We start from the raw sequence: 140660 nt of genomic DNA on the forward strand, positions 1-140660 counted from the left end.
CAAGGTAGCAAGGTATTAATGAAAGCAAATTTCAAAAATGAGTTACCTGTAATATCCCATGGTTAAAAAAACACAAGTGTGGGAATTCCCTGGTGGTCTAATGGTTAGGACTTGGCACTCTCATTGCCAGGCCCTGGGTTCTATCCTTGGTTGGGGAACTAAGATCCCGCAAGCCATGCAATGAGGCCAAAAAATAAATAAAAGAAAATATGAAACATGCAGGGATAATATGAAAAACTATAAATTTGTCTAGATGATTAACATCAAAAAGAAGGATTTTTTTTTTTTTTTTTTTTTTTTTTTGCCTCACAGCATATGGGATCCTAGTTCCCCAACCAGGGATGGAACCCGTGCCCCCTGCCTTGGAAGCACAGAGTCTTATCCACTGGACCGCCAGGGAAGTCCCTGATTGCTGTTATTAATGACCTTTGCCAAATTAAACCATGGCTGTTATTATATTTGGTATACCTGTTAACCAAAGTTCTGTTGGCAAAATCCAGCCAATATATTGGGCACCATACAGTATTTTTTTCCTAGAAAGAGTCTTCCTATCTTGTAGCTAGAGATAAGTGTACTCTTTATAAGAATCCATAGCACCTGTGAATACCCACATCACAGTATGTGTGACATCGCATTTTAATTTTGTTACCTATCTGACTCTCAGTATGGGGCTGACATACCTGCCCATGAAATTGGGGGATTAGTTATGTGCAGAAGGGGTTACACATCTCTTTTCTCCAGATTTCACGGCATCACTTGCAGAATCTCTAGGATAAACTGAAGACACTAAAAACTTTTATGAAATATCAGGAGATGTTCCAGAAAGCAAAGGGTATGATACTGTGGTGCCGACTCTGGGGAATGAATGTGAGGCCTTATTACTGACCCGTGTAGAGCTAAACTGGCCACAGACCTGGGAAAGATCTGGAGGGCTAAACTCTATATTTCAATCCTTGAAATGTATCAAATAGCCTGGCTGTTTCTGCAAATTCATAAAAAATTATGCAGGCTAAGTCACTGAATAAAGTGTGTATTGAGTGCCCACCATATGCAATACACTGTGCTTGCTGTTGGGAATATGGTGATGAGTAAAACAGCAGCCCCGTAATGATGGTCAGAGAAGTAACAAAATTAAAATGCAATGTTACAAATACTGTGACACAGGTATTCACAGGTGCTGTAGGTTCCCATAAATAGTGCACTTTAGCTACAAGATAGAGAGATTCTTCCCAGGAAAAAATACTATAAGGTGCCCAAGATGTATTGATTAATCAGTCAATAATCACCCAGAAGGGAAACTCTGTTACTACCGTGCTAAGAGGCTTAAGGTCCCTCTGACACCTGTCACCAATTTTTAATGTAGGGTCTTAAGTTTTCTTAAAAAGAGGACATATTCATCAGATTGGCATGTGACATAAAGTTGGGAGAGAGAACTAGAAAATTCATGACCAAAGCAAGATTCAAAAAGATATCGCAGGTTGGGACGATGGCCTCAAACCAAGAAAAAATGTGAAATTTTGTATAAAAATATACATAAGAACAGAAAGAGGGAAAACTGGCTCAGAAGCAGCCTATGTAGGAAGACTTAGGGAATGATTAACTGGAAGTTCTTCTTGGTCTGACTGTAAGCTTCTTTAACAAAGGAAAATGTCATTACTAAACTATAGTATCCTTGAGGTCAGGAATCACATCTTAAATATTGAATACCCCTCCCTTGCCTTGCATAGGACCTAATACAGAGTGTGAGCTCTGTAAAACTTTCTTAAATGGAGTCAAAACTAAAGAGCCCAAAGTAGTAGACTCCACGAACGAATGGGCTTTGGTCAGAACCATCAGGGAAGACTATCAGCTCTCCTCCTATGTACCACCTTCCTGATACTGCTCTGGGCTTTCTCCTCCTAGTTTCTTCTTGCAATAAAAATCAGAATCCTCTGCATGATTGACAAGTTGACCCCATCTCCCACCTGACCTCCAGCCCCACCTCACAGGACCTTCCTCTATCCTCACACGCTGCTCCAGCGCTTTTCATTCCTCCAAGGCCCCAATGGCCCTTCCAGCCTGGTCTCTGATGGGAGACTCCACCCCACCCCCTCATACGTATACACATGTGTTCCACTTGCTTCTCCTGGTTCACCCTGGCTTTTCACTGTAACCTATGCAGGGAAACCTCCCCTGAGCCCCCAGCCCTGGGCATGTCCAAGTTCCTGATATGTCCCCTTTTTAGCACTTATCACCATCATCATCCATTGCTGACCATGGAATTCTTGTTTCAGATCCACCTCCCATGCAAAAGTGTGAACTCCATGAAGGTGCAGACCTCAGCTGTCTTGTGTCTTCACCACTGAATCTCAGGTACCAAGAGCAGTATTTCTCAAGTTTTAATGTGCCTATGAATGAATGAATGACCTGGGGGATCTTGTTAAGCTGCGGATTCTGATCCAGTAGGTCTGGGGTGGGGACCAAGAACCTGCTTTTCTTCCAAGTGATGCTGATGCTACGGGTCCTCTGAATCACTTTGAGTAGCCAAGTCTTACAGCACAGCTTGTTCCCGTGTCCTCACTGCCTTTAATCCATCCCCTTCTTTCCATCCTTACAGCTATTGCCTTAATGGAATCCTTTTGCATCTCTTATCCAGATGATCTTATCTCCCAGCTGTTCTTCCTGCCTCAGTTTCCTAGAGGTCCAACCCCTGGGTCTTACACCTTCAAAGTGTCTTTCTAATATGTAAACCTGTCATGTTGTCCCTCTTCTTTCAAAACTTTAGATTCCCTGTCACCTTGTAGGAAAAAAGTCTAAGCTCCTCAGTATGGCATTCAAGGCTCTACCCTGCCTACTTTTCTGATCCTACCTCTTTTGTTCCCCAATCTCATATCCCACACTCCTGACCTATCAAAGCCTTTGCAGTTCCACGGACTCACTAGGCTGTTTCATTCCTCCCTACCTTTGCTCAGCTGCTGACTCTCCCAGAAATACCCTCCCCCAGCTCCATCTGCCTGTCAGAAGTCCACACTCATATTCTGAATTACCTCCCCTTGGTGGGAAGCATTTCTAAGGATTCCCCTCTCCAAGGAGAACTGACAGCTCCCTCATTTTCTTACCAAGTCCAAGCTCATACTGCTCACCACATGACAGGTCAATAAATTGAGAGACAATTTGTTGGGGCAAGGAGTAGGGACTGTATTTGGAAAGCCAGCAGGCCGAGAAGATGGTGGACTAGTGTCCCAAAGAACCATCTTCCCTGAGTTAAATTCAGGCTTTCTTAATACTAAAAGAAGAGGGGGTAAAGTCCTGGTTCCAGGATGTATTAATTTCTTCTTTCCTGTAGCCATTTACAGGTGGGCCTGGTCAGGAGGTCTCCTGTGGGCTAAACAAAGGTATTTTAGCTTAACGCTCATTATATGGGAGGCAGGGTTCTCAGAGATGAGCCATTATGTATACCTTAAGCTATAGGCAACATCCCTTTAGTGATTAACTTGTAGCAAAAACAATAGAATACGAAGGTTAAAGTAATTTGTTCTTCCCTATTACAACTTGGGTTTCACTGTAGCTGTCTATGCTGGACTGTCTTATTTACAGCGCAGCCTCCTCCTTCTGGGCAGTGAGTCCTCTGAGCACAAAACTGTCTCATCCATCCGTGTTACCCTTACACCTGGCACATGGGACACTTAAGGCATGTTTAACACATATGAATGGATGTTATCATGCTTTGCTCCAGATGCCATATTTTAAAGGTGATGCTTTGACACAGTGGAGTCCTTCTAAGGAAGGAACACCAGTACTGGTCCAGAATCCCCGTGACATGAGAAACAGTTCAAAGAACAGTCTAAACATAAATCCTGAAGAAAAGATGTGCCTGCACGTTGTAGGTGCTCAATATTTATTGAATGGATGAACAAATGAGTCATAATAGCTCTCTTCATATGGAGCTGTCAGGCGGAAGAGAGCACACACGCATCCTGAGTTACCTGTAGCTCCCAAAGCTCCAACATTATATCTAAGGCAGAGATTTCAGTCCATTAAAATAATGAATTTCCAGGCTTCCCTGGTGGCGCAGTGGTTGAGAATCCGCCTGCCGATGCAGGGAACACGGGTTCGTGCCCCGGACTGGGAAGATCTCACATGCCGCGGAGTGACTAGACCTGTGAGCCATGGCCTCTGAGCCTGCGCGTCTGGAGCCTGTGCTCCGCAAAGAGAGAGGCCACAGCAGTGAGAGGCCCGCGTACCGCAAAAAAAAAAAAAAAAAAAATTTCCTAACAAGACCAAGATGTACCAAACTACACTTCCTCTAGGAGCCATCTAAATGATTTCTTTCTCTTACAAGGATAAAAACAAAGTAATACAACACATTCTCTGGACCAGTTAGAGTTATTTTTGTGGCAAATGACAGAAAAAAGTTAAGTTGTGGGTGATTTATTGCCTCTAATGATGTATGTCATCAGGACCCTCTCTCTCCCACCCTCTTTCCCTTTATCTCCCTACTCCCCACTTTCTCCTCTGTTGGCTTCAGTGTAGAGACTCCACACACAGCTCCAGCTCACTTCTCCCCAAAGCAAAGAAAGGACATGCTCCTCTGACAGGACCAGCTGGAACTGTGGCTGAACAAAGCCCAGTGGCCCCAGGAAAATGGTTCTCTGGTACACAGAGGATCACCTACCAGTGTAGGACCCAGTGTATCTGGGGGAGGAGAATAAGATGGGACTGAGGGTGAAGGAGGGGGCAATTTCCTAGACAAACACTGGCTAAGAGTTACCTGAAGGAAAAATAAGAGCTGGAGGACAAAAACAGCACTTAGCCGCCGCGGCCTGAACACTTGTCCCTATTCCAGAACTTATAACTGCATTCAATATTACATTTGCCCATAATATAAATTCAGCTGACAAACACTGGTTATTAAAAATTCCTGAGCAATTCAACCCACATTTTACTAACCTAAAAAGATTTCACTATTCCTATGACACAGACTAGAAGACTTTTTCTGCGTTGACTCTCTTTATTCATTTCTTCAAAAAAAATATTGTTACTGTATTGAGGATACAATGAGAAGGAAAACTGTCCTCATGAAGCCTATAATCTTGCAGAGAAGGCAGCCAAGTAACACAACAATCACAAAGCAGGTGACAAGTACTTTAAGAAAATAACTCGTCTCCATATTGTTGTATTGAGATAGAAAACGATAAAGCGAAAGTTTCATCACACTCCTTTATGACCAAATGTCGTTTTCTTTGTTAACACGACTAGCTGCCTCTCTGAGTTAGGATGTCAACTGGCAGAAATGTTATTTTGGCTGAAGTAATCTCAATGTTTCCCTGGCATAGCAGCAGAAGAAAAGGGATCTTCTTGCTTGGAGCGCTCAGTTTCAAAGCTGGAAGAACTCATGGATGTAACATCACAGATATTGGAAATCTTCACCTTCAGAGCACAAAAAGCAACAGATCACTTCACATGAAATCAGCAGCTCCTATCAGTGGCTGGGTCTATCAAGAATAAAAAAAGGAGGAAGTGAGGAGATTAGCAATGTCTTGATTCCCACACCATTTAATCCCTTGTGCCACCCATACTTCCCACTTAGTCATCAGTTTCACTTATTTTTCTCAGGTTGATGTTTTGAACTTCTATCATGATCCCACAAAGAATATGACCTCTCAGATGTCACCTTGGCTGTGGACATCCTTTTCTCTGTCCATAGTGACATGGCATACTACTCGTCTTTCAGAATCTGCAGTAGGTGAAAAGGTTTGGGTGATACCCTTTTCTCAGGCAGAGAATAACAACACTTTCTTTTACTTGCTGCTCCAGCCTTGATCATGTATTTCAGGTTATTTAGGTTTTGAGTGATGGCAGTGGTTGCTGAATTACAAAGCTCATCAGAATTCTGATCTCTGCTTCTCACCTTGTTTTTAAAAATTTTCCTGTCGCTTATTAAAATCTTAGTTGCTGTTGTTAAGTAGCAACTGTGTTAACACTGAGTTAAAGAGACATCTAAAATAACTGCTCTGGATTATTTTGCTATCCCTTCTGCAGGAGGCACAGATGTGGTGCACTCAGGTGATCGAAGAGGCAATGGGTTCCATTGTAATTGCTGTGGGCCCAGCTGGGCTGACATTTTAATTTCTGTCTCTTTTGTGGCTTCCATTATCCTGGGGGCCAAGGTAAGAACGTGTCTGGAATCACAATTTGTGGAAGGTTAGTGAAATTCTGGAACAGGGCCAGGACCATTCAGTGCTTGGGATGGATTTCTTGGAGTCTCTCCAAATGTATGGGTTGTCCATTAGTGCCACGTGGCCAGACCTGAGTTTTGAATAGAGAGTTAAGACAAAATTATGCTTACAGCAGCCTGGTTGTACAATGGAAAAAAACAGAACAGAGGTGAGTGGTCTGGAGAGGGTTGCTTCAGTGCTTTAGAAAGCTAGTTCCACAGAGAAATGCTCCCTGGGTGTATAAAGGGTTTAGGGTGCTTAGAAAGCCGTTCTTAAATAAATATAAAAGATGAATTACAGGGAAAATAATGGCTAAGACTGAAAAGGCTCTGGTTTGGGGAAAATGTTCTGTCTCCCAAAAAGAAGGTAGTTCTATGTAATGAATAAAAGCATGGCATTCTGGTTCAGCCTGGGTGGGTGTCCCAGCTTCACCAGTTATCAGCTGTAAGACTTTGAGAAAGTTAACTTCTCAGAAAAGCAGCAGTCTTGTGAAGTTACGGTTAAATGAGGTAAGACATATAAGTGTTTAGCATAATGCCTGACACATAGAAAGTGTTATTTCAAGCCTTATAAGGAGACAATCTAAAATGTTATAATCCAGTGGCTTATAAGGTTTTGGGGTCTCAAACTACCTTGGAAATTTGATGAAAACTATGGATCCTTGTTCGTCAGGGGAAAAAATGCACATATATAAAATTTTTATGCACGGTTTTAGGGAATTCAAATATACAAGGAAGTACAACCATACACTTCAGGTTAAGATTTTTTGTTCTAGGGCTACACTCATTCCCAAAAGAGAGAATAAAGACATCAGTTTTATTTATTTTTTATATTTTTTGATGATTTATAATTATAGTCTCAACTTTTTAGAATTGGAGGGAATTTTATCTAGTCTAAAGCCCCCTCGACCCCTGCTTTTTAGGAATAATAATATTAAGGTCCTAGGAAAACTTGGTGTTTCAGATAAACAGGGAACTCTTTATCAATTTCACATTTCTATAATTAAAAAGCTTAATTTTCTCTTTATCAGCTACCCTTCATGTTCAAGATGCTCCTTAAAATTTAGTATATTTCTACTCCATTTTTAGTCCTGTTCTCTGAAATACATTTACAGCCCTCAGAAGCTCACGTTCATTCAAAGCCCATGGTATTTACAACGATCTTTTTTTTCCCTTGTGTATATTAATTAGCATATTAAAATCGACTCTGCCATACCTGTTTGATATTGTGCTATTTGGTGGAGAAGAGCCTTGCTGAAATGCGGTACTAGAGTAACAATTCCATTGGGCGGGAATTCAAATTAACAAAGACTTATCAGGCACCTACAATGGGACAGGCTCCATTCTGTGCACCTGGGATACATGAATGAAAAGAACTCAGACAGAGATGTGTGCCCTCAGGGAGCTTACAGTCTACCACGGACATGGTCTTTGCTTTTGGAAGGATTTGGCTGGGGTTGAGATTCTGTTCATGGGCAGGACCAGAGCTAATCTGAAAGGTTATTATCTACATGAATGTCACCCACGCCTCCATCACTGTTCCTCAAGTATACTTGCCTTCATTTGTTTCAACAATAGCTGACTCAGTACGGGCAGCACAAAACACAGAATGGCCAAAGTGTGCCTGGGCAAAATCCCACTATACCTTCCCCCTGGCCAGAGCATGAACCACATCAAGCAGCAAATAGGCCATGCTTAGGTAAGTCATCTCTAGGCTTCCCACTGCAAAAATAGTTTAATCTCTTCTCCCTTGCTTCCTGGATACTTTGGGTGACTTTTGAGGGGAATGTGAACAAGAGAGCAAAGGTACCGGGGTTGGCAGTTTGCTCTAGTGAGAAGGGAGCAGAAAGTAGGGCTGATGATATGGGAAAGAGTCAGATGAAATAAAAGGGATGGGAGATTGGAACATGAAAAGTTGGAAGTAGGTCAGATAAGTGACACGCCAAAGGCAAGAGACATTAAAAGGCTCTGAAAAATCATGTGATCTTGTTGAATCTGCTTCTGGAGAAGCAGAGGTGACACAAAGTTGGTGTAGCTAACATGTCACTGGGATCCATGGGCTCTGAGGAATTCACCTAATCTCACTCTGAAATAGGGTAGAATGATGTCAATGAAGCCCCGAAGATAAAGAGCAAATAGAACCAAGCTGAGGGGGGCGCGGAGCTGGCAGGTGGAGCTAGAGCCGCTCTTCACCCCCAGGTCGTTGTCCTGTCTCGGGGCTCAGATGGCTGGTCTTCACTCTGAAGATACTTTGGGCAGCTCCAGGGCTACAGAAATTAGGCCACAAACACACCCAAGCATCTGCCTTCCCTTTGCTTTTTCCACCTAGAAAAATCTTACTGCTGCTCGTTACCCTCCACATCCAGAACCTTATCCTTGTCTGGCTAAATCTACTCCTTAGTTCCTTGAAAAAGGGGAGAAAATCTTCTTGATGTTCTCAGGAGGATCCAACTCAGACTTTGCTTCAGGCCCTTTGTACCTGAGATATCACTGCACAAGCAACTAAGAACTATAGTGAAAAAGCAAAAATTATGTTCATGACATCTGAGGAAGGCGAAATCAACCTAAATGAGTTACATCATTTGTTCAAGAGAACAAAATCATTGTCTTATGAGGTGGTAATGCGGTGATTTCTTTCTCGTACACTCAGAATCTGCAAGCCGCAATATTTTTGTCAGATGAATCGCTTATCTCTTCCCCCAGTGAATGCTATGATAGACAACAGTATAAATATCCTGTAGCCTGGGCCCTTGGTTTTGTAAACATTTATTATGAAATAAATAAGGCATTTTGCCTGATGACCAAGGCAGACTCATAAATAGGTTTCTATAAACAGAGGGCAATTGTAAAAGGCAAAGAGGAAAGAATCCATGGTTTGGTCCATGCTTTATATATCCTGCCCATTACACCTCCCAGAAGACCCTCTCAGCCCAGACCTATATTAAAAAAAAAAAAAACAGACCTATTTATAGTATGGTTAGGTTCTTCTAGAGTCATACAGAATACATGAGGTATATTATCTTTTGTGATTTTGTCCATCTCCCTAAAGGTAGTTACCTCCTGTAGAGTAAAACTGAGAATCATCAGCTATTGGCTAGTAGGCAAAGTTCTTGATGGCAAGAGCCAAGGCACTCTATCTTAGGACTCCAACTCTTAAATGGGGATAATACGTCCTGTTCATTAACTGGCAAACTGCAGTTCTTCAGTTAAAAGCTTAAGGAATGGGATTTCCCTGGTGGTGCAGTGGTTAAGAATCCTCCTGCCAGTGCAGGTGACACGGGTTCGATCCCTGGACCAGGAAGATCCCACATGCCATGGAGCAACTAAAGCTGTGCACCACAACTACTGAGCCCATGCGCTGCAACTACTGAAGCCTGCGCACCTAGAGCCTGTGCTCCACAAGAGAAGCCACTGCAATGAGGAAGAAGCCCACACACCAGAACGAAGAATAGCCCCTGCTTGACACAACAGGAGAAAGCCCGTGTGCAGCAATGAAGACCCAACGCAGCCAAAAATAAAGAAATAATTTTAAAAAAAACTTAAGGAATGATTATGACTCACTATCTCTAGCTTAGCAAAAAAGATTTTGTTGGGAATTCCCTGGCAGTCCAGTGGTTAGGACTCCACTGCGCTTCCAAAAGCAGGGGGCTCCAGTTCAATCCCTGGTCGAGGAACTATGAGGAACTAAGATCCTGGAAGCTGTGAGGCATGGCCAAAAAAAAAAAAGAATTTGTTGAGAGCAGGACACATAAAGGCATATATCCATGTATGTGGACGCATACACTCACCTAATGCACGTGAGAGCCCAAGTCCCAAAGAAGATGGTCCTTCTTCATCTTCATCTAGAGAGAGGTTAGAATGGGGGTTACATTGTGCTCATTTAATTTCTCCAGACACTTAGGTTCTTCATTTTCTCACAGGCTCTCTGACACAGAATTCTCTATCTTGTAATGTGATTGAACAGACTAACTAAAAGAAGACCAAAATGTACTTTGCGAACACAAGTGCAATAAAGATGCTTTGATGATCAACCTTGCATGTTATCAAGTACTTGAGGCCCTTTTAAATCAAAACAAACAGTGGTAAATGGCATCAGGGAACCCAAAACATTAAAATTCAAGTAAATTTCAATTGCTACTAAACAAATATATTATTGTTGTATGAAAAAATTTTTAAATAATAATAGCTAACATTTATTGAGTGCTCATAATAGGAGGGACACTGTTCTATGCACTTTACATAAATTTTTTCATTTAATCCTCAAAAAAACCCTACAAAGGGGCTTCCCTGGTGGCGCAGTGGTTGAGAGTCCGCCTGCCGATGCAGGGGACACAGGTTCGTGCCCCGGTCTGGGAAGATCCCACATGTCACAGAGCGGCTGGGACCGTGAGCCATGGCCGCTGAGCCTGCGTGTCCGGAGCCTGTGCTCCGCAACGGGAGAGGCCACAGCAGTGAGAGGCCTGCATGCCACAAAAAAAAAAAACAGGGCTTCCCTGGTGGCACAGTGGTGGAGAGTCCACCTGCCGATGCAGGGGACACGGGTTTGTGCCCCAGTCCGGGAAGATCCCACATGCCGTGGAGCGGCTGGGCCCGTGAGCCATGGCCGCTGAGCCTGCGCGTCTGGAGCCTGTGCTCCGCAACAGGAGAGGCCACAGCAGTGAGAGGCCCACGTACCGCAAAACAAAACAAAACAAAACAAAAACTACAACGTAAGTACTAAAAAATGAAATTTGAAGAGTTTTTGAACAGCAACTTGATTATATAATACCGAGATAGAAAAAATTTCACCCGTACAAAGTTCTTAGGTAATACATTTCAGGTCACAGCTTAAGTTCCACTTGTGTAATATATTTCCATTTGTTTCCATTCCTCAGCATTCCAATTCCCCATAGACATGTGACTCTCTAGGTGTTCATGTCTTCTTGAAGAAACAGAAAATGCAAAGTGACAAGCCTTGAGTATACAGAAATAACTGTAGAGTTATTGCATCAACAGCAAGTCCAACACGACCACAACCCTTCTAGTATGGCCCAGAGAGAAGCACCACTTCCTTTAATTTCCCATCCACAAAGTTTCCAAAGGTGTGGCAAAAACAATCCTTGCTGGTCAGGTGAAGTACCTCCTTTATTTTCCAAGGTCTTAGCAAATCCTAAGAACTATTTTACCTACAAGATAGAGAATGGGTTCCAGGGTGGCTGAGCTCAGAATAAGCCCAATATAAATGAGAGAGAGAGAGAGATAAGGAGAAGGGGAAAGGGAAGAAGAAGAAGGAGGAGGAGGAGGAGGAGGAAGGGGGAAGGGAGGGTGGAAGAGGGAGAAAGAGGGAAAGAGGTGAGGGGAGAGGGAAGGAAGGGAGGAAGGAGGGGAGAGAGAGAAAGAGAGAGACTTAGAAAGGGAAGAAAAAGCAGCGGCTCCTGCAGAGACAAGGCACGTGAGGCACAGGAATGGAAACAAAGAATATTCCAGATCTATTCTGGTTAGCTGAGTTGAGCTCCTCCAAGGCTAGTGATTGGCCCTAAGGAAACAGATCACTTGTTGAGGCATGTTCCTCACCTGGCAAGTTGAGTCAAAGTAAAGCATTTTATACCTGTTCATATTTATATGCCTGGTCCCCTTTGTATTTCATAAAGACCACCACAGTGATCTTTAACCTGCAAACTGACACAAAGCTGCCCTCATTCACTTTATCTTTTTCTTGACTAACTACTTAGTTCTTGGAAACATTCAAGGACATTTAACTTTGATTTCTGTTTTTACTTTTTAAAAAAATCTTTTTGGTTCAAAAACTCTAGAAAATCATTAAACTGGGCCAGCAGGCATGAGGTCTGAATGAAGGATAAAGAGTGGAAAGAGAGAAAGCCTTTTGTCTCTCAAAGTTTTCTTCACAGGCAGTTGCTCACGTAGACACATTAGAATCACTTTGACATTAAACTTGGAGAGAAGCAGTTCGGCTAATAGATTACTGATCTCCATTCTCCAACTGGGAACACAAAACGTTCTAAAAAGTTTGAGAGCAGACTTTCTTGATGAAACGTATGCTTAATGAAACGTAAAAATTTTCTGTGTGCAAAAATCAAAATGCGGTTTTCTGGCTCAGTGCATTCCAGTTCTTTCTTTTGAATGTCTGACTTTTCACATCCATTTACTAATGAGAACTAAGAGTAATACTTCATATTTGTAAGTGCTTGACAGGTAAGGGAAGGAAGATGGTTTTAGTCTCTTTTGATTGAAAGAAACAGGCACACTCAAGTTACTTCACAAAATTAGCGGTGGAAGGAGACTCAGATAGGGGTAGGGGCGGTTATAGGGATACATAGCAGGGACCAGAACTGGAAACACCCAGGATCAAAGGCACCTCTAAATACCAGTGTCTTAGTGTCTTCGCCTTCTTTCTGTGCATTTTCTCTATGCTTCTTTCCCAACCAGCTTCCTCAACCTTTACTCTCTATCTGTTCTGCCCCTTCGTAGTTTTAGCGTCCATATGGTTCATGGCATCCTCTCACAATCCGACTTAGCTGCCAGCTGGCCTGGTGCCTTAGTTTCCAATTGCTGAATTTCCCAGAAAGGCAACTGATTGGCCCAGATCATCATTTTAAGCTAGTCCATCCAGATGGCTGGCCAGGTCACAGAATGTCTGCCTTCCAGCAAGCATCTACCGCTTGGTCCACTCATCTGAGACAAGGGGCAAACACACAGTATAGAGCACCACTGTGTAGAATGAGGCCACAAGCAGAAAGATTTCCTTAGAGGAGAATCTGGATGGGACAGGTTGAGATAAATATCTCTAGTTCGCTGGCAGATTATGTGGAAACCAGTTCATTCATCTTCTTTCTTAGAGGAGCTAATCTCAACCAATATCGCAATGGACCCGGACCATCCTTGTTACAGCATGTAAGAGGAGAAATGGCAACTTCTTTCCTCTCCCCTCTCCCTCAACTTTATCTCCATTACATCCATCACTTTACCTTCATGATTAACCAAGTGCCTAGGAATCATCAGACTTATATATCAAAACATTTGGCATTTCAACTTAGAGTGTCAACAGAAGTATTTTTCACATCCCAGGATCATTTAGTTTTATTTTAGAGTAACATGCCAGTGGGCAATAAAATATTAGAATAGGGAATAATGTGTATTTCTTTTCCTACTCCCATAGCATAGAGCTCAGTAGGAATCCAACTACTGGAGGTGCCCACACTATATTTGGTGGATGTTGGGAGATCTAAGTCAGTGGACCTCACAGTTTGGTAACCTATCACAGAGAATTAGTTCAAAGAATATTTACAATATTCTGAATGTACAATGCCAAGGCAGGATTGAATAATACTATAAACACTGGCATCAAGCAAATCCGGGTTCAAATCTCAAATGTCTTGGAATAACTGTGACTTTGACCAAACTTTTAATCCCTATAAATCATTTGAAAAATGGAGATAATAATAACCATTTCATAGGCATCTTATAAATATTAGGTAAGATAATGTATATAGGATATTGCAAAATGACTGGTACATAGTAAGCATTCAGTAAGTGATAGTGGTTGCTTCTATCACTATATCTATTATGATTATAGTATCATTACCATGGATGTTGTGGGGATTAGAGAAAATAGGTTAGAGATATGAGGATTACCTTCAAATACTTTAGAGTCTTAAGAGAGATAAAATGGATGTACTTCTTAGAAATGGTGCCTACATTTAACTTGCACATGCACGGATGGAACTCATCACAGTGATGGCCTGAGTGAGAAATGTCAAGTGTGAAATAATGATGTTAAATGATATTCTTTAATCTGGAAAAATAAGTTAAATAGGGATAGTGCCTCTTAGAAAAAGAAAGGAGGATTGCTTCCAGCATAAAAGTTTGTCTACTGTACTGTAAGAAGTCAGGATTCATAGGAGTTTTATAACTGGAACAGGAACTATATTAAAAGGAGAATTGAAACAACTAGATGAGAGTTGCAGATGGAAAGGACCTACTGGATGGAATATGGGGGAGTTACTGTCAGAAACAGTGGACACCCCGCCACTTGGGTTTCCATTTTACTTCCTCAGGGAGGCCTGGACCAGGTTAGATTCCCCTGCTCTATGTTCCCTTCCTGTGTTTTCCCTACTATAATACTCATTACATATTGGCATTACTTGTTTGAAGTCCATCTTCTCTGCTAGATTATCTGTTCTGTAAGACCCTGACTCTCATGTTTATCACTTTATCTCCATGGCTAGCCAAGAGCCTGGCACATGGTAAGTACTCCACAGACATATGTTGAGGAAATTAATGTGTGACTGCAGGAATGAATTGAGTAATGAACATGGAATTAAAAGGTGATTTCATTATATACTCTTCTGTATTGTTCTCTAGTATTTATAAGGGTTAATCCTATCCTCCTGTTGACATTGTAAATTGCATGGAGACACAGCAAGAATTCTGCATCATGTGTCTCCATCATTACCACTAAGGCATCCAGTTACAGGCATAAATGCTCAAAGGAGCTTTCTGAGTTCTTTGCTAACAATTCTCTTACCCTCTATTCTCCATTTTCTATTTATCTTCTACACCAATGCAGAGATTATACCCCAGTCTCACTGTTAGATTATAAACTTATCTTTTGTTATTTTTTGTCGCCAGAACTTACTACTTGCTGAGGGTCCAATAAATAAATGAGCAAATTAAAGACTATCTGTACAGCATGTATTTCACAGCATACTCTTCCAAAGTTGCAGCCTTCCAGAATCTTACAAGATGCTATTGTGATTCCAAGCTTGCAGCTCATGGGGGAATGCCAACATTTTATCTTTGAAATTGCTGTGTTTGTTACATTTATATAATTGTTGAAAGTTGCTTCTTGCTAACAAGGCAAATTTTACCTTTGCATGAAAATCATTTTACAGTTTTAAGACAACTTGGGAACTTTATTTGGTAAAAATATGTGTACTTGCTTTCCAGTTAACAAACTCTAATACATCCAACCATTTCATCCAACAAGCTTTTTCAAGCACCTCCTCTTAGGTTCCAAGTACTTGAAATACTCAGATGAATAAGACTCATCCCTGAAGATGCTCCAAGTCTGTATGTAATTGTCACTTTCAGAAGGTCTGAAAGTTGAAGTATAGACTGTTTCCTTCCAAGGGTCCCTTCAATCCCACCTCAGTTCTACATGTTGATTTCCTGCAAATCCTTCACAATAGAATACTGTGTCATCTAAGATACCTGAGTCTAAAAATTATAACTCTTCTGTGCTCTTATTAATTGGATCGTACTCCCAAACTCCTTCACTCTCATGTGGATTTTTGTGTTATTCACCCACTTTCCTTTCTAACGCCCAGACAGCCAGCATATTTCACAATGATCTTTCCTTAAAATATATAAAATTATTTCTCTATGTACATCTGAAAGAAGGGTATTGAGAACTGGGGAGAGTGAATTTAGATTATCAAGGAGATGAACAGACTCACAGAAGAAATAAGGGAACAAAGGAAAACCAAGGCAACTTTGGGGATTTTTGAGACTAGAGCTGCTTTTACTTTCTCCCTGCTTACTTGCAGAAATTCTCCTACTTCTCCTATCCTACTAATCCTGCTTGCACTAGATTCTCATGGAAATCCTAAGACAAAAGAAAGTCACAGAATTTTAGAGCTTGGAAAGGTCTTTGCAATTCTCAGACACGGATTAACCACAAATTTAATAAAATTTAAACTTTAGTGTCCATCACTAGAACTGGCCCCTTCCAAGGCCCTTGGAGAGGCCAGAGCAATGTGTTCACGTGGTCATATTCTTAATTAAATTTCAAAAGCAACCTATTTTAACCATTATTGGTAAAGACCACGGTCTCTTTTCACTCAAGTTACCTCTTTCAAACTCTCCTTCATGCTGGAAGAATTGGGAAGCCATGTGTATTTTTGTTATTCTGGCTAAGCGAAAGTTAAGATGCAGACACCTTTAGCTTGGGTTTGGTGGGTTATATAGAGAGAGCAAGATCAAAGTCATTTCAGTGTGTGGTTGTTGTTTTGAGTTGTCCCAACGTACGAATGGGTTCTAGGAATATTTCTATCACCCACCAGGCCAATTCACATGCATCAGATCACAAAGATATAGGCTGGAGGACATTTCATGATGCATAACTATCCTAGGGCACTAGACTAGAAAAAAAAATTGAATTACTTTTCTATTTTCTCCATAGAAGATAACATTTCAAAAATCATTGTCACATGAAGAGGAAATCAAAATATACAGCCCAAAATATGTAGGGAAAAAAGTAATACAGGGTTGTGTCAGGTAGTTAATTAATAGAGATTTGTTATTTATTTGGATTTTATGATGTTTATAGTATTTTCAACTTTTTAAAGTTTATTGATTCTATTGATGATTTTAAATAAGTATTTGCTTTCATAAATAATTTTGCATCCATAGTTTTATATTATTTTATTAAGGAAGGTCCCCACGTTATATAAGCTTCAATTTTCCTACAATCTGGATTTGGCCCTGACCCTACTTAATCACCCTTCCATATTTAATAGATAAGAAAACTGAGACCCAAAATCACATCGTTTGCAGCACTACTGAACTAAACCCTGGATCCTCTGACTTTCTGCCCATTGCTATTTCTACTACCCTACATTATCTTTTGAGAAGCACCTTGAAAATCAAAGATCTTCACAGAAAAAAAAAAAAAAAGAAACAAAAAAGATCTCCTGACCACAGTATATAATAATAGTAAATATTTACATAGCATTTCTTATATGCTAGGCATTGTTTTACAGTGCTTTACATATAGCTCATTTAATCCTCAAAAAAACTCTATGACTAAGCTAATATTAATATCCTCTTTTCAGATGACAAAAATCGAGACATAGAAAAGTTAAGTAACTAGACCAAGGTCACACAGTATGTAGAGAACATAACATCCTTTGTATTGTGGCAGCTAGCAGCAAACATTTTCTGAGGGCTTTCAATGTTCTAGTCACTTTGCTGAACACTACAGTGCATTAATCTCATTCAATCTTCACAATCACTCTTTGAGGAGGTAGCATTATAACTCAGTCTTACAGATAAGGAAACTGAAGCCTAAAGACAGTAAGTAACTTGCCCAAGGTCATATATCTAGTAAGGGGCGAAGTCAGTGCTCAAATCCATATCTGACTCCAGAGCCCAGGCTCTTAGTCTCCGTGTGATAATGCCCATCAAAGAAAACACTTTCATGGTCCTTCTACTATTGCCACATTCCCCTTGGCCCCTTTCTCCTAAAGCTACAATTAGAATGGGGATGCGGGCAGACTTAGAATAAGGAGTGAGGTGAAGAATGTAAAGGACATAATAGTCCCTTCTTAGACAACTGTCCTTCCCATTGTGTACACACACACACACCCCACACACACACACATGTCAGGGTACCTAGCTATCCATCATGATATTCCTTTTTTTAAATATATTTTTTTATTGAAGTATAGTTGATTTACATATCATGATAATCTTTACATCTGACCCCTTTCCTCAACGTTTGCTATAGCCAAGAGATGACAAGTTTCTTTTCAATTCATATTCTATAATAAAGTTAAGAGGGACAGTCAGCAGATCAGTAATTTAGGTATTTAGGTGCTGGAGAAAGTTTATAGAGGTGGCGAATCCTTACAAAGATCAAGAAGATAATGTAAATAAAGTGGCAAAATAGAGCCCAAAAGAGTGACAGAGATGTTGGTAAACTAGAAAGTGCATGTCCAAACCCAAATAGCAGGTACTTGGTTCCAGCAGATGGTTGCCATGTGGCAGTATGAGTCCAGTGTGATCAGATCTGACAAATTTTCAAGAGACGCCAGAAATCTAGATTTGGGGAGGGGGGCAAAGTCTCCTAAATTATAAATATTTAAAGTAATTCAATGTTTAAAAAGCACTGTGCTGACTAACATCTTGCAGGCCAAACAAACAACAACAAACCCACATCTGAGGGCCTCGCTCGCCTTTTCAGTCTGCTTTACATGGGGTTAAATGCAGGAAACTCTGAAATAGGAAGTTAGAAGAGAAAGCCCACAGAATGTTGGATGTTGGTGGAATATTTGTTCTTTGAAAAATGAGCTTTAGTAAGAATAATTTTCTCGGTGGAGGTGGGCGATAGAGGGGGTGGGATGGGAATGGGCACTCAAGCAGTGGCCTTTTTGGATCAGATCCTCTTAATTTCTCCTTTGGAGTAGTACTGGTCTTGGGCCCCGGGAATCTAATTAACAGCTCAAAGGGAGCAATCAATTTATAATTGTGTGAAGTACAAATTCCTTTGTGCACAAAACAAATTACATTATTTGCAAATTTGTAAATAATGCAGTACTTTCCCTGAAATCCAAAGGCTCTGGGTGCCCCCAGGGAAAAGAAAAAGAAGTCTGAGGAGGCAAAAAGTTAGAAAATGACCTATTGTCTCAAGAAATGGAATTTAAAAAATATCTTTAGTAATTGATTTTTTTCAATCGAATCCTTATTTAGGAACTATAAAGGGGCCCGTTCTTAGGTCAGTAGAATGAGAATATCTAGAGAAGTAAACAGTTTCAAGTCCAAAGGTCACAGCACGTTACTAACAGGGTATCTTCTTTCAAAAGCGCCGAGCATAAAAATGTGCCTCAGCCCTCCCTCCCTACACCCTTGGTTTGTGGTAAGAAGTTTCATTTTATAAAAGAGATAGCAAGTCCCAGTTATGATCATTATGTACAATGTCAGAGAAGGAATTGGTGACAGATAAGGACACGAATCCAATCTCTGCTTTGCAACAATAGTTGTTTTGAGCCATTCAATTCACAAATATGTATTGGGATCCTTTTATAAGTTCCTGTAGCTGTTATTAGAGATTCAAAAGTGATGTTCTAGAAGAACTTATGGTGTACTGAGGAAAGTCAGAGTGAAAACTCCTTATTTTCTCCAAGATTTTTTAAGCATTTCTCTTAAAGTTGGTTGAGCTAGGAGTTGGGAGTGAATAAGTGAATGTAGTCCATCCCTGCCCTTAAGGGGTTCACCAGTCTAATGAGAACGTAGAATTTGAACCAATCATTTCAGTATTGAGCTTGATGCTAAGGAAGAGGTATAGGAAAGCACTCTGGATGCTTTGGCAAGTGCTTATTTCTACCGGGAGATCTTTCAAAGAGAAAGAGATGGAGGGCATTCGAAGTAGAGGTAAGTGGACTATTGACTGGCCTTCTGTAGGAGGACAACAGATCAGATTTGTGCTTTCAAATGATTCTCTCCCCTGTGCTCTTGTTCACTGTGAGTTGGTTGCAAATTGGTTAAACCTTTCCACAAAATATTTTAGCAAATTGCATCAAAAGCCTTAAAACATATTCATATCCTTTAGGTTAGAAATTCCATATCTAGGAATAAAAGATGCTGCCAGAAACTTATACATGAGGAAGCTTATCAGAGCATTATTTATAATCATGAGAAACTGGAAACAACCTACATGTTCCATAGTGGAGTAATGGTTAAATAGTTTACGGTACATCCAAGCCATGTGATTTTATGCACAACTAGGAAAAAAAAGTCACATTAAAAAAAATAGTTCAAAACAAGCAAAAACTATTTTTAAATGATGTAAAATGTTTAATGAAGTGTCATTCTCATTTTGTAATTAAAAAATTAAGAAGTAGTGCTCCACATTGGTTGTTAATTTTCGCCCAGATCTTACTTTCCTAAAGTTCTTTCTTGTTTTAGATCAACGAGACAACAAAAGGGGCGGAGTTTTTCCTTGCTCTGTACAAAGTTCAAAGAATGGGCTTTTGTTTCCTTCCCTCTTAACTAACAATGCAATCCAGGATTTGCAAGTCACTTATTCTCTAAGTTACAGTCTCCTTCTGGTATCCAGGCTAGCTGGGAAAGAAAGGGAGGTCAGGTGAGGAATGGAAGAGAAAGGAAGGGTCCAGAAGTTGAACATTACCGTGAGAGGGGAGAAGAAGGCTGATGGGACTGAGGGTGTGAGAACCAGAAGAAAGGGTAGTCATTGTGTATTGAGAATGAGTTACTGGGCTGGAGATTTCAGGGGTGGGACACAGACACATATATCGTGGTTCAATAGAAGAAATGTTACAGTGCAGTACATGGTTGACTGCCAAATAAATGACAGTATAGACAATGTTATAACAGTTTGGAGGATTTGGTGGAGAGGGCCATCATTTGGTCACATACATGTACATGACCATGGATCAATGAAGAGATTCCTCTAAAACCTCCTTTTAGCAATCTTTGTTAGAGGGTATAACTGTATAGGGCTGGCCTCTCTTGGCCTCCCTCTTGAGAGATTTAGTTATGGAAGAACTTAAAGGACTTCACTGTGAAAGAATTTTAGTTATTAAATAGAAGGAAAGGATATAAAAAGTATATGATAGAAAATAATTTGAAGTTAAAATACTGTTTGAGAAAACCCAGTCTCTGCACAAAAATTCACTTCATCCTTCAATTTCTCCTTTCCTTTAAAATGTATTCACATAAAATCTGCTTTACAAGCCAGGAATATAACTCAAGATATTTACCACTAAATGGGGACACCTATGTGTTTCAGTTCTTAGGACAACTGAGACTTCCTTTCTCCCTGGATTTCTTGGTTCTCTGCGTTGAAGTATACATAGTAATTTCTCCCTTTGCTGAATCTTCTTGTTTTACAGTTTCTTCTAACTGCATGTTATACACCTTTCCCATGCCATTGCTATTCTAGGCTCTATAAATCTGCACAGCACCAAGAGAACTTTAGCTATCCCTAGTTAAATGGATCAACACATAACTTAGACCCTTTACCCAACCACATAACTTAGACCCTTTGGGGGGTTTCCAGTCTATTTTAATCTATTTAAACCTGACACTGGCAGATTTCCATTTCCTTTGTTCCTTGTGTAGACTTGGTTTATGCCTGTTGGTCTCTAAAAGGGACAGAGAGGAGGCAGCTGTCGAAAAATGAGGAGATTGGCAGTTTTAACCACACAATTTGGTCTAATAGCTTTGATATGCTAAACTTGCTAGCTCCTCCAAGTGTACCTTTCTGATTTTGCATCACAACACTACACTGAATCCCTAAGGAAACCAGGGTAGTTTTTTAAAAAGAAAGGGAAGAAAATAAAGAAATGCAAACCAGTGAAACCGTTCTTTTAAACCATCTCCACAGATTCATTCTGCCAACTGCAGGCCTTCACAAATCCTCGTACACCAGAGACCTTTAAAAAAAGAGAAGCAGAGAATACCGATCGTGTTCTCAACAGCAAAAACAGGTGATGTCATAACGCACAGTCCTATGTGGTCCCGGCCAAGGCCGGGTGGGGAGCTGGGGCGCCAGTGCGCACGGAGCTGCGCGCCAGTGGGCAGAGCAAGTTATCTCCGGGGTCCGGAGGACACCGGTGAGGACCGGGCACCAATCAGGTTCTCGCTCGGAGCCTGCCTTTGTTCTCACTGGGGAGCAGGTTTCGGGGCGTCTCGCGTCGGGAACCAGCATTCGACTAGCATGCGCGCTGCTAGCTCCTCGGGAGACCTGGCTCCCCCCCTCTCCTGTCCCCCACCCCCTGCGAGCCTGAGCTTTCCCCAATTGCATCTGCCTTCTCTCCCCAGAGCGTGAACGCCAAAATCCTAAATCCATTTTTAGCTTCGGAAGAGGCAGGTCCAGCCCAACAGTTTTAAATGGCAATTTGTTCTCTGAACCTTCGCTCCCAGGCAGAGCTCCATGCTCTGCGTTTATCTAACCAGCTGCCTCAGAAGGACTTTTGGGTGGAAGACAACCCTGTCTCTTTGGCCTTTCCGTGTTGGACAAATAAAGGAATTTTCGTTGCTGAGAGACTGCGAGAAGGGGCTTTAGCTTTAGATGGAGGAGGAAACCACTCACCCACAGGTTTTGTGTCTTTTCTTCCCTCTAACTTGATTAATGGTGCAAATATACTTAAACATCTATCCCCTACCCGCTGCCGAAGCCTCAGGTAACTGGTCTTTTGCAAAACAGGGCTCACGATAAATGATGCATAAAGTTCTTTGAGATCCTTGGATGCAAAGTGCTACGTGATTGCAGTCTTCTTTACAGCTAAGCTAAGATTTTGGTTAAGAGAAAGCCTAACCACTGCCCTGACGGTAAGAACGTTTCAGCTCCCCCCACCCCCACCCTCTTTCTCAAGAAATACAGGAAATATTTAGCTCAGCCTTAGACCCACTAGCGAGCTCTAGCTCCCAGTTATTTATCTCATTCCCTCACCATTTCTGCAGAGATCTAGACCAGGGGCTGTGCCTTGTCTTAGGGGAGGGGCTGGGCTTCACGGGGTTATTTGCATATGACACACCCTCTTCCTCCTACTGGTGGAGCAGCACACTGTATTCCCTCCCACCCCACTACCTAACTAACCCGCCATCTCCCTTCAGTTCGGAGCCTCGGAGACAAACTTAACTTGCCCAGAGATTCAAGGCGTCTTCGGCCTCTCTGATTGGCCGATGCAGCTCCCAGCCGGGCTCTAGTTGCTCATTGGCTGTGGGCTAGCGCCCGGGGGGCGTGGCTGGAGCGGTCCGATTGGCGGGAGGGGGCGGTGCCCGAGCGTGGAGGTGGTGAAGGTGGTGGGGAGGCGGGGGCGGGGCCGCACTGAGGCGCTGCTGCTGCTGCGGCGGCGGCGGCGGCGGCGGCGGCGGCGGCGGCGGCGGCGGCGGCGGCAGCGGTGGCGGCTGCTCGTCCTAGCCTGGCGGGGGCGGGGGTCTGGAGGATGGGGGCGGGTGGAACAACGGGCCGGTGAGGAGCAGCCGCCACCGTCTCCGCCGTCGCTTCGACAGCCGCCGCGGTGATCGCTTCGGGCAGCCGTTCGCTTTCGGGGCGTCGCCTCCCATCCCGACATCCCGCCCGGAGGACGCTGAGGCTGAAGCGCGGCCGGCGGCTGGGGGACGGTCCGGCCCCTCAGCTGCGCGGGCGGCCGCAGTGACAGCCCGGCCCCAGCCCGCCGCCCGCCCTCGCCCTCGCCCTCGCCCTCGGTGCCCGCAGCCACGATGAACCGGGGCAGCAGCAGCCCGTCGTCCGCCGCCAACTACCTGCTCTGTACCAACTGCCGGAAAGTACTGCGGAAGGTACGGGCTCGGCCTGGGGTCCGGCCCGAAAAGGGCGCTTCCTGCCGGCCGCGGCTCGGGCTGTTCGGCCCCGGGGCGCACCCTTGGAGCAAGGCTCGAAGGGATCCCGGGGCACCTTCCCTACGCCGAGACCCATAAAGGGGGCATGGGTTGAGAGTGGAGGGTTTAGCCTGCTGCTGCTTTTGATCTCTGCCGGGACAGACGCTAGTCCCCAGGGGTTGGGGATTTGGGGGCGCGGGGGTGGCGGGGGGGCCTGTGGTCTGTTCCTCCGTTCACCTCCTTACCTTGCCACCCCCGGCCTGCTCCCAGGGCGGAGGGAGGGACGGACCTGTTCGATCCTCCTCCCAAGTGCTCTTGATGGAGGTCGGTGTGAAATCAGAACTGCCTGGTCTGGTCCAGAGGAACCTGGCTCCCTCTCTGCTGTGCCTAACTCTTGCGGGTGTTGTTTTTGTTTATTCGGTTGCTTCTGCCTTCCTTGCACGCTTTCCCCGAACACTCCCTTTTTACATTCTTTGGATGGTCGTCTTGTGGCTGCAGTTCGATCCTGAAAGGAACTGGTAAAGCAGCTTGAACTTTATGCCCATGGGAAATGCCATTCGACGTTACAGTTTCTCAAGCTGGGGTTGGGGGAGGTGGAGACTGAGGTGGACGTGAGTTATCCCTTTTTAGCACTTACTCATCCCCAGCCCCCCCGGTGTTGCTCCAGAAAAATCAGACGCACAATCAGCTTATTGCTTCCCAGAGTGACAGAAAGTTTACTCCAGTATTGTTTAGCTTACTTGGCTTAGTCGCTCCGTTAAGGGGGGGTGGGGTGAGGGGGCTGTGAAAAGATGTCGTTTTAGACCGAGAAAAGCTTTTAATCAGACTTTAACAGCCGCCACTGGGTAATATTATAATCAGTTTATTCTTCTCGAGACTCTATTTTTACATTTCATTAAGTGGAAACAGTAGTTGAGGTGCTTCTGTTTGTCCAGTACAAATGAATTAAAATTGCTGAGCTGTGCAAATGCGTCGGGACTGAAAGACTAAGATGAATACGGCACCGTTTTTAGTCAATTTCTCTAAATACAGTTCAATTGGGATTGTTCTTTATATATTAAAAAAAAAAAGAAAGAAAGAAAGCATGTAAGTAAGCAAGCTCAAATATTTGCGCTCTTTGTCCAAAAACTGTTTTTCTTCCTCTGTGGGTCAGGCCAAGTGCCAATCAAAGTTGTTTTTCAAGCCTCTTTTCCCTGCAGTAGGGCTGCTGCTTCCCCCCCGCCCCCCCCCCATTTTATTTGAGAGCACGAAGAAAGCAAAGGGGTTGCATATTTGAAGTTAATCAAACAGTGAAATATGCCTTAAATTGTGTTTATCGGATATGTTTTTCTTGAAACAGATTTTTATTAAATGTGCATGTTGAGTATGTGCAGTTATTTTTTTCCATAAACTCTGGGATCAAATTACAGTTGATACTTGCTCAGCTCATTGTAGGGCAGCTCGTGAGAAATGTAATGGATCAGAAGCGCAGAGCAGCTTAGTTGAATGTTAACTCTTTCACTTCTGGGCCAGATGGCATCTGAACTTAGCTTTTTAAAAAATGATGATGATGATTTTCCAACTTTAAAAGTGATGTTATGTCTTTAACATGAAAAAAAAGTGTTGATGAGACATGTTTGATTAAACTAAAGCCTGGTTTAAAAAAAACAGCTAATTTTTTTTTAACTGAATTAGGGAAAAACGAGCTGTATTGACTTGGATTTTTTTTAATGGCTCTGGCAATTTGGTGGACTAATTAAATTTTTGGAGGTAGTATTAAGTTTCAAAATCTATTTTTCTTTTGAGAGAACCATGGCCGTGGATCCATGACCCTTTGCTAGCTTTCAAGACATCTTTATATCTTTCTCTTAGCTTTTAAGAAACTATTTCTATTTACCTAGAAGGAACATCCTCATTTCTAGCTATTATTAAAAGACAGAGGTAGTATATGGAAAATGGATATTCACCATTTTCATATCTTATAATTGCTATGCACACCTCTGCTAATTCCCAGTTTTTAGTAACTCCAAGGTATTTAATATTGATTCATGCAGTAGCATGAAATAACTTTAGATGGAAATGGGATTGTTTGAGCCAGTTATGGCATGACTTGGCAAACATTTGTAGCTTTTTAAGAGTGCCTTAAGTGCTCTTATAAGATATCAAGTGTTTAGCATTTTAAGTTCTTCATCATTCTAAAAATAGCATGTAAGAGTTTTCTAATAAATGGTTTTCTTTTTGATAGAAAGTATATAACTCTAAGCAAATTTCATCTATAACGCTCAAAATGGGATTCTCTGGATTTATCTTGTGTTTTCCACTTAATAAAGTGTTCAGTAATAACCATGTGAGTCGCAGCATTTTGAATTTTAGTTCAGTGCAGTTCATGATGGAAGAATGAAAATCATGCACATCCAGTGTGAATTACTCTTTGCTGTTATAATCCTCATTAATGATGGGGGAAGTGTTACCTTTATTTATGTGGCATGACACCTTTTTCTCTAAGTGGCTTAATTTATGCAATGTATTGAATTTGGGGGGAACTTCAAAAAGAACTGGATTCACCTTCAAAGAAAATAATTTGGTTCAACCCAACATCTGAAAATTTAATTGTATATTGTATGAGAGTTACATTTATTCTTAGAAGTACCTTCATAATTTTGATTCAGCGTCTTCCAAAAAAAAGAGACTTCTTCACGTATTAAATATACCTAATTTGGTAACCTTAGGTCAGTAAAAAGAATGGAGAGGTAAACCACATAGGGAAAGAAATGAACAAACAAAACTCTCCTCAAATCTATAACTCTTACTTATTCTAACTTGCTCTGTTATCAAAAATAGTTCAATAAAGGTTTTAATAAAAGAGGAAATGTTTCTATTTACTTTGGAAAAGTTAATGAGTTGTGAAGTGTAATACATTTTACTTGAAGAAATTCCACTGACAACTAGATAAATTTCAAAGTGGAGTGCCAAACTGCATTAAGAAAGGTAGGTAACTCTCAGTCCACTCGTCTTCCAATAAATAAAAGGGTGCATATTACAATGTATTTTGAGTATTGAGCAGTTAGTGCTACTGAAGTGAATAAAACTCTGCACTTTGTTTGAGGATTTACCATTTTATAATTCTTAATATGTTTAGGTAGTTCCAGTGATTTATCTTTGTTGGATATTGCACTTTTTCACCTTTGCTTATATGATCGCTTATTTTGACAACTTTTTGATGAGTGAAGAGACTGGGAAAATAAAATGGGAAATATTACTTTAAGCCATATGAACCTCATTTTTATAGTCAAACTTGTCAGTTAATAGCAGTTTTATATGGTTCAACCAGAAGAATGGTATTGCTTTGACTGTGGATGAGTAGCTATATTTTTCTTTGGTTAATCAAGTTTCTTATGTACATATTTTTGATTGTCAAAATTAGTTTTTTTATTTAGTTTTTTCTGAAAATGAACTAGACAGAGACCAAGCAGTGAATTTATGACAGCAAGCCATTATGCAGTGGTTTTCAGACTGCTTTTTACGGAGCCCTAAGATGCTTCAGTGTTCAAAAGTACTTGAGTTGGATTAAATTTTAAGTACTTTTAAAAATTATAATTTAAAAATACAACCACCCGAAAATCTTTTGTTACAAGATTATTCTTGTGCAGGCCTTGAATTAAAATTTATTCTGCTCCCTTTGTACATATATTTGAACATTTTTGTTAATAAGACATTGATCAGAAAGATTGTCATTGATTATGAAGGCACTGGCCTTTAAAAAAAACTTCCTTCCTGTGCATATCTACTCATGTTCAATTTTCACTTGTGAGAAAAACTTATCAGTAATTGTTCATTTATAACTAAAACACTTATAAAAATGCTTTTGTGTATTTATGTGTTTCATAGTTCAGATTCAATGTAAGGTTTCATTTGTAAAGGGATTCTACTGCTTCTATAACCTCCCCACCACCAAATAAATAAACTGCTAAAATATAACTGCAAATGTAGTGATACTGGGAGTCACAAGATATGCTCATCATTAGGTCTTTGATAGGTCTTTGAATTTTGGGCAAGTTAGTTAACTTCTTGCAGCCTAGTTTTCTCTGTAAAATGTACATCATTTCTACTTGCCTTGCAGGTTGCTGCATAGCTAGAGAGAGGTAATATGTGTTAAAGTACTTTGTAAGCCATAAAGTACAACTACAAATATAAGAAAGACAAGTCTATGTATTTTCCCTATTCCTAGAATAGGTCTTTTGTATGTTGTGGCAATATATTTCAATACACACAGAGTAATTTGGTTAGTCTTCACTTTTCTGTCTTGTCTAATTATTGCCTGTAAGTGAGAGATAAAGATATTATGCTTTTAATTAGAGTGATCAACATGCTGATTTTTATTTGCATATTCTACCCCTCCCCCTCCTTAAATAGTAATCCAATGCATTGATTTTGACGTTTCAAATAATTCAGTAAAATAAAATTGCCTTTTGGACACCTCAGCAGATGAGGGATATTGGTATTAAGTTTGAAAAGACTAAGAGTTAAGGATGATTGTGCTTAATAGAAGTTGGGGCAAATCTAGGGTAAAGCAAAGAATGTTTAATTATTTTAATTTAGGAGAAGAGCTTGGAAGTAAAAGCATGTCTCAATCTTTTTCTTCTGATCTCTTCATCCTCTTTTTCCCCTTTGAAGGGACTGGGTTATAACTTATGTTTGGGTAGACCTTCACAATTTTTACAGTGCTTTCACATTATCAGTTGATTCTCATAAACTTAGAAAATTTTAAAGGCATGGACTCTGTCATACAACTCGTATGAAGTCCATTTAATTCTTAATACCGCCTCTGTAATAAGCTAAAAACTACATTCAAATTGTCCCCTGTAGTATTGAGGCCATCAGGGAATATCCATCCCCCCCACCCCCCAGCTTCAGCATCTGTGGAATGCCTATAGGTACCTAAAACTCTCCAGGTAATATTAGTTGGAAATGTGACTTTTAGCCACTCTTTGACACATTATTGCAGATCAACTGGTGGGGAAGGAGAAGAGTTAGCTTGGCTATTTTTATTATCTCTTTAACAGTAGTTTGGTTAATTCTTTAACAAGGTAAAGCACAATTCTCAAATATGATCTTCAGACCCTGGGAGTATCCAAGACCATTTCAGCGGGCCTGGGAGGTCAAAACCATTTTCATGATCATACAAGACTTTATTTCTTTTTTCACTGTGCAAAAGCAGTGGAGGTAAAACTGTGCTGGCCCCTTAGTGTAACTCAAGGTAGTGGCAACAAACAATAATCACTGTTAAATTTTGTTAAATCCTGACCCTTGAGTGATGAGAAGTATACTATGTGATTCTACTGCATAGTAATCTGGTTGTCTCTAGGGAAAGAATCTGTGCAGTTGTTTTAGTTGCAGGCTAAACTAGCCACTTTTAAAATGAACCCCATTTTTACTTAAAAGAACACCTGTTAGGCAAACTTTGGTTTGTCAAACTTGGGTATTTGATAACAATTTTCTTAAGATTGAGTAATGTGACCCTGAAAATTTAAGGAAAAACACTGACAGTATTTATTGCCAGTGATAAAATTCAAGCTTTCAAGGAATAATTCGAATTTTGGAAAATGTATATCTGTCACCATTAGCCTGAAAGCTTCCCAGTTCTTAAAGGTTCTCCTTTTGAGAGCAAGCGTGATTAATGGGTGTGATTTTTTTTATAGTATATTATATTACAAAATGTGTCAACGTTTGGAAGATCTGCATGACTCAATGAGCCAGTATCTTTTAAATGACCAATGCATGAAGACATTGCTACTCAGAGCCTTTCTTGCCTTTTCAGCTCAGAACCAACCAATCAGAGCACGATGGACATAATCTTTGCCATCTGACCATTCTTTTTACCACTGCCAATGAATATTGTCAGTTGTTTTCCTTGAATTTTCAGAATCACTTGACTCATTTTTGAGAAACTGTTTATCAAAATCATGCATGGGTGAAAAATCCATTCAAAATACAACATAAACAAATGAATTTTAATATAATATAGAAAGTTAAGTTTCCTGATTGGGCTTCAGATTCCACATTGTGACTCACCTTTCAGAAGCTCTACTTGTCAAGTTTTGGTGTAGTATCAAAGCAGAATATTCACAATTATCTCTTGCATTGTCCAACTAAATATCTGTGTGAGGCCAGATTTTCCTTCCATACCTTCAATCAAAACCTATCACAACAAATTGAATACAGAAGCGGATATGAAATCCAGCTGTCTTACATTAAACAGACATTGAGGAGATTTACAAAAATGTAAATCTCTTCTGTTTCTTTTGTTTTGAAAAATAAAATTATTTTTTATAAAAAAACATGTGCCATGATAACATGTAGTGGATTTGTTATTATTTTAAGTGAATTAATAGACATTCAAAAATTTCTGTTTTAACTTCTACACTAAATCCAATAGTAAATATTGACAGTTATACCGCACACATAAACAGAAGCTCTTTGGGGACCTCAAGAGGAGGTCCTCTTTGGAGTTCCAAGACCAAAACATTTGAGAACTGCTGAGCCAGAGATCCTGACAGCAGTGTATGTTGCATATACATGTAATTCTCTAGAGTGTCTATGGGGGAAATAAAAGGCTAATATCGCTGGCAGAAAATGTAGATAAACCCAACCCAGTCATCTCTGTTCTATGTGGGGATCACTTGCAGATGCTGCCTAGCACCTTTCAGTGACATCTTAGAAGCTTATCTAGCACCACAATACAGATGGTCCTTGATTGAGGACTTACAATTTTTTGACTTTATGGTGGTGCAAAGGTGATAGGCCTTCAGTAGAAACTGTATCTTTGAATTTTGATCTTTTCCTGGGCCAGTGATATGCTTTATGATGCTCTCTTGTGATGCTGGGCAGCAGTAGCAAGTGGAGCTCCTGGTCTGCCATGTGATCATGAAGGTAAACAGCCAATTCACTTACAACCATTCCAGACACATACAACCATTCTGTTTTTCACCTTCAGTACAGTATACAATAAATAAATTCCATGATGTATTCAACACTTTATTATAAAGTAGGCTTTGTGTTAGCTGATTTTGCCCAACTGTAGGCTAATGTAATTGTTCTGAGCACATTTAAGGTAGGCTAGGTGTATTAAATGCATTTTTGACCTAGGATATTTTTGACTTAATGATGGATTTATTGGGATGTAACCCAATAAGTGGAGTAAGAGCTGTAGTAAGACTTAGACTAGCTAGAGATATCTTTCTGTAAGTTTTGTGAGCATCCCTTTACCGGGGATGGACAAAAACAAAGCTCTTTGGCTCTAAAGGAATGCTCTCAGTACTTACTATGCAACAACTAAAGAATGGTCAGATCCAAAGATTATGTCCATTGTGCTCTAATTGGTTGGTTCTTGGCTGAAAAGGAAAGAAAGGCCCTGAGTAGCAAGGTTAGCCTTTTTTTCTTGAAAGCTGAGAAGTGTGGGAGAAGCAACAGAAGAAGGGACAAGAATCAGAAGAAAGAGGAGTATCAATGTAGACTACTGATAACTAGATTGTTTCAATAAAGAACAAGAAAACCACTACTGTGGACAGGAGATAGGACAGCTCTGAATGTGGAAGTCCCTAAATATTGCAGCCCTCTAAGGTATAGGGCATTTTCCACTTTGTGTGTGTGTGTGTGTGTGTGTGTGTGTGTGGTTGGGAGAGGGGGTGTTACCCTGTACACAAAGCTATGGCAGCCAACAACTACCTGTAATTCAGTGTGGTGTTGAAGGCATGGGCATAAGGATCTATCTGACTACATCTGCTGAGACCTACGAATGACTACCAGTAGCTGACCTGTCCATTAGACATCACTGTGGTAGGAGTGGGGATAGAGGGAGGAGGTGGAATTCACAATACACAGTACATACGTTGCCAAGCCAAAACATTTAGTCATGTATTGTGTTAACAGTTATGTTAAATGTATGAGTAGATGTATAAACTATTTGAAAATATCTATCCTATACCATCTAAGCCTACAGTTAACATGTAGAATTTCTGTTGTTCAAAATTTTTCTTAACACTTTTGACACCTCTAAAAAGTCTTTCCTAATCTTCAAATGTTTTTTTTCTTCTGTTTTCTGGACTTCCATGCTAGTCAAGTATACTGCATTTATTGCACTTTGCATGTTGAATTATAATTAAAATTTATATATATCTTTCCCCTACTAGGTCGCCTCTTATTGGATCAGGTTAATGGAAAGTTTATTTTTAGCAAATATTGGCAGTACATTTATATTGAATACAGTATAATCTAGCTAAGAAAATGACAACTCTTTTCTCACTTTCCAAGATTTGTCTGTTCTTTATAGCCATATTTTGTCCTCTTTATTGATAAGATTTATCTGAACACTTTGAGAAGTTTAATAACAAAAATTATTTTTTCATCTTTGTGACCATGAGAATGTTTCGATTAAATATCCTACCACTTTTTGGAGGGAGTTCTGATAGGCAGCAAGAATGTTAGTTCACTAAAAGGATCAGGACACTGGCCTTAGCAGTTGGTCTCTCTCAGAAATGTAAAATGGCCATTTCTTTGATAGGGACACATGCTTCATCTCCTGAAATCTGCTAGAGTTCTCTAAGGGAAGGCTACTTTAAAGGAGTAACCTTTAAACCTCAGTTTCTCTGCAGGTCTCCTCCTGAGGTTTGTTTCACCAGAGAATTCTGGCTAAGCCTTTCCCTCTTCTACCTCCCCCAAGTCTTTTACTTTGGAATATTCCCAAGCCAGCTGTGATCTCCTTGGCCACCAAGGAGATCAGCCTTGGTAACTGTTAACCAGAGAATTCTCCATAGGCCTGGACTACCTCTTAGCTAGCCTTTACTTTTTAGATCCTCCCAGAAGTTGTTTATTGGTCTATGGGCCAGAATACTGCCCCGCTAAGGGACACATGAATATTATGGGTTATTCAGTGGTGGGTTGCATTTTGCTGCTCAAAGCTAATAAGGAATGACAGCCATTTTACCTGTTTCACAAAGAATGTATTGAACATAGCGTATGCGTAAGTATGACCAAGTGTAAAACTGGCTGACTAGGGCCATGTTATTTCTTGTACCAGAGATTTTTTAAAGTATAGATTTGAGTAAGACTTACTTTCTCTACTAATTAATAGCTACTTGTACCGCAGGTATATGTTCTCATTTCTAGATACATATTTTATTTTTACATCTTCCTATATTGCAAGGATGTAACTAGGCAGTTGAAGAAATGAAATCTCTCTTTCTTTTTTTTTAGATATATGCAGAATTAGAAAGGTCAAATTTACCTCACAGGTAACTAAAACTGGATTTTGTGGAAGATTATGGTAATTATCTGAGACTGTAACTCTTAGTTTTGAAATGCATTTTATAATGTCAATAACAATAGTAGCTTCTATTGAATACCACCTATGTGCCATGGACTGTGCTAAGTATTCAGGCCCTACATGTGTATTATTATATTTAATCATCACAACAAACCTATAAAGAATTATTATTCACACTTTATGGATGAAGAAACTAGAGCTCAGAGAGCCTTGTTACTTGCTTAAAATCATAGTACCAATAAGTGGCAGACTCAGGATTTAAAACCAGTCTAACTCCAAAGCCTGGCTCTTTTTTTTTCTTTTTTTTTTTTTTGGTACGCGGGCCTCTTACTGTTATGGCTTCTCCCATTGCAGAGCACAGGCTCCGGACGTGCAGGCTCAGCGGCCATGGCTTACGGGCCCAGCAGCTCCGCGGCATGTGGGATCTTCCCGGACCGGGGCACGAACCCGTGTCCTCTGCATCGGCAGGCAGGCTCTCAACCACTGCGCCACCAGGGAAGGCCACAAAGCGTGGCTCTTTATATAGCTATAAACACTGCATTCCCTTGTACTCCACATGTTTTCTTTATGTACAAGATTCAGAAAACGTAAAATTAATGAAACAATAGGACCTGATTACTTGAGATTAATAGGAGTGATTTCAAGTTCAGATATTTTCTACTACTTTAATTTTACATGAAAAATGTATTTTTTTCTCTTTATAAGATTAAATCAATGAGAATCAAATTGAAGTTCTCATTGAACAGTTTTGACCTATCTAGTTCATTGTTTTCTCTATGTAAATCTATTGTTAATTTTGTGACCATTCTTATCCCAGGATATATTTTTCCTAATTTCCCAGCAAACTTTGACCGACTCCTTTTGCCAACCAGTCATACATTAGTTCAATAACATTGATTCATTCAATACTGCTACAATGTCTGTGACCAATGACACTGTCTAGAAACATTTTACGTATTGTGTCTCATAAAGAGGACCTCTAGGAAACAGTCTCACTTTTTTTTTTTTTTTTTTTTTGCGGTATGCGGGCCTCTCACTGCTGTGGCCTCTCCCGTTGCGGAGCACAGGCTCCGGACGCGCAGGCTCAGCGGCCATGGCTCACGGGCCCAGCCGCTCCGCGGCATATGGGATCCTCCCAGACCGGGGCACGAACCCGTATCCCCTGCATCGGCAGGCGGACTCTCAACCACTTGCGCCACCAGGGAGGCCCCATTCTCACTTTTTGGTAAATTTTTTTTTGTAGTAACGAAGAGTTAATTTATGAAGATACAAAGTAGCATGAATGATTATTTCCACTATTCATTTTATTAAGTTAATTAATTAATTAATTTTTATTTTTGGCTGCGTTGGGTCTTCGTCACTGTGTGCGGGCGTTCTCTAGTTGCGGTGAGTGGGGGCTGCTCTTCGTTGAGGTGTGCGGCTTCTCAGCGGCAGCTTCTCTTGTTGCGGAGCATGTCATTTTATTAAGTTAATTAATTAATTAATTTTTATTTTTGGCTGCGTTGGGTCTTCGTCACTGTGTGCGGGCGTTCTCTAGTTGCGGTGAGTGGGGGCTGCTCTTCGTTGAGGTGTGCGGCTTCTCAGCGGCAGCTTCTCTTGTTGCGGAGCATGAGCTCTAGGCATGTGGGCTTCAGTAGTTGTGGCACGCGGGCTCAGTAGTTGTGGTTCACGGGCTCTAGAGCGCAGGCTCAGTAGTTGTGGCACATGGGCTTAGTTGCTCCACGGCATGTGGGATCTTTCTGAACCAGGGATCGAACCCGTGTCCCCTGCATTGGCAGTCAGCTTCTTAACCACTGTGCCGCCAGGGAAGTCCCTCCACTATTCATTTTGGCTTCCTGTGTTAAGGCAACAATGATGATGAAAGAAAATGAAGAAACCCTGGGACTTCATCCTTCCACTGGCCTTCCCCTACCAATGCCCCTACAATACTGTGTCTACAGAAGAGTTTTTTGTCTTACAAAGGGAGAGAGATTTGTGGGAAGACGTGGTTTTGCTCTTTGTTAATTGGAACTCTTGAAAGTTTTCTATAGAAACACAGTTAAGATATCTAGTTAGGTTCTGCAGTGCTATTAATGTAACTAGTATTTTCAATAGCCATTTACTGATTAGGCTGGAAACCTAACTACTAGGTATAACATTGTTTCCAGGGGAAGATACATTGTGAAATCGTAAGTAACTGCTTCACTGGAGCTATCTTTCCTAACTTGTATGCTTAACACTAAGAAGGGTAATGATTTTGACAGAAAATATTTTTTAATATGTTCACTCTGAGGATATGTTTGGTTATTGGTTGTTGTGTCTAATAAGAAGACTTCAGTCTCATCCAATATTCAAGTAGGAGTTGATGGAAGGGATAAAAATTGTAGGATAATCAGGATGTTGACATAACCAAGGGCCAGTATCAAGCTGGCCTATCTTTTTCACTTTGTGCTCAGTAAGACTCTAGTCCAGAATGGTGCATTTTAAGCTGTTTCTACTACCCATTGTTGTCTTTAAGGTAATATAAATGAAAAAAAAATAATCAATTTTAACTCCCCAGCAAGTTTCCTTTTTATTTGAAATTAAGAATTTAACATGTGTATCTTAATTCTTTTGGTATAAATTAATAAAGAAAACAAATTAGCCCAGCAAATTTACTCCCCTCAAAAAGAATTAAAACAAAACAAAAGTCACCTAAGCTAAAGGTACCTTAGCACTAAACCCCAAGTAATGCTCAAATTCTTTTATCAAAGCTTTTTTGTATAATATATTACTTGAAATTAATGAATTCTCAGATGGAGTGTGGAATCCTATTTGTGTTATAGTTTTATTTTTTTAAGTATGACATATAGTTAATAATCTTGTGAGATATCAATTGTTTTATATTGTACAACTATTAAAATGACTACAAGGTCTAGGTTCTAATATTCTTTACACAAAGTACATTGATTATTGAGCACCCAAGATTAACATGAACTTATAAGTATTCTTTTGACTATGCAAGAGACCTATTTAATATTTAGTGCCCTTAAAAATGAGGGGAAATATATATTTTGGTAAATAGGGTTGTAGAATTTTCCTTTTTTGGTAAAAATATATGAATTGCCATTTAACGCTCATTCTGTGTCTCAATGCTATCACCCTTTAATGGCTTTCATATTCTTAAGCAGGCAAGAAATGTAAAGGCTGTAAGCATTTATAAACCACTCACATACTTTGTGAATATCTTTCATTCATTTATTCATTCAACAGACATGAAGTGCCCCTGCCTGTTAGACGCAGAAAGAACTCCAAGTGAGGACATCAGGGTTCTTGCCTAAGCAATGTGATGAGTTGCAACACACACCTGGATCCCACAAAGAGATCTTCGAGATTATGCCCCTTCCTTGGCAGATAGTATAGATCATGTGTGGCAACTGTTTCTATAAAGGGGTAGATAGTAAGTATTTTAGGCTTGCTGGCTCAAAGTAAGGGCTAAGTAGCTGTCTCTGTGACAGCTTCTCACTTCTGCCTCTGTATTGTGAAACCAGCCATAGACAATTCATTAAAGAATGGATTCAACTTTATTCCAATACAACTTTATTTAGGGGTCCTGAAATTGCAATTTTGTATAATTTTCACGTCATGAACATTCTTTTGATTTTTTTTTCAGTCATTTAAAAATATAAAACCCATTCTTAGCTCCCAAGCAGCAGAAAAAGAGGTGGCAGTCCAGATTTAGCCAGCAGTCAGAAGTTTGCTGATCTCTTGGTATAGAAGCAGTGCAAGGCATTTTGCATCAGAGATCTCGGTTAGGTGACCTTTCTGATAGACCTATTAAAAAGTTTTTTCTATGTAATTCTATCTGCTTTCATTAATCAAAAGCCAACTATGTAATAAACATGACCATTTGTAAAAACATCTAACTGGAATGACCTGCCTATTTAGTACCTGGATAGATAGCATGTAATTTGGATGGATCCAAAGTAAAACTTTAAAAATCTGTAGATACTGAATATACTTGAAAGCACATTTGTCAGGTCATTTAGCACCTATAAACAGAGTGTTTTTTACCTCTTGAAATTGTCACACCTTGTTTGAGTTCAGTGGAAGTGCCATTAGTATTACAGAGGCTAACATTTTAATTAAAGTTACATTTCGAGAGTTTTCCAAAATCTAATATGAGTTGTTTGGATTGATATGTCACAGTGCACAACTAATCACTTAAGAATCTGTTTTTGTACTGGCCAGAGTCCCCGTGTTAGTATCACAGAGCTCTGTTACTCATATTATCTTTGAGGTCTCACATGAAGAGAATATACAGTAGTTCCAAGACATTCCTTATGACTACAGATTGGCAGTGCAACAAGCATTGTAGTTTTTTTTTTTTTTTTTTTTTTGCGGTACGCGGGCCTCTCACTGCTGTGGCCTCTCCCGTTGCGGAGCACAGGCTCTGGACGCGCAGGCTCAGCGGCCATGGCTCACGGGCCCAGCCGCTCCGCGGCATGTGGGATCCTCCCGGACCGGGGCATGAACCCGTGTCTCCTGCATCGGCAGGCGGACCCTCAACCACTGCGCCACCAGGGAAGCCCTGTAGTTTTTATAGTAAATAATTTTAAAGAGTTGAACTCTGTCTTATTCCATTAAAGTCCTAATTCCTTATCTACCTTCCTCAACCAACATTCACATAGAGGCACTCAAGAACATTAAATGAAATGAACACATGCTCCAGAACTGACAAGTGTAGTACCTGAATGCAGAGATACGTGAATGTTGGTGTTGGAGGGTGTGTGTGAGGGGAGGATAATTCCATGGAAACAAACCCCTTTCTGGTGAGTAGAAGTGATGGCTATCAATAATTTAAACCTGGAAAATCATTAGCTATTCAAAATACTTTTTATGGAAATGAACTTTAAAAATTTCACACTAAGCATTTATTTAATCAGTGAATATAATATGGCACCATTTATCCAAGTCCCACATTTGTAAAAGCATCAGTATATGATATTTTCCATGCTTGAGATCTAATGATACCCAGAGCAATGACGCAGCTAGTGCAATGTGCAAGGTTCAAACCTAGTCAGTCACTCAGAATTTTCATTGAAATGAAAAACGGTAACTATGCATTTTAATAATGTGTCCTCCAAACTAGATCTGGTAGGGAGTTCTACTGACCAACTCTTGTTATGATTGCATATGGTTATGATTATATATGGGAGAATTAAATGTACATAACCCATGTGTTGATACGGATGATCATTCTTGTTCTTCTGTCTTGTAAAGTAACCACAAATCTGAGGCACTTGGTTTAAAAAAAACAAATTTCCATAATGTCTAAGCAGCAAATATTAATGGAACACATTTTACTTTTAATTGACGTTAAACTTCTCAAGGTAAGTACATGACATCTATGTGTTTTTCTATTGCTTCCTTTACTAATGATCTGGATCAAAGCTATTGCAGAGAACATATTTGTCACATGGCAAATGGAAAGATTTTATAATTAACGAATACCTGGATGATAAGTTCATTTAACTTCAGATATTTTAAAGAAACAATTTCTTACTGAGTAGGAAACTAACTCAGGTTCCCGCCATCAGTGTGCTATAGGGTGTTGCATCTTTTAGAGTGCCAGTAAAATTTGAACCTGTGTGGCAGTGTGCATTTAGTAATTTTAGCATTTAACAAACCACTGTGTTTCATGAAAGGCACTCTGATGTCATGAAAATGAAGTAATTTGTCCTCTAGAACTCCTAACTCCTAACTCCTAAATTTTTTTAGTGACAGGTATGCATTTCATGACCATAAAAAAGGAGAGGTGTGCATTGTTACTAAAAAAGGCCATTTCCTTTTATTCTATCTTTATAGTCATTTTAATGCATTTTAGTGTTTATGGGTAATTAACTATCTGACAGAGCACTTGAAAACTAAAACATAATGTGCTGTCAGTTTTGGATCAATCAATCCAAGATCAAGGATTTCTAAAAATGAAGATGTAAGTCAGTGGAAAAGCTAGATGGGACTCGTAGAAACTCGATACATATACATTTTCTGGAGCACATGTAATTGTCATAATTGATTTACAGTTATTTCTAAGAAAAAATTACATTCAAGTACTAGTTCCTCTGCACAATTTAATAGTAAAGACTTGTTTTTCAAGGATTCACAGGGGACACAAGCCATTTATTGCTGGTCAGGGGTTTATTTTCCTGAATGTCATTGTAACGTCACAGCAGTTATCCAACCACTAGATAGCAATTTTTTAAGAATTAACATAGTCTTGATTGAATTAATAGCCTTTCCAAATTGCTATGATTTACTGTTTACCCCGAGGGACTGAAGCTATTGTTTTCTTTAAAATGGTTCATTTTGGGAAAGATTGAAGTAATTTATTAACAAGGAATAACAATTCTCTAATCTAAGGAGTTTGTTTAAGGTCTAGGACAATGGTTCTTGAAGTGTGGTCCTGGAGCGAGCAGCATCAGCATCACCTGGGACTTCGTTAGAAGTGCAAATTCCTGTACTCCATCCCAGACCCGCTGAATTAGAAATTCTGGAGGTGGGACCCATCAATCTGTATTTGAATAAGCCCCTCAGGTGATACAGATGCACTCTATGGATTGAAAATTACTAGTCTAGGATTCTTATCTAAATACTTCTACAAATCAAAATTTATACATCCATTTGTGTTCAGTATGCGTTATCAATTATTTGAGAAGTATGGTAAAGGAGGAAATTGCTTCCAATTAAATTGATTCTAAAGCTCTACTCTTTAGAGATAATAATGGCAAGTACCAGCTCTAGAATCAGGAAGATTTCTTTTGCCTGTTTTAAAAATACAGATTTGAGACTTTCAAGTACAATTTGCTCTTGCCTTGAGAAAAATATGTTATTATATTGTTGCTAGATTCTGAACTTCAGCTTAAGGGAAAAAAAGAGATGGGTTTTGGAAACTTGTTTATGACTGAAATCAAGTGAAAATATCTCCTGGAATTGCTTGTCTACATAAAAATAGGTGTTTTAGCACTAACACTGGTAGACTCTGCTGGGTTTTATCATCTTAGGTGACTTTTATTGCAAGGAAGATTGATGTTTTAAGTTTTCATGGAAAATAAATTATCTTAGACATTTTTTTCTTAAATAGAAGGAGAAATGAATATATGTGTCTTAAAGACAGATTTAGAATTGCCACATTGTCTTTTTTAAATTATTTTGAGTCTCTTAGATAAGATTAAATATGTATATAAATTATGAGTGTTCTTTTTTACCTGTAAACTGGTAGCTTATTCTTCAGTTACAAATGGGATGTCAGGAAGCCTGAAAATTAAAATAAAACAAACTTAAGGAATGTATATTACACATGGGCCCTATATAAAAGGATAGAAGATTGCTCTTTGAAAAGGAAAGATAGTTCCAGTTAGTTGCAGTTCATCTAGGATAGCGAATATAAGTACTTTTATTTTGTTGCATCTAATTTTGAGGTAATGGGAGTTTTCTTCATATTGTCTCTACCTTAGTACTAAAATTTAACCTATGTTGCTCTTACTCAGGAAAAATAATGGACTGTATTAAATTGCCCCCTCCTAGCCCACTCCCAAATTTCCCTTATGTGTTGGCTGCCCAAGAAGCATTTTTAGTGACTTAATTCTAAACCATGGAGATCGATGCTTTTTTATTGACCACTTTTTTATCCTCCTTCTGTGAGGAAAGGACTAATGTAGTACCTTAAATAGAACTGTCTCCATGGCAATGGGCAGTCAGCTTTTGACTTTGAGACATAAAAAAGGAAATTTTAAAAGGCATTTTCATGGTCTAAAATAGCAGTACAGCAAAACTAAGGTATGAGACTATTTCCTGTCAGTTATTGCATGACTGATTACGCTAGCATAACATCTTTTTTTACATAGCACTTTTTGTCTGAGTATTTCAAAATGCTATACAACAATTCCTTCCCTTAATTAATGAGTGATAATTGTTATCTTCAGATTAATAGAAAATTTGAGGAGCTCAGATATAAGATTAGAATTGGGTCCCTGAGAAAAAAGGGTTCCCTAGGTCTGGCTGTAATTTTATTCTCATAAGGAATAAAAATAGTGACTAAATTATGGGCCATTCTTGATTGTATTTAAACAGAATTATCTCTGAAACACTGGAAACAATGACAAGATTAAAAATAAAAGCTTAACAATTTCTGCCATCTTTGTCTAACTGGTTCCTATAATTGGGGATCTGTGCATTACTTCTCCTGTTAAAAGACTTCCCTGGCAACCACCTCCCTTGTTGCCTCTTGCATCCACACCCACTTAAGAGGTAAAGCCCTGTAGTTCTCACTGTTGGGCCACCTAGCCTTCCGTAAATGTCAGGAGTGTGCTGTATATTAGAGGCTAAAGAGTAAGACCACATTATCCTTTGTAATCTTCCTTTGTCGTTTTCTGTATTCATTTCCTCCTTGACAAAGCCTTATCTTACAATGGGGTTAATTTCCAGTTGAATCATCTCTCAACTTAAAAGTATCATCAGTAGGGGCTTCCCTGGTGGCGCAGTGGTTGAGAGTCCGCCTGCCGATGCAGAGGTCGCGGGTTCGTGCCCAGGTCCGGGAAGATCCCACATGCCGCGGCACGGAGCAGCTAGGCCCGTGAGCCATGGCCGCTGAGCCTGCGCGTCCGGAGCCTGTGCTCCGCAACGGGAGAGGCCACAACAGTGAGAGGCCCACGTACGGAAAAAATATATATATATATATATATCATCAGTAAATACTTAATACTCTGATGTTACCCTTAACAAGGGAATTGATTAAACAAATTATGTGACATAAACACAGTGGAGCACTAAACAACTCTCAGGATGTAGATCTATGTGTTGATGTGAACTGATGTCCATAATAGGTTATTGGGTGGAATAAAAACCTTTTTTAAGGATATTAGGTTTTTCCTTTTTTTAAAAAAAAAATAAAAAGATAATACAGAAGGAGAGACTCCAAAATAAATAGTATTTGTTTCTGGGTAGTGAGGTTACTGGAAATTATTTTTACCATCTGTTTCTCTTCATTGCCTTTTGTTTGTTTTAACAATAAATATGTCTTTTATAAAAATGTTAAGAGCTATTAGCATTTTGAAATAATAGAGTAGAGCAAATTAAGTGAAGGATAGTGCTGAGAGCAAATCCAAGTGAGATGGTAAATTGAAGATGCCTTGAGATGAAAACAAAAGTTCATGCATTTAATAGATATCCATCGAAGCTACAGATAAACTGCCAAGGGAATAATAACGTGTGTGTAGGTGGCTAATGAGAACTCAGATATGTAGACACAGATGTATACAATCTGAAAATGAATGAAGGTACCCTAGCTGTTTCTATACCATATTCCTTTATGTTATCATAGCAATCATTCCAGGATTTCCCTTTAGGAACCTTATGTACTTACTAATATTTAATCAGAAAACTAGTTTTTTCTCTTTAATCTAGAATTCAAAAGATAGCTGCAATTGTATTCTTTTGCTTTTATACTGTATGGTAGATGAGACATTGTATTTTCAGAAGTGTATCAAATCTGTAATTTGAACATTATATATTAATCTAGGGGTGTTTTCAATTAAGACCTGAAGATAGGAAAAGATGCTTAATTTGTGAAATAATTTAATTTATAGTCACTTAATTGGTATTTATGTTCTAGGGTTTTTGAAGAATACAAAGGAATACAGAATATAACCTAGATTTTAGAGAGCTTACTGTGTGGTTGGAAAGGAAGATCTTTTCTAAATTATTATGAAGGGAGGTAAAAATGGAAAACATATACCCTTTTGGCTTTTTATAGATAATCATAGATTATTATTTATCTGTAACAATTATGAAGGCATGAATAAAGCTTCAATCACCCAATATGCTAGTGTATCGACAAAAAGGTTAATCAAGTATTAAATATCAAATACTTGTTCTTATTTTTAAGGCAGAGTGATGTGATCTTGATGACTTTCTGCATTTTTAAGGATTTTTTTAAATCTAAATTTTAATTCTTGAAAATGATCATCACATTATAGAGTATCTATAACCAATTATTTTGTAAATGAGTGTTTCTCACTAAAGTAGCTTTATTTTCTAATTTTGTTTTCCATTTTTAATTGTCTGGGTCATTTGTTGAGCAAAATATTGAATTAAGGGACTACTGTGAGTCAATTAATAGTTTTCTAAATCCAGTCTACTCTATAAATCTTTTCTTTGACTTGTTAGATAATGTTTAAACACTTTGACTAGTTACACTGAACTTTATGAACTTGGTGTTGCATAATTCTAATAATAACAAACACATGTAGTAGATAATATGGCACTGTTTTAAGAGCTTGACAGGTATTAGCTCATATAATGTTTTTACTATCTGTTTCAATAGCCTTTTATTCACCCCATTAGTGAGGAAGGGATTCCTAGCTTTGGGTCATGGGGATCACCAAAGAAACAACACTCAACACTGGACAGGTGAGATCAACAGTTTATTAGTTACATGTACCACAGCCCAGGGAAAGAAAACACCACATGCCACATAGGCCATAGGGAGGTTGCACTCAGGAGTGAGCAATCAGGGGCCATGGGAGGGAGGTTTTGTAGTATCAAGAAAGTGAGGTACCTCCTGGTTCCTGTGGTAATCTGTGATTGTCTTGCTTGAGTAATTCCATGGCTGGTGGGGAACTGAAACCTGCCATTCAGAGATCAGCAGGAATTGCACCTGGTCCATTTGATAAGAAGGGTTATTTCCTCAAGGGACCTTATCTGCGTGAGCAGAGTGGGGAGAGGAACTTGCGTTTGAGCCATTTGAGGTCTTCCTGATTTCATCAGATGTCTAGGCAGCACATAATATTGAGCCTTAATTTTAGGCTTTACACTATACGACCCTATGAGGTAGGTACAATTATTAACCCCATTTCGTAGATGAGGAGATCAGGTACACAAGCTAACTTGCTTAAAACTCTGATGACCACACCTCCAACTGTTGTCTTATAGGTTTACTTTCCTTCAACCTAGATAGAAATTCTCAATATCCAGAAATAAAAGGGAGGCATATAGAAATTCAATGTTTTACACCCATTTCTATCTCGTAAATAGAAGTGAACTGCTTTTGTGTTTGTTTGTTTACTAGTTGTCAGGAGTTTTCATGCATGTGCCCTGATGACTTTATTTCATTTCCCTTTATAAATCTATAAACTCTGATATAAGTGAATATGTTTGCATTTCTTGATTGAGAGTTGTTGGATATAGTCATAATCAAGAGAGGTAATAGATTTGGTTTTTGTCTTCTAAGAGCCTTTAAAAGCAGAAGAAATATTAAGATAATTTGGATTTTATTCTGTCTAGCATGGGAGGGAATGGTCTACTGATCTAGTGTTTCTATGAGTAACTTAGCTATATTCCTTATAAATATAAAAAAAAACTTTTGGGTGATAGAAATTTTGCTGGTTTACTTGATTCCAACTTTGGAATTTGCAAATGTGATTTGTCATTATATTTTTAAAAACATACTTTAACTATACAACAGAAAGTAATTGATGGTTATCTGTGATATATATCCTGTTTTATCACTCTAATGATATCAGAATATCTCATTTTTCTTGATAAAATTGGGTATCTTTTTCTGTGGATTTGGTCTTCAAATAATGCAAATTAAATTATAAACTGCCTGAGTTAACCCTGGTTTTGTTTTTACTTTTGTTTTCTATTATGGCTAAATCTTTGATATAAGGAAGATAAGTATTTATTTATAGAGTATTACTTATCATGAACTATATGACAATTAAAAGCAGAATTTCCACACTTGAGTTTTTCTCATTGCCTTCACCTTGCCTGTGAACTTTGTCAAATTAACTTTTTTTAAAAAAAATAAAAACAATTTCACATCTATTTATTAAGTAGTCTTGAGTCGTCTGGTCCATAGGGATAATAAACTTTTTTAGTATTCCTTTCTGTCTTAATGAGAGCTGTGCTTCACTGATGTAGTGTCACAGTGCAACATGCTGTTAATTCTGCTGTAACACTTATGCAGATTTGTTCCAATTGATGTATTAGGGAATAATTTGAGCATGATGGTGAATTTTGCATTTGCTTATGGGCAATTTCATCCAAGAGAAATACTAGGTGAATTCAGAAAACCACACCCAGTTGACCTGAACTGCCTAGGAATACCCTAAACACGCATGTTGCTCAACCATTCACCCTCCACCTCAGTTCACCAGTGTGTTGTTTTTTGTTTTTCTTTTTCCTGGTACGCGGGCCTCTCACTGTTGCGGCCTCTCCGGTTGCGGAGCACAGGCTCCGGACGCGCAGGCTCAGCGGCCATGGCTCACGGGCCCAGCCGCTCCGCGGCATGTGGGATCTTCCCGGACCAGGGCACGACCCCGTGTCCCCTGCATTGGTAGGCGGACTCTCAACCACAGTGCCACCAGGGAAGCCCAACCAGTGTGTTTTGAGCTCTGTCCATCCACATCTGGTGTCACAGCTTTCCATCCAATTTCAGATCATCTTCCTTCCACTGCTTCATAACTCGTAAGCTGTAGGCCCTCCAGCACGCACTTCCATAAACAATCTTCAGATCTCTTTCAAGGTAATGTGCCATATTTACTGTAATGCTTATATATTTTTTAGCAATTTAATGTGTGTGAAACTTTGATACTATTTTTTATTAGGTTCCTTTTTTAAAGTGTAAAACTGATGCATTTTTTTTTTAGTATTGTGCCCTTATCTCACTTTCCCCATAAGCCTGTGGTTTTATTGCATGATTTTGCACAATGCAGTGAATTTTTAGGGGCACATATGTTATGTTATAGCAGAATGACTGTAACTGAAAAGGTTATCCTCTTTTTTTTTCCCCAAATTACCCTTGGCTTTTAGTTAATTCATTGTAATACTGTGATTAGCTTAGTAAATTTACTAATTATAAATGTGATAAATCAGGCATAGAAACTCAGTAGATTTTTTAAAATAATTAGATCATTAGAGATCACAGATATCTTTAAAATATGTCACCTGTGAGGGCCCCAGAGGGAACTGTCATGTACTCATCACCTAAATTCATGGTTAAAAGCATAATTTATTATTGTAACATTATTAAAATTTATATTTGTGGGAAATTATGGGGAAAAGGAAATTACAAAGTTGTAAAAAATCATGATCTCTAGTAAATTTATATTTATGCATCTACATTTGTATGCTTAGAAAAACATTGGAAGGATAGAAATCACCATGTTAACAGTGGTAGTTTTTGTATGAAGAAATTATGAAGAATTTTTGTTTGTTCTCTGTGTTTTTCTTTATTTTCCATCATGAGTAAGAGTTAAGCTTTATAATGAGAAAAAAAGAAAAACTACAGAGTGGGGAAGAGCACACAAGTTGTGAGGTGCAGTATAGTACTAACAATAATGTAATTTATTTTTCAATGAAGCTCTTAGGAAAACATAATCCAGAATGGAGGGAAATTAGTAAATCTTGCCAGAAATTCTGTCTAAAATTTGAATATAGGGCTATTTTTCATTTTGTGCCCCCTATATTCTTGACATAGTACTAGATTTTTTTTTTCATACCTTATCTCATTTAATCCTTATAACGCATCTTATGAAGTTGAGGTACCATCCCCACTTGATGAGAGAATAAATTGAGCCTTGAAGAGATTAAATATTTACCTGCTGCCTTGGATGCTGCACTATTATCAATATAATGCATTACTTTTTCTCTGAGGAAATGTGTGTTTTTGCAACACTTTTGTTTATTTTTTATTTGTAATAAGAAAAACACTATCATATTGTTCTCTAAATTAGAAAAAAGCACTTATTTGGGGGGAAAATGTTGTTAACTTTTGTAGAGAAGGACCCCATTGCCTTAAAATCTTGTAGAACATTGCCACTCAAGGCTTATGAATCTGTATTTCATGTTTTGCTGCTAAAGGAATAAATGTTACTTCAAGGCTTATTCATGAAATTAAACTGGGCCCTCTGTTCCATATAGCATTCTTATTTGATATTTTCATGTTTTTCTCTGAGAAATCAAATAATAACATTAACAAAATACAAAAGAGATCATTGGCTATCGGAAATACAGATGTCCCTTGGTACCTTACAATTATTTAAAAAGTATTTGCCAACTAAATTCTGATGATTCAATAATCACACGTCTATTCAAACTGTTATTTAAAATAATTGTATTCACATGGGTAAGAGTGTCAACTTCGTTAAGTTCACTTCTGCTCTTGAGTATAACATAAAATCACCATTTGATTCATTTTTAAATCCTCTAAAAACTATCATTGGACCAGTTTTATTGATTTGGAAATGTACTTTCTCATGTGAACTTAATCCTTAGGTCTTATAACCACTTATATAATTGTGCTGAGAAAACTCAAGAGTTGTTCCCGCTGTAATACACTCCTCTTAGAGAAAAGATAGTTTGGAGCACAACTAGGGAAAAAAATTCTTTGCTTTAGAAAGTAAAATTAAGCTTTGAAGGGCAAACAATAAAAACTCATGGGGAAGATCTGCAGCTTCAGCTTTTCCATTTGTATGCTTCTTTTTGGACCCACTGCCATACTTGGAGGAAGCAAAAGCATCTTCTTCTCCATGTGGAGAAGCAGCAAGACACCCATTAGACAGCCAGCACCAGCTGCTAGCAATTGAGTGAGGCATCTTGACCTATCAGACAATCTGTACAGCACGTACAGATAATTATATACATGTTTGGCATAGCAATGATCATGTGGCTCTTATAGAGGAGAAAAATCTTGTATCTTTTGGAGACTGCATTTTAGGGAAGAAACAGCTGTATCTGAAGACCTCTAAGATTATATAAACTCCCTAAAAATATGTTAGGGAAAATTAGAACTCACAAATATAGACAGGCCTAGTAATCATTAATGCTGAAGCTAAAAATCTGTAATACATTTTTAAATAGAAATATCTGAGAACAACAAGTCCATACATCATTTTGTGATGACTTTGAAAAATCATTTACGATATTTATAAAAGATTATAAAGATTATTAATCCTATAAAGATTACTTACAACGCTTTCATCATTTACATAAAACAGCTTATCATAATTCCTTGATTTATTTGGGGGGGAAAAGAAACAAGAGAAAGAAGAAAACCTTTAAGCAACATGGATCCTGACAAGAAATAGATTTTTTTATTTTTAACTTTTTTGGAGTATGGTATGTTTTCTTAACTGGATTATTGAAAAGAATCTTAGATATACTTAAAATTAAAGTCATTCTGTTTTAAATATGTATACATTATATAATATATATTTATAATATAGGTTATCCTCTAATCTTGGCTTTATAACATTTTACCAAAAACTCTTTTTTAGTTTATTAATAGACTATAAGTAAAATGGTTATTTTTAAAATAACATTTATTTTAAACTAGTTAAAACAATGAGAAAGTAATTCTAAAACAAATTGGTTATTTTGCTTCTGAAAACTTTCTACCAGCATTTAGAGCCCCCCACAACATTGTGTATTACCAGAGAATGTTAATGCAAAAAGGCTCTTAGAGATCATCTTTCTCATTTTTTATTTTTCAAATGAGAAAAGTGATGCCCCAGAAACTGACCAAAGTCTCTCAGTGCTTGAGAAGGGAAAAGAACTCAGGTTTTTCATACCCTTTTCATTATATTACCTTTCCTATACCATTCAGTTACATATCATTCTGTTTATTATTGTTTGTGGTATATATGTCTAATTTCACTAGCTAGGTTGTAAGCTCCTTTTAGGTAGCTTTTATATTGATACTTTGTATATTCTTAAGAGAGCTATTACATAAGCTGTTTAACAATGAAGAATTCAGTGCATAACTGGATGGTTATGGATGGTTGTTTGATTTGAATATGTGTTTTTAACTTAGAATGCTTAGTGCAATGTTCTGGTTCCCATTAGATGTCCTTTTAATGCTTAAAAATTAGTAATGCTTAAATCACATGAATGATCATTATTTATTTGGAGTTAACCAGAAGACAATTCAGTATGCTAACACTGAAGCCTTAAGTACAGGCCATCCTTAGTTAAAATAAGTTGTCAGTTAAAATAGAATAAGAAAGAACAGAACATTGCATGGATAACATCTGTATGTAAGCTAACCTGGAAAGTGGGAGGAACTGTCAAGAGAATGACAAATTAAAGAGTCTTCTTGATTATTAGAAAATAATTATTTTCACAGATCTCAATTGTAACGTAATTGCAGCATGTTCCTTCAATCAAAACTACACTATGAGAATTGTTTTGCCAAAACAAATTCAAAAGCTTTGGATGTTGTGAAACAGCGGTCCCCAACCTTTTTGGCACCAGGGACAGATTTCATGGAAGACAATTTTTCTGCAGGGGAGGGGGATGGTTCAGGTGGTAATGTGAGCGATGGGGAGCGGCAGATGAAGCTTCGCGTGCTCTGTGGCCACTCACCTCCTGCTGTGCAGCTGGTGGTGGGGGACCCCTGTTGTAAAATAATTCTATTCATTTATAATAGGGGTGTGTGTGTGTGTGTGTGTGTGTGTGTGTGTGTGTGGTGTGTTTTTTAGAACTACCATGAGTCCAGGATGCCAAGAAATGATTTTTAAAGTGGTTGCTGTCCAAAAATTGTTACTTAGTATCATTAAATGTGTAATAGGCTCAGTAATACATAGGAAAATTGTGATCAATCAACATTTATTAAGCACCTGATTTGAATTAATTATTCAAGTTAATTAAGATGGAACACTTCTTTTATAATAAAATTGGTGAGAGAGAAGATAAAGACATGTGTAAAGGTATGACCCAGAAAGGTGACAGTTCACTGGATTTGAATGATTCAATATAGTGTATGTAGGAATTCAGTTGGGTCTTATGAGATGAGTGAGCAACATTGTAATAAATATGAAGAGGGGACATGGCATTCCACATGGAGGTTCAGCGATGAAGGAACAGAAATATGCAAAGGAATATTTGGGAGTCAGCAAATCAGTGTAGCCGAAGTGAAGTGTTCAATTCGGGAACACTTGGAAAACAAACACTGGAAAGCTAGGTAAGGGCCAGAATGTTGAAAACCTTACCTTCTTTGTTTCTACTGTACTTCCCCCAATCCCCATCCCCCACCCCCCCGCTGGGGATAAAGTAATAGCCTAAAATCAGTAGTGGTGATGGAAACAAAGCATAATAGAGTCACTGAAAGAAAGTTTATGAGCAGGCGGTATTAGAACCTGGTATGAAGTTATTAAATGTTATGGTGTTATGCATGATAGGAAATTTGGGTCTTTAAGTGCAGATTAAAATGATAAAGCACTTGACTCTTGCCAGCAACTTCATCTCCCTGAACCTCATATCCTTCCATATACCTGCCTTATAAACGTATATCTCTGGATTATTAGAATCAACCTCAATCCAAGCTGCCTCATTCTCCTGATTTCTTTTATACCACTTGGTGTCACCATTATTCATCCATCCATTCATCCAATTCCGAATTCTGTGAGGCATCCTAGATGTCTCACTATCCTCATAGCCAATCAGTCAGTCAATTCCATTTATTCTACCTCCTAAAAAGCTCTCAACATAATTCCTTTTCTTAATCCATACTGCTTAGTTAAGCCAAGTCATCTCTTTCCTAGAACTTATAGTAGCCTTATAATGGGCTTTTTTTCCTCCAACTTCCCCACCCCAGTCCATTTTTCAACTGATGTCAGATATGCTTTCTCAAAAGACAATATCCTTTTAATATTGTCTGTCATTTATATGAAGTAAAAACTCTTGGCATTCATGATATGGCTCTTGCTTATGTCTCAAGTCTTATTCCCTGAGAAATATTCAGAGATCATATAGAAACAGCATATGGTTCTCCAAATGTGTCATGGCTTTGTATTTTCTTTTTTTTTTTAACATCTTTATTGGAGTATAATTGTCTTTGTATTTTCTATTACTTTTCTCTGGGATGTTGTACCCTCATGGACCTAGCCATCCTTTTCTAGGTAGTCTAACAAATCTTTATTTCTTCGTAAAGAATTATCCCATCTGGAGGGCAATTTTGATCCATCCTCTTGCAGAATTAGGCTTTCCTATCTTGGTCATCTCCATTAAAGCTCCTAACAGGTATTGTAACTGTGCATCCAAATTTATTCACCTCGTGTTTCCTTGAGGTCAGCACCTATGGTTTATTTATCTTTATACCTCCAGTTCTTAGCCCAAGACCTTCCAGATAACAATCTTTAAAATTTTTTTTTTAAATGTTGAATGAATTAATAGTTCTTCTTTATAAAAGTTACAATGCTTAATCTTAGTAAGGTTTATATATACATAACACATTTTTCCTCTTTAACTTGTAAAGTACCAAAACTTTATTGTAATAATTGCCATTTATTAAATGCCTCTTTCATGTCAGGGACTTTGCTAGGCACCTTTAAAAAACTATCACGAAAAATGTCACTCTACACAAAAGCAGAAAGAACAGTGTAATGAGCCTCCAAAACCTATCACCAAATTCAATATTGGCAAGATTTTGCTACTCTTACTTTATCAATCCTGTGTTGTTGTTATTGTTGCTGAAGTAATTTAAATTAAATCTCAAAACTCATTTCCTTTTACCCCTACGTATGTTAGTATGCATTTCTAAAATACACAGACACATTCTTGTATAGCTACAATGCCAGTATCACAGTTAACAAAATTAGCAATAATTGCTTGATGTCATTTAATACCTCATCTTATTCAAGTTCCTGCCAATTGTTTAATGTCGTTTTCGAGGTAACTCTTTCTGAATTAGGTTCACCATTACATTTGGTTGTTAGGTCTTTTAAGTCTCTCTTAGGAGTAGTTCCTCCTTTTATTTTTGTTTTTGTTTTTCATGGCTTTAACTTGTTGTTTTCAGCTGTCCTCTAGAATATTTTGTAACCTGGATATTTTTCTATGCTTCCTCATGTTGTCATTTCACTTGCTCCTCTAACCTTCTATTTCCTATGAATTTGAAGTTGAGGCTGAAGGCTTGATTAAATTCAGGTTCAAATTATTTTTGTATACAGACATTTTCCTCATCCTATTTTATGGCTGTATTGATAGGTTAGATTCCTGCAAGTGGGATTGTTGGGTCAAAGGGTAGATGAATATGTAGTTTTTCTAGACATTGTCAAATTCCTATCGGTGGTGGGGGGAGGTTGTTTGATTTTGCATTCCCACGGTTTTTGGGAATGCCTGTTCACCTATAGTCTAGTCAATAAATATGTTGCCTAACTTGGATTTTTGTCAATCTGGTGTGTGAAATATAATATTTGCTTTTCTTTTTATGAGTTACTTCTTCTGTTAATTGCCCATTCTTTGTTCACTTTTTGATCTGGTTGTTGGTTTTTCCCTCATGATTTTCAGGAGCTCCTTATATAGTTGATATATTAGCCATTGTCTGTGTTAAATTGCAAATATTTGTCTTCTGATTTTGTTTTTTGTATTTTTGTACCATACAAAAGGTTTTTTTTTAAGTGTGTGTGTGTGTGTGTGTGTGTGTGTGTAGTTAGCAATTTTTTATTGTTTCTGGATTTTGAGTCATAATTAGCAAAGTTCCATTGGTTTGTCTATTTATGTGCTAACACAACTCCTTTAATTATAAAAGTACTATGTTTTACTATATGGTAGAGCTTGCACCCCTTCTACATTGCTCTTCTGTTATAGGGTTTTCTTGATCGTTCATGCTTAACTGTTTTACAATTAAGTTTATTTTACAAATAAGGAAATGAACACTTCCACAGAGGTTCTATGACTATGTAGTAATGAGAAAAGTAAAAAATAATAATTGTTCTTAATGGTTTCTTAACACTTTGTCTTCACGTGAAGGTTACTTTTAGCAATCCTTTTGCAACTGAAACCGTTTATAAGGATACATAATTAAAAGGAGGAGAGACGAGAGTGTATTGGAAACATTTATTTCAATCAGTGGTTCTCAAAATGTGGCAGTGGACCTCTGGCTTTCAGCACAAATCAAAGCAGTGGCATTACACTGAAATAATAATCATTATTTAACTCACCAGCCTGTATTCACACACACAGAAAAAAGTCAGTTTCACTGAAGAATATCCTTGATGAAATAGTAAAACTTATGCATTTTATTAAATCCTGACCATTGAATACTTATCATTTTAATAGTCCCTGTTTCAAAATGGAGAATAAAAACAAAACTCTTCTCCATGCCAATGTATGGTGGCTGTCTTGAGGAAAAGCAGCCGTGGGACTGAGTTGTGAGCCAAACTAGTCAGTTTTTTGGACATCATAATGATAAAATTTGAACACTGAGGAGAAAAGAATTTTGGAAAACAGGCATCTCGACCACGAGCTTGACCACTTCTCAAAACTTAAAGATTTTTCTGATATGAACAGTGCTGACATTAACACATTTTATTTTAAATAACATATTCAATGTGTCAACTTTGGAAAACCTGTCAAATGCAGTGATCCACTATTTTCTAAATGACCAATGGTTAATAATACAAAATCATGCATGGGTAAACAATCCCTTGAAAGTATAAGATAAACCAATGGATTTTTTTTAATTTTTTAATTTTATTTTTTATACAGCAGGTTCTTATTAGTTATCTGTTTTATACATATTAGTGTATACATGTTAATCCCAATCTCCCAATTCATCCCACCACCACCACCACGCCCCTGCCACTTTACCCCCTTGATGTCCATACGTTTGTTCTCTACATCTGTGTGTCTATTTCTGCCCTGCAAACTGGTTCATCTGTACCATTTTACTAGGATCCACATATATGTGTTAATATACGATATTTGTTTTTCTCCTTCTGACTTAACTTCACTCTGTATGACAGTCTCTAGATCCATCCACGTCTCTACAAAGGACCCGCTTGCGTTCCTTTTTATGGCTGAGTAATATTCCATTGTATATATGTACCACATCTTCTTTATCCATTCCTCTGTTGATGGGCACTTAGGTTGCTTCCATGACCTGGCTATTGTAAATAGTGCTGCAATGAACATTGGGGTGCATGTGTCTTTTTGAATTATGGTTTTCTCTGGATATATGCCCAGTAGTGGGATTGCTGGGTCATATGGTAATTCTATTTTTAGTTTTTTAAGGAACCTCTATAGTCTTCTCCATAGTGGCTGAATCAATTTACATTCCCACCAACAGTGCAAGAGGGTTCCCTTTTCTCCACACCCTCTCCAGCATTTGTTGTTTGTAGATTTTCTGATGCTGCCCATTCTAACTGGTGTGGGGTGATACCTCATTGTAGTTTTTATTTGCATTTCTCTAATCATTAGTGATGTTGAGCAGCTTTTCATGTGCTTCTTGGCCATCTGTATTTCGTCTTTGGAGAAATGTCTATTTAAGTCTTCTGCCCATTTTTGGATTTTTTTTTTTTAAATATTGAGCTGCATGAGCTGTTTATGTATTTTGGAGATTAATCCTTTGTCCGTTCATTCATTTGCAAATATTTTCTCCCATTCTGAGGGTTGTTGTTTCGTCTTGATTGTAGTTTCCTTTGCTTTTCAAAAGCTTTTAAGTTTCATTAAGTCCCATTTGTTTATTTTTGTTTTTATTTCCATTACTCTAGGAGGTGGGTCAAAGAAGATCTTGCTGTGATTTATGTCAAAGAGTGTTCTGCCTATGTTTTCCTCTAAGAGTTTTATACTGTCCAGTATTACACTAAGGTCTCTAATCCATTTTGAGTTTATTTTTGTGTATGGTGTTAAGGCGTATTCTAATTTCATTCTTTTACATTTAGCTGTCCAGTTTTCCCTGCAGCACTTATTGAAAAGACTGTCTTTTCTCCATTGTATATCCTTGCCTCCTTTGTCATAGATTAGTTGACCGTAGGTGTGTGGGTTTATCTCTGGGCTTTCTATCTTGTTCCATTGATCTATATTTCTGTTTTTGTGCCAGTACCATATTGTCTTGATTACTGTAGCTTTGTAGGATAATCTGAAGTCAGCGAGTCTGATTCTTCCAGCTCCATTTTCTTCCCTCAAGCCTTTGGCTATTTGGGGTCTTTTGTGTCTCCATACAAATTTTAAGATTTTTGTTCTAGTTCTGCAAAAATTGCCATTGGTAATTTATAGGGATTGCATTGAATCTGTAGATTGCTTTGGGTAGTATAGTCATTTTCACAATATTGATTCTTCCAATCCAAGAACATGGTATATCTCTCCATCTGTTTGTGTCATCTTTGATTTCTTTCATCAGTGTCTTATAGTTTTCTGAGTACAGGTCTTTTACCTCTTTAAGTAAGTTTATTCCTAGGTATTTTATTCTTTTTGTTGCAATGGTGAATGAGATTGTTTCCTTAATTTCTCTTTCTGATCTTTCATTGTTGGTGTATAGGAATGCCAGAGCTTTCTGTGCATTAATTTTGTAACATGCTACTTTACCAAATTTATTGATTATCTCTAGGAGCTTTCTGGTGGCATCTTTAGGATTCTCTATGTATAGTATGTCATCTGCAAACAGTGACAGTTTTACTTCTTCTTTTCCAATTTGTATTTTTTTTTCTTCTGTGATTGCTGAGGCTAAGACTTCCGAAACTATATTGAATAATAGTGGTGAGAATGGACATCCTTGCCTTATTCCTGATCTTAGAGGAAATGCTTTCAGTTCTTCGCCATTGAGAACAATGTTGGCTGTGGGTTTGTCATATATGGCCTTTATTATGTTGAGGTAGGGTCCCTCTATGCCCACTTTCTGGACAGTTTTTATCATAAATTGGTGTTGAGTTTTGTCAAAAGCTTTTTCTTCATCTATTGAGGTGATCATATGGTTTTTATTCTTCAGTTTGTTAGTATGGTGTATCACATTGATTGATTTGCATATATTGAAGAATCCTTGCATCCCTGCGATAAATCCCAATTGATCATGGTGTATGATCCTTTTAATGTGTTGTTGGATTCTGTTTGCTAGTATTTTGTTGAGGATTTTTGCATCTATATTCATCAGTGATAATGATCTGTAATTTTCTTTTTTTGTAGTATCTTTGTCTGGTTTTGGTATCAGGGTGATGGTGGCCTCATGGAATGAGTTTGGGAGGGTTCCTTCCTCCACAATTTTTTGGAAGAGTTTCAGAAGGATGGGTGTTAGCTCTTCTCTAAATGTTTGATAGAATTCACCTGTGAAGCCATCTGGTCCTGGACTTTTGTTTGTTGGAAGATTTTTAATCACAGTTTCAATTTCATTACTTGTAATTGGTCTGTTCTTATTTTCTATTTCTTCCTGGTTCAGTCTTGGAAGGTTATACCTTTCTAAAAATTTGTCCATTTCTTCCAGGTTGTCCATTTTATTGGCATAGAGTTGCTTGTAGTAGTCTCTTATGATGCTTTGTATTTCTGCAGTGTCCATTGTAACTTCTTTTTCATTTTGAATTTTATTGATTTGAGTCCTCTCCCTCTTTTTCTTGATGTGTCTGGCTAAAGTTTTATCACTTTTGTTTATCTTTTCAAAGAAGCAGCTTTTAGTTTTATTGATCTTTGCTATTGGATCATCATGTTTTCGTTGTCATTTATCTATAGGTATTTTTTTATTTCCTCTTTGATTTCTTCAGTGATCTCTTAGTTATTTAGTAACGTGTTGTTTAGCCTCCATGTGTTTGTGTTTTTTACTTTTTTTTCCCCTTAAATTCATTCCTAATCTCGTAGCATTGTGGTCGGAAAAGATGCTTGATATGATTTCAATTTTGTTAACTTTACCGAGGCTTGGTTTGTGACCCAAGGTGTGATCTATCCTGGAGAATGTTCCATGCACACTTGAGAAGAAAGTGTAATCTGCTGTTTTTGGATGGAATGTCCTATAAATATCAATTAAATCTATCTGGTCTATTGTGTCATTTAAAGCTTGTGTTTCCTTATTAATTTTCTGTCTGGATGATCTGTACATTGGTGTAAGTGAGGTGTTAAAATCCCCCACTATTATTGTGTTACTGTTGATTTCCTTTTTTAGCTGTTAGCAGTTGCCTTATGTATTGAGGTACTCCTATGTTGGATGCATATCTATTCATAATTGTTATAGCTGTTTTATAGCTGTTAGCAGTTGCTTTATGTATTGAGGTACTCCTATGTTGGATGCATATCTATTTATAATTGTTATATATTCTTCTTGGATTGATCCCTTGATCATTATTTAGTGTCCTTCCTTGTCTCTTGTAACATTCTGTATTTTACAGTCTATTTTATCTGATATGAGTATTGCCACTCCAGCTTTCTTTTGATTTCCATATTCATGGAATATCTTTTTCCATCCCCTCACTTTCAGTCTGTATGTGTTCCTAGGTCTGAAGTGGGTCTCTTGTAGACAGCATATATATGGGTCTTGCTTTTGCATCCATTCAGCGAGCCTGTGTCTTTTGGTTGGAGCATTCAATCCATTCACGTTTAAGGTAATTATCAATATGTATGTTCCTATTACAATTTTCTTAATTGTTATGGGTTTGTTTTTGTAGGTCCTTTTCTTCTCTTGTGTTTCCCACTTAGAGAAGTTCCTTTAACATTTGTTATAGAGCTGGTTTGGTCGTGCTGAATTCTTTTAGCTTTTGCTTGTCTGTAAAGCTTTTGATTTCTCCATTGAATCTGAATGAGATCCTTGCTGAGTAGAGTAATCTTGGTTGTAGGTTCTTGCCTTTCATCATTTTAAATATATTGTGCCACTCCCTTCTGGCTTGTAGAGTTTCTGCTGAGAAATCAGCTGTTAACTTTATGGGAGTTCCCTTGTATGTTATTTTTCATTTTTCCCTTGTTGCTTTCAATAACTTTTCTTTGTCTTTAATTTTTGTCAATTTGATTACTATGTGTCTCGACATGTTTCTTCTTGGGTTTATCCTGCCTGGGACTCTGCACTTCCTGGACTTGGGTGGCGATTTCCTTTCCCATGTTAGGGAAGTTTTCGACTATAATCTCTTCAGATATTTTCTCGGGTCCTTTCTCTCTCTCTTCTCCTTCTGGGACCCCTATAATGCAAATGTTGTTGTGTTTAATATTGTCCCAGAGGTCTCTTAGGCTGTCTTCATTTCTTTTCATCTTTTTTCTTTATTCTGTTCCATGGCAGTGAATTCCACTATTCTGTCTTCCAGGTCAATTATTCATTCTTCTGCCTCAGTTATTCTGCTATTGATTCCTTCTAGTGTATTTTTCATTTTAGTTATTGTGTTGTTCATCTCCATTTGTTTGTTCTTTAATTCTTCTAGGTGTTTGTTCTTTAATTCTTCTAGGTCTTTGTTAATCATTTCTTGCATCTTCTTAATCTTTGCCTCCATTCTTTTTCCGAGGTCCTAGATCATCTTCACTATCCTTATTCTGAATTCTTTTCTTGGAATGTTTCCTATCTCCACTTCTTTTAGTTGTTTTTCTCAGGTTTTATCTTGTTCCTTCATCTGGTACCAAACCCTCTGCCTTTTCATTTTATCTATCTTTCTGTGAATGTGGTTTTCCTTCCACAGGCTGCAGAATTGTAGTTCTTCTTGCTTCTGCTGTCTGCCCTCTGGTGGATGAGGTTATCTAAGAGGCTTGTGCAAGCTTCCTGATGGGAGGGACAGGTGGTGGGTAGAGCTGGGTGTTGCTCTGGTGGGCAGAGCTCAGTAAAACTTTAATCCGCTTGTCTGCTGATGGGTGGGGCTGGGTTCCCTCCCTGTTGGTTGTTTGGCCTGACGCAGCTCAGCACTGGAGCCTACCTGGCTCTTTGGTGGAGCTAATGGCGGACTCTGGGAGGGCTCACGCCAAGGGGCACTTACCAGATCTTCTGCTGCCAGTGACCTTGTCCCCACAGTGAGCCACAGCCACCCCCCCGTCTCCACAGGAGACCCTCCAACACTAACAGGTAGGTCTGGTTCAGTCTCCTATGGGGTCACTGCACCTTCCCTCAGGTCCCGATGTGCACACTACTTTGGTGTGCCCTCCAAGAGTGGAGTCTCTGTTTCCTCCAGTCCTGTCAAAGTCCTGCAGTCAAATCCCACTAGGCTTCAAAGCCGGATTCTCTAGGAATTCCTCCCTCCATTGCCAGACCCCCCCAGGTTGGGAAGCCTCATGTGGAGCTCAGAACCTTCACTCCAGTGGGTGGACTTCTGTGGTATAAGTGTTCACCAGTTTGTGAGTCACCCACCCAGCAGTTATGGGATTTGATTTTATTGTGATTGAACCCCTCCTACCATCTCATTGCTGCTTCTCCTTTGTTTTTGGATGTGGGGGTATCTTTTTTTTGAGTTCCAGTGCCTTCCTCTTGACGATTGTTCAGCAGTTAGTTGTGATTACGGTGCTCTCACAAGAGGCAGTGAGTACACGTTCTCCTACTCCGCCATCTTGAACCAATCTCAAACCAATGGATTTTTATGTAACAGAGTAAGAAGTTTATTGATGTGGTTTCAGATTCTACATTCCAACAAACTTAAAAGCTACTACTTGTCAAGTCTTAATGTAGTGTCTGTGAGGCTGGATTTTCTTCATGTTGTACAACAAACAGATTGGATACAGAAGTGGATATAAGAATCCCGTTTTCTTTAATTAAGCCAGATATTTGCACAAATGTATAATGATGCTACTCTTCTTAGTAAATTTGTTTTGTTTTGTTTTGGAAACTGTAGTTTCAAAAAAATTCATTTGTGTTAAAATGTAATGGGTTTATTCTATTTTTATTTTTATATGAATTAATATTTAAATTTTTTCTTTGATTTAATTTCTAATATCATAATTATTGCTAGATATCACTCACATTAACAAAAGCTTTTGGGGTCAATAATTTTTAGCAATATAAAGAGGTTCTGATATCAAAAAGTTTGTGAGCCATCTACTTACATAAGCATAACAACTGGTTTTAATTCTGATTATAACAGGTTTTAAGTTTACCTGTATAAAGCACAGTTTTGTAGTCCTCTGTTAATAGATTTAGGGATTGACAAAATAGAGATGAAGAGATGAAGTTCATGAGACAAATCCTATTTTCTATTATAGGCAAAAATTAAAACGCAATTGTTCCTTTCAAACTTCTATTCTTTTCAATTGTATTGAAACTGAAGTTTAATATAATTCGATGTAAAACTGAACATACTTTAATTTGCTCAGTTGTGTTCCTGGCAGGCTGTGTGAAAGTTACTTTCTCAGTTTAAATGAGAGCATGAGTTCTTGTTATTTTTAACAACTCAGTGTATAAAGAAGTACTGGTTTTTCAAATGGCTAAATGCTTGTTTTGAAAATCTCTAGAAATCAATTGTATTTAATGTTTTTTTCCCTTATTCCTCTAAGCTGAGCAAGTGACCTGTATTTTGTTAATCATTGTGTTTTGAAAAACCTGGAAACTGTCCTGTCATTCTGTTTCATTAGAGTAACTTAGAGCCCTTTTGATTTTGTTACAACATGGGTGGTAGATACTAAATACAGATGTTTGACTTAAAACTCTACTTTTCCTTCATATACCAGGTAACTACATTCACAGCATATTTTTTGTTTCTCCAAAAGACTGGTAGCTATCAGCCATATACTGAGTAATATTAGAATGTTCTGTAACCATAATTGTCTCTAATAGGAGTCTTAATTTCAAAAACTCCCAATTTTTATTTCTTTTAATCTAATTGGAACATAATTTAATAGGTAAAGCTTTCTAAAATTAAAAGCAAGTTTTACTATTACACATTACAGAACATTAAAAATTGTTTGAGGGAATTCCCTGGTGGTGCAGTGGTTAGGACTCTGCACTTCCACTGCCAGGGGCCTGGGTTCAATCCCTGGTCTTGGTGAACTAAGATCCCACAAGCCTGCGGCACAGCCAAAAATAACTAAGTGAATAAAAATTGTTTGTATGGAAGTAAAGCACTTCTTAATACTTTTGTGGGACCTGGGGAGTGATCTTATAATTAGTGGTAGAAAAGTATTTTGTCTATATGTTAATAAGGAAGGATTGAGTTAGGTAGCTTTTATGAAGTTGCATTATCTCAGGTACAAGGCATAGTTCTCTTTTCATTTTCTTGGCCTTAGCCCAAAATTTTACAGCATGTTCAACGAGTATATTTTGTCATTCTGCATCTCTAAAGAAAGTGCTTAACACTTAAAAGCTTTTATAGGAGCCTTTGTTGCTCAAGATCAGCGTCACGGCAGGCAATATTATTACTGGTTTTTAAGAAAGTAGTACAAATTATAGGAAGTTGCAGGTCTTGCTTGTTTTAACAACATAAAAAGATAAACAAATGGAGAAAAGTGAATATTTGTCACATAGGGGGCCCAGAGGGTACAAGGAAGGTAGTGGATTGATGTCCAGGACTGTGGTTATTAGTTTAACTTATTGGTATTTCTCAATAAGAGTACAGAGAACTGCCTCGAGTCCACAGGATGCTCTTCCCTGCTGAAGGAAGAGAAAAGGGATGCAAGAGCCTGTACCAGACTCCTGTCTCCTCAGTTTAACTCAACAAATGTATGAGCATTTACTATTTTCATGTTGCTGTACTGTAATGCTATAGATACCATGTTAGAAATTGATCTTGCTCTTTAAGGAGCTTACTTATGGTCTGAAGGGAGTGATAAGATAATGATATATGTTAATAGCTATAAGAGAGAAACAAAATATAATTGTGAATCTTAAGAAGAATAGATTTAAATTACTAGAAGAGCTTGAGAGTTGGTGGGAGTGGAGGAAGACCAAGAGTTGGTATTTGAGCTGGGTCTTAGAGGAAGAATGGGTAGAATTTCAATAGAGATAAAAAGGGAGGGCAGAGCCTCAGAAAATGCTGGTTCAAATCTGTCTAACTTCCACAGGACACAGAGAAGGTCTGCCATATTAGAAATACCAATTTTTAATTTACAAGTAAACCTAACTTAATTGATTTACGCTACTCTGTGGTATTACATGGAAAGTGGAAAATGAGGTGCATTCCTTGCTACTTGCCTCTGGATGGCACTGGACTTGAGTATGATTTTAGGTTTACTTTCAGTTTAAAGGATTAGCTAATGGTGTAGTTTAAAGGCTATCCTAAGCCCATATTTGTTCTTCTTTGTAGGTTTGTGTCACTCTGTGTTTGTAGAGGGTACTTGTGGTCCTTTGTTTTTAGAAGTTTGCTATTTCATAGACAGGGTGTAAATATGAAAATTTGCCTGCACTTTGAACAGGGTCACCCATGTGTTCTAATGAGTAAAATTTAAGGGATTTTGTTACTAGCCAAGGGGAAGCTCATTTAGAAACTCAAAGTTTAGAAACTTTGCTCTATGGATATTTATTTTTAATTCTTTTAGTGCTAGGATGAGGTCCACTTATCTTTGCATACTTAATTGCATCTACTACAACAATTACTGCTGATTTCTACTAGTAATAGTAGTACTCATGGCTACTGTTTCCAGAGTACTCAGTAGGTGAGTTTGTTTATCTTTAAGTCCACAGGTTAGAAAAACAAAATTTATCTAACTGTTCCTACCAAATGGCACACCAAGCTTTTTTGTTTTTTTAGTGAGAGCTGCTTAATTCATTTCCTGTAACTCAGTTTTTGAAAAGAGATGCTGTTATTCAAATGGCCATTATGTAAAACTTTCAGAAATGGACCTGAAGTTTACCTGACACCATACACCATACTAAAGTTTAAATACTCCAAGATGAACAAGGTACTGTCCCAACCCAGTAGCACCAGACAGCTTAGTAGGGGAATGAGGAGGTAGGGAAATTGATAAATGCAGTACTTTTAGTGGAAATGTTTTGAAATTTCAAGTTAAAAATCTTACTCAGTATGTGTTGTTGAAGAAGGCTGAAATTCATGTTATTAGTGACAAGATCTTTGCAGTGTTCCTCAAGTGACTATACCCAGAGGTGGAGCTGTTGCAGGAGGGGCTTGGTAGCGTTGGTTTTAATAGCTTGGTTAGAAGGGGAACTGAAATCTCAGGATCTTGGAGACAGAATTCCCCACTTACGATGGGGAATTTCAAGTGCTCTTAAGAGTGTCTGCAAATTTCTGCCACACCCTACATGTGGGGCTGGGCTCCTGGTGCTCTTGGGGTCCCTATACCACTCTATCTCCAAGGAATAGAAGAGATGTTGTGTGATTTGCAAGATTCTTGCCCTTGATGCTATTGCTGTTTTCTGCTTACCAATCTTTTCTCACTAAATGACCTTAGATCTCAGTTAGTTATTATAATACATATCTTTATTGTATTGAAGGTCAATACATACTTTAACCTAGAGTAGGAGAAGTCACAATTTTATTAAATAGTCTTTTAGGCCATTTTGGGATGGTGGGAAGTAATGTATATTCCAGGTAATGACAGACATTTAAATTTGAGTTTACTATAAAATTAAAAATCTATTACAATTAATCTAATTTAAAACCCATCCTTTTCTCATTTAGGGATAGACAGTTTTTAGAATATCTCTGTGTTCTTTTCCATTTGCCCTTTCCTTCTGAAATATGTAATGTCATCAATTTCTATAAACCCAGTCATTATTCCTGAGATTGTCTGCTAAGGAATAAAAAGATGACATCAGCATTATTTCATAGCATAGAGCCACCTACCCATCTCTGCCCTTTCTGCAGTGGTTTCTGCCAAAATGGAACATCTAAAAAGAAAAGAAGGAGAGTCAACAACTGTAATTTACTGTTTGTATTGATAATCGCAGTTAACTTTCTTATAGTCACAATTAAAATTTTTGTTTGGGGCATGTGTTTTATACTTAAGATATTTTGCCATTACAGTATGTTAAAAAATGTTGAAGCTATTAAACTATCTTCTAAGGATACCTTTAAAAATCTTCAAAAATTGAGGGATTAGTATGTTAAGTGGAGTCAAATTTCTGTTTTGCCAGAATTTTTTATATGTTGAACACATTTTTTAACCTCTTAGTGTCTGTATGTAAAGTTAATTATACACATTACTCTCAATATTATTGTCTCCCATAGATATAAATTCATAAGCAGCTTTTACATTTTAATGGATAGAATTTGTATGTTTTTTGCTTTTTCATTTTTAATGAAATAAACTAAAGAAGAGAAATGTAAAAATTAAATTGAATAATTTATTTTAAAGATATTTAGTAGCTTAAAATGCAGCAATTAATTCTCCTTAGCAGTTGGCTTTTTAGGGGCAAGTAATTTGCTGATTACCTCTAAAGTCTCATAATTTTAAGAATTCCTAACGTCCATGTAATTTTCTAGTGGGATTAATTTATATAAAGTGATCTAGTAAATTGCCTAGCAGTTAAGTGTCAAAATAAGCAATTTTCTAAATATAATTCATCTTTATCCTTTTAGTGTTTTGTTTTCCAGCACATAATTACTTAATAGGCATAATTTCACCTGATGAATTTCAAGCATAACTTCTTTCAGCTATAATAGCACATCTGAAAAAAGAAACTTTCCTTATGTAGCATTCTTGAGATCACAACCCTTGTAAAATAATCTCTTAGGACACATGGAACTGATACATAAAAAGTATCAGTTCTTATTTTATAACTAGTTTTTTTCTTGATTAAAATTGTAGGATTTTATGGAAAAAAATTTAAGCAAATACTGTGACTGCTGTCTAAGATATTTGAAGACAAATCACAATTAAATTTACTATTGTTTAAAATTTCTTAAATATTTTATACCCCCTTTTATTTTTAACATGAGTCAACATTTTAGAGAATTTCCTTTCTTCTTTTTAAGTTAGTGATTTGAAAGTTGCCATCAAATTAAGACTCTGAAGAATGGCATCTGCCAACTTTTCTGCCATTGTCGTTAATTTGTTGGTTTTATTGGTTTTCCAGTCTTACTATCCAAATAATTTTTATATTTCTATGAAATTACCTTAATACTTGTTTATTCTGCTTATGTTCATTCCTGAATTTTTAACGATTTTTTATCTTTGCATTATCAGAGTAGCTGAAATCAAGACTAATCAATGCTATGGAGCAGTGCTATACCATAGAACTTTTGGCAATGATAGAAAAGTCCAGCTTGGTACCCACTAGCTACATGTAGCTCTTATACACTTTAAATGTGGCTGGTGCAATCAAGACACTTAGTTTTTAACTTCTATTTAATGTTAATCAACTTAAATTTAAAGAGCCACATGTGACTAGTGGATACTGTAATGGAAAGTACAGTTTTTAAAAAATCCAGGACTTGTTTTTTGGTTTTATTTTTTCACAGAAATGAAACAAGGTTTATGATTTCAAGGTCATTGTGTAAGATTCACTAGTATGATCAAAGTCACATATTCCCCAGGATAAGATATTAGCTTTATACTTAAGAGAGGAAAACATGGCAATATTATACCTCAAAATTACTGTAGCTATGGGTTACTTTCACTTCTAATATAGAACAACCCTGGAATTCTTCTATTAAGAGTAGCATCTGTTGAGAAAGTATATTACAGCTGTTCCAGTTTGGGGTGTTTTATTGTGCTTTAGGGAAAATTGACAGAAGAAAAATAAAAAATGAGATATTATTTTGTCTTGTACTTTGCGAGTTTTTTTACATTTTTATGTGTTATCTCCTCAAAAGCAAGGGCCTGGAATGGACATGATTCTCAGCTGTGAGGGGAAAAAAGCATGAGAGACACTCTTATGGTTGAGATGGAGCTGGGGAAAGGGTAACTGAAAGATTTTGCTGGGAAAAGGCAATTATAGGATTTAGCGGCTGTTTGAATGCAGATTCCTAGGATGAAGAGTCAAAGATAACTCTGTAAATTGGAGCCAGGGTTACTGGTGTTGTGTGGTGATTTATAACTTATAGAGGAGAGTGAGGAACAACCTGTTTAGGGTAGGAGATTAGTTTGAAACATGTTGATTTTAAGGTTCCAAAATGCCCCAACAGTTCAAAATGCCCCAAAGCCAGATGGAAGGGCAGAGCAGAGCTAGCTCCGAGCTCAATAGCAAAGATGCAGCAGTCAGTCGCAGGGCTTGCTTGTTTTTTATTTTACATCACATGCCCTTCTCTCTCCTTAATCTGCTCCACCCTCCTCCCCCCAATATAGTGAAGCTCAACAGTTCAGTAGAGTTTTGTTTGTATCAAGAAGATGGAAGCTATGGACGAGAACACTCACTTGAGAGAATGAATGTCAATGAAGGAAATGCAAGGAATGTCTAGGAAGAGTGTAGAAGTGTTCAAAGAAGTCAGTGTATTGGATGGTTCAGTGCTAGGAAAGCTGAGCTAGGGGAGAGTTGCCTAGCAAGAAGCAGATGCAAATTGTCCATGGAGGTGAGAAGACTGATGATTGCAGGGGTAGCATCTCAGCTGGGATCTGAAGAGTGTGGGCAGCTGTTGTTCAGTGGGTGTAAAGTTTCAGTTATGTCAGATGACAAAGTCCTGGACATCTGTTTTCAGTACTGTACTGTGCACTTAACTTGTTAGGAGGGTAGAGTTCATGTTATGTGTTTTTTTACCATAATTTTTTAAAAGGGGAAAAAAAAAGTCCTTGATATTTTTTTGCAGACTGTAATATGTGCAGACATTGAGACAAAGATTTTCAGAACTGGCTGATTTTTTTTTTCTTTTCCTGAATTGTTTCTGTCTGGATTCACTCTCAATTCGGTTGAGAGGATTTCTGCAATTACATTAAGATGCTTGGTTATGGGATTCAGTAGGTGTGACCATCAGACCAACAACTCTGCAGAGCAGTCATTTAACATTTCAAAAAGGCATTAAAATGCCTGAAGATGTGATTAAAAGAAAATCAGATGTAGTCTCGAGTGGCATTTCTGTGATGGTGGAACCTTCTCTGATGGAGTTGCCTGCACCGGCCTGTACAGTAGGAGCAAGAGCCACATGTGGCTGCTGGGCACTTGAAATGTGACCAGCATGATTAAGCAACTGGATTTTGAACTTTATTTAATTTTAATTAATTTAAATGTAGTCACATGTGGCTGATGGCTGCCACATATAAGGCAACACAGGTCTGGAGACTTCAGAAAAGTGAATCAGGACATGAATAAAGTAGGAACCCAGTCCTTGGGAATTTTAGATTTGAAATAAAAGCTGAGGAAAGGTATTACAAGATATTACAGGGGACCAGAACTCCAGCTTATGGTTGTAAAGGGAATCTTTTGGATATGGTGCTATCCTATTTCTTTTGTGTTTTATTTTATCAACTTTAAAAACATACAGAAATAGAAAGTAGGTGGGGAATAAACTTTCAGGAAAATGAGTTTTAAGTAGAATTTACAAGCTGCCTTGATTGTTAAAAAATTTTTTTTTCACCTTCATATAAATATGCAAAACAGTCAACCGAGACAATAGTAGAGTCCTCACCAGAAAATATGCTTCTTTTACAGAAGCTGGAAGTAAGCTGATCCTTTCAATAGTGACGCCACTTAAAAAATATAACCGAAGAAGGATACATGATGGTATAACTTTAAAATGTTAGTTTTCCCTTCTCTTCAGTGTATAAATAGCTCTCTTAGGTGAGGCCACGTCATCTCTCCCCTGGGCTATTGCCCTAGCTTCCCAGCTAGGGTTTTGTTTTGTTTTGTTTTTTGTTTTAGGGTGTTTTTTTGGTTTTTGTTTTGTTTTGTCTGTTTGTTTTGTTTTTGTTTTTGTTTTTTGTCTCTGGCCCAGGGACCACATCACTCCCAGAATTGTATTATTAAAAACACAGATCTGATCACAACTCTGCTTAAGGAATTTTACCTCAAATATGTATACAATTAAAAGTTTCAAACACATTTTTGAAGGCTGTTTTTCACTTTTGAAGTTAGTGGGTTAAGTGAACATTTTCTCAGCTGATGAAAATAGAATTGGTAGAACATTTCCATTAGCATATTGGTAGTATGCAACAAGAACTTTAAAGATTTATAACCTAAACCCTAGTAAATCCACATCTGGGAATCTTTCTAAAGAAACCATCTTAATACCACAAAATGTGCCCCCAAGTCTCTTTATACAAAGATATTCATCATAGCATTATTTATAATAGTGAAACTCTACATAACTTTATTGGAAAATGACTAAGTAAATGATAATTAATAAAATGATGTCTTCCCATATCACTTTGTATATGTATCTGCTATGGACTATATCATATGATAAAGTTAATGCATTTTTGCCAATCTACTCCTTTTTTGTGTCCCCACTGTGCCTAGCACATTGTGAATGCTCAGTGAATATTTGCTGAATAAATGAACAAATGAATGTTGACACAAATGAAATCGTGTCAGTTGCTTCTTATCAATTGGTTAAAATTAATAGATGTTATATTCTTTTAAGGGCAGTAGTGTGCAGTTCCATTTGTGATGAAACTGTATTTCAGATTTAATTCTCTGCTATTACAGAAAATATTTTTGTAGACAAAATAACTATTTCAGACATTTAAAGGTAAATTCAGTTGATAAATATATCAAGTAATGATTTTTATAAATAAATCATATTAGTAATAAATCATTCTCTTTCTCCAAAGTCCCTGTGTACACTTTTAGTTTATTTTTCTCTCCCTGTATTTTCTCTGAATTTTATGTATTTTTATGCACATAAATAAAAGCCTCCACTTATCTCCCTATTGATATTTTTCCCCTCAAACCTGTGATTTGTCCTCACAATCAGTTCCTCTGACTGCTTTGTTTATTTGAAATGATCAGTTGTCAAGGAAATTGCTTTTCACATACTAGCGCATTAAGCTATACTATATAGAGAGTATTGGAAATTTTATTTTCTATAATTTACTAAGGCTAGCAAAGGGAAGAAATCTGTTATTTTCTTTTAAATTATTTTTCCAGGTAAATCTAGATGATAGTTGATGCAGACAAGAAATACCAATATTAGAAATTCTAAATTATTCCTTTTTACATGGAATCCTCTAATGTACTTCACCAGTAGATAGAGATCTATTTGTCATCACTTCACAAATATAACCTAGATGCCTACTTCTTTCTGAAACATTAGCAGTTTGAGATGATCATTGTTTAATATATTTATTTCAGTAGAACCCTGAAATTGTTGAAGACTGTGTGCCAAGCTCCCAAGGGCAAGGACCATATCTGTTTTGCTCACCCTATGTCTTCAGTCTATCACGGTATCTGATTAGGTTCTCAAAGAATTGTTGAATGTCTGACTGCTTCCTAATGAAGTAAGGGATTTAAATAACTGTTTTGTGTTTGGTAGGCTCTTGGATTGTAAGGAACAAAAAAAATTCAGGTTACCTTGTGGAGAAAAAAAGAGGGAGGGGGAAGCGAGAGAAAGAAGAGATGATTAGGCTCTTCTCTTGTGAATCTGTAGAAACTCTAGTGGTTTTCCCATAGAGGCTGGTATCTGTTGATGCCACTCTGCTGCTGCTTCATTGTTTTCTCTTTGCCTCTGCTTCTGAGAGCTATTTTGTGTCTCTTCTCTGTCAGATTACATTACTTTCCTATAACTCTAGTAACTAGAATCTTACTGGTCCAGCCAATTACCCTCAGCTCTGTCTGGGTAGAACTTTTTTCATCAAGGCACTCGTGGGCTGCAGATCAGCTTCTGTGTTGATTGGTCTAGTTGGCTGTGGCCAGGACACAAGGTCATGTGAAATAGTTATTGCCATCCTCAGGAATCACCTAGAGCTGCTTCCTCATTTTAGCAGTTTCCTGAGGAGGGCTTGGTGGCAAGCTTAATATTAACACTCCCTTCCAGCAGACGTCTGTCCCCATGTTCTTCAGTTTCCCAGTCTTTATAATATTTATAAACCATGGCATAGTCCTTATTTTTATGTAATGACTTTGGAGGGTTTCTATTTCAGAACCTTAGGCTATCACTTTTATTATAGAAAATTAAGTGGCCATTCCTCCTATCTCTTCTGCTGGTTAAAAAGTATTTCAAAGCCTGAGAGTTCTTTATCATGCCTACCGAGAAGGAAGTTAGTCCCTGATTGGATTTTCCTGACTTACAGATAATTGTACTTGAATGGGGACACCAAAACAATTTAACAAAAAAATTAAAAACTTAAAAAAATAAACACTCAGACAAACCGCTGGCAATCTAGCAGTTGTTAATACTAAATAGTATACCAGTGGAACAATAAGCGTTGCTATAGTCTCCATTTCTTAGATTAAATTAACCTCTGCTTCTCCAAGGTTTACATTTTTCTTACTTAAAGCTTCAAAACTTTATATTAAATATGCTTATTCCTATTTTACTCAGAAAGAAGAACACAAGTCAGATCATTGCTTTGGGTAATTGTATGTAATCCTCTTAGAATTTAACCTTTCCTTTCGCTTTCAAACTTAGGTCTAACAGTGTACTAGTATACTATTAGATATGATTTTATTATGGAGGTTGATGGTTTTCAGTCACGTCAAATATGGGCTAAAAAATCTATGGTGCTGTAGAGTGTTACTGAGGGAAATGACATTTGGGGAGCCCACTGTGTACCCAGCACTGTGGTAGGAGCTTGTCTGTCCCATTATCTTGTCATGCAATGGCCATATGGGGTTTTTGTTGTTGTTGTTTGTGTTTTGTGGGGTGGGGGTGGGGGTGGGGAACCAAAACCTAACACTTACTCTGATTTTACATAATTCTATTTATTTATTCCATTTATTTTAGTACCTTAGCAGTCAATCTGCACCAATTTAACTTTACATAGAAAGTCATCATTAATACATAAAACTTTTCTTTTAAAAACAGGATAAAAGAATCAGAGTATCTCAACCCTTGACAAGAGGACCAAGTGCCTTTATTCCAGAGAAGGAAGTAAGTTGATGTCTTAATATACATAAAATGTGATTTAAAAAATAGCTTAATTATGTCAAAGAATATCTCCATTTTTTAAACATGGAAGTAAACCTGTGTTTTGCTCTTATTTCTTATTTATATGTCAGAAAACCACAGAGGTATTTTCTTTTCAACTTCACTTAAAAGACTGTGCGTGTAATAATCTGCCTTCTTATTTTGAAGTTAGGTAGTACTGCAAAGTTAGAATAATATAAATTTTACCATATTTGATTTCAAATATATATACTTTCTGAACAAAGCTGCTAACGATAATAAAACAATATTATTTTGAAGGTTTAAGGTTTTAAAATGGCTAGTGTTTCATGGTGATTAGAGGTTACATAAATGTTAAGAAAAGACATTTTGAAATGAAAAAGTGAGTTTCCCAACTAAACCTGTTGAAGAAAACATGACATTGTATCGCTAGTAGTTAATCTTTTCATTTGGTTCTAAGTCTCTGGTGGGACAGAATGTCACAGAATCTCCACTCCAAGCTGCACCTTTGGTGACGGGGGGAAGTTAAGATGGTAAATGTTGAAAGAAAGGATGTAAAATGATACAAAGGAGATTATAATCAATACAAGATTTGTGTACCTTTTTTTTTTTTTTTTTTTTTTTTTTTTGCGGTACGCGGGCCTCTCACTGTTGTGGCCTCTCCCGTTGTGGAGCACAGGCTCCGGACGCGCAGGCTCAGCAGCCATGACTCATGGGCCCAGCCGCTCCACGGCATGTGGGATCTTCCCGGTCCGGGGCACGAACCCATGTCCCCTGAATCGGCAGGCGGACTCTCAACCACTGAGCCACCAGGGAAGCCCTGTGTACCTATTTAATGGATATATATCTCTATGAAAGATCACAGCAATGTTTAGGACCTGTAGATTCCTAGATGCCTCTAAGTTATACTTGGGCTAATAAAAGTTTAAGGACCACTAAATGAGTTTTTCTTTGCTTCAAGGAGTTAGTAATTCATATTAACTATGGTTATATATACTGATTTACTATTGGCTGCAAAGATATCATTTATCTTAAAGCACCAGCATTATTCCTTTATTGTTCAGAAATTAGTCAACACATATTTATAGAGTACCTATTATGTTTCTGGCAACGCTTAAAAGAAGGGATGAGTAGAATTTGAATAATAATACATGCCAGGTCATTGCCACAGTCAGCAATTCCATCATGTTCATTTGCCTTTTTAGTGACCTTACCATTTACATGAAACTCCAAAGTTAACAGTAATGTTTCAGGAGCTCAGTGACTGGCTGATCTAGGTGGTGACCATTCATTAGAGAAACTGCCGTGCTTGTCCTATTTCCCTCATAGAGCACAGGGTTGCTCTTAGCAGAGTGATTGCCTCATATATATATATACATAAAGACTTCCTGAAACACAGCCATTTACACAGTATGTATTTGAAGACAATCTGGTTTGCAGAAGCAGCTGCTGTTTTCAGGCATCATATGAATCTATTAACGTATTTTAGGCATCAGTTAAACAGAAGAATCTGCTGCTGGAAAACAAAACAAAAACAACAAATATTCTGTCCCTAATTATATGTAGTTTATCTTGATCCTATCATATTTTTAATTATCATCTTGTTTCCCTGTAGTTGACAAAATGGGAGGAAACGGGCAAATGGAAATATATTTGGTTTTATAATGAGCCAAAGTGGAATTGCCTCTTTTTTACACCATTGTAATTAACATTTCCTCACAATTTACACTTTTCAAACATTACATTTCCTTTGGGATTAAATTTTCCTCAGTCAGTAGTGTCTTTGTATAATTTGTACTTATTTTCAGAAGAGACTGTGAAGCCAGCCCTGAAAAGTAAACAGAATTTCTTAAGAGCAGTGTGGGTCTTTGGAAAGACCATGAGTCTGGACTTTAGGAGATTAGATTTTAGACCAGGCTCTGCTATTAAATAGCTGTATGAGTTGAATTTAATCTTGAGTCTGTTTCCTTATCTGAAATAAGGGACACATTCTTCTTAGGTCTAGAACTCTAATTCTAAAATACCAATAAATAATGAACCAATCTGAGAAATACACATCTGATGTGTATTAATTCCCACAGAGCAGGGTCCTTCTAAGAGGTGCTAATAAGCTCTTAACACCTTCGGAGCCAATTCTTGGTATGATGCCCGAGCTGTCATTGTTTATAAAGCTATATGTAAATAATCTATTTTTGAGAAAGCTCTTTTGATTCTCTCCAATGCAGCATGTTCATTGTAATAATTTACCTTGTTTTTAGTAATTAATATGATAGGCTCAAAATAGGAATTCTAGTGTCCTTATTAATTTTTCAATTAACACTTTCCTACAAATTATCATATTTTTCTTTGTACCTAAAAAGACTGCAGAAAGTTTTTTTTATGTTGAATAATGAAAAAAAGCAAAGGATCAGTCTGAAAATACTTGTCTTAAGATATAGTGATTAAGTATCTTCATAGGCTATTGAGATAAAATTGTAAATATATGTAATCAGATGCCAGTGCTTTTGCCTCCCTAGTTTTGCCTTATGTGCCTGGCAAAGCAGATGGGAGCTTCTTTTCTCCAATTTCATAGCTGTGTGTATAATGTTTGATAATTTGACATTTGTTGTTTAATAAATTGTCCCAGAGCCAAAAATGCATGGGCTTTCTTTTTCATTTCTGTTTCTAATATGAGCAACTACATAATTTCAGTGTCTGTTAATATAAAAAGAACATTCATTTGCTTCAGTCGTGGCATAATGTATGTAAACCAAGGGTGTGTTTACAAAAATCATGATATTGTTTTGTTTCTTGATTGGAAGGTTGTCCAAGCAAACACAGTGGATGAACGTACTAACTTTCTTGTGGAAGAATACTCTACATCCGGTCGCCTGGACAACATCACCCAGGTCATGAGTCTGCACACGCAGTACCTGGAGTCCTTCCTGAGGAGCCAGTTCTACATGCTGCGCATGGACGGCCCCCTTCCTCTACCACACCGGCACTACATCGCCATCATGGTGGGCTGTGTTCACGTGACATCATCCTCACTTGGTCCCTCTCCCTCCTAGTTTTATATGTGTGTGCTCAGCTAAGTATAATTAGGTAGAAATAAGAACTGAAAAAGCCTGTGGACTTTTGGATTCCAAGTCCATTGGATACATTTTGAATGCTTTAAGCCACTTAATGTACTGAATGTTTCTCATTTAATTATTAGTAAAGTTATTTTCCATGTTTAATCTCTTATGATTAAAGATGCTTGTAGGGTCCAAAGTAATATCTCTAGTAGCCCACAAGTTTTGTTTTGGCTCCTGATAGCTTTCTTTTATTATTAATATAAAACAGGTTGTTTGTGCCATTTTAGTCATTCTTTACAAGGTGAACATCACTAATTTGGCCAAATAAGAGGAAAGTATCAGCCAGCACCAAAGGAGGCTCTGGATAAGAGAAGAATTCTTAAGTGAACTCTAATACTTCTAAGTTTAGTACTTGGTACAAACTAGTTAGCTAGTTAATGTTTGGGGGGGGAATTATAAATTGGGGTGATAGGCAGCAGGTGTAATAAGGGTAGAAGCAATGCTACAGTTGGACTATTGCTGGAGGAAAGAAGACGACAAGATGCAAGTGCTATATATTTAGAGAGGTTAGTGGAACGGCTGGGCTGGCAGAGTGAGCAGAGCCAGCCAAGAGTTAGTTTTTATCCAGTTTAATTTGTTTATGCTCTCACTGAAGTTTTAAACAACAAAAAAAGGCTGCATCCTGTGTTTTATTAAATGATGAACTTGACAAAGATTACTCAGCTTAAGGTTTTGATGACAGTAAGGCCGAAAGCCAACTTAGAATGGTCATCAGTGAAGAGAGAAATAAGATGTAGAAAATAGAATAAGACAATACTGTTTAACTGAGAAGCAGCCTTGAGGAAATGAGAGGTGAAAAGTCTGTTTTGCATGGATTTACCAACTTATCAAGGCTGATTCCGGCTTACATATGAAAGAAAGGGTCAGTGAGCTTCAGTTTCACCTCGATAGGAGGATGGGCACAGATAAGGCTGATTCACAGTTATCTCAAAGGGAGTACGAGAAATACTCAAATTGGCGTACATTCTGAATTGCTACAATACAAGTTAATGAGATTTTATTGCTTTTTAAGTAGAATACAGTTGCTATCATTTACCATAATGAAATGAACATGTATTTCCTTAACATAAATAGAAAATGGGTTCTAGGTTGACCTGTACCACTTCTGGATGGGAAGTAATTGGCTTCTTGTGACATTAGCTTATATAAAGTATCAGTTTTATGTATTGATTCAAGAATCTATGACAGCATTGTGATGAAAGTTTTAGGAAGAGGATTTTGTAAGAAAAGAATTATTAGCTATAAAAATTAACTTTATCTCAGTGATTGGCTTAGTAATAGTAGAATAAGACCATACCATGACTATTTTATCCACTAACTTTTTTCTTTGTGTTTTAGGCTGCAGCTAGACATCAGTGTTCTTACTTAATAAACATGCATGTGGATGAATTTTTAAAGACAGGAGGTATTGCTGAGTGGTTGAATGGTTTGGAATATGTACCACAAAGACTGAAAAATCTTAATGAAATAAACAAGCTGTTAGCACACCGACCCTGGCTGATCACAAAAGAGCACATTCAGGTACTGAGTGTTTCTTTTGGGGGAAAAAAAATAGTTTACTAACGATTCTCACTAAGAGTTAATTTTTTAGTTAAGTATTTTACTTAAGACTTAATTTTAAATGCTTGCATATTAGGAAATGGAAAAATAAAAATAGTGTATTAATATGTGTAGAAAAGATAAATTTAGAATGTCAGTGGGTTTAATTTCAATGTAAATGAATATTTCTCTTCAAGTAGTCAGTAATTAGCTTATACTAGTGCTTTAGCGAGTAGCTATAAGAAAAGTTGATCCCTATTTTCAAACAGTAGATAGAAGAAAGAACATGCACTAGCAGGATAAGATACCTGGGTTCTAGTCTCTTAACTCTGTTACCCACAAGTTTGTGACCTTTAGTAAGTTTACTTCTCTGGGCCTTGGTAGTTCACCCTTCTATAAAATGAGGGACCTAGATTAAATGAGTTCTAAACTCTTTTCTAGATCTAACATTTCATAATTTTAAGATTTTGAAAAAGTGGTTTTGCAAATAAAAATGATTTGCCCACTGGTGTGTGTATGCTTACATGCCTCTAGAAACTAGAACTTAGATAAGAAAGAGAACTGTGATTGACTGGAGCACTTGCCCTTCAAAAGGAGTGTCTGTGAAAGGCCTCCAGGGTGAGGTTGTTGTATAATATGCCTAGCACTGTGCTTGGCACTTGGTCACTATTCAATAAGTAGGAGTCATCGTCTAAATCATTATCAGTAGAAGCCTTAGGTATTTAAAATCCCTGCTTCTAATGCACAGAAATGTCCTTGGTTTTGTTTTGTTTTGTTTTTTCCTCATTTTGTTAGTCATTTACCCAGTTAAACCAAACTTAGCTTTTGTCAATATGCATACTCTCAGACTTTTATTATCTATTAGGGATTGTTTATAAAAATATGATCAAAGTTATAGCAATTTGAACATGTAAGGGAATGAAGATGTAGTCCTGGGCTACAATATAACCCCTGCTTAATAATTAATAGAAGACAGTGGAGCCCCATGAATATTGCACTTTTCAAAAAGTTTGAAAAGCAGAGAAAAATGTGTGTATACTCGGATTATATAATACTACTTATAAAAATAAAAGAAAATATGTAAAAGTTACATTGGAGTGGTAGAATATGATTGATTTTCCCTTTTTTTCCCCTGACCTTTTGGTAATATATTAAATTTGTGTGTAGTTAAATAATGGAGAGTAAGGCAAAAGCAGTTTTTTTGGTTTGGGGTTTTAGCTGTGAAGTGAAACAAATGAAAGTTTTACATTTGTGGTGGGGTGGGGGGATGAAGGCACAGCAGGACATATCCCACGCATCCACACGTACTGAGAAAGAGACAGACAGACAGATAGACAGAGATGGATGAGAGAGGATCCCTGACGGATTAACAGCTGGAATTGGTATTGGAGGGATTACTGCTTTTAATGGCTTCATTTATGATTCCATCATTCATCTGGAGGAGCCAGTAAAATAGCATATAAAAAAGTGCTTTGATATTCTTTATGTCCTTTCAAATGTGAGCTAGTATTCTACAGTTTCTCTCATCTGCAATAGGTTCTTCCTCCGTCAGAGAAGATATCTAAAAGATAACTAAAAGTTAGCTTACTAAATAAATTTTTATGTGATTTTTAAGGTAGAGTCTCTACCTTAAAACCTTAAAATGAATGATTTTGCTAGAGAATCTTTAAAGTCCCTTCCCTACTTAAAGTAGCTTCAGTGTTCTTGGATTCTCTAAAATACCTTATTAAAATAGCATAATATGTAAAAGTGCTTTGGAAGCAGAAGTTCCATTGTATATATAAGAAATTTCAGAGAAGCCACAACGTACTTCTGCTGTTAGGTTTGATAGGTTTAATGTAACATTGTTTGAGCAAAGCTGTATCTTTAATATATGAAACATTTTTAAAGGGAATTCTAAATTCTAATTCTAAATTAAAAGCAATTCTAAAATTGCTTTGTAGCATTCTATGATTTTCACTTTTACTCTGATTTGCTTTCTCATTTCAGAAACTTGTCAAAACTGGAGAAAATAATTGGTCTCTGCCCGAACTGGTACATGCTGTGGTCCTACTGGCACATTATCATGCTTTGGCAAGCTTTGTTTTTGGTAGTGGCATCAATCCAGAAAGAGATCCAGAAATCTCCAATGGATTCAGGCTAATATCAGTCAACAATTTCTGTGTGTGTGATCTCGCTAATGACAACAACATAGAGAATGCATCTCTAACAGGCAGCAACTTTGGGGTTAGTTTTCTTAACTGTTTACTTTACTACTATGCCTTTTAACTTGCTACGTTAAAAATATCTAGAGAGGGTTTCCCTGGTGGCGCAGTGGTTGAGAGTCCGCCTGCCGATGCAGGGGACATGGGTTCGTGCCCTGGTTCGGGAAGATCCCACATGCCGCGGAGCGGCTGGGCCCGTGAGCCATGCCGCTGAGCCTGCGCGTCCGGAGCCTGAGCTCTGCAGCGGAAGAGGCCACAACAGTGAGAGGGCCGCGTACCGCAAAAAAAAAAGAAAAAAAAAAATCTAGAGAATTTATCTGATTAAACAGGATATTATGTACTTGAAATATTTCGTATAATTTTTATTACTGTAAAAATTTAACCTGTACCTGAAGTTCTGAATTGTCTTAAGGAAGCTTTTAAAGCAAATAGATTACAAATCATATTACAAATCATAAGGCTGCCTCAATTTTCAAAATAAGTGATAATGTAATTTAATATATACCAAATTCTAGAATTCTAGATTAAATAAATCCATTCATATAAACTTTCTGTATTTATAGCTGAAGCAAAAACACTACACTTCTGAAAATGTTTGATTTTGTACATGATTTTCTTTGGAGTTACTGGAAAACCCACTTAGGAACTTAATAACTCTGCTAGTGCCACTATGCATAAGGTGACACTGGGAGATGGAGACATTGACTGGAAGAACTTTTAATATTAATAACACCCAATATTATCTTCTCTGGCTCCAGATCGTCGATTCTCTAAGTGAGCTAGAGGCCTTAATGGAAAGAATGAAAAGGCTTCAAGAAGAAAGGGAAGATGAAGAGGCATCTCAGGAAGAAATGACCACTCGCTTTGAGAAGGAGAAGAAAGAAAGTCTTTTTGTGGTCTCTGGAGATACTTTTCATTCATTTCCTCATTCAGGTGCTTTTTTATTTCACTGTCTTTGCCTTTTAGTTGTTCTTAGAACCCTGACAGACCACCTTCAGTATTTTCCATATGGATATGTCCAAACGATTTTACTACCACGTTCCTTTCATTTAGTTCTCCTCTACCTGACCCTGATACCATTGCTTCCCCTCCTATGTTGGTGTATCTTTGAATATATTTCAGATTCAGTTGAGAGGTACTTCAGTTTTGTAGTTCATATTCTATCCTGGATAAAATGTTTTTCAGAGCAGACCAGTTGCTTATAAGGTTAGATAGGAATATTTAATCCATCCTACTTTTGTAATTTTTTTTAATGATAAGTAAAATTCTGTTTCGACAGATGTAATTTGTAAGAAATGTCTCTGCCTTTTTTGTGGGTGGGGAGTTATGTGGGAGGATTGTTCTCACACTGCCACTTTTTTCCAGATTAGTTCTAAAATTACACTGCATTTGCATTTCTTTGGAGAAACCTTTGGAATTTTATAAAAATATATTATTTAGGTCATTTTCTTAGATTGAATTTGGAAGAATTCATTCTGTATTAAAAGCTAGGCTTCTTTGCTCTAGTCCTAAGAATACATTTTTTCCTTAATATTCTGAGAGACTTTGAAATAGGAGGGAAACTTTCCAATTATGACTAAAAAAGATATTGAACACCACATAGTAAACGTTATTAAAATAGCATAGACTCAATAGACTTTGAAAGCTTAAACCCTTCAAAGTCATCAATCTACATAACATTTATTTTTAGAGTTCCCTTGGTTTAAAAGAGGGCTTCAAAATGACTAGTCATAACGCTAGTCAGTCTCATAAATCCTGAGGGTAATTGATTTGGCCATGACTTGTTTGTTAAATATAACGTTGACCAATAGCTCTCAGAAGTCTTACCAGGAAGAACAAGAACCCCTTTTATCATTTCGCCGATGATTTTTTTTATGAAAGATTTTATCTACCAAATTAGGTATATTTAGTAATAATTTCTCAGAGCTTCTAACCAGCAGGAAATGCCAAATATAAAGAAGCTTATTGTTTTGGTTATTGATTATTTGGTTATTCATACTACAAACATTTATTGTACCCTATGCAATCTCAGCAGGGTGGTAGGTACTAAGGTTTCCAGGCTAAATAAGGCATGATTCCTGCCCTCTGGGCGGCTCTCATTGCTAGTGGGAGAGAAAGAAATAATTACAATACATGGCAGAATGTGAAGGGTATATGGACCCAGTCGTGGTGGGGGAGGAGTGTGGACAGAAGGGGTCCTGGAGGAGGACTTCCTCCAGCTGCTTGGCTCGAAGCTAAACCTTAGAGACTTGAGTGCAAGGGAGTCTGACAGTGGCTGGGGGATGGGGAGTTGGTGGTGAACAGCATACCTGGCTGAGCCAACGCACGGTGGTAAGGAAACAGGATGGTGGGTGCAGAAGCAAGTCATTCTGCATTAGGATGTAACTCACGAGGTAGGTAATGTGAGGAGGAAGCTGCTTAGGTAGGTAGAGGCCTTATCATGATGACCTTTCTAACCTTAAAGAGCACATAACCTGCCCTATTTTGGACATGTTGAGTTGCGATGTCTCTAAAGCTTCCAGTCTGGAGACATCTAGTACAGCGCTTCTCAAACTTTAATGTGCACTTGAGTCACTGAGGAATCTTGTTGAAATGCAGATGTGTATTTGGTCCATCTGGTCCAGGACCTGAGAAGCCTCATTTCTGTCACGTCTCCAAGTGATGCCCGTGCTGCTGGTCAGCAAACCACACTTGGAGCAGCAACTGTTGAGCAGGAGAGGGTTTTAAGCTCAAGATAAAGTTTTGGAAGTTATCAGCCTATATTTGGGAGTTAAAGTCTAAAGCGTTGTTTATAAAAACCATCCAGGGAAAACAAATGGGACAAAGGAAAGTAATGAGCCTTCTAGGTAAACCAATATTTTAAAATGTAATTGTATTAAGGTTAGTAATATCTATTCACTTTTAGACATTAATTTTTGTGTGTATGTATGAAAAATTTTAATATACATCTCTTTATAACTGAAAGAGTAAGTAGACAAAAATCCAGAGAGTATTTAAACTCATTTAGCACACTTTAGCTAATTGATATATATAAAACGCTATATCCCAAACTGCAACATATACCATTTTTTCAAGTGCACATAGAAAATTTCCCAATGTCAGCCATATACTGTTAATAAAACCAATTTCAACAAATTTTGAGATTAAAATTTCATGGAGCATAACTTTTGACTATAATGGAAGTAAGCTAGAAATCAGTAACAAAAATAACTGGAAACTTCTCAAGTGTTTAGAAATTAAGCAGTATACTTCTAAATAGCACAGAGTGAAAGAAAAAGTTACAATGGTTAGAAAATACTTGGAGCTGAATAGCGGTGAAACATGGCATAGACATTAATTTTTTAAAGCTTGTCTAAGACCATTAGAGCTTAAAGGACATATAAATGTTTTATTTCTTTTAGGTTTTTTTTTTTAGTATTGAAAATATATTTTAGAATCCCAGTCTTTACCTTCTTGGACCCTTGAGCAAGGACTTCTAGCTTCTATAGTGAATTTTGACTATCAAGTGTTAGACCCTAGCCAAAAATTATGTTCTGATTTTAACAGAAAAGGCTGCATCATTTATAAATTATTCAAGGAAATAAATTGTTTCATTATTAACTCTTCACCATTCCCAGTACTAAATTTGCTGGTCACACAAAGATAACAGAAAAATGACTCAGTATGTGGCTAATTGAGTTATTTTTATAGACTTACTACGTTTTAAAATGGGAATAGAAATTTATTTTTCTCTATAACAAGTTTCTTGGTTTGATCAGTGTGATAAAAGCATTTTAGATTCCATGCAGAGATTCTAAGAATAGTTTTTCAAACCTCTTGGAGAAAATAAATGTTTAAAGTGTTCTACAAGGGGTGAATTCTGTAGCTTGATAACAGAGTTAACTAGCTTTTATTGTTTGTTTTTTTTCCAAGTTAGAATGGTGTTCCATTACTGTAACATAGTATTTTCTGTAGTATATTAGTAGCCACCTCTTAGGAGCAGAAGAATGCAGATAATATGTAAAATAATATTTTGAGTCCAGAGTTTGAAATATTTGTTTAGATAGAATTAAGATTAGAGTTTTAGATTTGTCGATCAGACACATTTTTTTTTTAACTTAACTTCTTAAGGTAAATTTAGGAAAAAAATATTTGTAGTGTGAGAGAACTTTGTACGTTTCCTTCTATGGACAAAATTGTCTAGAAAACAGATCTTGACTGACTCCTAATTTGAAAATGAATAGATGGATATTATTTGTAGGATAAATTCTATCACATTTGGTTTTACTCTTTATTGTTTATTTTAAAATGTTTAAAGTTCCTGTGACAACTTAGAAACATATATGAGCAAAACAAAAGCTAAGAGCAAAGTCAAAGGAGCCAGCTGTGTAACAGTCAACTCCAGGATCGGTGTCTGCCAAATTAGACCACCTGGTTGTACAGTGTGGGGGAAAGATCATTTCAAGAGAGGAACTATTTTATAGAACTTATTTATCAGTGCTATAAAATAAGTTTATTTTATAGCACTGATAAATAAAATAAGTTTATAGAACTTATTTATCAGAGACTTACTCACTGGTCTTGGTTTAACCCACAAGACTCCTAGTTTTCATAGCAGCCTCAGTGATTGCTACTACATTTTACATTTTTGGCTTCATTTATATTTATTATGTGATGGACTGAATTAAAGAAAGCATAACCTCGTCCATACATGTTAAGAGATAATGAATTGAAAACACCATTTTTTAAGTGTTTCTATTTCTCTGAACAGAGGCTGGAGCACAAGGAGACAGGGCAGTGGTTGTGGGGTTGGGTGGGAAGAAGCCTGAGCTTTCTCTTCAGAGAAGTGCAAGTCACCTAAAAGCTTCAGATCAGTTTAAGTAGTTTAATGTTTACAAGTTTCCCACATCATCTTAAACTAACCCACACTGTATTCATTACTGACACTCAGTACTGATAATGGTATTAGTAACTTACAGTTAGTTTTATTTCTTAAGTATATATTTCTTAAGTATATATTTATTTTCATATTATTTCTTAAGCATATATTTCTTTTCATATTAATGAAACAATGAAAAATAGATATTAAGTACATAGCATAGGATCTGGTATATTGTAAGTACTCAACAAATGCTAGTTTCTTCTCTTTATGTGTAATAAGTTATGTAAGATTTTAATAAGCTGTTTCCTAGGTTGGGTAGCCTGGGCACTTGAGCTTTCCTGCCTATATTAAGCACCCTAATTAGTCCATGCCAAGGGAACTAAGGAAGGGTCAAAACTCATGAGAAAAGAATAATTGCTAGGATTTTCATGAATAGCAAAGATTAAAGATAATTCAGGTACTACTAGTCTATTAGGTCTTTCAGATTAATTACTGTAATTGCACTTGTATTTTAAGCTTCTCAAGACTGTCCACTTGAGGATTATAATTTTTATTATGTCACAAAATTGTTTCATTAACTACTTATTTAATATTTATGTATTTATTAAATGTTAAATTTATTTAATATTAATTGAAACACTTATTAGGAAAATACTGTTCTTTATGTGGAAGAAACTAGTGTTTTATTTTGAAAAATATGTGTTCATTTTCTAGAGTAGAAGGCAGTAAATAAAGGTTGTTCATTCCCTTTTAGTGGTTGAAATCAGAAAAAAAAGTAATTATAAAGACAGACTAACCTAGGGGGAAAAAAAGTAAGTTAAAAAAGAATTATCTTTAAACCAAATTAACATGCATTGGGCATTTACAATTTTTCAGTGGTAAATTTTTAATATTATCAAGTATTCAGAAGTCAACTATCTTAAAATATTATTATAGTCTTCTGTCTTTCTGAATGCCATTTTGATAATATTCTAATCACAGTCTCAGAAGCACATTGTTTACTTCATATGTTATATACCTTGTTGTTTTCATGTACACAGAAAAGTGCATGTATCTTAGGTGTAAAACTTAATGAACTTTACACACAAACTGATCCTTCCTGTTTAACTGGCACCCAAATCAACTAAGGGAATAATAGTGGTACCCAAAAGTCTACTTTCCTCCCTATTGTGAGCCCTTACCAGTTCTCCCTAGATGCCTCTTTGTAAGCTAAAAATGAACTCTATTGAACTAATTTTCACTGTGAATACATCCAGATGAAACACCATATAATTTTAATAAAATTCATCTTAACATTAAACTGAATTTTAAGTGGTCTTTCACCTTCATCCCTTCTCTTTCCCCACATCCTACTTCATCCCCTGGAGAGATCAAAAAACTTTTTAAGCTTTATATTCAAAGGCCTGTGCTATCTTCCTTTTCTAAATAAGTAAAACACATGTATTGATCCTTGACTACTACTATTTAGATATTTAGTCAAATTTTTGCCTGGGTAACTCAGCTGAATGTTACGAGTGCCAATATTTTTGGTAATGAAATTGTATTCAAAACTTCAGCTAAAGATATTTTATGTGAATTTAAGCCATGTAGTCAATATTGTCACTTTGGAAAGCCATGGAAAAGCTAAGCGAAAAAGTGGAGGAAAATGAAGCTGATTCATTTGTTCTAACTCCGTATGGTTTCCTTAACACTAGGTTGTTCATTATTGTCCTTAGATTTTGAGGATGACATGATTATAACATCTGATGTCTCCCGATATATCGAAGACCCTGGTTTTGGGTATGAAGACTTTGCCAGACGAGGAGAGGAGCATTTGCCAACGTTCCGAGCTCAGGTATGAGATGCCTTTAATTCAGAGAAACTGGAGAAGAGATACTGTCATTTTAATTGTAAAATGTTGAAATGTAAATAGATTGACTTCTAAATAAATTAATAGAGCATTTCGATAGAATCTGTAAATATCTTTATTTAACCTAGTTTTCGGCCTTGTCTAATTTGATGTCCCAGTTGATGGATTATTATTTCAACATTAACCCCCTTAGAAGGCAAAAGGAAACTGCTTTATTCAGTTACTTGCATTATTACATGATAGTTGTATAATGTCCTTTTTTGGAGAGGGCAGGGAGGAAATCGAGTGATATGTTCACATTTATAGTAAAAAAGGCATTTTGTAATAAGATCATATACATCAGTAGTTACGGGCTTAAGGGCCACCCCCTCCCCAGCCTTAGAAAAGAGCCATAGTAGTGACGTAGTTCATAAAAAGAGTATGAGTGTGAATAAAGTCAGACTCCTCCGTGCTTGCTTCATATGATCTGCTAACCATCCGTGTCACTGAGTAGGTTTAGTCACATAGGAATATTCCAAGGTCTTCTGGGGTCCTTCCAAATGACGGCATAGTTTGCGTAGTACTTGACGACAGGAGGTAACCAGAGTTCATCACCAGTGTGCCAAACCCTGGACCCACCGAGGAAACAGCACAGCACTCCCATCTACAAACTGATGTGAAGCATTCTTGGTAAAGCTACAAACTTGGAATTAGTGAAAGAATTACGGACTTTGAAATATCTCCACTTACTTGCTTCAGTTGTTATACTTAAAAACATAGACTTTAAATGGAGAGTGACCATTTTGTAATTGGAGATACATTTTATTTTTTTAGGACTATACCTGGGAAAATCATGGGTTCTCCCTGGTGAACAGACTTTATTCTGACATTGGACATCTTCTTGATGAGAAGTTCCGCATGGTCTACAATCTCACCTATAACACTATGGCCACCCATGAGGATGTTGACACAACCATGCTGCGCAGAGCTTTATTTAACTACGTTCACTGTATGTTCGGAATCAGGTATGGTCATCACGGAGACAGTTTTATATGTTTCTAAGTGAAAATTCTGGCATGTGTCTTACTTCTATCCCATTGAGGAGTATATGCTTCTGGGGAGAAAATATTACACGTGGACTTCTGATTTTTAAAAATTAATTCTGTCTTATAGAAAAGCATTCTTCTTTGTTTAACTGTTACAAATCTTAAAATGCATATATAACTATAGTAGTTAGAATCTACTAGTTAGGGAAAAGAATATCAGTAATCATTGGGGATAGGAGAGAATCACTCAATTTGAGAAACCTTACTGGATGAACTGGACATTTAAAAATGTATATATTATGACCCTTTAGATAGCAATAAGAAGTGCTGGTTGGTTGGTTGGTTTTTGGAGGAATGGTAATTAAGGTATAAATAAAACTAGGGTAGAGTCCTCCCTCATAAAGCTCACATAAGCTCACATAAGAACACTGAAATGAAACTGTAAGTCAATATAAATTAGTGGTCTCTAAATTTATAAAATTAGAATTGAGAGGACAGGGAGTCAATGAGTGAATGAGACTGAATGGTCTAATCAGGAAAGCTCTTTTGGAGGACATTCTTTTTGAGCTGGGTTTTGAAGACTTTTATGGAGAGGGATTTGTAGAAAGAGAAAATCCCCTTCAGTCAACTGAATGAATACATTCAGTTGACTAAAGAAAATCCTCATTCAGTCAACTGGATGAATACATTCAGTTGATCGTTTCTGATATAGTATCAGAAAGCCTTTATGGAATGGAATTAAAATTCAATTTGTTGAGCAACAAATGGTGGTTTCTATAACTTTTTTAAAAATCCCAAATTTCCTGAAAAATCAACTAATAATGAAATAGTCCACCTAAAGGACACTATTACAATGGTAAATAATAAATCTGCTATTTGTCCATTTGCCATTCTAGAAAGAATCGTCACACTTTAAAGCAGGTATTATACCAACATAATTAAGCAAAATAAACACTAATAGATTTTAATTCACTTGCAATAAATATTTATTATATTCAAAACAATAAATAACAAATATTATGGTGATTATTTTTCTCAGTTGGATGCTACTAAATAAAGTTTATATAAAATCCTGGAGGCTTTTTTTTTAAAACTAAGCATTATGTTTGGGTTAAAAAGTAACAGAAAATATAGAAGAGAAATCCCACAAGCTCCCACTACTGCATTTACCCTTGTATCTGCCTCTGTGCCTGTTTGCTCTTTCTTCTCTCATATTATGGATGAACTGTCTATACTCCTGTGCTCTTGGGCATAGAATCCCATCTCCTCTCATCTTCAAAAGATCCCTGTTCTAGCAATTCTCCCTTCTCCCTCCTGCATAATCAACTTTACTCTCTTAATCAGATCTTTCCCATCAGTATATAAACATGCTATTATTTCTCTCATCATCTCAAAAAAGAAATTCTTTCTTCATCCTTCTTTTCCCTCTGGCTATTGCCTCATGTTTCTGCTCCCATACACAGCAAATCTCTTTGAAAAAGCTTTGTATGTCTACTGTCACCATTTTCTCATCTCCCATTCTCTTGTGAACCGACTGCATAACTCCTGTTATGTCAACAAAGCTGCTCTTACTGAGGTTGTCCGTGACCTCTGCATAGCTCCTTGCCATGGTCACTTCTCAGTAGCATCTTCTTTGACTAGTCAGTAACATTGGACACAATTGATTATCCTCTCTTCCTTGAAATGGGAAGCCCTAGACTCCTGCCTTAGGGCTCAAATGTCAGCATCTCAGAGAAGCCTTCCTGCCCACCCTATCTAAAATCACAATTTTCCTCCCAGCCTCCAGTTGCATTTTATCTCCATACCAGTTATCACTATCTGATACATTGTATGGTTTTCTTTTTCATTTCATTCTTTTTTCTCCAGCAGAATTTAAATCCCACGGGTCCAGTGATTTTTGTCTATTTTGTTCATTTGTGTATCACCGGTGCCTAGGGGAGTAGCATGGCACATAATAGACACTCAGTAACTATTTGTTAAGTGAATTAACGAATGAGCTTTTGGTATTTAATTACTAGATAATTATTGTGTCTTGGTATAATTTTAGAAATCAGAAATTTTGATTCTGTCATTCTAAAGCTTGTTGTCATATCGCTTATAGGTATGATGACTATGATTATGGAGAAGTTAATCAGTTACTTGAACGAAGCCTGAAGGTTTACATTAAGACAGTGACCTGCTATCCTGAGAGGACTACCAAGCGCATGTATGATAGCTACTGGCGTCAGTTCAAACATTCAGAAAAGGTGTGTTTCATGACTAAACCTTTTACCGTAGACAAATATTCAATATAAGAAGTAATGATTATGAAAAAATTATACATGAAAATATTAATAAATTAGCTCCATCAAAGAAATGGAAGTGGCATCATCTGGCCATCTGTTTTTCTTTCAGTGATTTTAAATTAGGGTTTATTGAGTATTAACGAAATTTTGGTTCTGTGTTTTGTCCAGTGTGCTGTATAAAGTAAAAGTTTAGCACTGGCCTTTGAAAGATTGGATCTGAATATTGATATTTTAAAAGTACATTTGGGAAACTGTCCACCATCCTACTAGTAAAAATCAAACCTTCAGAGATGCTGTGTGAGCTATAATTTTATATTATTGTATGCCCAGAAGGCATATCCATTTAGAGATTCTTTCACTCTAGCCATTACAGTTAACCTCTTAGAACAAGGGTTTCTCATTCCAATTTGGTAATTTGGTATTTTGACAATATAATGGATTTGGATCTTTGAGTCAAATACGTTATTATATGAGGATATTTCTTTGGATTGAAATATATAGGAATCCTTATTTAAGACCTAATAAATGTTAAGGATCTTTACTAGTACAGTAAAGATATACTATATACAATATACTAGTACATACTACTACAGTATAAGTATGGCTATAAATCCTAGGTCTTTGACCTTAAAGGCCACGAATCTTCCATTTATATCACAGTTTCTAAGCTTGAGAGTAAGAAAACCTTTTCAGGGTCCTAATATTCACTCAGTAACCATATGACTTTGATAAAGAATGTTATGACCTCAATCCCTAGCGGACTTTCTTGAAGCCTTAGAGCCAATCACACATCATATAAATACCCATTTGCCTCCAGCATCTCTCCGAGATGGATCGCTATGCTCTGCTTACATGTTTGCATTAGATTTTCTCCCTTTACTAGGTGGTATCTAGAAATTCTCCTTACTCATCAAGAGAATAGATCCAACAATACATCTAACCTATAGAAAGATATCAAAATAATCTAAATATATCACAACATATTTCTTTGTAAAAATTTTGAAAATATGCGGGTATATAATTTAACCTATCGGATGAGCTGTATCCCCCCCAAAAAAGTTAGGTGCTTGTTCACAGCTGTATCTGAAAGACTCTAGGCAAGCTATGCAGATCTGAGTACCAGACACTAATTCCAAACTGCTTTAAGCTTCACATTTTCGCTTTAATATCTCCCAAGTACAGTCATACCTCAAAGATATTATGGGTTTGGTTCCAGACCACTGCACTAAAGTGAATGTCACAATAAAGGGAGTCACATGAATTTTTGATATCCCAGTGCATATAAAAGTTATGTTTACACTATATTGTAGTCTATTAAGTGTATAATAGCATTATGTCTTAAAAAACAGTGTACATACCTTAATTTTAAAAAATACTTTATCACTAAAAAGTGCTAACCATCATTTGAACCTTCAGTGAGTCATAATCTTTTTGCTGGTGGAGGGTTTGAAATGTTGTGAGGATTCGTAAATGTGACACGGACACAAAGTGAGCAAACGCTGTTGGAAAAATGATGCCGATAGACTTGCTTGACGCAGGGTTGCCACAAACCTTCAGTTTATAAAAAACACAGTACCTGTAAAGTGCCATAAAGCAAAAAGCACGATAAAACGAGGTATGCCTGTAAATAGTAAGAAATGTTTTTAAAAGCTTTCCTAGGAATAAGCATAGGCTATAAGAAACGTGGGGCTGAGTTTTAGCCATATAAAATTTTACAACTGGAAGAAAGTATAATTTGTAGGAAAATTGTGATTTGTAAAAATTAGTTTTATTTTATAGCCCAAAAGATTGACTGTCTTTACATAACATCGATCCTAACAAAATTATTGGACTTTTTAAGACTTTAGGGGTCATTTTTACTGCTCACTTTTTTTTATAAACGCAGTGTTCTTATGAGTATTACATCATGTACACGCATAAATATGCCCAGGCATATGTGTTTGTATATGTGTCTATAATACCCATGAAAAACATTTGTGAATGTCTGATATATGAAAAAAAAAATTAAAGTTTTTTCAGTTGTTTATAATGGTCACTAAATTGGTAACGCTTTCATTTCTAGGTTCACGTAAATTTACTTCTAATGGAAGCACGGATGCAAGCTGAGCTTCTCTATGCTCTTCGTGCCATAACTCGGCATTTGACCTGAAGCATCATCCAGGGAAAATGTCATATATGTGTAAAGACCTTTTCACATAGGATATACATCAGAAGCTGTTTGTGATGTAGCATCAAACATTATTCGATTCTCTAGTGTCAAAGTTTTAGCCGTTTTTTGGGGGGCGGCTGTAATGTGCAATGATGTATTTTCTTTTTCTTGATGCTTAACATGACTAACAATTGCAAAAATAATACTGAGGAGCACTACTTGGCATTGTTTATAGTTGGGTTTTTGGATACTGATCATAAATCATGAACCTGGTTTGTTAATGCTTAACTTCAGTGCTTTGGGGTTTGTGTGTATGTGTATTTTTGTTCTTTCCTTTTTTTTTTTTTTTTAAATATGGAAAAGCGCTTACAATCTGCTCAAGCAATTGTTTTTCAGATATCGGAATTCAGCAATGAATGACCTCCTCTGGCCATTCTAGAATTTTAATGTTGTGTCCTAAATCTGGTGGAGGAGAAGCATGCGCTGTTGAACTAAGCTGCTCACAGGACACTCATCTGTGTCCCCAGGAGATTATTTGTCAGGCACTGTTTATTTTGTTTGTTTGTTTATTTGTTTGTTTGTTTTTACTGCTATTGGCGATAACATGAAATGTGATACAGCCATTGTCCATAATTTAATGTGAAATTGATCATGATGAATTCTATAGCATGCTACTGAAATGCCAAATTCAGCTAGTTTCTTTCTCTTCTGGAACAGAAGTTTCCGTTTTCCATATCAGATGTATATATTAAAAGTGGAATTATGCACAATCCTTTCTATCACTGACAGTAATCCTCAGTCATCAGAAATAATCAGTGCTTGCAGGGCTACTTACAGTTCATTTAGTTGGCACATATAAACATGTACCCACATAAGACTGACCAAAAATTTTCTTTGCACATTTTTCTTTTCTCATAGTGTTTTCTATATTGCAGTAAGCAGAGGAAGGTTAATATACCTATATTTTTTCCTTGTTAGGCTTTTAGAACTTATTTTCCATGGTTTTTCTTATGATTGATAGGTTAAACAGTTTATTATTCAAAGGTAAAAATTGTGTTTCTATGCATTAATGTGATTGAACGACAACAACAAAAGAGTGCAATATGTTTAAAAAAATACACAACAGACTTTCCCCCTATTATGTCACTGCAGAAGTGTCCTTTTAACACAGAGCCATAAAGAAATTTGGTTCAGATTTCTTTATCGCCCAAGGCTTTTGCCTTCCTGGGGTTGAACAATGTTCCTTTCATAATGCCAAAGCATCCCCTTCCCCAGAAAAATCTCTTTGGACAACTGGTTAAAAAAAGATCTCAAGTCTTAAGGGAAGAAAAAGCATCCCAAAAGTCACATTTTTGCATTGGTTTATGTTGCTTGATTAGATTATCTTCACAGAGCACAACATTATGTGTTTATAGCTTTAATTTATATTATGTTAATGAACCAGTGAAGTGCCTAAAGAGATGCTTACAGCTATCCAGTAGGACACAACTGCACTGCTTAAACACTTTTTGGTTAACTAAGGGTGACTTGAATTTTACACAAACATGCTAATTGTTTTAAAACAGATCCATTTTTTCATAGTGAATAAGATAGTTAAAATTTTCCGTTAGAGTTCCCACAAAGATTTCATTTTAGACTTACTTGTTATCTAGGACTTACTTTTTTTCTCTCATGAAAGAATTGTGGACTAGTGTTCTGTTCAATCATTTTCCCCACCATTTATCATCCTTTTCTGGTACAATCCATTAGGTTGCTTTCTTTTAGGCTTTGTTCTAGATAAGAAAATAGAAAGATGACTGTAAACCTATGAATATGAGATAGTTCTGCATTTTTAGGTTCCAGGATTTTGTTTGAAATCTTCCACGTGAGGAAAATTGCTAATTTTTTTTAAGACAGGGTGATTTATTTAAAGAGATTATTCAAAGAACTCGTATCAGATCTAGTCTGTTTTGTTTATTGCATATACCATATGTTGATTTTATGCCATATCACATTATATAGATATGTGTTAAGTACGAAGAAAGTCTTTAGGGGAATGGCAAAATATGAATGACAACATGCATGTCCATTTGACTTCCCTAATTTTAGAACTTTCAAGTTGAGGATATCCTTTACTCTTGACTTTTTTTTTTATAACTAGAATTCTTTCATTTAATATCCCTATGTTTTTGTGCAGGTGACCTGTATTACAGGATAAAAAATGATTTTTATATATTGAAAAGGAGGAGAAATTCTCACAGAACACCATATGAGCTTTAGACCAAAAGGGGAAACAAGGTTTAAGTAACTAAAATGGCCACTTAGTTTTTGTTTTTTGTGTTCCCCCCAACCCCCGGAAATGTAGGTAGTTGGAGTTGGGTTATGGAAATATTAGTGCCTTTACTAGATCTCTTTCCTAGCAAGGTTTCTTATTAGCTCAGCATCGATCTGTCTCATCACTAATCAGGAAAATCAGTTGACTTGGAACTATAAACAAAGACAAAACAATATATTTATGAACCTCACTGAATCAGCCTAGAAAAGTTGACTTTGAAGGTGCCAAAGCACCTGCCAAAATGCAGCATACACAGCCTTCCAGGTTGTGAAATCCATTGTACAGCGAGTTTGCTGTGAACTTCAGCTAATGCAAACTTGAAATTCTGATGCGGTTTTCCAGGGTGGTATTTTTTCAGAGTATTGAATTTACTATGTAGTAATTTATAGTATAGCTTTTTATATTAAAATGTGATATTTTTAAAAGAGATATCTGGTTCAATTGGTGTATTGATGTGACTATACGATCTGCTAACCCACCCCTTGGGCTCTCATTGTGCCAAACTGAGATGTGCAGGTGTGTGTGAGAAGAGCACACGTGAATGGGAAGTCTCTAACTCCGTTGCTTATTACTTTCAAAATAGTCTAATAATCCACTGATGTATATGCTTGGTGGATAGCCGTTTACTTTTGAATTTCAAATTTTCCGATTTCCAGTTATAACTCTCAATTTCTCAGATCACCTTAGGAAAATCCAACTACTCTCCTCTCTGAAAGTAAATCTTGAACCCAATCCCTTGACTGCAGGAGTGGCCAGGCAGGTGCCTCCTTGGAACCTTCTGATGAGGCTTCCTCAGATGGACTCATGATAATTAGAGGAAAACAGGCTTTTGAGACGGGACAACTTATTATTTCTTCACCTTTTGGAGCTAAGGATACTATCTCAGTCTCAGGAAGAATCTTTGTCCCATTTGGGGTACTTTTGAAATAAAGAATGGCTAGTGTGGAATCTGGGGCATGGCCTTGGCCTGTAATTATGACTTTAAACTCAAATAATAGTGACAGAGCAACACAGGACTGTCTTAGAACAGAAAACTCGATGTCAGCTTTATAGCAAAATCATATTTGAACCAGAGCCCCTATTTTAATTGTATTATAAAGTCCCTTAAATTGGGATTGACCTATATACACTAACTAGGATGTATAAAATAGATAACTAATGAGAACCTGCTGTATAGCACAGGGAATTCTACTTCATTTCGCTGTACAGTAGAAACTAACACAACATTGTAAAACAAACATACCCCAGTACAAAAGAAATAAATAAACAAATTGAGTCCCTTAAAGATTTTAAATGCTTCTAACAACTAGTTAACATTATTCCTGAGCAACTTTTTTCCCCACCTTATAGAGTTTTTAAATCCAAAATCTTAGATCTTTATGCCACAGCAAAATGAAATTATCAACGAACAATTAAAGATGTGTACTTAAAAATAGTTCACCACTTTCATGCAGAGCGCATGCATATATGATGGTAAGATTCTTTTAAACACTAAGGACAATTTGTCAGGGAAAAAAAATTTCAGTGCATATTATAAAAATGATTTGCACTGTGCTAGTAAAATGAGGTTTTTGTTTTGTTTTATGTTGTGTTTTAAAGACAATTCTAAATCATTCCTCTGGAAAGCAAGACCTTAAACTCTTCTCTTTATCTAAGGGGACTTTTTCTTCTTTTATGCAAATAGACAGTCTTGCATGAAGTGAAAATTATGCAACAATAATGTTATATAAATAGTAGAGGAAATTTGCTAACAGTATAATTCAACAGTAAACTGAAAGGTATATGGCTCCTCTATTCAGATCGAGTTTTAAGTTATGTAATTTTATAGTCAGAACTTATTCTAGGTGGCCATAATCATAAACTATCTTTCCCGATTATATCCCTCTGGAGACTGAGAATCAAATAATCTTTCCTTAAAACAGTACTGTAATATGAATGTATTCATCTCAGTCAACAGAACTTCAGTGCCCCCTGTATGTGGAGCTTACTTCCATGCTAATTTGGCTTCGTTAGTAGTATCCGCTCAGGTGAGACCTAGAACAAAAATATCTGGGGTGAAATGGATCATAGAGGTAGAGGTACCTGTCAAGGCAGAACCCTGTGAGGAAGGAAGAGTCTTTCAAAGAACACATGGACCATAATTCTAAGAGCGTGGCTGCTGTCAGCATCACACACCTAATCTAAAGGAGCACTTGCTATTGTGGGAGCTTCTGCCTACATTCAGCCCGTCCTTTCCTGCCTGCTTTCTCTTCCTCCAAGTGCCTCGACCTCTACCACGCTCGCTCTCTTCCCCTCCCCTCAGCCCATCTTGGTCTGAGCACCTTTTCACAATCCAAACGAAACATCACCAGCCACCTGCTGATCGTCACCAGCATTTACTTTTCCCAGTTACTTCTTCTCCATCCATGAGGAATACGACTTGTCCCAACTCCCTCGAAATCCCCCTACCATCTAGCTATATTTTGGCTAACCTTTGCCCTGGACACCTTACCAGATCTAATGCAGCACCACATGTAATCTCGTCCATCCCAGACTGTTGTACCCTTTCCCAGCTGCCAAAATATCTTGCTCTCCTCTACCTCATCCCCAAAGAGCCTATAAACTCAGAGTATCCAACCTTTTCATGGATTCACTCTCCATTGTTCAGTAATACTACTTCCATATTTTAAATAAATCATAGAAGATTTTTGCCTTCTATCAAAGTAGGAATCTTTATATTTATACATGATACAGAAATTGAACTATTTCTACCATGCAGAATTTAGCATTTAGCAGGATTTTAAAGTGATTGAATTGCCATCTTAACCTGGATCTATATTTGGTTAGTCCAAGTTATTTGAATGTAAAGTGGAAATTCTCCAGCAATCCAGATTGATCTGTAACCTATCAATGGAACAGGAAGTTTCTGGCGTACAAATGGGTGGTGTTTCAGACATTTGTTTTATTGGTGTCATTTGGGCCTCGAAACACATTTCCGATAGAAGGACATATGATAAAGGATGTTTAGGTGGTCCCATTGGATCACAGAAGAACATTTGATTTATAATATAGATAAAATACCATAAAATTGGCTACATAATGGTTTGATCAAGCTTCCCTAGGTTAGACTAAGCTTCTAACCCCTATTCCTACCCTATTCTCATGCGGGAAAATGAGCTACAGGATGAAAAGGGAATGCACTGCCTTTGTAGTCCTTACAACCATGGCTGTACTTCTGGTATATCCAGACAGTATCATTAAGGAACAGGAAACGCACAGAAGAGGAAGTAGCAGCAGTTCTTCCTCTCTGGCCAGTGCCTGCTCAGTGTGGTCCATAGATGAACACTGTCAGGCTTCTAACGTGTGGCGTGTTTATCTATAGACGGTTGTCTGACCTGAAGACAAACCCCCCTTGTTTGAAAGTACAGATTATTATGATCTACAGTGGTATTTGGGTGACCTTCCACGCCCGTTCATGAACAACCCAACCTGATAACAGAGTCTAGTCAATTCCTTTAAGGGCCCAGAAATGAATAGATGCCTAGTTAAGAAATGAGACTTGAATGATGGAGACTGAAAGGATGGTTTTTATTAAATCATATGTCATGAAGTGTTCATTCTAGCTTTAATTATGACTGCACCACCATGAAGTCCAGAGCTGAAAAAAGAAGGAATATGGGGGCGGTGGGTGGGGGGATGCATATCTGATTCTTTTCAATGCTTGTGGAAATCTTTGAAATAATAAAATGCATACTATAAAATAGCCATTAGAACAAACACCCCATCTTACAGCTCATAGGACAGCATCAAATGTTAGTAAGTCTAAATATGATAAATGTAATTTTTGGTATATAAATTTGCTAAAAGTCTATTTTCTTGCACCCCTCAGTTTAACCTCTTAAAAATGAATGTATAATTTTAACAGAAAGAATATCAAAAGGAGAGACGCTCTCTAGTCTTTATTGTTAAAATATTGTTTATGAATGCTGATTAGCTTAAGTATATACAATATGACACTTACTGAATGAAACTGATTATACATCTCTTTCTTGAGTTAGTCTTTACAGATTGTCAACTGACTCCCAAATCTGATAAGGAAGGATCAAAAGGTAGGATAAAGGAAATGTATCAGTTGGGTAGCCAAGAAATTTCCTTCGTAAGGTTGAGACTGTTTTCTCCTTTCTGAATTTCACTGGTTCGCTAAAATAAAGGGTAAACGTTAAATGGTACCCTTGTTCCTCAAGGAAAGAAAGTCATCCCAACTCTATATCTACTGCAGATAATTTCCTTTACATCCATATATCTTCCCTGGAAAGAAAATGCAATTTTCCCCTTCCTCTTTCTCCTCACATTTACTCTTTTCAATCTGATAAGATAGACACAGAAAGCAAACCACAAGCCAGTTTGGCATCTTCTCCATGCTAATAGAATACTCACAGCCACATGCACAGTTGGAGCAAGGTTACAAAGAACCCTGTCAGGTCAACTTGGAACATGGCCTTGCTACTTGGATTAGCTCCTTCAAACCTGAAAATAACTTTCCTGGTCATGGAAGAACTGGATGTATCCTTTAGCTTATGAAATAGGATTTGAACTTGAAATCTCTTTTTTTTTTTTAACCTGATTTTGCAGATCAGCTACATCATGAATGTATATATTAAGACTTGTAGCTGAATTGCACATGAAATCAGATTGCCAACTTCTTATCTTTCAATTTTAGACATCATTTTATCCTTAAGTTGTGAGTGATATATGTAGCATGCTGTGAAATGTCTGTTATAGTTCTTTAATTCATCAGTATTAATACAGAATTATCTTTTGCGTTCCTTGGTACTTTTTATTCCATGTAATCAGAAGCTGTGATGTTTTGCCTTTGTAGTCCTGTGCTTTGTTACTGTAATTTTTTTTACGAAGCACGTGACTTTGGACTAACGTGAGGCGGATGACGTGATCTTTAAGACTGCTATATATCTATCAGTCTCTTACTATATAAGGTTTTCAATTAGAATAAGCTTTTATCAAATAGATCATTGATGCAATTTAGGATTCACACAATTTTCAGTGTCAAATGGCAGTCTTACATTTATAGTTTCAATTCTGAAAATAGCAAACTTGCTAAACAGCCACTTTAAACTTGTTCAGGCAAATCAGACCCTGCTGTAGATATAGTCTAAGTTAGTTAACCATATAAGGCTTTTCAACTATTATGCCCTCCACATAAGTCAGCAGTTAAGAAGATTATAGAACCCATGAAAGCTTTTTGTATGTACAACTAGGTTTTATTTTTCTTGTGTTGCTGATTCTACAGTTCTGACTAAAGCTGACCTGAATGGATCAGTTTTTGTGTAATATTCTAGTGCTTTAATGCCTCTTTTTTTTCTTTTTTTTTTTTGGAGGGATGGGTAATATTATTTGAACAGATGCAGAAGGAACTGTTGGTGAGTCAAGGCAAACACATTTGAAATAAAGGAACTGTGTATTAACATGTTAACAATTCATAACTGCACTTTTTATGACATTTTGAAAATCTATTTATAGGTACAGAACAATGGGTTTTGTTAAACTGTATCACATTTATACTTGCAGAAATTTATTTCATTGTTATTAGTAGGAATTTTATTGGTTCAATAAAATTGGCAAAACTGAACACTGTTTGCTTTTATATATATATATTTAAATTAATATTGGAGTAGCATTCTTGCCTAGGTTTGTTTCTGCTTAAATTATTGGACATGCATTCTGAAAGACATCAGCATTGTAAGAGTCATTTTTTTCTCCTTATTTCTTCCTGACCCACAGTCTTCTTACAGTCACTTGATACTGCATTAATGGAATATTGCAATAGTGTAAGTTGTGCAAAACGTACAGTTATTGTTACCTTTGAAAATGTCCATTGTGATCTCAGCAATAGGCAAATTAGTTTCACTATTATCTCTTATTAACCAAAAATAGTAAGGTAGAATGTGGAAAGCGGCATTGAACCTGGTGTCAGAGCTTGAATTCAAAGCTCGTTTTTCACATTCTACTAGCTTTGTGACCTTAAGTAATTTGATCTCTAGGAACGTTGATTTCTGTCCCACGATCTGAGGGGGATAATGCCTTCTTGAGATGGTTGTTTGAGATTAGGTGAAATGTAATAATGTATTTGAAATATGCAGTATAGCGAATAAATGAGGAAGCCCAGAGAATACTCCTGTTGCTAATTGAAATAAAGAGTTAGGAAGGAGAATTTGGGGGGAGGGGGGTTTATACATGTGTAATGTGAGGTGATAGTAAGACTCCCAAGTAGAAATGTAAAATAGTCTTTGGGAAAGTTATAGAGGATGTGCAAAGGCTTTTGTGCAAGGTATTCCAAGGAGAGCCCTTTTTACTTCTCTTAGCTCGCTGATTACATAAAAGTTCATAGCAAAGGCAAGAACTCTCCCTTTGGTCCATGTGTCCAGCTGTACTGGGAGATCAGCAAAAACCAGCTTCTTGCTGATTAGAGTCTGTCTTTTTCAATAATATGCAACCTCTGGGGGAGATAAAGGACACGACACATCAGGCCAAACTCAGCCAACAGCTAAGTTTCCACTTCTCCCCCAGTTCAAAATCCAGCTTTTTGACCCTAGCTCCCTAGGAACTGATTAATAACTTTGAGCCATTTTTAAAAGTAAAATGAAGCTCCTTGTTTACGTGTGTATTTGATCTTTTCACATATATGATCTCATTTAATCCTCATAATAACTTTGTAAAGAAATGATAACATTTTACAGAAGAGGAAACTGAGTCTTGAGAGCTTTGCCCAAGAGTTGGCACCTAGAATCAGCACAGTGGGAATTTGAACTCTGTCTTTCTGATGCCACTTTTATACTAAACTTCACTATCTTAATTCAGCCTAAGTTTCTTAGGTTAATGATATAAATGACTATGCTCTCAACATGACATTTTAACTGAAAAATAAAAGGATAGTCCATGCTCCAAACAAGAGGTTAGATAACTTACCTCTCTGGCTAACTTGCAACTTTTTTTTAATTTTAAACAATAGATTTTTTTTCCTCCAGTCCTGAATGGGCCTTACGATTTAAAAGATGCTCCCCGAAGGAAAGGTTCACAGACCAATATATAAAAGCAGGACTTGTCAATTTAAAGCCCAAAAGTTTCTCCAACGAGAACAATAAGCCTGATCCTAAAGAAGACTCAGGAAAGCTTACAACCATGTTACTTTTTTATTTTTAGGACCATTCTGTATGGTGGAAGTTACCAATGCAAAGTCATAGTTTCTAATGTATGTAATTTTCTTCTCCCATAATCTCACATACTGGACATGTTTCAAAACACAGGTGGGCCCAAATCTTTCCATAGAACTCTTTTTTATATATATAAATTTACTTAATTAATTTATTTATTTTGGCTGCGCTGGGTCTTCATTGCTATACACGGGCTTTCTCTAGCTGCAGCGAGCAGGGGCTACTCTTTGTTGCAGAGCATGCGCTCTAGGCACGCAGGCTTCAGTAGTTGTGGCTCACGGGCTCTAGAGCCCAGGCTCAGTAGTTGTAGGGCACGGGCTTTGTTGCTCCGCAGAATGTGGGATCTTCCCGGACCAGGGATCGAACCCGTGTTCCCTGTGCTGGCAGGCAGATTCTTAACCACTGCGCCACCAGGGAAGTCCCTCTTTTCTTTTTCTTTTTCTTTTTTTTTTTTTTAATTCATCCATAGAACTCTTTAAAAGGAATTTGAGACAAGAATTCTTCATACTCCCTCTTACACTGGCCTGCTTCTAAAATAAACATAAACGGACCCTTCATCTTCACATCAAGAGGAAACTCAGGAAGAGTCTCCTGGTTACAGTACTTTCACCGCCCACTGACTGTCTCCTTTATGTGCTGAGGCAGCAGTTCCAGCCACTTCACACACACCAGCTGCTTCACACACCAACCACTTTACTGTGGCCCATTGCTAACTCCCTCCTGCCCTGTGCTGTGGCCACCAGCTCCGCGCAGGCTGGGGCCAGGTTTTCCCAGAGACAGTGGGAAAGCACCTCTTAGGTCTGGCTTCCTGTCCCGGGGCTGCTCTGAGTGCTTGTGGCGGGGTGCCAGATGGACCTGCCTCGACACTGATCATGCACAACCATAAGTGCAGGGAGTTAACAGTTAACCCCTGAGCAGTGACTAACTAGAGACAAGGGATGAGTGTTTCCTTCTTTCCATCTCCCAGGTTGCAGTTCGGAGACTCAGAGGGCCTGGTGGAATCGAATACCAGTCTACTCTTTCCTCCTTTTCCTATTTCACTACCCCTGTCCTCCACTCCGGCCACTTGATCTCAAAGAAACCTTGGTCTTGGGCCTTGCTTCCTGGAAGTCCACGCCAAGAAAAGGCAGTGCAGTGCAGTGCTGGGGTTTATCGAGCTGGTCCTAGAATAAATTCAAATCTCAACTCCACCATGGTGAACTATCTGGACTTGAACTACCTGATCTTGTGGTTCCTCCGTTTCCTCATCTGTAAATACAGATAACAGTAATAACAAAGAAGACATAGCCCTTGTTGTTAAGAAGGGGGAAGTGTGGGTAAGAAGAGGGTAAAATAGGCAACATCAGACAACATAGGAAAGAAGATAATAGCTTGTAATGTGGGGTCATAAAAATAGCCATCATTTATCAAGTTATCATGTGTCCTATCTAAATATTAGGAACTTTAAATACATTATTTTATTATAACCCCCCTGCAAGTAGGTATTATCCCCATTTTAGAGGGTTAAAAAGAACCTTCCTTCCGAGGTAATGAGCATTAAGCTAAAATACCTTTGTTTAGCTCACAGGAAACATCCTGACCAGGTCCACCTGTGAATGACTGCAGGGAGGAAGAAATTAACACATCTCCTCCGGAGGCTGATGGGAGCCAGGACGTGTTTGACTTTACTCCCTCCTCTTTTAGTATAAAAGGAGTCTTCATTCTAACTCAGGCAAGATGGTTCTTTGGGCCACGAGTCCACCATCTTCTCGGTCTGCTGGCTTTCTGAATAAAGTTGTTATTCCTTGCCTCAACAACTCGTCTCTCGATTATTGGCCTGTCGTGTGGTGAGCAGTATGAGCTTATACTCAGTAACCAGATGCCAAATAAAGAGGAGAGTCGTGCATTTTTGTCTGCTGTTAACAGTGATGGCTTTTAAAACAGTGAATACTGGAACAGGCACTTCTAGCATTGCTACAATTTGCAGAGACTGAAGAACTACATGTTTAGGCAAGGAGGTCAGAGGGAGCAAAAGCCTGCTGCAACATGCAGTGCACGTGTGCGGGACTTACATTAGAAGATGAATTTGGAAATTGTAATTTGGTCAGATGTGCAGGGTCTGAAAAGTTGGGCTAAAGGACTTGTATTTATTCATTTGGAAAAGGAGATGAAAGCCATTTTCAATGGGTCTTTAGCACAGGGATGGATGTGTCCCACTTTAAAACAATAACATCTCCTTGGCAACCAGAGCCCAACTAGAATTTCAGGGCAGCATGGAAACAGGATCTGCAAGGTAACTGCAATGCCTTCTTTGGGACGTTTTCTGAATATCTTTTTTTTTTTTTTTTTTTTTTTTTACCTTTTTCCTGTGACTTTTTTTTTTTTTTTTTTTGCTTTATAACAAATTTAAACAGTTATATATATATACATATGTTCCCATAACCCCTCCCTTTTGCGTCTCCCTCCCACCCTCCCTATCCCACCCCTCCAGGCGGTCACAAAGCACCGAGCTGATCTCCCTGTGCTATGCGGCTGCTTCCCGCTAGCTATCTACCTTACGTTTGGTAGTGTATATATGTCCATGCCGCTCATTCACTTTGTCACAGCTTACCATTCCCCCTCCCCATGTCCTCAAGTCCATTCTCAAGTAGGTCTGTGTCTTTATTCCTGTCTTACCCCTATGTTCTTCATGACATTTTTTTTCTTAAATTCCATATATATGTGTCAGCATACAGTATTTGTCTTTCTCTTTCTTACTTCACTCTGTATGACAGACTCTAGGTCCATCCACCTCATTAAAAATAGCTCAATTTTGTTTCTTTTTATGGCTGAGTAATATTCCATTGTATATATGTGCCACATCTTCTTTACCCATTCATCCGATGATGGACACTTAGGTTGTTTCCATCTCCGGGCTATTGGAAATAGGGCTGCTATGAACATTTTGGTACATGACTCTTTTTGAATTATGGTTTTCTCAGGGTATATGCCCAATAGTGGGATTGCTGGGTCATATGGTAGTTCTATTTGTAGTTTTTAAGGAACCTCCATACCGTTCTCCATAGTGGCTGTACCAACTCACATTCCCACCAGCAGTGCAAGAGTGTTCCCTTTTTTCCACACCCTCTCCAGCATTTATTGTTTCTAGATTTTTTGATGATGGCCATTCTGACTGGTGTGAGATGATATCTCATTGTACTTTTGATTTGCATTTCTCTAATGAGTAAAGATGTTGAGCATCCTTTCATGTGTTTGTTGGCAGTCTGTATATCTTCCGTGGAGAAATGTCTATTTAGGTCTTCTGCCCATTTTTGGATTGGGTTGTTTGATTTTTTGTTATTGAGCTGCATGAGCTGCTTGTAAATTGTGGAGATTAATCCTTTGTCAGTTGCTTCATTTGCAAATATTTTCTCCCATTCTGAGGTTGTCTTTTGGTCTTGTTTATGGTTTCCTTTGCTGTGCAAAAGCTTTTAAGTTTCATTAGGTCGCATGTGTTTATTTTTGTCTCTATTTCCATTTCTGTAGGAGGTGGGTCCAAAAGGATCTTGCTGTGATTTATGTCATAGAGTGTTCTGCCTATGTTTTCCTCTAAGAGTTTGATAGTGTCTGGCCTTACCTTTAGGTCTTTAATCCATTTTGAGCTTATTTTTGTGTATGGTGTTAGGGAGTGATCTAATCTCATACTTTTACATGTCCCTATCCAGTTTTCCCAGCACCACTTATTGAAGAGACTGTCCTTTCTCCACTGTACATTCCTTCCTCCTTTATCAAAGATAAGGTGACCATATGTATGTGGGTTTATCTCTGGGCTTTCTATCCTGTTCCATTGATCTATCTTTCTGTTTTTGTGCCAGTACCATACTGTCTTGATTACTGTAGCTTTGTAGTATAGTCTGAAGTCAGGGAGCCTGATTCCTCCAGCTCCATTTTTCGTTCTCAAGATTGCTTTGGCTATTTGGGGTCTTTTGTGTTTCCATACAAATTGTGAAATTTTTTGTTCTAGTTCTGTGAAAAATGCCAGTGGTAGTTTGATAGGGATTGCATTGAATCTGTAGATTGCTTTGGGTAGTAGAGTCATTTTCACAATGTTGATTCTTCCAATCCAAGAACATGGTACATCTCTCCATCTATTTGTATCATCTTTAATTTCTTTCATCACTGTCTAATAATTTTCTGCATACAGGTCTTTGGTCTCCTTAGGTAGGTTTATTCCTAGATATTTTATTCTTTTTGTTGCAGTGGTAAATGGGAGTGTTTCCTTGATTTCACTTTCAGATTTTTCATCATTAGTATATAGGAATGCCAGAGATTTCTGTGCATTAATTTTGTATCCTGCAACTTTACCAAATTCATTGATTAGCTCTAGTAGTTTTCTGGTAGCATCTTTAGGATTCTCTATGTATAGTATCATGTCATATGCAAACAGTGACAGCTTTACTTCTTCTTTTCCCATTTGGATTCCTTTTATTTCCTTTTCTTCTCTGATTTCTGTGGCTAAAACTTCCAAAACTATGTTGAATAAAAGTGGTGAGAGTGGGCAACCTTGTCTTGTTCCTGATCTTAGTGGAAATGGTTTCAGTTTTTCACCATTGAGGACGATGCTGGCTGTGGGTTTGTCATATATGGCCTTTATTATGTTGAAGAAAGTTCCCTCTATGCCTACTTTCTGCAGGGTTTTTATCATAAATGGGTGTTGAATTTTGTCGAAAGCTTTCTCTGCATCTATTGAGATGATCATATGGTTTTTCTCCTTCAATTTGTTAATATGGTGTATCACGTTGATTGATTTGCGTATATTGAAGAATCCTTGCATTCCTGGAATAAACCCCACTTGATCATGGTGTATGATCCGTTTAATGTGCTGTTGGATTCTGTTTGTTAGTATTTTGTTGAGGATTTTTGCATCTATGTTCATCAGTGATATTGACCTGTAGTTTTCTTTCTTTGTGACATCCTTGTCTGGTTTTGGTATCAAGGTGATGGTGGCCTCGTAGAATGAGTTTGGGAGTGTTCCTCCCTCTGCTATATTTTGGAAGAGTTTGAGAAGGATAGGTGTTAGCTCTTCTCTAAATGCTTGATAGAATTCGCCTGTGAAGCCATCTGGTCCTGGGCTTTTGTTTGTTGGAAGATTTTTTATCACAGTTTCAATTTCAGTGCTTCTGATTGGTCTGTTCATATTTTCTATTTCTTCCTGATTCAGTCTTGGCAGGTTGTGCATTTCTAAGAATTTGTCCATTTCTTCCAGGTTGTCCATTTTATTGGCATAGAGTTGCTTGTAGTAATCTCTCATGAACTTTTGTATTTCTGCAGTGTCAGTTGTTACTTCTCCTTTTTCATTTCTAATTCTACTGAGTCTTCTCCCTTTTTTTCTTGTTGAGTCTGGCTAATGGTTTATCAATTTTGTTTATCTTCTCAAAGAACCAGCTTTTAGTTTTATTGATCTTTGCTATCGTTTCCTTCATTTCTTTTTCATTTATTTCTGATCTGATCTTTATGATTTCTTTCCTTCTGCTAACTTTGGGATTTTTTTGTTCTTCTTTCTCTAATTGCTTTAGGTGCAAGGTTACGTTGTTTATTCGAGATGTTTGCTGTTTCTTAAGGTGGGATTGTATTGCTATAAACTTCCCTCTTAGAACTGCTTTTGCTGCATCCCATAGGTTTTGGGTCGTCGTGTCTCCATTGTCATTTGTTTCTAGGTATTTTTTAATTTCCTCTTTGATTTCTTCCGTGATCACTTCGTTATTAAGTAGTGTATTGTTTAGCCTCCATGTGTTTGTATTTTTTACAGCTCTTTTCCTGTAATTGATATCTAGTCTCATAGCATTGTGGTCGGAAAAGATACTTGATACAATTTCAATTTTCTTAAATTTACCAAGGCTTGATTTGTGACCCAAGATATGATCTATCCTGGAGAATGTTCCATGAGCACTTGAGAAAAATGTGTATTCTGTTGTTTTTGGATGGAATGTCCTATAACTATCAATTAAGTCCATCTTGTTTAATGTATCATTTAAAGCTTGTGTTCATTTATTTTCATTTTGGATGATCTGTCCATTGGTGCAAGTGGGTTGTTAAAGTCCCCTACTATGATTGTGTTACTGTCCATTTCTCCTTTTATGGCTGTTAGTATTTGCCTTATGTATTGAGGTGCTCCTATGTTGGGTGCATAAATATTTACAATTGTTATATCTTCTTCTTGGATCGATCCCTTGATCATTATGTAGTGTCCTTCTTTGTCTCTTCTAATAGTCTTTATTTTAAAGTCTATTTTGTCTGATATGAGAATTGCTACTCCAGCTTTCTTTTGGTTTCCATTTGCATGGAATAACTTTTTCCATCCCCTTACTTTCAGTCTGTATGTGTCTCTAGGTCTGAAGTGGGTCTCTTGTAGACAGCATATATATGGGTCTTGTTTTTGTATCCATTCAGCCAATCTGTGTCTTTTGGTGGGAGCATTTAATCCATTTACATTTAAGGTAATTATCGATATGTATGTTCCTATTCCCATTTTCTTAATTGTTTTGGGTTCGTTATTGTAGGTCTTTTCCTTCTGTTGTGTTTCTTGCCTAGAGAAGTTCCTTTAGCATTTGTTGTAAAGCTGGTTTGGTGGTGCTGAACTCTCTCAGCTTTTGCTTGTCTGTAAACGTTTTAATTTCTCCATCAAATCTGAATGAGATCGTTGCTGGGTAGAGTAATCTTGGTTGTAGGTTTTTCTCCTTCATCACTTTAATTATGTCCTGCCACTCCCTTCTGGCTTGTAGAGTTTCTGCTGAGAGATCAGCTGTTATCCTGATGGGGATTCCCTTGTGTGTTATTTGTTGTTTTTGCCTTGCTGCTTTTAATATGATTTCTTTGTGTTTAATTTTTGACAGTTTGATTAATATGTGTCTTGGTATATTTCTCCTTGGATTTATTCTGTATGGGACTCTCTGTGCCTCCTGGACTTGATTAACTATTTCCTTTCCCATATTAGGGAAGTTTTCAACTATAATCTCTTCAAATATTTTCTCAGTCCCTTTCTTTTTCTCTTCTTCTTCTGGAACCCCTATAATTCGAATGTTGGTGCATTTAATGTTGTCCCAGAGGTCTCTGAGACTGTCCTCTGTTTTTTTCATTCTTTTTTCTTTATTTTGCTCTGCATCAGTTATTTCCACTATTTTATCTTCCACCTCACTTATCCATTCTTCTGCCTCAGTTATTCTGCTATTGATCCCATCTAGAGTATTTTTCATTTCATTTATTGTGTTTTTAATCGATGCTTGATTCATCTTTAGTTCTTCTAGGTCCTTGTTAACTGTTTCTTGCATTTTGTCTATTCTATTTCCAAGACTTTGGATCTTGGATAGAGAATCTTGGATCATCTTTACCATCATTATTCTGAATTCTTTTTCAGGTAGACTGCCTATTTCCTCTTCATTTGTTAGGTCTGGTGGGTTTTTATCTTGCTCCTTCTCCTGCTGTGTGTTTTTCTGTCTTCTCATTTTGCTTATGTTACTGTGTTTGGGGTCTCCTTTTTGCAGGCTTCAGGTTCGTAGTTCCCGTTGTTTTTGGTGTCTGTCCCCAGTGGCTAAGGTTGGTTTAGTGGGTTGTGTAGGCTTCCTGGTGGAGGGGACTAGTGCCTGTGTTCTGGTGGATGAGGTTGGATCTTGTCTTTCTGGTGGGCAGGTCCCCGTCTGGTGGTGTGTTTTGGGGTGTCTGTGGACTTTTTATGATTTTAGGCCACCTCTCTTCTAATGGGTGGGGTTGTGTTCCTGTCTTGCTAGTTGTTTGGTATAGGGTGTCCAGCACTGTAGCTTGCTGGTCGTTGAGTGAAGCTGGGTGCTGGTGTTGAGATGGAGATCTCTGGAAGATTTTCGCCGTTTGATATTATGTGGAGCTGGGAGGTCTCTTGTGGACCTGTGTCCTGAAGTTGGCTCTCCCACCTCAGAGGCACAGCACTGACTCCTGGCTCCTCAATTTGGGATGATTTGTTGTCTATTCATGTATTCCACAGATGCAGGGTACATCAAGTTGATTGTGGAGCTTTAATCCGCTGCTTCTGAGGCTGCTGGGAGAGGTTTCCCTTTCTCTTCTTTGTTCTCACAGCTCCTGGGTCTCAGCTTTGGATTTGGCCCCGCCTCTGCGTGTAGGTCGCCGGAGGGCGTCTTTTCTTCGCTCAGGCAGGACAGGGTTAAAGGAGCAGCCTCTTCGGGGACTCTGGCTCACTCAGGCCGGGCGGGAGGGAGGGGCACGGAGTGCGGGACGAGCCTGCAGCGGCAGAGGCCAGCGTGACGTTGCACCAGCCTGAGGCACGCCGTGCGTTCTCCCAGGGAAGCCACCCCTGGATCCCGGGACCCCGGCAGTGGCGGGCTGCACAGGCTCCCGGAAGGGTGATGTGGACAGTGACCTGCGCTCGCACACAGGCTTCTTGGTGGCGGCAGCAGCAGCCCCAGCGTCCCACGCCCGTCACTGGGCTCCGCGCTTTCAACCGCGACTTGCGCCCGTCTGTGGAGCTCCTTTAAGCAGCGCTCTTAATCCCCTCTCCTCGCGCACCAGGAAACCAAGAGGGAAGAAAAAGTCTCTTGCCTCTTCGACAGCTCCAGAGTTTTCCCAGACTCCCTCCCGGCTAGCTGTGGCACATTAGCCCCCTTCAGGCTGAGTTCTCGCCGCCAGCCCCAGTCCTCTCCCTGCGCTCTGACCGAAGCCCGAGCCTCAGCTTCCAGCGCCGCCCGCCCCGTCGGGCGAGCAGACAAGCCTCTTGGGCTGGTGAGTGCCGCTCGGCACCAATCCTCTGTGCGGGAATCTCTCCGCTTTGCCCTACCCAGGTATGTGGGGAGTTTCTTGCCTTTTGGGAGGTCTGGGGTCTTCTGCCAGCGTTCAGTAGGTGTTCTGTAGGAGTTGTTCCACGTGTAGCTGTATTTCTGGTGTATCCGTGGGGAGGAAGGTGATCTCCGCGTCTTACTCTTCCGCCATCTTACCCGGAAGTTCTTTCTGAATATCTTGAATAATTTCCTGAATACTTTTGCACATCCCCCTGGATGATGTACTCCAGGCCATGATTGGTAAAGCCTAACATACTCGAAGCAGACAGTTGCCATACAAGGCCTTACCTTCCCACGTATGTGCGCAGAGACTCTTTCGATGCCCAGGACCAATGTGAGACCCTTCAGAACTTGATGCCTTCTAGCCATGCAATACCTAAACAGATAAAGATTAAGTGATGGATGTGGTAGATTGTTTGTATAAATGGCACCATTTGATGTCCTCCCTGGACCCACATGCTTTGGAATGTGACTTTATAGCTTATTAAGAGGTAGGGTCTGTTTCTCCACCTCCTTGAATGTGAGTTCTTCCTGTGACCAAGTTTGCCAACAGCGTGGCAGAAGTGGCATTGTACAAATCACAGAGCTAGGCTCTAAGAGACCTTGCACGCTTCCACACTCTCTCAGAATTTGGCCACGCCTGGGCTAGCCTGCTGGAGGAGGAGCCACTTGGAGCAAGCTGAATTGCCCCAGGGGTTCTGGCCAAGATGTGGGAAAGCCCAAGCAAGATCAGTCGAGTCATTTAGCCTGACTGCTAGCCTGACAACTGACTGCTGACTCAGGGGGGTGCCTCACCCAGCCCAGTTCAGATCAGCAGAATCACCCCGCCAACCCACAGACTCATGAACAGCATTGTATTGTGCACCATTGAGGTTTTATGGTTGTATGTTACACAGCATGGCTGTGGCAGTAGATAACTGATATAACATCAGTGCTAGAGGTGGTTAGCACTTCATCCACAGAGAAACTGGATTGGAAAAATTATTCTTATATCACAGTCTATGAAGGATAGCCTTGAGAATAGTTGTAGGAATTTTCATTTATAATCTCTAAACTAGAGTCAATGTCGTTGGTAACAACAATCAGCCCTTTGCTCATCCCTGTCCTCAGAATGTCCATCTTCATGGGGTGAAATGTATCACATTCCTGTTAAGTTTGTTCTTAGGTCTTCATCCTCAATATTTTGGATCCAAAGTATGACTGTACTCATAACGAGGCTGGTGAGGTTAGGGCCAAAATACCCAAACTTTAGAGTGTAAGAGTCACTGAGGAACTTGTTAAAAATCCAGGTTCATGGAACCATCCCCATTAATTCTGATTTAATGAATATGGGCAGAGATCAGGAGTCTCCTTTTTTTTTAATTTTTGAATTTTACTTTATTTATTTTTTTATACAGCATGTTCTTATTAGTTATCTATTTTATACATATGAATCTCCATTTTTAAAAAGTATCTCTGGTAACTGGGGGCGGCATGGTCAGACTTTGAGGGGAAAATTGTTCAGGTTACAAGACGAGCTTTCCAGTTCTGAATGTAATAAAACTATAATATGGGGTCATGCAACCAGGTAATAATTGAAGTCTGTGAAAAGAAAAAAAGCAAACCAACCCACAGAAAGACAAGTGGACACTGAAAGTAATCATGAATAAGGTACAAGGAAAAGAAATATTTTTCTCCTGGCCTTTCACTTAAGTTTCCTGCACTACATCTATTTCTAACTCAAGTGAAGTTTAGGCTACATTAATAGTTGTCAACCATGTTGCACTTAGAATCACATGAGGACTTTAAAAATACTGATATCTGAGAACCCCACACCCACCCCGAGATTCTGGTGGAATTAGTCTGAGGTGCAAGCAAGACATTTGGTTTTGAAAAGCTCTCCTGGTGATTCCAACGTCCAGCACATTTTGAGAACCAGTGGACAAAATTAATAACATCTCCCACCAAGTAGATCTCTTCCTAACAGTGGAAAGAATCATAGCCCAATTTATGACCTCCAGGCAGAATGGAGAGAAGACAGCTGGATTAGGCAGAGAAGAAAAGGAATTCTCATCTGCTTCTAAAATCATACTTCATGGCAGAGTCTTAGAAGTGCTGGGACAGTGAGCATGGAAACATACACCCAGTTCACATGACCCCAGGAAAAGTAGTCAAGTGCCGACGCTTGCTTGTGGGCAGAACGAGTTTTGCATACTGAAGTCATTCTAGATGTCTCTGTCTCTATATGCAGTGTGTACACTTAAAAGTGTGGTATACAGGTTACATCGGGTCTTTGATAATTAACTCTCTCCCTCTAAATCTGTGGTAAGAATGCTTGTCTGGTATTTCAGATATTTCTTGAATGCACAGATCCTGTGTGATGTACAATAGTCCCATGAAAATAAGACTTAGGGGAATTCTTTAAAAACTAAATGGACTCTGGAAGATTACAAGTCTAAGCAATGGTTCTCAAACCTTCTCCCTGTGCATCGAAATCTACAGGGAAGCTTCTTAAAAACAGAGATTCCTGGAAACCACCGCAACTTACTGAATCAGAATGGGAGGTCAGGGGCCAATACAATTTCCCTTTTTACAAGCTCCCCACACAAATTTTTATGCACTCAACACCACAAGAGTTTCCTTTTGAGAAGCGTGTATCTTTGGGGACAGGCCCCCTTAGGGGGTTTTTACACAGAGTTACACAGCCTTAAATCCACTTGGACTGTCTCTACCCTCTCTCCATATTCAGTATATGACTGGGAAACCAAAGAAGGTTGCCATGTTATCAAAACAGCAAATCAAAAGACATCCAGAAGAAGCTGCATCAGAGATGGGTTCCTGGGCTTCCCTGGTGGCACAGTGGTTGAGAATCTGCCTGCTAATGCAGGGGACACAGGTTCAAGCCCTGGTCTGGGAGGATCCCACATGCCGTGGAGCAACTGGGCCCGTGAGCCACAACTACTGAGTCTGCGCGTCTGGAGCCTGTGCTCCGCAACAAGAGAGGCCGCGATAGTGAGAGGCCTGCACACCGTGATGAAGAGTGGCCCCCGCTTGCCACAACTAGAGAAAGCCCTCACACAGAAACAAAGATCCAACACAGCAAAAATAAATAAATTAATTAATGAACTCCTACCCCCAACATCTTCTGTTAAAAAAAGAAAACAAAAAACGCATATGCCCTTTAAAAAAAAAAAAAAGAAAGATGGGTTCCCCATGGTGAAAATGAGCTCCCCATTATAAACTTCTGTTACAAATATCTACTGAAATGGAACTTCTCAGTCAAAAGGCAAAAACACTCTTAATGCTCTTGATACACATTTCTGAATTGCTTCCCAGAAAGGTTGTGGCAGTTTACACCTTGCCAATGTGCATGAGATGCCCATCCCTATGGTCACAAGCACTTCAGACAAACTGTATCTCCTACATAAGTTTGCCCAGAGCTGGCCTTGATGGGATAAGATAGAAATACACTGTGCCTGGACCAAGGAGTCAGTGAGGGGCAAGGCTCAGACAGCCATGGGACTTCTGAGCCAGAAAGAAGGACTCTGACCCCCTGATTGATTCTCTGTGGTTTTCAAGAGAAGTGTGCTCTCAGCCCGGAGGGGCTGTGGCAGCCCCAGCTGCTTGGCAGAAGGTTGGGGGATGCTGCCTATGGAAGCAGCTCCTCTGGGCTGAGGCCGGGGCTGACTCCATGGAGAGGGCCCCCAGGTGGGGTAAGAGAGTGACTGAGAGGATGGGAGGTCAACAGAGGCGGCGAGGTTGAAGGCTTCAGAAGACCCTGTCTTCTAACTTCAGGTGACACAGCCGAGTTATCCCTGTGCCCTCTCTCTCAGCTTCCTGGTGCTGCTATGGGACTCCCGGCTGCTTGGGGCTGTGCCTACTAGACTTCTCCTAAAACAACATGCCCATGTCTCTGAGGGGTAGATAATAGCCAACTCCTTCCATGGAGCACTTTCTATGTAAAACAGTATTCTGTACCTAGAACTCTTTTTACTCAGTTCTGGTGGGCCCCAAAGGATTTAGGAGCTGGCGACACCCTCCCATATTCCAAAGTGAAATAATGGCTCATGAACTCAGGAGTAGCAAGAGAGGTCCTCCCACACCTGTTTGTGATCCTTAACCTCAACCCCTCTCCTGGCTATGAAAGAGCTGAGGTTGAACAGGCAGGAGGAGATTTCTTTATGAAGAACTATGTTTGAGCTCCTCACAGAGACCTTTCTGAGGCATTTATACACGTCTGGTGGGGTTTAAAGAACCCCATGGACAGTGTTCACCTCCAATCTAGAAGAAAGCACACAGGCTAGATTATGACTCAAGTTGCCCAGGTTGGCATTTGGCAGGGGACGGTGCGTGAGCACTCTTAGACCAGAGAAGACCTTGGAAGATAAGCTGGCTGGAGCCATCTTGAAGGGACACTGTCTAAGAGGGGGCCTGCCAGAAGAAGGTGGGATCACAAGAGGGCACGCAGAGAGTGCATGTCCTGAGTCAGTCCCCATGTTGTCAAGGCTGTTTCAAATTGTGTGTGTGGAGGAGGAAGGGGATGACGTGATCGGATCTGCATTTCAAGAACATTCTGGCTGGAGCATGGAGAATGGAGGGGACCAGAGGAGCAGTAAGAAGGCGTGTTAATAAGCCAGTCAGGTGAAGGAGCAGGTAGCATGGACCAGGACGGGGACTGCAGAGATGGTGAGAAGTAGATGGATCTAGGAGATGCGAAAGAGGTCAAAGTGATTGAATTGGGGGGAGGGTAAACAAGGAGGAGGCACCCACGACTCCTTGTTTCCTGGTTGGCCCATGTGGCTGCCTGATGGAGCCATGGACTCAGAGAACCCTGGAAAAAGGCCATGTTCCAGGGAAGAGACCATGCGTTTTGCCTCGGTCATGGGAATTCGGGGTGACTTGAAGACACACAGACAAAAATGTCAAGTAAGCAAATGGAAGCTTTGGGCAGGGGTGAGATGGCTTAGGAAAAAGAGTGAGACATGAAGGCAGCCTAAGAGCCCACCTTGAGAAACTCAACAGTCAAGGCCAGTACGAGAAGAAGGCACCAGTGCCAGGAAAAGAGGAAGAGAAGGAGCTGCCAGAGACCTGACCAAAACGCCATGTGCTGCACCTGTTCTCAACGCTCGCTGCACAACAGGGAATAAAATAGATGAGTTCCCTGCCCGCACGGAGTTTACAGTCAGGGGCAGGGGGCAGGGAACAGTAAGCAAGAAAATCTTAACATCATAGAACTAGAAACTGGAATAAATGTTGTAAAGGGAAAGACAGGGAACAAGAGTGAATTGTGGGGCAGGGAAGGGTTCTTGGAGGAGGTGACATTTATGCAGATTAGCTCACCCACACAGGATGCTAATTTGGGGCAGCTGTCCCGGGGCAAATGTCACTGGGATCCCTGGCAATTTCTTAAACCCTTGGCATTGGAGGCGCCAGTGCACAATTAAGAGGGAAGTGTTTGGAGAAGGGGAACTCCCTGGTGCCTGTTATCTGCTTCCCCACTGGAGAATGTTCTTCCCTCCCCAGCTCCTTCCCTGCAGCTGCCAGGGGCCCAGTGACTAAGTGTCTTCAACTAGTGAGTGTCTCCCCAAAGAACGGGAGAGGACCTGCAGAACTGACCTAGGACACAAACGCCCGGCTGGCCGTGAATGGGTGGGAGAGAAGCTGTCACAGGCCCTGGTCCAGTCGGAAGGTGTTTGGGCTCTTGTTTCAGGCCTGAGACCTGAAGACCTGGCTGGCACTGGCCCCTAAGGGAGCCAAGTCCTTGTTCAAAGCCAAGTGCCCCAGAGGGTGTCAGGTACCACTCAGCCGTGCCAAGCAGTCAGCAAAGAAATGCTAACTGAGGTTGCCATGGTGATTTCTGTGCTACAGGCACGCAGGTGGGGTTGGGGGGTGGGTGTCAGCTGGCGGTGCCTCTGGGGCCTGAGCCTTGGGAATACAGCCCAAGAGCTCCACCACCCGCCTGAAAGACACCCCGGCCTAAGGGTGCATTTATACACTCAAAGCCCCTGTCAGACTGCTCTATTGGATTTCTTTAATTGATTTCTTTCAAAGTAAACAGTATAGTATTATTTATATACAATCCCATTAACTAAGCAAATGGGAAGCCCTGTTTTAAGGCAGCCTCCTTAAGCACTGTGAGAAAGCGGGAAGCCACAGTGAAGAGCTTACGCTCTGGGGTCAGACAGACGCAGGTTCAAAATCCAGCTCCACCACCTGCCGGCTCTGCCCACTACCGGTTCAGTGACAGGCAAATTCTGAAACTTCCTTCCGCCTTCCTTTGTTTGTTTGTTTGTTTTGCTTTTTTTTTTTTCTTTTGCGGTACGCGGGCCTCTCACTGCTGTGGCGTCTCCCGTTGAGGAGCACAGGCTCCGGACGCACAGGCTCAGCGGCCATGGCTCACGGGCCCAGCCGCTTCGCGGCACGTGGGATCCTCCCGGACCGGGGCACGAACCCGTGTCCCCTGCATCGGCCGGCGGACTCTCAACCATTGTGCCACCAGGGAAGCCCCTTCCTTTGGTTTTATAGGATGAGGATGACAGAACCTTCTTTGCAGGGATGTTGTGAGATTCAACGAGATGATATCTTTAAGGGACTTGATAATAATAGGAATGGTAACAATGCTAACATTTATCGAACACTTCAAGTACATCGAACGTGGTCAAAGTGACTCACCCGAATGAATTAATGACCTATCTCATGGAACTGGAGATTCTTGGGCTGAGATCCTGAAGATCCTTTCCCAACCTTAGCCTGACCCCACCATTCTGGACTCCTTTTGTGATTTTACTCCCTCCCCAGGCCAGACACAAGTCCTTGGCTACAGCTGCGCCGGCATCTCTTCTCCTCCTTTTCCAGCCGCTGCCTTCTCTCTCGCCTCTGACCACACTCCCCCCTCCCTGGGTTCACTGGGCGCCACCTTGGTCTACCAAACTCCTACTCATCTTTCAGGGTGCGGTGCAAATGTCACCTGCTCTTTGAAGCCTCCCCTGCCGCATCCAGGCAGTCAGCTGCACCCTGCTCTGTACTCCCACACACTTCCTGCACACCTTCTCAATGATAATAATAAACACAAGTGCCAAGCACCGTGCTGAAGTCCTTTATTTTAGCTCATTCAATCCTCACAGGCACCCTATAACATAGGCTTGGTAATGAACCCCGTTTTAGGATGCAAAACTTAAGGCCCAGAGAAGCTAAGTAACTTGCCTAGTGCCACATAGCCCATAAGCAGCAGAGCCAGGGCACAGGCCTTCTGACTCCAGAGCCGGTGCTGGTAACCACTGCACCAGACTGCTTCTCCCTGCCGCTGGGGGCCCAAACCCACCTCCTCCAGCAGGTGGGGAGAGCCAGAGATTGTGCTGCTTTCATTTCAGCAACCCTGCCATCCAGCATAGCAGCTGGCGCCCAGGCACATGCAAACTCCCCCTCCACGCAACCCCACACACACTAAACTAGACTATTTAAGGAGAAACCACTAATCCAGTAAACTCACCCATGTGTCCTGGTCTCTTTTTCTTTCTGCCCTTGATTAGGAAACTCAGCTCTGAGTCCTGTCCAAGGGGCCCAGTAGAGTCTCTTTGAAGTTGATGAATAATAAAGAGCTTCTTCAAGTTTACTGAATTAAAAACAAACAAACAAACAAAAATCAGCTGTTTTTTTTCCCCTGGGGAGAAGTCTGGAGCCTAATGATAAAATAGAGACATATTATTTGTCATGACACCTTTTCCCATTGAAAGGAAGGGAATCCATTTCTAAAGAAAAGAGTAATAACAGAATTCAAAAGGTAACCGGGCTTCCAGAAGGGTCCTCCTCTGTCTGGGCAGCTCCCAGAGGCAGCTGTGAGGCCAGAAGAAGCCTTAAACAGAGAGCTTGAGAGAGCACCACTGGCCAGGAAGTCATAGCAGCAGCCCAGGGACCCCAGCCCAGCTCAGCACCTCTCAGCCAGCGCTAGTTGGGGAGGCCAGGAATCGCAATAAGGGGAGAATATTTGAAAAATCTTTGGAGTTAGAAAGACTAAAAGGTTGCCCAGCCAGTGCTGGTCCCTTTGTTTGTTTGTTTGTTTGTTTCCCAAGTCTAGTGTCTAATTTGGGTGTTTCCAGGATTCTTGCCCTTTCCTCGTTGGAAGCAGATCATGTCTGGGGCCAACTGGTCCTTTGCTCCAAGTCATCCGTGTTCCTCGGGACTTTTTCCCCCGCTAGAAACAAAAGGTGGGGCTTTGTCAAGATTCAGTGGCATTCCTCTCAAAGGCCCAAGGCTGCCTCAGTTCAGCATGCACAAGAGGGGGTCTTTGAAGGTGCTATGGCTAACTTCCTAATAAAGCAGGCCAAAAAAGAACCAACATCTTTCAAATTCAGGTCCTAATCAGCTCTGTAAAAAATGGATTTTTAAGCCAAAGGCTTAAATTTGGACAAAAGCCTCAGATTTGAAAAATGCTTGAAACTGGAATTGGGAGGGGACGGGGGTGTGGTAAGGAAGCATGGGAGCGGGGAAGCAGTGGTACAGGGTTTTGCCTTCAGTCTGCACTTACTGAGTTCACGGGTTTGTACCTTCCGGGTCCCATTGCTAAGTATACCCTGAGCACATATTTGTACCCAAACTCAACACGGAAATCAAAGTTATATGTCACAGGGTTGCTGTCCTTGAGTGATTCACCATCCCAACAAGGACGGGAGACCAAAAATAAGCAAACATCTGCATATAAAGGTCTTGGCACATGGTAAAGGTCTCTCAAAGTCACTTCCTGGCCTCCCTTCGGGCTGCTGGAGAGGAGAATGATGTGACCACTGGTGGTGTCTCTGGGTGGAGAGGGGCACTCTCACCTCGGAAAGAGAAAGATCACTGTGGATCTGAGTGGCCAGCAGGACTGGTGAGGTGGGAAATGGCCAGGGGGTCTGTGATGAGTGAGAATTGGCTGGTGGGGGGCAGGGGTGGGTGGGCAGGAGGAGGGTAGGAATGGAGGGCAGAACTCTCGATCAGGGGCGCCGATGCCAGGCGCAGTGGTTGGGCCTCGCCCGAGTTTCACATAGGAGCCAGACTCTGACAGCCATGTATGTGTTATGTGTGTATGTGCCTATGTCTGTTTGCTTGCTTGCTTTTTGCTTTAATACTTTATTTCAAATACTTAATACTATTATAATATTCTGAATTTGAATGTCTAGAGTGGGGGAATATTTGCTCTTCGATTTTCAATTTAGTTCCAGGCCCCGTTCCTATTACTCATCACTCAATTCATACATTCATGTCCCCTGCCCACACTCCACAGAAGCTTATGGCCTCAGCCCAATAGCTAACAGGGAAGTTGGACATCTTCAGAATGATGTAAATGGTGTTCAGAGCTGTCGCTTGCATGTAGAGTTGCCAGATAAAATACAGGTGCTCAGTTAAATCTGAGTTTTAGATAAACAGAAACTTTGTGGGGGGGGGCCATGCCACACGGCATGTGGGATCTTAGTTCCCCAACCAGGGATTGAACCTGCACCCCCTGCGTTGGAAGCACGGAGTCTTAGCCACTGGATGGCCAGGGAAGTCCCCTAGATAAACGGAAACATTTTAGTATGTCCATACAATAAAAATTATTCATTTTTTCTAAATTTCCAATTTAACTGAACATCTCGTTTTTGGTTTTTGCTATATCTGGTGACCCTACTCCTATAGCATATGTCAAATTAATGGGAAGAAAGAGAGGATAAGACCAAATGCAGAAGTTGTACAGCCCCAGAAAAAAGAGACAGATAACAGCTCCTATAATAGGGCAGATGGCTGGATTGGAGATGAACAGTGTTCTGAAAAAAGAAGGAGCAGAACATGCAGCCTGGTTAGAGACATGGGGCCAAAGCAGAGAATAACCCAAGAGTCACAGAAATGCAATTCACGCTATAGCTCCACCACACGTGGGTAATTAGACGAGATGCTCCCAGCCTCGGTTTCCCCATTACCACCTCCTAGCCTGTGGAGATCATGGAAGTGTTGCATAAACAGGAATTGTTATCACAAAGGCCCCAGCCCTGTTCTTCCCCTCATACACCAGCCAGGCCTCTTCCATGCTGTCTCTGCCCAATTATTTTGAGCACAGGGTAAATGTCCCCTTGTTCCATCTCCCTGCTGCCCACTCTTCCACATGGGCACTTGTAGGACTCAAGAGTTTCCTGTCCTTGGCAAACTGGATGACCTTTCCTCTGCTGGGTTGTTTTTTTGTTTTTTTGTTTTTTTGTTTTTTGCGGTACACAGGCCTCTCACTGTTGTGGCCTCTCCCGTTGTGGAGCACAGGCTCCGGACACGCAGGCTCAGCGGCCATGGCTCACGGGCCCAGCCGCTCCGTGGCATGTAGGATCTTCCCGGACCGGGGCACGAACCCGTGTTCTCTGCATCGGCAGGCGGACTCTCAACCACTGCGCCACCGGGGAAGCCCTCCTCTGCTTTTTAATGAGCCGTTGGTAAATGTTTATTAGGGCAGAGATGGGAACACAGTCCCGCAAGCCAGAAGCCAGAAGCTCTGACCATCCAGGTCGCCATCAGCCCATGACCAAACAGCCTCTGGGTCGCAGCGAATGTACTTGGACCTACACCTGGTTCCTCTACCAGGCAGAAACCTGCTTTGCAGACGACGCAGGGCAGTGGTCCTGAAACTGACCCTCCCCTCCCCACTTTCTGTGACTTGGGACAGATCGTGTGGCTTTTCCTTCCAAACATAAGGTTTCACTTTGTTTCTGGATGTCCTTTTATTTTCATTGTTTTTTTCCTTTCTTCATATCCATGTTACAACTAGTGCTAACACTGCAAGTGTCTAAACAATTTCTTTCTGAGTTACACTTGATGGAGACATAAGACGCTCTCTCTTGCTCGGATTCCTTCAAGTCACTTGCCCCACCCTCAGAAAGCTTTGCCTTCCTTACATACACGCCCAGACAGGGGCTCAGGACGGGAGCTGCACTTTTCCTTGGTCTCTGTTGCCACCTGCAGGATCATTTGGGGGAGAGTTCAAGGACCCTGGATGGCGGCGCAAAGAGAAGGCAAAGGCAGCGTGGAGTCTTCGGGCTTCACCGGTTGTCACAAGATTTCATAAGGCACGACCTCATCGCCTCTCCGGAGCTCCAGATCCAATATTTAATTAGCTGGATGGCTTTGCGCAGTCAATTCTGTGAGTCTATTTCCTCATCTCTGAAACAGTATTTGATATCCATAAAATCACTTTGATAGTGATTATTGAGGGGTCACTCATTCATTTATGTGTTTATAAAGCAAACACCACATCAGATACAAAGACATGAAAAAAAAGAAAAGATTTCCTGGAAGAAATCACAGTCTTACAGTGGCATCAGTCAAACACATAGGAAACTGTCCGTTGTTGTGAGAGAGGTACGACAAAAGTGTCGTGGGAACTAAGTAGTGACTAACTCTGTCTGGTGCAAGCAGGGAAGGTTTCACAGTGGAAGTGCCATACGAGCTGGATTTGGAAAAACAAGCTGGAGTTGACCAGAATTCAGAAGAATGCACAGGAGTCATGCACCATATAAAGAAGAGGGGAAAGGACATTCCAGAGAGAGGGAGCAATGAACCAAAATGCTTTGACCTAGCTTGCTCTAGAAAGTTCCCAAGGAGTGAATGAACTTTCACATCCTGCAGCAGCCTTGGTAGGAGAGAAGTGTGAGGAGAGAGAATTTTTCCAACTTCAAAGCCAGGAGGCAGCCTCTCACGCTGCCTATGGCAAGGCCCAGTCCTGGCAGGAGTCTAGGATGCAAATGAGGAAGAGGAACAGATCATTCAAGGCAGGATTGGGAGGTTTGCTCATGACCCGGGCACTCACCACGTGGCCTTGGCTAAGTGAGCCATCCTCTCCATGCTTCAGTTTCCTTATTTGCAAATGGAGATAATGATACCCACCTCAAGGGTGTCCTTGCAAGATGCAAGCAAAATCATTAACCCAGTGCCTGACGCAGACATACGCAGATATATTAGCCAGTGGAATTACTATCAGAGGTGAGCCTTCAGGAAGTTATTTTACCTCCCCAAGCCCACGTTCCTCATCCATAAAATGAGAATAACAATGTTTGCCCTGCACACATCAGGAATTTATTGTGACGATACCATCAAGAAATATAAGCTGTAGGGCTTCCTTGGTGGCGCAGTGCTTGAGAGTCCGCCTGCCAATGCAGGGGACACGGGTTCATGCCCCCATCCGGGAGGATCCCACATGCTGCAGAGCGGCTGGGCCCGTGAGCCATGGCTGCTGAGCCTGCGCGTCCAGAACCTGTGCTCTGCAATGGGAGAGGCCACAAAAGTGAGAGGCCCGCGTACCACAAAAAAAAAAAAAAAAAAAAAAAAAAGAAAGAAATATAAGCTGTAACGTTCATATAAACCTGAGTTACAAACAAGAGAGAAGAGGATGAGATCATCAAACCTAGATTTTTAAGATACACTGAGTGCCTGCTGCTTGTAAGGCATTTTCACTTTCATGACCTCATTTAACTTTTCCTGAAGACAACCTTCTGAGGTGAGTACCACGTCTATTTTCATTTTACGTGTGATGCAAGTAAGAGTCAGAGAGGTTGGTTTGTCCATTTACCAGATGCTCTCTGAGCAGGCCCTGTGCCTGAGCCATGAGCCAGAGAGGATCATGGGAGTTGTGATGTGCATGATGGCACCTCAGGCTCAGGGCTTGGACTTTGGTGTCCCACTCATCTGCTCGCTGATCTCTCCAGCCTTAGGGTTTTCAGCACCGACTATATGTATCCCAACAACCCCCCATTTCCATCTCCAGCCCAGCCCTCCCGAGACACGAGTGTCTGCCTAGCCAACCTCTCCACTGGCTTTTCTAGTAGATACCTCACCTGAATATGTCCAAAATACAGCCCTACTCCACCTTTTCTCCACAGTCTTCCAGTCTCAGTCAGCAGCAGCTCTATCCTTCCAACTGCTTGGAGTCATCCTCGATTTCCTTCACACCCCACAGGAGGGCAGGAATCTTTTTTCTCCTACTTTGAAAACTACATCCAGAATCTGAGCACCTCTTTCCACCCCTGCCCCGAGAGAACCTCCCCAGATCATCACCATGGCCCTCATTTTGTTGTTACCTCCTATTCACAGCCAAGTGTGATCCTTGTGAAGAGGAAGTATCCACCTGTTGGGCAAAACCCACGAATGGGTCCCTGTATCATTCACATTAGAGCCCATAAAATGTCTGCAAAGCCCTATACAATTGGCCCCCTTCCAACAGACATGCTCTAGTTATTATATTCATTGCTTATTGTCTGACTACAAGCTCGGCCAGGGGTCCTATACTGGCACATAGAAATACGTCTTGAATGGATAAAATGACTGTACAAGTGTTTGATTACATATAGGAAGTGCTATGAACAAGATGTGCTTCTCTAAAAGGAAATTCACAGGGAGAGAGCCAGAATCAAGCTAGATCTTACAGCTCCAAGCCCAGAGCTCATCCCCTAAGGAAGACAGTGTGCAAGCCAGTGCCTGGCACAGAGCAGGGGCTCCCACAAGCTCACTGAACTGGAAACTGAAGGGATTTCAGAAAGCAGGGAAAGCCTTCCCTCACCCTCTTTCAGAGGCTGCCCAGCGTCCTGCTCTCTCTTTCTCTGTCTCTCTGCATGCGCCCATGCACACACCCCAACGCCCTGCCTCCCTGAGCCTGCTTTCCTTCAGGTGGGGGCCTTGTGGCTCCTTAAAATGTAAACAGCTCTCAGGAGGGGGAATAAAAGGAGAGTCACCAGGACAGAGTCAGCTCACACTGGCTGTGCTGGAGAGGAGATGCGCAGGGACCCTCTCCCCTTACTGCAAGTGATGGGGAGGCCAGCACTGCTGGATCTTCTGGAGGACCCCGATGAGGAAAGGGAACGTCATGGGAAGGAATGGCTGTAAACAGGGAAGACCTAAGTCCCACCTCAGCGGTTGGGTGGAGAGAGGAGACATGCCTAGGAGCCCTCGAGAACTTGGAATAAGGTTGCCCTCTGCCGGTGAACCTGTGAAATCAGCCAACAGAGGAAGAGTGCAGAGATAAATGTGCAAAAAAACAGCTCGACTAAACCGTAACCTGAGTGCCTGTATTAACACACTTCACATGGGGCGCATCACAAAAGAGAGGAAGAAGGGGACACGGATCTAGGTAAGGGCGAGCCTTATGGAGCTCACGGAAGTATCTGGTCACGTTGAGATGGGTTAACAGACTGTCCGATCCTAATATCCCCATACCTTTGATTCATCTAACTCTCCAGCTCTGAGTTCACCGTTTCCAGCAACTTCGCCGGCTCCGGCCTCCCACTGGGCTCGCCAGCAGCGAGGAGACGCACCCGCAGGCGAGCTCACAGGTGTGGACCCCAGCCTCCCTTTCTCGGTGTACATGGATAAATGACGCTCCGCGTGGCTAGCACCGCCCAGCCCTTCCCAGGCGGGTCACCAGTGCTGTGCGGGCGCCGCGCACAGGTAGGATCCAGAGGGGGCGAGCGGGGCTCGGATCCCGGAGCCGAGGGCTGGCCTCCGACGCCCCAGCCGCCTTCCCGAATTGGGATCGGGTCCCAGCCGGGTCTCCAGCGGGTCCAAGGGAGGCCCAGAGGGTAACGCAGAATTGGGTAGATGAGAGGGCAACTTTCTGGGAAGAGTCTAAGGCTTCCTTCCCTCTGACGCTCAAAGGCTACCAGTCCTTGGAAGGGGAGGAAGGACACGATCCGGCCAGCGGGAAGGAGCCTGGCTCTCCCATCCGGACTCGGCCTACTTCTTTGGGCTCATCCTCCCCGCAGTGCCGTGTCACCAGAGAGGCAGGGAGCGGGTGGGTGTCGGGAGCGGTGGGGGCAGGACCCCAGACCCACAGGCGGCACGGCTGACAGCGATCACAGGGAAGAAAGATTCTCTCAAATCCCCGTCCCCTCCTCTTTCGAGCCCGGGCCTCGGGGTGGGGAGCCCCGGAGGCAGCGGACAGCCCCCCAGAGAACCGGGTGGCGACCCAGCCGCCCTCCTCCAAGCGGAGACGCCTTCCCCACCACAGCCGTCGTAGGGCTGGGGAGTTTTCAAAGGAGGCGCCGGGTTTCCTCGTAGAAGGGAACGATGTGTGTGTGTGTGTGTGTGTGTGTGTGTGTGTGTGTGTGTGTGTGTGTGTGTGTGTGTGTGTGTGTGTGTGTGTGTGTGTGTGTGTGTGTGTGTGTGTGTGTGTGTGTGTGTGTGTGTGTGTGTGTGTGTGTGTGTGTGTGTGTATTTTCCATCTCCCGGTACTACAGTGGAGTGAGGGTGGCTTAAGTTTATCCCGGTTTCGGGCCTGTGAGCCGTAGCATCTTTTTCAGGCGCCGAAGAAAACAGGCTGAGTGGGGCTGGGGAAGGAGCGCAGCTACCGAGAGGAAGGGGCCTGGAGGTCACCATGCCGCCTCCCCGGGGACCTCGGAACTTGGTGCGTCCACACCGCCGGCGGGACAAGACTCGATCCCGCCCAGGAAAGGGAGGGGCTTTCTCTCCGGCCCACCCCCAAGGGAAAATAAACGGCCTCTGGCACTTTGCTGCATTCCTGATTTTTAACAAAACTATTGTTGGAGGTTGGCCCCTGTGCTTGCTCCTCGGCGGGGGCAAAGCTGCCCACTCCCGGGCCCGCGGCGGAGCCAGCGCCGCCCAGCCGGGAGGCTGGGAACAATGCCTCTTTGTAGCGGGCCCTCGAGGCAGCTGCGGCCCGCCACGCCCAGGGCCCTCCCCTTAGAGAATTCCGAAAGCAGTCGCAAGCCCTGCTCTTCCTCGAGGTCTCGACCCGGGAAGAAAGCAAAGCATCCTTCCTAATCCTTCCGAGGGGGTGAGAGAGAAGGGAACTAACTTTTCCTGCGCTCCGTGTGTGCCGGCCCTTAAATCCTCCCTGGCAGCCTTGTCCAGGGGAATTATTACTCGCCTTTAGTTTATGTGCCTTGTGCCAGGTCCCACAATGGTAAATGGCAGAGGGGATCTCAAACTCAGCGCTAAGAGAAATTACATATACACATTTTTTTTTCTTTTCACCACCCAGGGCTGAGGATTAAAGCCATTTTGACATTGTCCCTGGCATTTGCTTGACTCCAGTTCTTCCATATGCCCCAAGAAATAACATCTTTCCACCCCCTCTTTCACCCACCTCCTTGGTTGCCTGATTGCAGTGGTCACAGTGTGACTCTTTGGGGGGGTTTCCTTCCTCCTCGTTTGGATCTGAGAGATCAGTGCCATCTGCCGGGTGTGCTTCCAGAATGGTCCTCTTCTCTCCGGCTCTGGCTTGTCAGCCCTCACTCAGTGCTCGCACCCATCTCTCAGTGCACTGCCAGGACCTGGGAGCACCTAGTCCCTCCCAGCCACCTTGCAGAAGGGCAGAGCCTCAGGGCTCCCATCCTCTGAGGGACTATTGGCAGCATCCACAGGCATCCACACAAGATAGAGCCAGTCCCAGGCCAAGGATGATTGCCAAAGGCACGGAGCAGTGGGTGCTGGCTGTGGGGTCGCTAAGGGACTACAGACCCAAAGTAGGGACTGAATGGCTTCTTGGGTGAATACTGACATGGGGGTGCTGGTTATTTGCGGGGAGGCAAAGATGCGGTGCTTGCACTCACAGCTCCATACATTACAAACGTCTTCCCCGACCCCACCCCACCCCTTTCCCTGCATTCTTCCTCTATTTGCACTAGCTGTGAACCACTTCTTGCCAAATGACTCAGTACATATGGGAAGTTTAATTTATTTGAGGGAGGCCTGTATGCTATCTGGATACCAACAGTCACCAAAAAAAAAAAAAAAAAAAAAATTTGAACTACCTAAATAAAGATAAAATGCCCAGTACTGGTAACTGATCGATGCAAAATTTGCAGCCCCTGATGGACCCTGAATGTTTGGATCAATCAAAAGCAAGACCAGGGCAATATATGTGGGGTTCATGGACCTCAGTAATTTTGAGGCAAGACGGTCAAGTGAAAAGTGTGTAGGCTCCAACCTGGCTTAGAATACCAGTTCTGACACAAGCTGTGTGATCTTGGACCAGTTACTCAAGCTCTCAGAGCTTCAGATTCATCTTCTACAAAAAAAGAAATAATAATTCTTTATTTTGGCACAGTTATTGTGAAGAGTAAAGGAAATAACATATTTGAAAGTTCCTGTAGTACAGAGAGTGTTCATTTTATTGTTGAAAATTCTATTAGTAGGGGCTTCCCTGGTGGCACAGTGCTTAAGAATCTGCATGCCAATGCAGGGGACATGGGTTCGAGCCCTGTTTTGGGAAGATCCCACATGCTGTGGAGCAACTAAGCCTGTGCGCCACCACTACTGAGCCTGAGCTCTAGAGCCCGTGAGCCACAACTACTGAGCCCATGTGTCATAACTACCAAAGCCCATGAGCCTAGAGCCTGTGCTCCACAACAAGAGAAGCCACCGCAATGAGAAGCCCGCGCACCACAACGAAGAGTAACCCCTGCTCACGGCAGCTAGAGAAAGCCCGCACATAGCAACAAAGGCCCAACGCAGTCAAAAATAAATAAATAAAAATAAAAAATTTTTAGATAAATTAAAAAAGAAAATTCTATTAGAATTGAAGCTAAAAATGATTTCTGTGATCACGTGTTTAAAACCTCTGGAAAGACAAGCCATCGGAGGTCTTTGGGTGCCTCAAGCAGGATCTGCAGGTATGAGAAGGGAGAAGGAGAAGGTGGAATGGGGTCTGTGGGTTCAGGGACTTATTTCCCTCTTGGTTTCCCAGTTTGGGTGCAGAGGGAGGAAGCATGGTGTTCTGGCAGCATGAGTATGTTTTGGCAACATTTCAAAAATTGTCCCCTTTTCTGATCAACCTGCCCAACTCCAGTCTCTTCCCTTCTCTCCTCCCTTCACTCCTTTCTCCTTCTCTTCCTGTTTCTTCCCACACCCATGAGATCGCAATTAGTCCTTTTGAATCTCAATTTCCTCCTCTGAAAAGCTTGTAATCAGAGTAGTTCAAAGGCCTAAATGTAAGGCCAGATACTATAAAACTCTTAGAAGAAAATATAGGTAGAACACTCTGACATAAATCGCAGCAATATCTTTTTGGATCCACCGCCTAGAGTAATGAAAATAAAAACAAAAATAAACAAATGGGACCTAATTAAATTTAAAAGCTTCTGCACAGCAAAAGAAACCATAAATAAAATGAAAAGACAAACCAGAGAATGGGAGAAAATATTTGCAAACGAAGCAACCAACAGGGATTAATCTCCAAAATATAATAAGTTCATGCAGCTCTATATAAAAAAAAAAAAGAACAACCCAATCAAAAAATGGGCAGAAGATCTAAGTAGACATTTCTCCAAAGAAGATATACAGGGAATTCCCTGGTGGTCCAGTGGTTAGGACTCAGAGCTTTCACTGCCAAGGCCTGGGCTCTATCCCTGGTTGGGGAACTAAGATCCCACAAGCCAAATGGCATGGCCAAAATAAAAAGAAAGAAAGAAGAAGACATACAAATGGCCAAAAAGCACATGAAAATATTCTAAACATCACTAATTATCAGAGAAATGCAAATCAAAACTACAGTGAGGTACCACCTCACACCAGTCAGAATGGCCATCATCACAAAATCTACAAACAATAATTGCTGGAGAGGGTGTGGAGAAAAGGGAACCCTCCTACACTGTTGGTGGGAATGTAATTTGGTACAACCACTATGGAGAACAGTATGGAGGTTCCTTAAAAAACTAAAAATAGAACTACCATATGATCCAACAATCCCACTCCTGGGCATATATCCAGAGAAAACCATAATCCGAAAGTATACATGCACTCCAAATGTTCACTGCAGCACTGTTTACAATAGACAAGACATGGAAGCACCTAAATATCCATCAACAGAGGAATGGATAAAGAAGATGTGGAGCATATACACAATGGAATATTACTCAGCCATAAAAAAGAATGAAATAATGCCATTTGCAGCAACATGGAAGGACCTAGAGATTATCATACTAAGTGAAGTCAGACAAGAGAAAGACAAGTATCTTATGGTATCACGTATATGTGGAATCTAAAAAAATGGTACAAATGAACTTATTTACAAAACAGAAATAGAGTCACAGATATAGAAAACAAACTTATGGTTACCAGGGGGGAAATGGGGAGAGGGATGAATTGGGAGATTGAGATTGACATATACACACTACTGTACATAAAATAGATAACTAGGGACTTCCCTGGAGGTCCAGTGGTTGGGACTGCCCCTTCCAATGCAGGGGATGCAGGTTCAATCCCTGGTCGAGGAGCTAAGATCCCACATGCCTTGTAGACAACAAACCAAAACATAAAACAGAAGCAATATTGTAACAAATTCAGTAAAGACTTTAAAAAAATTAGATAACTAATAAGGATCTACTGTACAGCACAGGGAACTCTGCTCAGTACTCTGAAATGACCTATATGGGAAAATAATATTAAAAAGAGTGGTTATATGTATATGTATAACTGATTCACTTTGCTGTACAACAGAAACTAACACAACATTGTAAATCAACTATACTCCAATAAATTTTTTTTATATTTCTCAGTTTTAATTTTTAATAGAGTAAATATCAATAGATAGGACTCATGTAAATAAAAAGGTTTTTGAGATCCTCAATAATTTTTAATAGTTAAAGGAGCTTTGAGTCAAAAATGTTTGAGAGGGCTTTCCTGGTGACGCAGTGGTTGAGAGTCCACCTGCAGATGCAGGGGACGCGGGTCCGTGCCCTAGTCCGGGAAGATCCCACATGCTGCGGAGTGGCTGGTCCCGTGAGCCATGGCCGCCGAGCCTGCACGTCCGGAGCCTGTGTTCTGCAGTGGGAGAAGCCACAGCATTGAGAGGCCCGCATACCGCAAAAAAAAAAAAAAAAAAAAAAAAAAGTTTGAGAACTGCTGCTTTAGATATATCATCTCATTTTATCTTCAATCATTCTTTGAGATTATTATTGGATTTTCAAATGAGTTGCCTGAGATTCAGAGAGAATAAGTAACTTGCTTAAGGTCACTCAGCCAGTTAGTAGGTGCTAGAGTTTCTATAATTAGCTATTGGGTGTGTATATAGTTGACTAAAATAGTACAAAACAGCCAGGTAAGGCAAATCAGGAAAAAAGAGCAGGATAGTAGGCATCTGATAGTAATTGATCAAGAGATAAAAATGTAGGAAACTGAGGTTTACAGAATACATATTTTTGTGACCAGCACCACAGAAATTTTTGTATGCCCTTAAATTCTATTGGGGAACCTTGTTATTATTCAGAGGGACAACCAACATCATGCTAGCTTCTGTGAGGGTTATAGTGCATTTGGCTGGGATGTGTGTGCCCAGCATTGGTTATATATTTGGGGCTTCTAAATGCTATAGCAGATGGCTGAACAGATTTGTCATCAAATGATTTAGATCCTTGGGATGGTAAGTACAACATTTGGCCTTCAGTAAATGCCTAGAAAGAGAAGGAAGGACGGTAGGGGCTTACGTGCACTGTGGTCTGGATGGTTCACGTGCATTACATCTCATTTCAACCTCACAACAGTCCCTAAAAGGTAAGAGGTTCTCTCATGTTTAAAATAGGACCAATGATTAAGACTTAAAGAGGTACTGTGAATTGCTCTCCGGGGGAAGATGAGCGAGTGCAAAGTAGACCCATCCTCAGAAGTCTGGGTCCTACATGGAGGCCAAATTTTGAGAATAAGCAGCAAAAGCTCACTTATCAGAACTAGAATAGCCAAGGCCTGATTACCCACTTGGCCACCTCCATTTTAAGTCACAAAGATTTGATTTAAGTGATATCCTGAAGTCTGCAGCCAGATGTTTCCAGTTATGGGAAGTGTAGAGCAGTAGAGACCAAGGTCCAGGCAAGACCTGACAATGAGAGAGTCATCTAAAGGTATTACCTTTAAAGATTATTAGCATTCTACTGTGCTCACCTCCATACTCTCACTTGAGATAAATTTTTAATGTATTAAATTTGCATAATACATAATTCTAGATTTATTTTCCTGACTAGTTAAGATTGTAAGGAGAGCTAAAATTCTACTATATTTGAGTATGTGTTGTCTAAAAGATTTTCACATCACTAAAGGGTCACATGATGATGATGTTTTTCCTAATTATATGTTTACAAGGTATAACGTGTGCATTAAAATAATTTGTGATTCTTTTCATGGATATGGGGTGAACATGGGGATGGGTGTTTTTCCATGAATGGAAGCCTATCAGACCATTTTTTCTCTATGTCAAGGCAGGAAGATGGAGCTTCACCTGATTTTCGGATAAACTTGCAGTCCTGCTCAAAGAAACTACCTGCTTCAAGTTGTTCCTTATGCCATCACCACCTACTACATGGTCCCACAAGAAAGCCAGATTCTCCAGCAGGCCACTGCCAGCCTTGTGACCTTTGACAGTGTCCAGATTTCATTCCTTTGAGACCACAACTTGCCAAGATATGATTCTTATTGGAAGACCAACCGGAAACTATGTTGGATTAGAGGTGCTGAGATCCAGTTCTGACCACTTATGCACTGTAAGAGCCATAGAAAAGATTTTCTAAAAGATGTTTTATAAAATAATAAATAGGATTAACTTGATAATTAGGGCAAGGTAAGCTAACTAAGGCCGAGGGAGGACACTGGAGCTTAAATTGTGTTGATAGAATTGAGATGACTCACGTCATCTTCAGCTTTTCTCTTACTCTCTTGCAATGTTTCTGCCAAGGATGCCTCTACAATTCCCCTATTTTGTGCAGTGTCTCCTACCCTCTAAGATCTAATGTAATAGACTTAAAATAATATTAAAAAGAGTGGTTATATGTACATGTATAACTGATTCACTTTGCTGTACAACAGAAACTAACACAACATTGTAAATCAACTATACTCCAATAAATTTTTTTTTTTAAAAAAGAGTAGTTCATAGGGTTGTAATAAGGATTAAGTGAGATAACATATATTCGATAAATCAGTCCTATTTCCCTTGAGTTGTCTCATCTTTTCCTCTTCCCTCTTGACTTCTAATTCTCCCTGCTCTCCTTCTTCCCTTTTCCCACAAAGACTGAACGTTGAGGACTGGGAAACATGTGGTTCCTTGATTCCATCCCACCCGCTTGGGCGGCTGCCCTGTCTTTATGATTAGCAATTTCCCACCACCGGCCTCTATGAGCGAACAGCTCCTGAATTATTTACTTTTAGGAACTCTTCATTGGGTGTGTGTCACAACTTGGAATCCTAGAATAAATTCAATACTGTAAGTTGATTCAATGTGGGGCATGACTAAACTCAACAACATTAAAAATGTACCAGCTTGCCCTGAGGGCTCCTAGGACAGGTTACATAGAGGAAATTGGAGTGTTCATCTTAGCACTTTGTTTAGGCTTAGAGATCTGGCTTCTCCTTTCGAGGGGGGCACTGAATATTCTAGAGCCCTGCAGGAAAGACTCTCCTGGCCCAGAGCTAGGGCTGGCTGCCCTTACCCATCGCAGTCCCTCCCCTCTGTGATGCTGCCTCCCTTTTACAGTTCCATCTGGATTGACCACGAATGCATTTGTTTATTCTGCAACCATCTACTGTGATGCCTGCTATGGTGCATAGGGTGGTAACAAAAGTCCAGACCCCTTGCCCCTAATCGGGACAACTCTGAAGGGCTATGCCAGCTTCAGAAGGCTTCATGGGCCTGCTAAGTTCTTTGTTCTGACTGCATCACAGCCCACCTTCTCTTTTGCCTTGTCCTGTGTCTTTGCCTTCCCTCGCAGGTGTGGTCCCTGAGCACTCCTCAGTTAACTTCCTTCACGCTAATCTCATCTCAGAGTCTGATCCCTGGGAGCCCAACCTGCACCATGGAGCTGCATGGAAAGCATATAGAAAGTGGACCGGGACACACCTGTGTTTAAATCCTGCCTCTGTCACTTAGTGACGGTGTGACTTTAGGCAAGTTATTTAACCTCTCAAAATTTCATTTTTCACCTGAAGGAAAAAGATTATTGTGAGGATTAAATGAGTTTATATATAGTGTGTAAGAACGTGGACCACTGGAGTAACTCAACGAATGTTAGTCCTTCCTTAAATAGTAGTTCTCAAACGTGACATTCCAGATCCCATATTTCTAGTTTATAAATTATTATTATATTTCTAGTTTATAAATTTTAGTAGAATTTCTGTTTTTATATTCTTGAAATTAATCCTGTATCTTTGAAAGGGGTGACTCTTTCATTATTAAAGTTCTAGAACACTGTCTTAGGTCAAGCATAATGGTGAAGAAATCAGAAGGACTGTGGATTTGGTGATCTTAAATAAGCAAGCTAACCATATCACCTAGCTGATCGTTGCAAAAGTTCCTCACTTGTAGAACGGCTTATTATTAATAGTACATACTTAGGGCAGATGGTATCTTTCTTAAATGCCTACAACAGTGTTTCCCATCCCCACTGCTCTTCTGAAATGATCTTGCCATCAAAAGATGGAGTCTAGTTCTCATCCTCTTGCATCTGGGCTGGCCTCAGTGACTTGCTTGAACATTAGAATGTAACAGAAGCAATTTCTGGGATTTCCAAGGCTAGATCATATGAGGCTAAGTCATTTTGTCTGGGTCTCTTATAACGTGCCCTGTTGGAACCCAGCCACCATACTGTGAGAAGCCCAAGCCCTGGGAGAGGTCGTGGTGTAGGCGTCTGCTGACAGCCAGCATCACTGCCAGCCAAGTGAAGGAGCCATCTTTGAGGTCCAGAACCACAGGGCCTTCAAATGCATGTGGCCCCAGTCAACATCTAACTGCAGCCCTGTGAGACCGCAAAAAGTATGGCCCCACTGAGCCCAGCCAACCCACAAACCATGACAGATAATAATAAATTGTTGTTTTAAGCCATTAAATTATGGGACGGTTTGTCATGCAGCAACAGGAACCAAAATACTACCTCCTAGGTTTGTTGTGAGAAGTAAATGAGATAATGCATGCAAATTGATTAGCAAAGTGCTTGGTTAAGGATTACTACACTTAGAGAAAAAGGCAAGCTGATTTATATGGGAGCTAAGACATGGGTACAAATAAACTCAATCTTAAGCAGGCATCATCTGATTCAATATTTAGTGAGCACCTGTCACATGCCAGGCTCTCTCTATAATCAGAAAACCTCATAGTAGAAAGGAATCTTCTAGTTCAAACTCCCACCAAGTGAGGACATTCCTTCTTGAATGTTTGCTTAACCCAACAATTATTTATTAACCCCTGCTCTGTGCCGGGAAGGGTGGTAGATGGTAATGCTGGGAAATCAAACACAAAGATGCCTAAGACTCAGTCCAGGGCCAGAGGCAAACACGTGGACAGTTTCTGCACAGTGTACCATCTGCGGAGAAGAGGGACACATGCCCCAGCATTGAATGGGGTGAATCATTCCATTGTCGGCCAGCTCTGGTGATCTCACCTCCCTGTGCACTGGCTCCTGCTGCTGTATTTTCTGTGTATCAACCTGTAGTTTGAATGGCAGTTCTCAGGCTCTTTGCCTTCTTGCTCCATATCCTGAAGTTGACTGTTTACACATCCACTTACCCACCTCTGCTCATGCTGACCCTCATCAAGGGCACGTGAACACCAGCATGGGCTCTCTGAGGGCAGTACCTGGGTCCTGTTCATTGTTGGGGCCGCAGCTCCTAGAGCAACCAGGAAGAAAGGAGGAGGAGGAGGGGGAGGAGGGGGAGGAGGAAGGGAGGAGGAGGGGGAGGAGGAGGGGAGGAGGGGGAGGAGGGGGAGGGGAGGAGGGGAGGAGGAGGGGGGAGGGAAGGGGGAGGGGAGGGGAGGGGGAGGAGGAAAAGGAGGGGGAGGAGGAAAAGGAGGGGGAGGAGGAGGAGAAGGGGAGGAGAAGGGAGAAGAGAAGGAGGGGAGGAGTAGGGGAGAAAACAAAAGACAACAAAAACAAACAAAACTGCATCCTGTTATGTGTGGGTTCAGAAAAATGCCAAAAATTCCTTTAATTCAAGTTGATTTCAAACAAAGACAGCAGGGAAAATTACCAGCATAAGCTGCATTCTCAAGCTTCAAGTGAGTCTAAGTTTTTAATAGGCTGGGGTTTTAACAGGCAGGTGAAACCAGTTTCTGAAAACCCTGAAAAAGTTCACTTTGAGTTCATTCCAGCCAGGTAATTAATAGCTGTTACAGTTTATGAGCTGTCACTGTTTCCCACACACAGCCCTGTTTTATGGCTTCTTAAAATTACCTTTAAAAAATGTTTCACAAACCATGAGCTTTACACAAATCTACGGGTTAGAATTTTTATTTTAAATGATAAGTATAAGTTCTGTGGCACATCTGAGAACGCTATTGTCTTCTCTTGAGAAACAGGAAGAGAACACTGTATAACCCACCAGGACAGAGCACACAGCCACTGAGCTGGGCCTTTTCTTCCCAGCCTAACTCACCTGCTGAGAGCCCCGCCCACACCTCACAGGTATGGGGAGCAGGAGCCCTGGGCATGAATAGACCAACATTTGCTTCATTTCTTTATAGTTTCCCCTTCATATAAGTCAGACCCCTTCTCTGCTCATTCTCTTCCTCCTTATTTGAAAATGTTATCACTTGTTTGTATTAGTGTTTCTCTGCATGGTTGTTTACATGAAACATAGCACAGGGCTCTTTTATTTAGCAATTTGTTTATTTTTTTTGTTGCTACAGTGTCTTCATATCATGGCGGGGGGGGCGCGGTTAGAATCTGTATCACCAGCTCTGGAGATAATGCAGTCTCCTCCACAAAATGACCAAAACTTTCCTATGGAGGAAAATACAGGAAATCAGAACAGAGTGAAAACTTGGTGGGGAAAGGGCAGAGCTTTTCATTAGGAAGAGGGGGAGGAACGTTTCCTTCTTCAGAGGTGAGTGGGGACCTCCTCCTTAGAGAGTTGGGAATCACTGTGCAGTCTGGGGTCAGTGGGATGCACTTGAAGATGCTGGGGTGACCCCCAGAAGCAGCGGAATAAACCCCAGAAGCTGGTGGACCTCTGGGGCCTGGGAGTGAACTGCAGTGTTTGGCGGATGGATTTCTGGACCTAGATGTGGACACCAGCAGATGAAGGATGCACCTGGGAGCTGGGAATAGACCTAGAAGTTGGTGGTGGATTCCTGGTGTCAGGATTAGATCCAGGGAGCTGCAGAGGTAACAGAGTAGCCAGGGGGTACCAGGTTGGGGGCAAAAAATCAGAGCAGTGTTGGCCAAGGGGAAAAACTATCAGTAGAATCAGGGCCCCTTCATACCAGGAGGGCCAGTGGTGGCTGCTCCCTCTTAAAGTGGAAGTGAAGGGAAAATAGTTCCAGTGTGTCCAAACCTTGCCTGGTCATCCTCTCTGCTCAACATCTCGAAGGTGATTGTCTTGTGAGACCTTATCAGTGGGTACTTCCAGTACCCATCTGGGGGTTCAATCCTCTGTTCCTTAGCAAAATGAAGCAACGGCAGGGCATGGTGCCCTTGGCAAGCTCTAGATAGTCAATCTGGAAGAGAAGGAGGCTCTGCAATCCACCGTTAACCTTCTCTGCGTGGTTATTTTATAGCCCAAAGGGCTGATTTTCATTGACTTCTTCATCACCTTGACCTTGTCCAGCACTGGCTGAGCTGCAGACCCCTTGGCTGATCTCTGTATCAATTTGGTTTGCTTTTCCCTTATGTATTAGGTAACTCACCTCCTTGTTATAAAGGGTCAGGTAGACTTGCATTCATATGAGCCCAAGTTATTGTTCCTAAAATGTAGAATCTTGTTTAATGTCACTGATCTTTACAGCCAACTTCCAGATATGATCTCTGTGCTGCTGCTTGTTCTCAGAGGAGGAGGACAACCCCAAACTGTGGTCTTGACTCTACCCCTCATTGATGCCAGAAGCTCAAGCTGAGGGCCTTTGTGATTTTTTTTCTCTAATAAATGTGCATTTGTTTAATTAAGAAAAGTAAAAGAGAGAAAAACCCTAACCATAACAAACTCTCGATGTCCTAAGAGTATTGAAAAATTAGTGTTTCCTCTATATTGAAATATCTGAGAAGCTGAGGGTGCCCCTAGTTAGAACTCCAGTCCCAAGTTCTTCTAGGATCAGAGTTGGTGTCCAATAAATTGTTGCTGGTCTGGGGGAGCCCCGATTGTTAGCTGAGGCAGATGCAGCAGCTGGGCCTCTACACCCCTATGACCATACCCTCAGTCACAAGAGTTACATATCCTCAACACTCCTCTTACCGGCAAGTTTTTCCACTACCTTCTTGCTTACAAATCTGAAAAATGCTTTAGTTCAAAACTACTGGATCTGTCTACTCCATCCTGTGATATCCAGGCCAGATTTCAAATCTGTTGGGAGGAGGTGCCAGGCCACTACCATAAGGCTTCCCTTTATTTTTCATGTTCTCCTTGGGCGTATTATTCTCAATGAATTTGGCCATAGATCTCCCCATTTTTCCCTAAGCATCCAATCCAAGTAACATTCCAGTGGCATCTGCATCTCCATCATTGTTTCCTCTACATTCTGTTGTTCAGGCTCCTTACCCCACTTGGCAGACTCCCAATCTTCTCTGCTTTTCTCCTTTGCTACAAACCAGTTTCAAGTTCCTCATCTGATTGGGTTTATCTTAAAATATGGCTTTGGCATTTTAGAATTCATCTTCAAACTCCATGATTACTTCATCTCACTTCCTAAGGGTCTATGATTCTCACTGTGTGTCAGTTAATACCAAGTCTGTTTGAGCCCCAGAAAGCCTGTACCCAGCCTTATTTCCAGGAGGTTGACCTGTCCAGAATGAGTGAGGTCAGGTCTGAAACAGAAAAGCTGGTCTCCTGTTTCCTTTGGAGTCAGAATCAAAGCTCCATGGCCAAGGTCTATCCTACAACAAAGATCTGGGTCAGAGGCCACCCTGCTTTCATTCCGGTGGGAAGTAGATCCCAAGCCATAACTTCCAGTTAAAGTTTATCTGAAATTCCCTATGGCTGGGAAAAGAGACTTTGAAGTCATGAAGCTTCTTACTTCCAGAATAGGATTTTGCTTGCTTTTTTTTTTTCATGGAGAAGAGAGTCTAAATTATATTTATATTTACTGTCCTTTGAAAATGACTGATGAAAGAGTCCTCAGCTCGTCCAAGGTGGAAAAGACTTGCTGGAGGCTCTTTCTAGTATCTCACTACTTCTTTTGGTTTGGGGCAGGAAGTAATGGACATGAAAAGCCAAAACTGGGGAAGCATGACAGATCCTCCTGGGTTGAAAAGAAGTGTCTGAGGAGTCAAAAGCCCTCCTGGATTGAGGTGTGTCTGGTCAGTATGACAGGTCTTCCTGGACAGAGATCGATCTGGGAAGTCATGATGAGCTCTCCTAGGAAGAGCTGCATCTGGGGAATGTTGATATGTTCTCCTAGTTTGCATTGTTTCTGAGGAGTCAAGAGCCCTCTTAGACTGCGATGTGTCTGGAGTATCATGATGGACGCCCCTTGAGTGAAATGGGTCTGAGATATTTTGCTGAGCCCTCCTAGAATGAGAAGGATTGGGGAAATCATTGCATCCCTGGTAGAGAGAGATGGATCCACGGAGTCAGGACAAGAAAGCCTATGAAAAATCAGACCTTCATTCTAGCTTCCATTTGGCATTGGTCCCAAAAGGCCTCCATCTGTTTTCCCATCTGTCTCATACCCCTCAAGCAAGTCTCCATCATCTTCCTCTTTCTCCTTTCCCGGTTTAGTGGTAAAGATAGCTCACATCATGATCAACTCACATCATGGTGCACAACCTTCATCTTCCTCCCACTGGTCCTGCCAAGCTTCAGCTGCTTTTTGCAACACTTGCAACTGAAAGATTGCAAAGATCTCTTAGGTAAAAGTGATACTTCAAATGCATGACTGCTGAGAGTGGTAGAGCCCTGCCCAGGGTAGTAGCATGTCAGGCTCCTGAGCTTTAATGGGCAAGGAGGAGAAACCACACCAGAGGGTGTTAAGTCCCAGAGCAAGGTGATCTTCTAAAGAGCCCTGAGGGAAATGCAGCAGGGTGGGGCTCCACTCGGAGCCTCAGGTCTTCAGGAAACACTTCAGGAAGTCCCTAAGAGGATCACCTCTATTGTGTTAAGCAATGCATATAATGGGGTCAAGTTTAGCCGTGATCCAGAAACAGAGACAGAGTCAGGGATATAGAGAACAGATTTGTGGTTGCCAAGGGGGAGGGTATTGGGGGAGGGATGGAGTAGCATTTTAGGATTAGCAGATGTAAGCTATTATATATAGAATGGATAAAAAACAAGGTCCGACTGTATAGCACAGGGAACTTTATTCAATATCCTATGATAAACCATAATGGAAAAGAATATTTTAAAAAAGAATGCATATATATGTATAACTGAATCACTTTGCTGTACAGCAGAAATTAACACAACATTGTGCATCAACTCTACTCCAATTTAAAAAATGTTTAGCCATGATCACAGTGTTTACCTACATCCAGCTATGCCTGACTAGATATTAGGTCATTGTCCAATTGACTGGGATACTCATTCAAGAGAAAGAATATTTGTGTGATGAGGGTTAGGAATACAATCATTTTCAGGGATAAGATCTGTTTACATTTTTCAGTAATTAAATCTAAAGAGGTCCTAGAGTTTCTTCACCGTTCAGTGCATTTTCATTAAAACACTACCTCCCTCAGTAGGAGTGGATAGGGGTGGTGGACATAGTTGCTCATTATTGAAAGTTGATTTCTTCTTTACTCTTTTCACTGACTCAGTCTAAGCCAACCCCATAAAGTTGTTTTTACTTTACCTTGCAAAGAAAGCAATAGTGTGCCCTTACATAATGTTAGTGTTTGGAGAAGTGCCTACAGAATATCTAGTTTCTCTAAATGAGTGATTCTGTGGTTCAGTCCTAATGTAAGTGTCCTGGTGAGAGATGTGTGTTGATGGTCAGATCACCTTCCTTATCTTCTTGGTCCACCCCAACAGCTTGGAAGTTGGAGCTCTGCATGGAGCAGCATGAAACCCCTCTCCCAGGAAGAACATGGCTCTGGAGCTTTGGCATGCGAGCGCTTGCAACAGTACCAGAAATCCGAAGCTGGACTTCACACCTGGCCTCCACGGCCTGCCGTGGAGTTAGGAAGGAAGACACGATTGCTCACAACACTGCTGGTGTAACAGAGGCTGTTTTGGAAGCACCTTCTATGTGCCCATCAGTGGGCCAAGTGCTTTTCATCTATTTTCTCACTTACAACACAATACTAGCTGGTAATAAATGAATAATTCTCCAGGATCACATTGTTCTGGGAACACATAAGTACACAAGCTGGGAGGCAAGGGCACTTGATGAACTGACAGATCAGAGGGTCAACCTGACCATGAGTTCCTTAAGGATGGATTCCTCATGTGACTCAATTTTATTCTTGCAGACCAAGGCACTGGAAGACTCAGAGGACAGTTTCTGGGCAGGTTAAACAGGCTGAAGGCAGCAAGAGGGGCTTAGGAGGCAGCATGGGCTAGCAGTTGAGTCAAAATCCTTCGTCCTTCTCAAAGGAAGATTGGATTTTCTCCGAGATTTCTCTAAATTTTCCATCTGGACCATTGTGCTGCAAACTGGCAAGGCTATGAGATTCCCCAAGACTACCTGGGCACATCCTCTCTTTGATGGAACGCAGCTCTAATATTTTCAGGGTCCCCTCAGTTCTTATGATCAGCACTACTCAATCTTGGTTTGCCTGTAGATGACTCTTCACAGTCTTTTGAAATCAAAGAACTCAAATGTAGTGGCTGGAATTGCTCAGGGAAGGCCAGAGTTAATTAAGCACCTGTCCACATGGGGGATTATATGGGCAGACACCCGTGTTCTACAGCCTCACCTCTAGTCAGAGTGGCTGAAGGCATTTGTAAATCTGCGTCCCCTCTTAAAGATAAGTTTTTTGGTAATAATTTTGCATTATAAAATCATTTCCCTTCTCAAAATGGGAACTTATGTTATTTTGAAATCCTTTACCCATTTAAAAAATTTGGCAGTAAAAATACATATCAGTGAAAGATGTCATTTGGGAAAGATTGCATTCCTAATTTGCCTGTCTATAAACTCATTCCTTACAAAAAGATAAACTGTGACTTCATTTATTTTTTAAAATTTATTTTATTTATTTATTTTTGGCTGTGTTGGGTCTTCGTTGCTGAAAGCGGGCTTTCTCTAGCTGCCGCGAGCGCGGGTTACTCTTCATTGAAGTGCGTGGGCTTCTCATTGTGGTGGCTTCTCTTGTTCAGGAGCACGGGCTCTAGGTGCATGGGCTTCAGTAGTTGTGGCTTGCAGGCTTAGTAGTTGTGGCTCGTGGGCTCCAGAGCACAGGTTTGGTACTTGTGGTGTATGGGCTTAGTTGCTTCGCAGCATGTAGGATCTTCCCAGACCAGGGCTCGAACCCGTGTCCCCTGCATTGACAGGCAGATTCTTAACCACTGCACCACCGGGGAAGCCCAAACTGTGACTTTATATAACAATGAAACTTTGGCAACAATGTTCTTCTTAGGCATTTTTGTAATATGTACATACTAAGGATGTTTGCTGTTTGTCTGCCATATTACATTTATCAGTCTTCTCCCCCTCTCCCTGACCAACTTGTACTGTAAGGTGTACAAATACACAATTGTATTTTTGGTCTACCCTCCATGCCTAACAAACAGCCTAGAGGACTTGAAGTGTTCAACAGATGAATATTAACCAGAAACTCTAAAGGCAGATCACCCTACATTTTACAACCTATCTGAAAATCCTAATCTTATTTCATTAGGCTTATTTTCAGATGCTGAGGGAAAATATTTGTTTTGAAAACCCTATCACAAACATCCAGTCTCATCTCCAGATAGCACAGAAAATTCTAGAACAAAGACCCATTGTCTCCTGATTCCTGGCAAAGTCCTGCCTGATTTGGCATTGAGAGAGAATGTCTGCAGAGGGCACATAAGACATTTACTAAAATACTGAGCAGAGAGACATCCCTTTGGAGGAGAAAGCTTAGCTGGTTATAACTATGGGCTCTGAAGCTGGATTGTGGCATGTCAAGACCCAAGTTCACTCCTGGCTGTGTGACCTTGGACAAGGTGTTAACCTCCCTAATCCTCAGTGCCTTCCTTTGTAAAATTCCTTTGTAAAATACAGATGCGCACTTCAGCAGAATGTCTAGAGTGTAAGTGTTCAATGAATTTTAGCTATTATTGTTATGTCATGATTTCAGTACCAGCATGTTATGTACACAGCAAATCTAGTTTCTGGAAACTGCAGTGATGTCATTCCTCAGGTTTATCCAGTTTCCTACCAATTGAGTCTATGCCTTTGCTTCTCCGTTCTATAAAACATGAGATAACCATGTAAATAATCATCCCTTTGTGTTTCTAAGGCATGATCACATCCATGTTCTTATTTGATCCCCACAATATCTCTGTGGAAGTAAATGAGAAAGAACTTGTTATCTCCATTTTATAGGTGAGGCAAAAAGAGGTTAAATGACTTTCCCAAACTAATAATAAATATAGAATAGAATGGGACTTAAAGTAATATCTTTCTCACTGTGTCTCTGGGCTGAGTAGAAAGAGCCTTGGCAAAAACTGCATCTCCCTAGTTAGAGTCCCTGACTGCCATGTTTGCTGGTCTATGCCACTGGCCACGTTTCGCTGCCATCACTGGGAGCATCGGGATGGGGGCGATTTCTCCTCTGCTTCCTGGGATTCTGGATCCACACTTTGCTGCCTTAGCTTTGAAGCCTAAGCATCTGGTATCAGCCTCTCATCCTGCCCAGGGTTGTACTGACAGGTGTTACTAGAAGGCAGCTTGCTGGGGCAAATCACACTGTTCCTACACATACAAGCCCTCCCAACTGACCTCTTTATCTACGTTAAATATCATCAACATTCTTACCCAAGGCAGCTTTGAAAGGAAAGGAAGTCACAAGAAGGCATCAGGCTGCCTGGAGGAGACGGATAAACATTGGGGGTGAAGGGATGTTTCTATTCTGTGCAAGTCCAAGGTAGCTCCAGCTTCCAAGCAGCCAGACCTGACCCCTGGGCACTGAGGCAATGGATTTGAGCACTTTGCATCCTTTTGGATGAGAATCAGCTCTGGTGGGACCATTCCTTTCTGCTCTAGTCCACAAAGTAGGGAAGGACTCTCTCAAAGTACCTGGCACAGGACAACTGTAATGACCTAAAATCATAAAACCAACCCTGGCTATACAACAGAATTGTATATGAAGTTTTCAATAAATACCTACGCCTAGACCAGTTCAATCAGAATCTTGCACCTGAGATCCAGGTATCAGTATTTTTGTAATTGTATTG

General features: G+C 39.7%; 1 protein-coding gene across 1 annotated transcript; it reads left to right on the forward strand.

The window, feature by feature from the left end:
• The first annotated feature begins 22923 nt into the window (after positions 1–22923).
• SESN3 (sestrin 3) lies at positions 22924–97024 on the forward strand. Its single transcript, XM_060104226.1, has 10 exons — positions 22924–23239; positions 70043–70108; positions 72925–73122; positions 74578–74760; positions 76768–77004; positions 77741–77915; positions 83559–83677; positions 84506–84696; positions 86819–86963; positions 89065–97024. Exons 1-10 carry the CDS (start codon positions 23162–23164, stop codon positions 89149–89151), a joined length of 1479 nt encoding a protein of 492 aa, XP_059960209.1. The 5' UTR covers positions 22924–23161; the 3' UTR covers positions 89152–97024.
• The last annotated feature ends 43636 nt before the right edge of the window (positions 97025–140660 follow it).

This window comes from Mesoplodon densirostris, chromosome 7 (assembly GCF_025265405.1).
Source record: "Mesoplodon densirostris isolate mMesDen1 chromosome 7, mMesDen1 primary haplotype, whole genome shotgun sequence".
In the NCBI taxonomy this organism is placed as follows: Eukaryota; Metazoa; Chordata; class Mammalia; order Artiodactyla; family Ziphiidae; genus Mesoplodon; species Mesoplodon densirostris.

What these genes read in the sequence shown, in the direction of transcription:
- SESN3 (XM_060104226.1), top strand. Translation starts at nt 23,162, where the DNA reads ATGAACCGGGGCAGCAGCAGCCCGTCGTCCGCCGCCAACTACCTGCTC. An exon ending in GCCGGAAAGTACTGCGGAAG is followed by an intron (nt 23,240 to 70,042) that starts GTACGGGCTCGG and finishes TTTTAAAAACAG; the next exon opens with GATAAAAGAATCAGAGTATC. An exon ending in TGCCAACGTTCCGAGCTCAG is followed by an intron (nt 83,678 to 84,505) that starts GTATGAGATGCC and finishes TTATTTTTTTAG; the next exon opens with GACTATACCTGGGAAAATCA.